This window comes from Pseudochaenichthys georgianus, chromosome 9 (assembly GCF_902827115.2).
Source record: "Pseudochaenichthys georgianus chromosome 9, fPseGeo1.2, whole genome shotgun sequence".
Lineage (NCBI taxonomy): Eukaryota > Metazoa > Chordata > Actinopteri > Perciformes > Channichthyidae > Pseudochaenichthys > Pseudochaenichthys georgianus.
In genome coordinates, this window is record NC_047511.1 from 10,853,779 (window position 1) to 10,997,957 (window position 144,179).

The 144,179-nt window shown below is 42.0% G+C and overlaps 1 protein-coding gene across 1 annotated transcript; it reads left to right on the forward strand.

Moving 5' to 3' along the window:
- The first annotated feature begins 40,430 nt into the window (after window positions 1-40,430).
- On the forward strand, window positions 40,431-114,520 carry antxr2a (ANTXR cell adhesion molecule 2a). The gene is made up of 17 exons (XM_034090972.2): window positions 40,431-41,036; window positions 44,637-44,708; window positions 48,424-48,495; window positions 48,819-48,900; window positions 49,010-49,114; window positions 49,319-49,387; window positions 50,541-50,621; window positions 53,451-53,511; window positions 54,582-54,677; window positions 57,141-57,210; window positions 64,126-64,204; window positions 65,111-65,206; window positions 72,118-72,168; window positions 73,496-73,585; window positions 75,292-75,462; window positions 76,258-76,338; window positions 111,992-114,520. Exons 1-17 carry the CDS (start codon window positions 40,864-40,866, stop codon window positions 112,028-112,030), a joined length of 1,488 nt encoding a protein of 495 aa, XP_033946863.1. The 5' UTR covers window positions 40,431-40,863; the 3' UTR covers window positions 112,031-114,520.
- The last annotated feature ends 29,659 nt before the right edge of the window (window positions 114,521-144,179 follow it).

The following is a 144,179-nucleotide window of genomic DNA, read 5'->3' on the forward strand; positions in this document are numbered from 1 at the left end:
GGCGATTTACTCGGAAGACGCGACCCAGCAGCTTCTACTGAAGCCATTCCCCAACTCCGGGGCACTCCGGGACTTCGGGTGGCAGTATACGCGGTGAAGTTGTTTGCGGCCCGCCAGTAAACCCAAAGCAGAAGAAGAAGTGACGTCAGTAGCCAACCCAGTCTCAAGGAATTTTGTGTTATAGTCACGACATTTAATCTATTGATTCGTGTTTACAAAACACGATTTTCCCCTTTTTTGTGTCACACAGAACGATTTTAAAAGCAATGTATTTATATTGGTAGTATGCCTCGTGCCTGCACCACGTCTTTATGTCCGGTCGGGTCTTGGAAGACCGGAAGCTGCGTGGTTCATAAAAACATTTTCTTATTCAATATCAAGCTACGATTATTGTTTTTATTTTAAATCGTATAATGTCTGACTTTTTTTGCCGTCCATGAGGAAGGCAGGCATCACTGTGAAAGCAGTGGCGGCGCCAGAGTATTTTTGTTGGGTAATCTATGGTAGGGCTAACCCATACACAGTGGTGGGGCTCAAGTCAGTATTTGTAATGTAATTACATACACGCTATATCGCCCCCCTTGACAGTGAAACGCCAAGCATGAGGCTTTTATTAGTCTCCTTTTATCAGCTAAATTACATCGAGAGCAACAGGTGTGAGTTAAACAATACAATAGCCTATTCTGCTAAGTCCACGTTGTTACAACATGCTACGCAGCGGCAGAAACAAGAAAAGTTGGCATATAGAATTGACACGGAGAGGGAGAGAGAGGGAGAGAGACAGAGAGACACAGACACAGGTAAACAGATAGAGACTGACACAGCACACAACAGGTGGCCTGTGTCTCTATTGTCATACAAAACACTTTTTCAAATGACCCATTATTACAAAATATATTCAAAACTATACTCAACTCTGGCACCTGTTCGACTTGTACCTCAATGCGAGGGCGTTTAAGAACAAATCTATCCATCCGAAATATACAATTAATCCTAGAAGTTCTGCTGTCTGTCTGCAATTTACTCGGCGCGAGTTTGGGGACTTTTCACTGTGAACGTGACGTATCGACGTATCAGTAATGCAGGATGCAGCAGACCCAACGTTTCGTTGCTCTGATTGGCTGTAGGTCTATTCAAATTGCATTCGGAGGCATTTTGATCTGACCGTGCTGATATTATAACGCCAGAGAATTTCCACACCTTTAGTGTATAAAACTCCCCCACTACTTAGACTATTCCTTGCACCCCTCTATCATTTGCCTGAATGGTCTCAACCATATTGCATCAGTAACGTGCACTTGTTGTTACGGTTGTTACAGCAGGATCAGTTTGTGTGTTGTGGACACGACCGGTAGATTTTCACAATCAGTGTTCTCAACATGCTTACTGTGACGTTTAGATACTACTGGGACCCCAAAGCAGAGACTGACAAAAAATAAAGTTTCAAAGAGTTTAATTAACAAGGTAATCCAAAGCAGGTACTGACGACAGGGAGCTTGGCTGGCCATAGTAATCCAAAACAAAGCTGCGGGAAAACGTTCCAGACCAAAACTCAAAAAGAACTCCTTAAACAACTGCAACAGACTCCAGGCTGCAGAAAGGCACTCCGGACCGCGGGACAGCATGAAAAATACTCTGGCAGAGAAGTGAGGTGAGGGCCAGGCTCTTAAAGAGCAGGTAATCAAGTGAGTGGGGACAGGTGTGCCTCATCTGCAGCCAGGAGTAACCAGCCACGCCCCCCTGTCACATACCAGCCCTGCAGAGACAGAAAGACAGAGTAGTGAGGGGTAAAAGGAGCACACAACAAGTAAAACACAAAAACAACAAAAGCCCCATGCAAAACATAACAGTACGCCCCCCTCAAAGGACGCCTCCTGGAGCAGCCTACCAGGACAACACACTCTCACTCCCTAAGCGTCCAATAGCGACGTTTGGTCAGTGTCCGTGGCGTCCAATTGTGACGCTCCTAGGCTCCTTCAGCTTCATAAAGGGACGCAAATAGCTTTCAACTGATTGCAATGTATTCCCATCTGCGTCGGGATTTGACGCTCATGGAAACACGGCATTCGTTTATGTCCGCTGCCCTTAAAGGCAATGTGAGCGTCCATTCCCATTGGATAACGGAGAATTGTACACCCGGAAGTAAGTATTCCTCTTACTGTCGATTGATTTTACAGTGATATCTGCACTACTCATCGACTAAAAAACACCAGATTATCCTTGTTAATTACACAACATTGATTGGCTTAAATTGTGTGCAATGCTTTTGTATTTTTCCCCTTCGATTCGGAGAAACAAATATTTGTTCTGAGTAAAGGATGGCAGAAGACACTACACTACCCAGAATCCCCAGCTATCGTTTGGACTACACCATGTGCTCTGTTTGACAAACCCCGTGATAGTCCTCAAGCTCTGTGATTGGAGAGTGTGCTCCGAGGGTTAAGCCGATTCTCGAACAGCACTTGAAATGGGATGGAACCACGGCAGACTGTCCAAAACTGGATTTGAACGGGTCCACCGCGTCCCCCCCTCCCCCACCCCGTCCCCAGAACTACACATGCTGGCTATTCTGTTTCGCAACATGTTCTCTATGGCACGTCTCTACTGGGAGTTGTAGTTTTAAAAGACGTTTTCGTATTTCCCATAAAAAGAAGTTGCCAGTATTAAACTGTGGACATCCCTGGAGGTTTAGGGGACAGGAAACACTCACATTTAAAACATATAATTAATAAATGGGTGAACATTGCTTGTGCCCATTATGGGCAGTATTAATATATATACCTACATGCCAACTAAGGTCAGAAGAGCTTTATTTAACAGCTGGTCTTATGTTTGTGACCCCTGTGATAACATTACATTACATTACATTAATTGATAAGCCTGAAACATGCACTTGTCAAGGTTCAGAGGCACATTTTGCAAATATGGCAGTAGCCATCGATCAGCTTAAGATAAGATATACTTTATTGATCCCAAGTTGGAACATTTGCATTACATCAGCATGTGTAACAGTTAAATATGCAGTTGTGTTTATTTGAAAATCATTTAGTATAATCACACAAATTCTGTGTTTTATATTCAACAATTCTGTGTTCTTTATTTATTTATTGTTCAATACCTGACAAGGCCGGAGATGAAATATCTACATACATCTTATAAGAGTATAATACATTATGTATAATATCAGTTAAAATAAGTGCTTCAACAGAGTTAACATTGCTGGAGGTATGCACAAATATTGATAGATGTCTTGTAATGCACTATTGAGGAACCTGCAACCCAAGTTTTTTATTCAGTGCAGAACTACACCACAGTTGTGTAGGCCTATATGATATGTCAATAAACCTTAGAAAATCTTGAAATCTTGAAAGGGATGTGCAAAATAGTCATTATATACAGTCTTTAATTAACTATTAGTAGAGAATAACGAGTAATGAATATACTTTATAGGGATCGTATTAATATCTAATAATAAAAATAATTAAATTCAATAACATGCTTTAACCACCAGGTGTCCCTTTATATCAGTTGTGCACCTTTATGGTGTAAATACAGCCTATCTACCAATTGGATCAAATATAAAAGTGAGCCGAATTAGTGTTGATACTGCAAGGAGACGTAATGTGTGAAAACAAATGTAAGATGTTGTTTAATGGCTGATATATTTATGTCACGTTTTCAGTTCCTCATGTTTGTCTAGAGGTCTTCTCATCAGAATACAGAACTACGGCAGATATGTAATATGTAATGCAGCCGAACCGTGTATTACAATGCCGTTATGTGATGACTTTCAAAGAGAAAAGCAAGCACACTCGGAATAAAGTATTATTTTTTTTTTTTTAAATGTTTTCGGTCTGTTTCCGGTATTTGTTAATGACGATGTGCTGTGATATGTGAGACTGGAATTGCACAGGGGAAAATAACGTAGGCTATCTTTAGATGCGGATTTTGTTAAACTAATATGTTTAGGCTGTGGACCAACACTATACATTGACGGGGAAGGGGGTAGCAATAAAGATAACACCATTAAACAGTTACACAACATAACAGAAATAATATCGATAGCAGCGTCCCTAGCAACCACCTTGGTAACAATGAAAACGTTATGGACGCAATTTCCTGAAGTAATCTTCGTAATAACTAGAAAACTAAAGATCATGTACATCCACTGCACACATAATCTGAAATAACAACTCATATTTCTCGCATCAAATGACATCAAAACGCATTTTAATGGCCAAACTAACTTTAAAATATGCATTTTCCACCGAGAATAAAACGAAGTTCGGCCATGTTTTCTTTTTCTGCAGGGAGAAATTTGAAGATCATGTGACATAGACGCCAGCCATCGGAATGAAAGGTGAAAAAAACGGGGTTTGTCAAACAGAGCACATGGTGTAGTCCAAACGATAGCTGGGGATTCTGGGTAGTGTAGTGTCTTCTGCCATCCTTTACTCAGAAAAAATATTTGTTTCTCCGAATTGAAGGGGAAAAATACAAAAGCATTGCACACAATTTAAACCAATCAATGTTGTGTAATTAACAAAGATAATCTGGTGTTTTTTAGTCGATGAGTAGTGCAGATATCACTGTAAAATCAATCGACAGTAAGAGGAATACTTACTTCCGGGTGTACAATTCTCCGTTATCCAATGGGAATGGACGCTCACATTGCCTTTAAGGGCAGCCGACATAAACGAATGCCGTGCTTCCATGAGCGTAAAATCCCGCCGCAGATGGGAATACATTGCAATCAGTTGAAAGCTATTTGCGTCCCTTTATGACGCTGAAGGAGCCTAGGAGCGTCACAATTGGACGCCACGGACACTGACCAAACGTCGCTATTGGACGCTTAGGGAGTGAGAGTGTGTTGACCAGGACTATCCGGGAAACGGACATAAAAGTCTCTCAAGAGTTTTGGGTCCAAAATGAGCGAGCGAGAAACCCATTGTCGCTCCTCTGGCCCATACCCCACCCAATCCACTAAATACTGGTATCCACGGCCCCACCTTCGAACCTTCAGCAACCTTCGTACAGTGAAGGCCGGGTGGTTGTCGATGAGCCGGGGGGGTGGGGGGGGTTTGGTCGGAGGGCAAAGAGGGCTGCAGGAAACTCTCTTAAGGAGTGACACATGAAAAGTGGGGTGCACCTTCAAGGCAAGAGGCAACTTAAGCCTAACCACACTTGGATTGATGACCCGTTCTATCTCATAAGGTCCAATGTACCTGGGAGTGAGTTTCCGAGAATCCGTTTGAAGAGGGATGTCACGGGAGGAAAGCCAAACCTTCTGGCCCGGTTGGTAATCCGGAACTGGTTGTCGATGATGATCCGCCATCCTCTGGTTCCGGGCGGAGGTGCGGGTAAGAGCTGCCCGGGCTTCACGCCAGACTCTGCGGGCTCGCCGAAGATGCCCCTGTACCGAGGGAACTGCCACATCTCTCTCTTGAACTGGGAAAAGGGGAGGTTGGAAGCCGTTGGAAGCCATAAAGGGTGACATACCTGTGGCAGAACATACCAGGGAGTTGTGGGCATACTCAACCCATGGCAGATGAAGAGACCATCAGGCTGGGTTTTGAAAGGCAACACAACGAAGAGCCGTTCCCAGGTCTTGATTTGCCCGCTCCGTCTGGCCATTGGTCTGGGGATGGTACCCAGAGGACAAACTGGCCGACGCCCCCAATGCCCGACAAAAGGCCTTCCAAACTTGGGAGGAAAACTGCAGACCCCTGTCTGAAACAATATCCTGAGGGATACCATGCAGCCTAAAAACATGCTCGGTGAGAAGAGTGGCAGTCTCGAGGGCAGAAGGTAGTTTAGGCAGGGGGACAAAGTGCACAGCCTTAGAGAAACGGTCAACGATGGTCAGAATAGTGTCGTTCCCGTCTGATGGTGGGAGACCAGTCACAAAATCCACCGCAATGTGGGACCAGGGCAGGTGGGGAATGGGAAGTGGGCGAAGAAGGCCAGCGGGGGCCTGATGTGAGGCCTTGCTGCGGGCACAGACAGAACAAGCTGAGACATACTCCTTTGTGTCTGCGGACATAGTGGGCCACCAGAAGTGTTGTCGAATTAGGGCCAGGGTCTGATGAAAACCTGCATGGCAGGCAACTTTGGACGTGTGTCCCCACTGGAGCACTGGAGATCTAACATCGGGGGAAACGAACAGCCGGTCTGGTGGACAATCCTGAGCCGCTGGATGGTCCTCCTGGGCTTCCTGGACCACCCTTTCAATCTCCCATCTAGCTGCTCCCACGACATAGGAAGATGGCAGAATGGTTGCATCTCTTGAGTCCTCCACTGGGGAAGCGAACTGCCGGGACAAGGCGTCGGCCTTCACATTCCTGGAGCCAGGCCGGTAGATCAAGGTGAAGTTGAACCGTCCCAGGAAGAGAGCCCACCGAGCCTGGCGTGAGTTGAGCGTGCGTGCAGAGCGAAGGTAAGACACATTCTTATGGTCCGTCCATACTATAAAAGGATGGTTGGCTCCCTCCAGCCAGTGCCTCCATTCTTGAAGGGCCAGAACCACTGCCAGCAACTCCCGATTACCAACGTCGTAATTCCTCTCAGCAGGGGTCAGCCGACGAGAGAAGAACGCACAAGGGTGGAGCTTCTGGTCTGCGGGGGAACGCTGGGATAAAACTGCCCCCACTCCAGAATCAGAGGCATCCACCTCCACCACAAACTGGACCCCTGGATCAGAATGAGAGAGCACAGGAGCAGTGGAAAACAAACATTTCAGTTTTACAAAAGCTGCCTCAGCTGCAGGAGACCACTCAAAAGGCAACTTGACAGAGGTGAGTTTAGTCAGAGGTACTGCTACCCTACTATAGTCCCGAATAAACCTTCTATAAAAGTTGGCAAAGCCCAGAAACCTTTGCAACTGCTTCCTGTTAGAGGGAGTGGGCCACTCGGTCACTGCTTGGACCTTGGCGGGGTCAGTCCTTAATTGTCCCTTGTCAACGATAAAACCCAGGAAACTCACAGAAGAGGCATGAAACTCGTACTTAACGTACAGTCTGTTCTCAAGAAGTCTCTGCAGTACCAGCCTAACATGCTGGACATGCTCCTGAAGAGTGCGAGAGAAGATAAGGATGTCATCAAGGTACACAAAAACAAACCTGTTTATCATGTCACGCAATACATCATTAATCATAGCTTGAAAAACCCCAGGTGCGTTCGTTAACCCAAAAGGCATTACTAAATACTCAAAATGTCCCCTGGGAGTATTGAATGCAGTCTTCCACTCATCCCCCTCCCTTATTCTCACCAAGTGCTACGCATTGCGAAGATCCAACTTAGTGAAGATGGTGGCTTCATGAAGGGGAACAAAGGCTGAGTCTATGAGTGGAAGGGGGTACTTGTTCTTGACTGTGATCTCATTAAGCCCTCTGTAGTCTATGCAAGGGCGTAGGGTCTTATCCTTCTTGTCCACAAAAAAGAAACCTGCGCCCATAGGCGATGAAGAGGGGCGAATAAGCCCAGCAGCGAGTGAGTCAGAGATGTAACTCTCCATGGCCTCCTTCTCTGGCCTAGAGATATTGTACAGTTTACTAGATGGAAAGGGGGTGCCAGGGAGCAAATCTATGGCACAATCGTAGGGCCGGTGAGGCGGCAAGGATAGTGCGTGGTCCTTGCTGAAAACCTCCTTGACACTGTGATATTCAGGGTGTACAGAGGTGAGATCAATGGGTTTGAGGGGGTCTGGTGCTCTAGTAACTGTGGGGGGTACAGCAGAGTGTAAGCAATGAGAGTGACAGAATAAACTCCAGTTAATGATAGACGAGTTGGCCCAATCTATGTGGGGGTTATGGAGCTTCAACCACGGAAAACCTAAAACGAGTGGCGACATGGGTGAGGGGATAAGGTACAGGGAGATTATCTCGTGATGGTTGCCAGAGATCGTGAGGGAAACTGGAGCAGTACGGTGAGTGACTTGGGCTAGGAGTCTCCCATCTAAGGCAAACACATCCTTAGGTTCTGGAAGAGGCTCGAAAGGAAGTTTAGACTGCATCACAAAGTCAGAGTCAATGAAATTGTCATCCGCACCAGAATCAATCAAGACCTGCAGCGGAACAGAGTTCTGAGACCAGGAAATAGTACCTTTGACTGGGATGCAGTTGGAGGAGGCTGAGTTGATAGAAGTGTGGCTCATCAGTGCTCCCCCTGTCGCTGATGAGCCATGTCTTTTGGCAGAGAGGGACAACCGGCGCTGACGTGACCAGCCTGGCCACAGTAGAAGCAGAGTCTCTGACGAAGACGGCGTTGACGTTCTGATGGAGTAAGCGTCATCCTTCCCAGCTGCATGGGCTCCTCCATAAAGAAGGGAGATACCTGGGTATCTGGAGAAGGTCTGGGAGGCCCGGAGTCAGGAGGATGGCGAGAAGGTCCAGAGAATGCCGGCCGACTAGGAAACTTGGACGGAGGCGGAAAGGAGGTGGAGCTATGTTTTCCTGATCTCTCCCTACGCCTCTCGCGGAGGCGGTTATCTAGTCGTATCGCTAGAGAAATCAACTCCTCGAAGGAGGAGGTTTCATCCCTAACAGCTAGTTCATCCTTTAACTCATCATTAAAATCCCTTATAAAAAATTCCCAGTAAAGCCATGTCTCCCCAACCGCTCTCAGCTGCAAGAATGCGGAAATCAATAGCAAAATCAGCAACAGAGCCTGAACCCTGGTGGAGTGAAAGGAGTCTTTTACCAGCCTCCTTCCCCCTCACTGGATGATCAAACACTCTACGCATCTCTGCAGTAAAAGACGACAGAGACTGACTAATAGGCGAGTTGCTGTTAGATATGGCAAGGGCCCATGCTGCTGCTTTATCACTCAGTAGTCTCATGATGAAAGCAACCCTAGTTCTACCAGTGGAATAAGTGAAATGCTGTTGCTCAAACACAAGACTACACTGGTGTAAGAACTGACTACAAGACCCTAAATCTCCTGAATACCTGACGGGTGTGGGGATAAAGGGCTCACGAGGATTGCCGGGCTGTCGTTCTGGATCAGCTTGAGGTGGAGGAGCAGGGTCTGTAGCTTGAGCATTGGCAGTTGGCGGGAGTGTGGAGAGATGTGCTGCGACCTGTCCCATACGGCCTCCGATGTTGGTCACACCGGCGGTTAAATCCCGAATCGCTTCCATAACTCTCTGCAGAGCTCTGTCATGTTGCCCTATCATTACCCCTTGAGCAGCAAGCGCTTCCCTGAGTCTCTCATTCTCTGCGGGGTCCATATTGGCCAGAGTATTCTGTGACGTTTAGATACTACTGGGACCCCAAAGCAGAGACTGACACAAAATAAAGTTTCAAAGAGTTTAATTAACAAGGTAATCCAAGGCAGGTACTGACGACAGGGAGCTTGGCTGGCCGTAGTAATCCAAAACAAAGCTGCGGGAAAACGTTCCCGACCAAAACTCAAAAAGAACTCCATAAACAACTGCAACAGACTCCAGGCTGCAGAAAGGCACTCCGGACCGCGGGACAGGATGACAAATACTCTGGCAGAGAAGTGAGGTGAGGGCCAGGCTCTTAAAGAGCAGGTAATCAAGTGAGTGGGGACAGGTGTGCCTCATTCAGCCAGGAGTAACCAGCCACGCCCCCCTGTCACACACCAGCCCTGCAGAGACAGAAAGACAGAGTAGTGAGGGGTAAAAGGAGCACACAACAAGTAAAACACAAAAACAACAAAAGCCCCATGCAAAACATAACACTTACTTTAACATACTTTTTCATGGTCGGGCTAAGGTAGGGCTAAGCCATTTCTTGGTATTGCTGTAGCCTACCCCAGCTATACCCTGGCACCGCCACTGTGTGAGAGTCATGTTTTTTGACTTTTCCAGTGCTTTCACTACCATCAGACCTGCCCTGCTCAGCAGTAAGCTACTGGACATGCAGGTGGATGCTCCACTGGTGAGCTGCATAACCAACTATCTCACAGCTCGGCCACAGTACGTGAAGCTGCAGAATAACACTGACATTATATTGAGCAGCACGGGCGCTCCTCAGGTCCTCTCTCCCTTCCTGTTCACAGACTTCAGACACTGCTCACAGTCCTACCATCTGCAGAAATTCTCAGATGACTGCCATTGTGGGCTGTATCATCAGAGATCAGGAAGCTGAGTACAGTAGTGTGGTGGACAGTTTTGTGGAGTGGTGCGGCCAGAACCATCTGCAGCTCAACGTCACAAAAACTAAGGAGCTAGTGGTTGATTTCAGGAAGCGGAGTACCGCCCCAAGCCCAATTACCATCGTGGGCATGGATGTGGACATTGTGGACAGCTACAAGTTCCTGGGTGTCCACATAGACCATAAACTGGACTGGAGTAAATACACTGACGCCCTACTGTATATAAGAAAGGCCAGAGTCGCCTGTATTTCCTCAGGAGACTCAGGTCCTTCAACGTCTGCAGCACTATATTGCAGATGTTTTATGACTTGGTGGTCTCCAGTGTGATCTTCTTTGCTGTAGTGTGTTGGGGCAGCGGGGTGAAGACAGCTGATGCCAACAGACTCAACAAGCTCACCAGGAGAGCAGGCTCTGTCCTGGGAGTGGATCAGGAGTCGTTGGCAGTGGTGTCGGAGGGGAAAATGCTGAGGAAACTTCTCGGCATTCTGGACAACGGGTCTCACCCCCTGCATGCCACACTGGTTTCCTACCGGAGCACTTTCAGCCACAGACTGAGATCACCGATAACCACCACACAGCGCCACAGGAGGTCTTTCCTTCCAGTGGCAATCAAACTCTTTAACTCTTCACCCCTAAGTAAAGGGCACTGAGAACTTCCACACCAACACTATGTGCAATATACATATCAATATAATTAACATCATTGCAATACACTCGCTGCTATATATATAACTATGTGCAATATTATATTATATTATTATTAGTATTATTAATAATGCTATGATAACGTGCAATTACGTAACTGCCACTACGTTTGAATTTTTGCACTACTAACAACTAAATACTGCTAATAATGATTGCATTGATTGTGTGACCATCTATGTTTCTATGTTTCTACGTTTCATGTTGTCTGTGGATGTTTAATTGCTCTTTTTGAAGCACTTTTAGTGTACAGTTTTGCTGCTGTGTTTATTGTATTTTGTTACTCTGGCACAACAATTTCCTTTGGGATGAATAAAGTCTTATCTTATCTTAAAAGAAATGGGGCTCAAAATACTGAAATCCGTATTTTTTAAATCTTTTTTTCCTTCTAATTTGTTATTCTTTTCTAAATAACACACTGTTTACTCAACCATAACACACAATTATCCTTGTTTTTATTGATTTGTTTAATTCTATAATATCTGGCTTTTTTGACGTCCGTCAGGAACTGAATTTAAAAATAAAGTCACCGGAAACAGACGTGCGATACACACCCACTGAACTGATTACCCAAGATCCTCAGCTATCGTTGAAGCTCGTGATTGGATGTTTTAGCCGCAATGCCTGTTGGGATATGGTGTTAATGCAATATGAAATAACTATCAACAGAATTGCGTTGCCAGGAAACAGCTTGGGGTGTTCAGTATTTCCGGTCTCAAAGTTTGCATAGTAATCTGCAGTACTCAACTAAACACATCAGTTTCTATGAAGGTAGATATGGTGCAAAATGCGAGAGCGTGTAAAACCTGATGTGAGCACTTGCAGAAAAAAAAATCTGAGCTTGTGTGCATACATTTACTCTTATATAAAATATCCACGTATCTGTGAACCAAATTTGAAGCCACAGGAAAAAAAAGTTTTGTAGCTTGTAGAAAAAAAATGAACTTAGTGATGAAATGTTCAATTGCAGAAAAATGCACTTTTCTGCAAGTGAACGGGGGAACCGTGCGGCAGAGTTTCAGTTAGATTTTTTTTTCGCCGGTCAACATGTCCTTAAAGTTTAAATCTTCCGGACAAAATTAGAAAATTGCCGGTCAAAGGTCTTCTTTGTTATTTATTGAGCTATAAAACAGATGAATAATGACTCTGTATAATCATACACTGAACAAAAATATAAATGCAACACTTTTGTTTTTGCTCCCATTTTTCATGAGATGAACTCAAAGATCTAAAACATTTTCTATATACACAAAATAACCATTTCTCTCAAATATTGTTCACAAATCTGAACAAATCTGTGATAATGAGCACTTCTCCTTTGCCGAGATAATCCATCCCACCTCACAGGTGTGGCATATCAAGATGCTGATTAGACAGCATGATTATTGCACAAGTGTGCCTTACAATGGCCACAATAAAAGGCACTCTGAAACGTGCAGTTTTGCTTTATTGGGGGGGTCTGGGGGGTCCGAAAACCAGTATCTGGTGTGAGGGGTAGGGGTAGGGTTAGGGTTAGGATTAGGGTTAGGGTAATGTTGTGAATCGAGTGGCCTGTGTTCGTCGTCCATAACATACGCCTGCCCATACCATAACCCCACCACCACCATGGGCCACTCAATTCACAACATTACCCTAACCCTAACCCTAACCCTAACCCTAACCCTAACCCTACCCCTCACACCAGATACTGACTGGTTTTCGGACCCCCCCAGACCCCCCCCAATAAAGCAAAACTCATGAAAAATGGGAGCAAAAACAAAAGTGTTGCGTTTATATTTTTGTTCAGTGTATATAAGAATAAAACACGGAGGACGGAGATCTCTTTTTCTCCCCATCTTCTGACAGCCCTCAAAGCAGGCTCCCCTCTCCTGCAGGGGTCAGCTGCAGCTCACAGAATCAGCCCCCTGCAAAAACAGGGCTGGAAAGAGCAAATAGAGCGAAATGAAGCATGGCTAAAATGCAGGATCTGTTTGGTATTTTGAACTTTATATAGGTATGGCCTTACAATATGTTGTTCAAATATAGCATGATATGTGTCCTTTAAGTCTAACTTTGCACTACATTTGGTACTGTACATTTGCAATAGACCAATTCCAGTTGTGGAGGAAGTTTTCATATGATTTAAATTAAATAAATGTACAAATACCACCCTGTGAAAATACTATAAGTAAAAGGCCTGCACTTAAAACATGACTTAAGTAAAAGTATGCGAATATAATCAGTTAAATGTAAAAGCACTCATTGTGCAGTGAAATTGTCCCTGTCAGTGTTTTACTATTTTTGGGATGCTTTTAGGTTTTATATTACTGCTGCATTAATGCGTATGTTGCATTTGATGGCCGATGGCCGAGCTGATCTGATTTGCTATCAAAGGTTTTTGTCAGTGTCTGACCCATCCATCAAAATATGATGTACAGGGTAGTTATATTTGTGTTTATTGTTATCTTACAGTCATCTCCAGCCTTCAGGAGTACTCTGGTCCACTGGAGGCAACCCTACATCCTAGCAGTTGGGACCACAAGAAACAACTACATTGCGTTGGATGGTGAGCTCCTTCCCTGCAAGGCCAAGTCTTCCCTGTCAGTTTTGATGAACTTTTTAAAGCACATTATGTATTTGGGATCTCCTATGACCAGGCCTTAAACGGCATGTACACATCTTTGCAGACCACCATCTACAACATTGATGTAAAGTGGTTGCCATGTACACTTTTAGATGTTGATCATCCTGCTCGGTGATTGTTAGTCTATCAAAACACTATTTTTGTCAGTTTACTTTGCTCATTAGCACTAGTGTATGGTATTCCACGTTGTCCATTTGTTGTAACAAGATTTTGGAATGATGATCTCTAAAGTGTTTCCCCAGGCTAAAGAGGCCTAATGAGCAAATGTACACACATTTTGACCTATGACCAATATATTTTGTGGGTTGTTTGATGTTGCTACTGATTAGTGTTAATATCGTCAGCTATTTTTTTATTTAGTTTTAGTCTTAGTCCGGTGTTAAATTTCCTTTTTAGTTTTAGTCATATTTAGTCACCTTCATCCTGTTTTTATTTAGTCAAGTTTTAGTCGACTAAAAGTCTGAGCATTTGAGTCTTATTTTAGTCGAAGAAAACTAATTATTTTAGTCTACTTTTTGTCAATCAAAACTGTTGAGTCTTTTTTAGTCATCAGATTATATAGAACATTTTAGTCAAACTTATTTCACAATAAGATTATATCTTGTCCTTATTTGATGAAAAACACAGGTTGAATGATTAAGAAAGCAGCTTTACAGAGAGTATCTGGTCAGGTTTGTGGTGTGTTTACCAGCTGTGTTATGGCCACATTGCTTCCCTTCTGATAAAAAAATGCATTCGCTTTTTTTCCTCTGCCTCATTGTAGTGAAAATGGGCCCAAATATCACATTGTTTCTTTCTCCCAAGCAGTGGTGGCGTTAGACTTTTTCGTTGTCACTCATTTTGACAGACAGGATCGTAACATTTCCGTCGAGTCTGTACACAACTTATCACTCACCCGCGCTGACGGGGACTACTGTAAACTCATCTAGAGACTCTGCACCGTGCTCTGATGCTGTTGCTTTATGCTTCATGAACGTGGACAACAGAGAAACATATTCTTCAGGACCAAAGTTGGAATTGAAATAAAAAAGGAAAGTGAAACTTATGCTTGTCACCCTCTCCCTCCGATCCACATTAATACAAATGATCCCAATACGTATGATTGTATGAAAATATCTTAAAATAAATACAAATGTATTTATTATAAACGTTAGTCCTTAACATCTATCACTGTGTATATCACCATTCAAACATCTTTTAAAAGTTGAACAAACCCCACACAGCTCAGTAAAGACTGAAATGTGAAAAGTGAAATGTTGACTTGATAATTTCAGTAAAAACTAACTTTCATATTTCTCTCTTTGATTATAATACTGATGAACGTTCAAAACAAAGCACTTTGGCAACTTACCACATACGTTTTAAAATGCTTAATAAGCACCATAACTTTCATGATATAATTTCTCCGTCATAATCGTTTGTTTCCCTGAATGGCCGACTGTTGTGTGACGGCAAATGCTGTGACTGCAAGGCATTGTTGGGCAGCATTTTCTCCTCTCGACCTCTCCTCTCTGTGAGGGAGGTCCAGTGGTTCCAAAGCTAAAGGAGGTTATAAAGGAAGTTTGAAACCTCCTTTCCTATCATCTAGAGCAGTGGTTCCCAAACTTTTTGTGCCCAAGGCACACCAAAGGACAAGTCAAAATCTCAAGGCACACCTATTGTGCAAAATAGCCCTGATAACACGTGTTATCACTCATATCATGTAAAATATCTGTAAATGTGCATAATTATTTACAAATGCCAAATAAAATGTAACAAAGACAACTATATTACTCATGAAATATTTAGTAACGAAATATTTCAGAAATGAATTTGAAACGTTATCAAATTAGGCTTCATCAAAGCAGCAACACACTCATTTAAACCAGACAGGTCACAACATTAAAAATGAGACAAAGGAAATTCAGCACAGATAACTGTCAATGCAAGGAAGCTGCATTGTCCATGGTCCTGAACTACAAATTATAAATGTAACATTTCAGCAGAGTCGTTACTAAAAAAAAGTAATATATTACATATTACATATTACTTAAGTATTACACTACTTCGTTACTCTCTACATAAAGTAACTCGTTACTTTACTCGCAGGGCCGGCCCGCCCCTCCCTGCAGGCAGATCACGCAGACTGCTAACGTTTCAAATGTTCTCTTTAGTTCAGTTTCCATCCTGAATGTTTTCCTATCTGACCATGGCTGTTCTCTGTCTCCTGCTATCTGTATATTTTGCACAGTCTATCTCTGCTCACTCTGTTGCGTCGGCGTGTTCTCCTGCGTGTTGGCCATGTGTTGCACTGGAACCAGACACCGCAAAGACTTCAGCCGAGCACGTACGAACTGCGCATGCGTGAGTGGCAATAACTCTCCTTACCAGCAGGCGGCGGTAGTGTGTATTCGTCATTCAAAACAGGCAACAACCGGAAGACAGAGAAGAAGAACAGACTGTGATATAAACAAACACATAGCGTGTGCGGTAGCTCCACCTTAGCATGTGTTATTTGCAGGTGCTTGTTGAGGTTTGACGTGGTGTTTACAGCAGTGGATAACAGCTTCTGGCCTGGACACAGTTTGCACCTCACCGTCACATTCCTGTCTATTCTTCGGATGAACTCAAAATAATGGGCATACGTCCTCCACCCCTCGAGAGTTATCGCTGACTCAGCCATGTTTATGCAGCACTGCAGGTGGAGATGTAGTCGCGCAGATTACGTACATATAAACCTACAAAGTACTGATATAGTAAATAAAAAAATAATTATTTTTATGTAGTTGTATATTGCAATAATAACGTATGGTTGTCACAAAATCCCACGGCACACCCGGACTTGCCTCACGGCACACCAGTGTGCCGCGGCACACCGTTTGGGAACCACTGATCTAGAGAATTCGAACGGCACTTACAGTATCATGGCTGCCACCGAGGGACTTCCGGGTAATTTCACTCCGTTAGGAAGGTTCCTAAGCTAAATGGACTATTCGAATGCAGCCCCGGTGTAATTCAAACGCACAGACACACAGCTGCTGCCCAGCCGTAGCACCGGAAATGGAACTGCTGGGAGAAAAACTGACTATCAGAGATGTAACGTTATCTTTGATAATATTTCGTCTCCTCTTTTTTCGTCTACGGAAGCAAAGAGAGATTTTGGCATAGTTTTTATTTAGTAAACTACATTTTCGTCTCGTCACTTTTCGTCAACGATATTGCATGTTGATTTCGTTACAGTTATAGTTTACTGCCGTCGGTGCCGTCTCGTCATCGTCTCGTTTTAGTCATGGAAAAAAAGGCCGTTGACGAACATTTCGTCATGGTTTTAGTCAACGAAATTTTCGAAAATTTTCGAAAATAAACGCATGTTTTCAAGAATCTGATATGTGCTTTATTTCCTGAAGTGTTAATGATTCACCCCAAAATTGTTTGTTTGGTGTACACCGGCTAAACAGCACTGAAACAGTGCGACAAATGACCATAGAGTACATTTTCTCTCTCAAAGTGTTGAATAATCAGCTCTGCACAGTGACACTAATGGCGCATTTTCACGACAGGACCTCGCTCGGCCTCGCTTGGTATGGCTAGGCCTCGTTAGGCCTTGTTAGGACTGGCTCACTTTTTGCTGCGTTTCCATTACAGTTTAGGAACTGGGGCAGTAACTATAGTAACGCCTGCCGTCTGTCTGCAGACTTGTCAAAGCATTAATTCATGGTTTTTACTAACCGGTATCAGTATGTTGTTACTTCGGCATCATTTTGAAACGTGTATTACCATTAAATCACATCAAATATGTTCATTTTGTTATAGTTGTAGCCCCCTTGTCATCGATTCTCTATCCGGAAAGAACCTCGATTTTATGGGGCCAGAAAAACTGTGAAATAGTACCCGCTAGCCGGTACTACGCCAAGTGGAAACGCAACCAAAAACGGGCCGGGCACGGCACGCTTAAAGCAAGCTCCGCGCTGTAGTGTAAATGCGCCATAAAAGACTGACTAAGAGTAGATTTTTAACTCTGAGGGTTAGGTTTACAATGCACATGTTGGAAAGCACTCAAACAGTATCAAAAAAGTAGCAGGTATAGTGTATATTTTGACTCCCAAAGTGTTCAAATCTAACTCTTTATTTGGAGTTTATATTTTACTCTTTTGACAGTGTTCAGAGAACACCAAACTCTTGGACCTATTAAACCCCGAAACTGATGTTAAATGTACTCTTTTATAGAGTACATTTAACACCACGCTCACCTTTTGTCAGGATTCTCATGTTTTGTCACGTTTGTAGTTTTGTATGTCTGGTTATGGGTATTTTCCTCCTGGTATATTGTCGGGTCTCTTTTCCCTGTGTTTTCATGTCTGTCGTTAGTTTCCCTGGTGTGTCTAATTTCCTGATTGTTTTCACCTGTCACTCCTTGTGTGTCTCCTGTGCTCATCAGTGTCAGCCCCGCCCCTGATTGTTCCCACCTGTGTCTAGTTACCCTGTGTTTAAATTCCCCTGTCTCCCAGTGTTCAGTGTCGGTTCGTCTTGTGATTTGGCTTGTCCTCGGTGAGTGTTCTGTTCTGTCTGTGTATATATAGCCTTGAAATAAAGGAATTATTTTTACTTTAATCTGCATTTGGGTCCTACCTGCTTCACACACCGTAACATTACGAACTGACCACAAATATGGGCCCAGCAGATCCTTTTGAGCAGGAATTATTAGATTTGACTTTTTCTTTGGCTACCTGCTCTGATCAATGGATAGGAGCGGTCAGGGTTCAGCAGCGAGATGCTGCTCTGGCAGAAGCAGTCCACCTTACACTGAGGAATCAAAGTTTGGTGAAATTCTTACCTGCCAGGCTTTTAGATTACCTCACAATTTGTTTTCCCGATCCTGACAGACCCAGGTCTCCCAACTCCTGTTTTGACACCACACGCATTGGTGTGGTCCGTCTGGCGTCAGCCCCTGCTTCTCACCCAGTGTTTGCTACTGTCCAGGAGCCATTCGCTGGTACTCGTCTGGCCTTTGGAGGTCCACGGAGCCTCCAAACGGCTCCTAAAGGAAGGGGTCGCAAGGCCAGGTTGGCAGCACGAGCCCAAAGGGCCAGGGTTCCAGAACCAGTTCAGCCCCCAGCAGCCATGGTTACGGACCCAGTTCTGGCCCCACCAGCCATGGTTCCGTGACCCAGTACCATCCCACATAGCCATGGTACCGTGCTCCAGTACCACCCCACACAGCCATGGATCCGTGTTCCGGTTCCCTGCCCAGCAGCCATGGTTCCGGCTCAAGTGCCGGTCCCAGCAGCCTTGGTCCCTGCTCCAGAACCGGACTTTACAGCCATGTTTCCGGCTCCAGAACCGAACCTTTCAGCCAGGATTCTGGCTTCAATTCCGGCCCCAGTCCCGGTCCCAGCAGCCTTGGTTCCAGACCCAGATGTGGCCCCAGCTGCCACAGTCCCATCTCGAGTTCCCCCTCGAGTTCCCTCTCGAGTTCCCTCTCGAGTTCCCTCCTCTAGTCCCTCCTCTGGTCCCTCCTTTAGTGCCTCCTCTAGTCCCTCCTTTAGTCCCTCCTTTAGTCCCTCCTCGAGTCCCCTCTCTAGTTCCCCTCTCGAGTTCCCTTCTCTAGTTCCTCCTCTAGTCCCTCCTCTAGTCTCTCCTCTAGTCCCCTCTGGACAGTGGCGGCTGGTGAAAAATATTTTTGGTGGGGCTGTTGATATAGTGAGTAAAATTTTTTTTGGGAGAAATGACCCCTTAAATTAGGACTTCTGGTGATGTAATGGCACATTTCCAGTGCAGCGCGGAGCTCGCTTTAATGCTGCGTTCAGACCAGACGCGATGCGAATATTCGCTTCGCTCTAAACGCTCCTATCGCATCGCTCTAGTCGCTCGAGTTTCACCGCGGCTGCCAGCTGTGTTTACTCGCATCATTCAAACAAGACGCGCTGGCTCGGGAGCTACAACTACAACAAAATGAACATATTTTACCGTGATTAAATTGTAATACACGTTTCTAAACGATGCCGACGTAACAACATACTGATACCGGTTAGTAAAAACCATGAATTAATGCTTTGACAAGTCTGCAGACAGACGGCAGGCGAAAAACCCTTTAGAATGCTTGTTTTCTGAATGGAGCTTGGCTAAGCTAACGTTATATATGCTCCGACCGTCCACACTCACAACAACGGCCTATACAGACATAAATAAACCAGCGACTGTATTCTCCATGACACAGACAGTCTGTGGTTTGTACTTGTTTAACTTTTGTCTAGTTTCTGAACAGATCATATCTGTCCCTGTTTGAAGAGGAAGCATGGGAAACAAAAGATAGCATTTACCTGTTTGCATCCAGCTAACCATGCCTTCCTGGTGTACCAGCTACTGAGAAGCCTCTTTGATACTATTTGTCTTTTTCACGAGCTTGCTGTGATATATACAAATCGGGTTGGTCTGGTCCAAGGTCTTTAAGTATAAATGTATCTCCCAAACTTCTCCTTTCGAAAGGATTGGAGAGTAGCTCTTGCACGGAATTGGGTGCGGACCGAGGTCCGGCGACTCCACCTGCACACCATTCTCATCCAACTTCTGCGTCACCTTGGTCACTCGCGAGTCTAAAAAACAACTCACGTCAACGCATGTAAGCAACGTGGGCGCCAACGTGGGCGCCAACGTGAGCGCCCACGTGACCAAAATATTTGACGGCGCTGATTGGCCGAAATTATGTTTCGGCGGCACAGTTTACTATTGAGACTTTTGCAACGTGCTGGTTGCTGCTGTTTGGCTCTGCCCGGTAATGATAAACTAATGCCATGGGCAAGGCCAGGCAGGAAACATGTGACTTATCAGTAACTTTTGACATCGTAACACAATTTTAAACGAGATTTTATTGTAGATTATACATTTTACTGATACCAATTGTATGATATTTACCTTGTTCATTCAAAATAAAAATATAAAATATATATATATATTTTTTTTTTTTTATATATTTTTTTGTATGTGGGAAGAGGTGGGGCGGTGCCCCTAGCGCCCCTATGGGCCGGCCGCCACTGCCTCTGGAGTCCCCTCTCCAGTCCCCTCTCGAGTTCCCTCCTCTAGTGTTACAACCCGGCTCCTGGGCTGCAACATAAAGCGGGGAGGCGAGACGAGGGGTATGATATAACGTTCGTTTATTCAAAACAAACAAACAAACAACCAAACAAACAAACAAGCAACAAGAACCAGCAACAGGTCCCTGACGCTGGCACAGGACAAGTGCCCAGAGGAGACAGAGCGACGTAACGGCTGGGCTCCTCCTATATCCTTTTCTTCTCCAGGTGCAGCTCATCAGGCAGGTATCCTCCCACCGGTGCGACTCATCAGCCATGAATCTGTGAACACCCACAAAGCACACCCACAACCAGACGGCACCCCACGTGGTGTGGAGGGGTCGTCACACTAGTCCCTCCTTTAGTCCCTCCTCGAGTCCCCTCTCTAGTTCCCCTCACGAGTTCCCTTCTCTAGTTCCTCCTCTAGTCCCTCCTCTAGTCTCTCCTCTAGTCCCCTCTGGAGTCCCCTCTCCAGTTCCCTCCTTTAGTCCCACCTCTAGTCCCTCCTCGAGTCCCCTCTCTAGTTCCCCTCTCGAGTCTCCTCTCGAGTTTCCTTCTCTAGTTCCTCCTCTGGTCCCTCCTCTAGTCTCTCCTGTAGTCCCTTCTCTAGTCCCTTCCCTAGTCCCTCCTCAGGTAACTTTCCTAGTCCCTTCTCTAGTCCCATCTCAAGTCCCTACTGAAGTGCCATTGGAGGTCCCGCAGACTACTTTTCTGCCGGAGGTCCTGCCAACCCCAGGTCCTGTGCCGTTGGAGGTCCCGCAGACTACTCTTCTGCCGGGAGTCCTGCCAACCCCATGTCCTATCTCGTTGGAGGTTCCGTCGTCTGTTCTCCTGCCGGGGGTCCTGCCAATCCTGTGTCCTGTGCCGTTGGAGGCCCCGCCGACTACTCTCCTGCCGGGGGTCCTGCTGGCCCTTTGTCCTGTCCCGTTGGAGGTCCCGCCGACTACTCTCCTGCCGGGGGTCCTGCCAATCCTTTGTCCTGTGCCGTTGGAGGCCCCGCCGACTGCTCTCCTGTCGGGGGTCCTGCCAACCCTTTGTCCTGTCTCGTTGGAGGTCCCGCTGTCTACTCTCCTGCCGGGGGTCCTGCCAACCCTATGTCCTGTGCTGTTGGAGGTTCCGCTGGGGTTCCTGCCAGCTCCATGTCCTGTCCCATTGGGGGTCCCGTCGACTACTCTCCTGCCGGGGGTCCTGCCAACCCTGTGTTCTGTCCCGTTGGGGGTCTCGCCGACGACTCTTCTGCCGGGGGTCCTGCCAGCCCTAGGTCCTGTGCCGTTGGAGGTCCCGTCGATTACTCTCCTGCCGGGGGTCCTGCCAACCCTATGTCCAGTCCCGTTGGGGGTCCCGCTGTCAAGTCTCCTGCCGGGGGTCCTGCCAACCCTGTGTCCTGTCCCGTTGGGGGTCTCGCCGACGACTCTTCTGCCGGGGGTCCTGCCAGCCCTAGGTCCTGTGCCGTTGGAGGTCCCGCCGACTACTCTTCTGCCGGGGGTCCTGCCAACCCTATGTCCTGTTCAGTCGGAGGTCCTGCCAACTCCTGGTCCTCTTCCGTGGGGGATCCTGCCGAAGCCTGTCCCACCGGCTCCGGTTCCTGTTCGTCCTCCGGAGCTGATTGGCCTTCGCCCCACCTTGGACTCTGCCTTGCCCCCGGGCCGTCTGCCCGAGTCCCCTTTCTCGGCTTCTGCCTTGCCCCCGGGCCGTCCGCCCGAGTCCCCCACCTTGGACTATGCCTTGCCCCCGGGCCGTCCGCCCGAGTCCCCTTTCTCGGCTTCTGCCTTGCCCCCGGGCCGTCCGCCCGAGTCCCCCTTCTCAGCGTCTGCCTTGCCCCCGGGCCGTCCGCCCGAGACCCCTTCCTGGTCCTCTGCCGTGCCCCTTGGCTGTCAGCCCAAGACCCGTCCTCCGGACCCCCTCCACCCACCCTGGTGGCCCTAGTTTTGCGTCCCTCCTCCGGACCCCCTCCACCCACCCTGCTTGAGGTTTTGGACTTTTGTGTTTTGTTTTTTTTAGGGACGTCTGGAATCCGTCCCTTGAGGGGGGGGTTCTGTCAGGATTCTCATGTTTTGTCACGTTTGTAGTTTTGTATGTCTGGTTTTCCTCCTGGTATATTGTCTGGTCTCTTTTCCCTGTGTTTTCATGTCTGTCGTTAGTTTCCCTGGTGTGTCTAATTTCCTGATTGTTTTCACCTGTCACTCCTTGTGTGTCTCCTGTGCTCATCAGTGTCAGCCCCGCCCCTGATTGTTCCCACCTGTGTCTAGTTACCCTGTGTTTAAATTCCCCTGTCTCCCAGTGTTCAGTGTCGGTTCGTCTTGTGATTTGGCTTGTCCTCGGTGAGTGTTCTGTTCTGTCTGTGTATATATAGCCTTGAAATAAAGGAATTATTTTTACTTTAATCTGCATTTGGGTCCTACCTGCTTCACACACACACCGTAACACCTTTAGCTGGGCCCGCGTGCCATCCTAGGGGAAACACTGAGTTCCCAGCACTTAGTACCAGAGGTGTGGACTCAAGTCACCAATTTGATGACTTTGGACTCGACTTGACAACATCACAAAACACTTGCGACTCGACTTGGACTTGAACACCAATGACTCGGGACTTGAGCCTTCTGACTTGAGGTGACTTGATAATTTAAATCAGAGGTCTCCAACACGCCGATCGTGAGATGCCGCTAGAAGAGCAGACTCCCGTCCGGGAGTGCGGAATCTCCAGCCACTCCTACTCTTGCTGAGAATCCTTGCAGGCAGGGGCGGGTCTTTAGTTAGACCATGCGGCCAATCATATGCGAGGACACACTAGGATCATACCATTATGTGAACGAAGGGTGGGGGGCAGACGCTCCAAAGACAGCAGTGTAGTGGTACAGGCCAGCTACACAGAGCGACGGGGAAACGGGGAGCCGGATTTAAATGCAAGCACATTGGAAAAAGTCAAGAAATTAGCGAAAACCAAAAAAATACGCAGCATCTGGCTGCATTTCAATGATATTGGAGAAAGCAAAGCTGAGTGCAGGATTTGTAAAAATGAAAATAACCTTCAGAGCAGGGTTTTTATTTTGGTAACCACTCAGGATGTATTGCCAGAGGTGGGATAAGTACAGATCTTGTACTTGAGTAAAGTACCAGAGTGTAGGAATGCTCGGTTACAATAAAAAGTCCTGCATTCAAAATGTTACAAGTAAAAGTATAAAAGTATTAGCATCAAAATATAGTTACTGTAAAGTGGGTCCCACCTCTGCTTATTACCCCCATGGAACTTAGAGCCGATCGCGTTCACACCGGAATAAGTTCCCTGAGGGAAGATTACACAAATGAAGCCGCTGACGTCACTTCTTCTTCTGCTTTGGGTTTACTGGCAGGTCGCAAACAACTTCACGGCGTATACTGCCACCCGAAGTCCCTGGCCGGAAGTCCCCGGAGTTGGGGACTGGCTTCAGTAGAAGCTGCTGGGACTCCCAGCAGCTTCTACTGAACCTTCCGAGTAAATCGCCAGAACACCGACACCTCCTCATCTCCACCGCTCCCATGTTTTATTTTGTGTTGCCATAAGTTATTCTCTCTCCGTTGGTGCGCGGGGCTAATGCTAATGCTAATAATGCTAATGCCAGCAAATACAATACTATTCTGCCCTTGCAAGAATACTTTTGGATTGCAGGCTTGGCAGATAGCTTAACACGGAAATAAACACCCAGGAGACAGCAGCTCAGTTTTGGATGTTTACTTCATAATTTACATTTTCATTTCAACTTCCATTTTCATTTCAACTTCCATTTTCATTTTGTAAAACTGAAACACAAACAAAATACACAGTCACGAGACGTTGTCGCTTTAAGCACTAAATACAAAGAAACAAGACTAAACCAACATTCCAAACAACAGAGCACCTGTTTTTTTAATATACTCAGTTTAAATGTGCAACTAAGACAATATAAGATTTGGTACTTACAGACATAAAGACCCTAGGATTTGAGCAAGGATTTTGTTGACAGGAAACAACCCATGTGCTCAGCCAGAAATAGGAAACTACGGCAAGCATTTATGGACACACAGTGCAACACCCAAAACCCTTTGCAGGCCCTCTTAAGGGGCAGAACAACCTTTTCACGCTCCGTCCACACAGCGGCGTGCGTTGAAGCTTCCAACGCTTCTGCCCATTCACTTTGAATGGGGTGACGTCACTTTTAGCCGAACTGCATTTTGGGAAGCGACGTGGAGCGTTGCTGGCATTGCTGGCGTTGCTGGCTTCAAAAGTTGAGCAATGTTGAACGTTGGACGCCCAACCTTTTTTCCCAAGAGCCCCCCCCAAATGACTCCTGTTGGAAGTTGCGCCCCCCCCCCCCCCCACACACACACGCACACACACACACACACACACACAAAGGGGGGGGGGGGGGGGGCGCAACAGCGGTTAATTAAAGTTTAAAACTCTCAAAAATGCTACAACTACTGTCACAAACTAGATGAATGTGAAGTATTTTGTTAAAGGAGGATGAAAGCGTAATTAAGGAGCACTATTGGAGTGACTTTGATGGTTATTGGATTCAGGATTAATTCATTTGGATTCCCGCTGTATGAAGAAATTAAAGGACGGCGCGTTTATGTGGATTCAAAAGTCGTAAATAATCTACAAAATGGAGGAGACTGATCTGATCGGAGCAACTGTGACAAATAATCCAACTGAAACCGGCATGGACAATGACTATGTTTTAAAAATGCGCTTATCCAGAAAAGCCTGGTTTGGACACTTTACAGTTCCCAGGTTGGGAACCACTGCTCTAGCCAATCAAACTGCGTGCTTGTGTGTCTGGGGTGGGAGATTCATGTGATTGGTTGTTGGTAGAGTGTCAGACACGCCCGCCGGCAAGCGTCAAGGCACGCCGCTGTGTGGACGGGCCGTCAGAGTTTTACGGGCCGTGGTTTGCAATTCGCCCAGCCAATCGGAAATTGGTACTTTTTCTCTCCAGGATAGTCCCACCTCTCTAGCAGGCACTAAAAATGGGGGTAAAAGCTCTCTGAACTAAGTTCTCTTTTTGGTGTGAACGCAAAATTCCAGGCACTAATGGAACTAAACGGGAAAAGTACTGGTAAAAGTACTGTAGTGTGAAAGCGCCTGATGTCATCATGTTGTGTTTGTTTTGCTGATTTCTAGGTTACAGGCATTGGCGTTTGATGAATCTTTGGGTTTTCTGTCTACTAAACAAGAAGTTTCCTACACCAGGGCTGGCCTGACACTTCTACCATACCTATCATGTATTTTCTCCCACTCAGGATTTGGCAAAGAGTGAATACCTTGAGGTTATTGATTCCACTTCTGAGAACTGCAGGCGGTATAGATTTGCTTGCTTCTCAGCCAGTATGTCTTAGCTCATAGTCACAGTAGGGGAATTCTCTGTAAAATGTTGTCCAATATTAAACTGAAGTCTTGGCTTGGTCTTTCAATTATGAGCCTTAGAGGATGACTACAATGGGAAGAATAGATGTATTCTTTCAAAACTACTTTAGTTTACCTTACTTAAAGACTACAGCCATGCTAGCAGCTAGATTGGCACCACGGTTATTTGAGCTAAACATAAACATTACCATGCTCACAGTGACAACTGCTAATGACTATATTCTTTTCAGGTATAACTTTGACTGTTTTCACCATCTTAGTTTTTCCCAATGGCACGCTAACATGTGCTAAGTAGTGCTTAACAAGAGTATTGTACAAATGGCCAAATCTGCCAGGTGGGAATTGACGCTAAGGTGAACGATTTCAACTGGAGATGAAAACAACATGTGACCAGGAAAATCATACTGAAGAGAAATCACATTAACACGCAGACACTGTCTGTCCATTCCTAGCTAGCTAACTGCTCACCTATCGTTTATATGTATAAACCCGCTTTAGTCCAATTATTTTGTAATTTAGTCCAACTGTTCAATTGCTTTGCTTTCTCCCTCAACTCACCTTTACACCTTGGACAACTGAACACATTGAATATGCTGAGGAATATGTGATCCCATTGTAACCTGCAGAAGAGCTACGAAATGAGTCTTGTACGGACACAGTTTAAAACCAACAAAGGTTTGTCTATACTCCAGAAGAATAGACTGAAGTGGAGGTAGTAAGAGATGTAATAGCATCATTGGTTTGATGATTTGAAATTACATTTGTTACCAGAAAATCCAATTTCCTTACCTAAAAAAATTGAAATGATACATTTGGTGTAAATATAACTTGCAAAGGGTTTCTTCATACTTAATTGAAAAGCCTCATTGATTAAAACTGAAGGAGGGATGCATTTAAGTGCAACACCTTCCTACCCTATTACATTCCTGTAATGCAGCATGAGAATGTTGATGAAATTCATATTAAAATGTTTGTTGTAGGTCAATAGCAGGTTAAGCTCTGACAAAAGACAAACATCTTGTAGGCCTATCTGTTACACTTTAGCCCTGAAGTGGCACTAGGATTTTCCACTGGTGGCAGCCATCACACCAGCATCAGGCAGGACATCCCCTCCACCTCAACTTAATTTCTGACTCTGCAAAGTTCAGGATGTTTTGTTTCAATACATTTTTCTGTCTTGTCCACCTATCACTCTGGCTTGGCCTGAGGTCTGCTGGCCCTCAAGCCCATGTTGCTAATCTCTGACGACACTGCAGGAACTGCCTCCGCTGTCTCTAGTCTGCGCTCTGGACACCAGAGCAGGAAAAGGCGGCGAGAAAGCAAAGTCGATGGGGACTTGGCGGTCTGCTGGGTACCAGGGCGAAGCACGGTACTGAAAATGGCAGCTGTCAAGAGATGTGATGCTGAGGTGGAGCGGGTGAGGTCTGACCCCCCCCCCTCAATGCTGCCCTGGTCTGTCTGAGGACTTTGTCACATGCGTTAGATACTCCTGGTCGTCAGAGTAAATGCGGAGCGGCAAGCTTGTCAAGTTGAGTGAGGAGGTATGTCCGTGCATGAACTCAAGTGTGACTGCTTAGGTAAATCCATTAAAGCTCTGAGAACAGGGGGGATTTATTCATTTATTCAGCCAAAGCCAGGGTACAGATGATATGAACATCATGCATAATATACTGGAGACATGTCCAGAAAACAAATAATAATGTAGAGTTAAATAATCTCTGAAACACCTTAAACTTTAAGAATTGGAGGGTACCTGAGGTTTGAATCTGTAGTAGAGCAACATCCTAAACGGTTGGAATATCGAAACCATAAAGTAGTCATATATTTCATTCTTAGAAACGATCCAAGTTTTACACATTTAGAAATGGTATCTGCCAGATTTCCCCAAAACTCTAGATGTGTAGTCCATGTGGGAATGGAAGTTATGCGCGAAAAACTAGAAAGGTTGACATTGTTGACACCTTTACTGAAATAAAATGGATAGAGATAAATGTTTGAAATTGAATTGAAAGGACGATCATCTTCAAATGCATTAACCATTCAAACTATTCTAAGATAAATGATCATGGTCATCTAATGCAATATGGTATTTTAAAGTAACAGGAGTGGTGAGGATAATTCCCAGCCCTGTTATGTTATGTGTGATCAAAAGTCCTACAGTATACCTCAGTTATGTTTGTGTTCCTTACTATATATGGATTCACTTAACTAGCATCCAAGTTTAATGCAACCATTCACACAGCATGTTGTGCTTTGATACACTCACCGGAGCACCTGTCCCCACATGACCTCAATGTGAGGTCAAACCCTTTCCTGAGAAAACGACAATGTGCCAGCAAGTTTTCTTCTAACACTGGAAAAGTGCAAAGACTCCCATGACAGGCTGGAAAAAACATCGGCAAGATTAACTGTGAACACAGCAATTGTTCTCCGCTATCTTGCTCCAAGAGCCCGGGGCAGTTTGAACAAGGGCTGGTGGAACGAAGGGGGGGAACGTGGGATGCTCAGGAGGTGACGAGGTTGGACGGATTATTTGCTGCCAACTTAAGCGACAGCAAGGCTCATGCACTTCCTTCTTCTTTAAAAAGTGTTTAAGCCCCCGAGGGACAGGGTGCTATAGGACAATCATTAAGCTGTAAAGGAATGGCCCTCGCCAATCAGCCCCCGTCAGTGTTCAGCAGCGCCGCAGCCTGACATGTGAAGCAACAGCTACTGGAAACCTCGTCCATTTTGGTTTCACATCAGCGGTCGCGCTCTTGCTGTTCGTTCTCTTTGTCGTTATTTGTTACACTCACTGTTTCTCTGCCTCTTATGTACTCATTCAGTCAAACACACTATGACATTAGTGGAGTAGCCCAACCCTAATTTCCATGTAATACTTCTTCTGAACTTCTGATCTACACCTTTAAAAAGGCAGTGAACGTAGCATTGACATTTCTGCATGGTGACTATTTTGTTCAGGTGATTAGATGTGAGGCTTTAAGTGTGTACTCTCCTTTGGAAGCTCCTGCCAATGGAACATGATAGGAATTGTACCAGATAAGAAGTCAAGTCTCTCTGGTCTGTTGCAATGGCAAGTATTTGCCAACAGAGGTTGATAAAGGTGGAATATTGCTTCCTGTTGGATGCTTTCATTTGTTCCCATTTGAACTCATGTAATTGATTTGTAAAATGTGTTGTTTCTCACCATTTCAAGATATGAAGTTGAGGTCTAGTGTTACCCATAAAAATAAAGAACCAAACATTTGATTTTCTTTCTCACCAAATCTCAACAATTCTGACGTTTCACACTGGAATAAGTCTCTGAGGGAAGATTAGGCAAATTAAGCCGTCACTTCTTCTTCTTCTGCTTTGGGTTTACTGGCAGGCCGCAAACAACTTCACGGTGAAGTCCCCGGCCGGAAATCAGTAGGAGGAAGTGTAATGCTTCATCTATTGCACGTCTGTCCGTCCTGGGAGAAGGATCCCTCCTCTGTTGCTCTCCCTGAGGTTTCTCCCATTTTTCCCTTTAAACTGTGGGTTTTCTCCGGAAGTTTTTCCTTGTACGATGTGAGGGTCTAAGGACAGAGGGTGTCGTATTGTCATACTGATATTCTGTACACACTGTGAAGACCACTGAGACAAATGTAACATTTGTGATATTGGGCTAACCATGTTAACCACACAAACCTTGTGGATCAAGATAAAATACTGCCGAAGCAGCATGATGTCATAAGTAGGGATTAGATCATGTTAGTATTTTGTCTAGAGTCTGGACCCACTGTTCTTTGTCGGTTAAGTGCCTTTTTTTGTATATTTAATCTCTTTCCTCTTATTTTTTCTGTCAAATATTCCAGCCGTGCTTGAAATTTGAAGTTGTGATCCCGTTTTACCTTAGAACTTGAATACACACCCGTCTTTTGGAGCAGGAAAGTTGTCTTAGATTCAAACTCTTGGTTTTTGATAAGAATCATAGCTTCTATGTGACGCAGCACTAAACAACATGCCTGAGGAACTGTAAGGAGATCATGTGAGAACACATACAGAGCATGTGTTTATGTGTAATGTCCTCATTCAGTGTGGCAATATTTTAACTACTACAAATAAAGGCTGAAACTTTTTCTTGGCTTCTCTATCAGTCACTGCGGTCTGTAGACACGTCATAGGTTTTACTATGTAAAGCTAAAGATAAGTGATGATCATGGTTAATAGAAAATCAACCATAGCGCCTAAAATTGCCTTTTATAAAGGTTTGGGTTAAAATAACTATTGAAGTGGTGCCACTTTAGGATCTTAACTTAACTCTTCATGGGGATTCTGGAAAAATACCTACATTTTTGTAGTTGTGAATGCCACTAGCAAAACAGTTAATAAACTAATCAAATAAATCCATTGTCCATTTTATTAGCACCCTGAGCAGTAAAGTTCTTGTACATGGAAGTTCACACGATCAACTCTGCGATTATGAGCTGTGTGCTCATCAACATACATTATGAAATGTCCTTGAGAAAGATATTGACTTCCCAACTTACACACACGCATTCACAACAAAATACTCATCCAAAAATGTGCCAAACGTAATGCAGTGAAGAAATTCAGTGACTTATCCGGAGGCGAGCATGCCTCAGGATGCAGCGCTGACCCGATGTTTGCACAGGCAGTCCGTGAGCCTGGAATACATTTCATCCGGGGGATGATAGAAATAAAAAAGATAGTGAGAGTGAAACATTGCTGCCACTCATCTGCAGCACTCTGGACAGGAAGGTGAGCAAACAATCACCAGGAGCAGGTGCCTTTTGATGGACAAGGCTGCCAGCGCGAGGGCTGCATGTCAGCCAAGTAAATAAAACACAGAAGTGGGGGGGATGAGGGAGGGAAGGCCGGTGGGAGTGTGAGACAGAAGAAAGAGATAGATACAAACTGATGGCTGTGTTTTTACAGACCGGGGGCGGCGTCAGAACTGAGAGAGGTAGCAGGTATTCACTATTTGATATATCTATCAAAATGGAAACAGCTACGTTTTAAATTGTTACATTAAGTTAAATTACCACGGATGACGCTAGCTGTTTTTATCTTGAATTAACAGCACAATGTATTGAAACAGCAACCCCATTTCACCTTGTTTGTCAGTACTTTTAAATGCAAAGCTTTTCATCGCTTGGAGGAGAAAGTAATGTATGAAGTTGGGTAAGCCAGAGACGATCATCAGAATGTAATATCATGGGTTTGGTAGTTTGAATAAGCCACACAGCCCTTCCACAATAACACAAAGGTAAACAAAACAACCTTTAAACAATATCACTGTAACTGAGAATGTAAGGTCGTCACGTCGGGCAGCTTGTGCTTACACATAAGGTAAATAACATTAGCTAACCTGCGCTAGCGATAGTTATCATTAGCTAAGTAAGGTAATATTAGCTAACGCTAGCTATCAAGTAAGCTAATGTGAAAAGATTACAGTTTTTGAAAAGGACAGTCATTTTGGCAGATGAAACTTCTATAATTGATAAATGTAGCATCTATCCTGTATACACTTACGGCCCGTCTACACTACAGCGTCGAGAGCGTCGAAAGCTCCAAGCAGCTCCAAGCTGCCCATTCACTTTCAATGGGGTGACGTCACGTAGCCGCGCTTTTTCGCCGAACTGAATTGTGGGTAGCCGAGCGAGGCGTCTCAGGCGACCAGAAGTTGAACATTGTTCAACTTCTGGTCGCCTGGACGCCGGAGTAGCCAGCGCCAGCCAATCAAATCCCGTTTCCCAAAATCTGACAGCTGAAGCGCTAGCCAATCAAACCGCGTCTAAGCTGGGAGAGATATCCCGCCGTTCATTTCTATATTTTCAAAAAAAGTCGGAGGAGAAACTAACTATCGCCGTAGCGAATCACCCGGTTTTGTATGACCAGACCCTCTTCACCTACCGGGACACAAACCGGAGGAACCAGGCATGGAGGGAGGTGGCAGAGACAGTGGGGGAAACTGGTAGGTTTTCGCCTGTTTGGGGAGTTTATATATATATTGCTCGCATAAAATCCCCGGGGGTTTTTGCTTTGTATGTCGGGGGCGGGAGATTCATGTGATTGGTTGTTGGCCGTGTTGCTTGAATAAAATCCCCAAGCTCCAGACACGCCCAGCTCCAAGCTATTTTTGGAGCTGTAGTGTGGACGCTCCGTTATAGACAAGAGAATACATTACATAAGTAGGGAGTTTAAGAGAATATATGACTTGTTATGATGCTCGTAAACGTATACTGCATCACTAAACTTTAGCTGTTTGTTACATTTTTAGTAAAGCATCTAAGGCTGAAGCAGTAAATAAGAGTATAATTTGTATGAAATCAGTCTGATGAGTTTTGCCTGGCCCAGACAATAAATTCCTCAGAGTTTTTTGTTTCATGCTCCTTAGCACTTGTTTTTATGGCGTCACTAAGGAACACATTTCATCACATTGCATTGTTGCTTGGGCCACAACAGTTGATGTACTATACATATTTGGAATTGTTTAGTTTTTCCTTTCGAAAGGATGATTAATATTCAAAGAAATCTTGCAGAACATCCATCCATCCATCCATCTTCTCCCGCTTATCCGTGGTCGGGTCGCGGGGGTAGCAGTTCCAGCAGAGAGCCCCAAACGTTCCTTTCCCTGGCCACATCAACCAACTCTGACTGGGGGATCCCAAGGCGCTCCCAGGCCAGCGAAGAGATATAATCCCTCCGCCTGGTCCTAGGTCTACCCCTTGGTCTCTTCCCAGCTGAACGTGCCTGGAACACCTCCCTAGGGAGGCGCCCAGGTGGCATCCTAACTAGGTGCCAGAACCACCTCAACTGGCTCCTTTCGACGGGAAGGAGGAGCGGTTCAACTCCGAGTCCCTCCCGGATGACCGAACTTCTCACCTTGTCCCTAAGGGAGACACACGCCACGCTGCGGAGAAAACCCATCTCGGCCGCTTGTATCCGCAATCTCGTTCTTTCGGTCATGACCCATCCTTCATGACCATATGTGAGGGTAGGAACGAAAATGGCTCCGATTCTCCGGCCCATCTCACGCTCCATTGTTCCCTCACTCGAGAACAAGACCCCGAGATACTTGAACTCCTTCACTTGGGGTAAGGACTCATTCCCTACTTGGAGTGGACAGTCCATCGGTTTCCTGCTGAGAACCATGGCCTCAGATTTGGAGGTGCTGATCCTCATCCCAGCTTGCAGAACATAATTTTTTTAATGCATGTATGAATACAATACAAATGTATTTAAGATGACATGAATGTTGGTAATATTCACATGAACCCAGGCAGAACGATGTCTGTAGCAAGCAATGAACTGCATTCCAATTCCTTGCCTTTCTCTCTGCTGTTTTTTCTTCTTCTCCCAAACAGGATTTATTTGTCTCTCCTTATTGTCCTTATTAAAAACATTTTTAAAAAAACGAACTTCATTATTAAAATGGTTTAGGACGAGCTCAAATAGTTTGATGGCATACATATATAAAACCATCCATTAGTATTACATTTGCATTTATTTATTTGACCAGTTTATTTAACACATACTTTAATATGAAAAGTGCTTTGTAGTCACAGAGCTAGATTTGCCAAATAACTTGCTAGTTATTTATTTAAACTCTGCTTACATTTGTAAGGAGCATATCTCTGTAGCATTGACGATGCGAACAGTCCAACAACGTGAGCATAAGTACGAAAATTCAAGGCTTCAATAAAATCCTTGTTTTTAAACCATCATATGTACATAATTTCATGGTTATTGAATAAAAAGTTGCTGAGATTATTTGAGTCTGTATACTAAGGTAATGGGCCGATCAACAGAGTGCTAGTTTGGCCTAAAAACAAAGAACCTTTTTCCCTTAACCCTAACAACATGAAAATGGTCACTTTCGAAAGATATTAATCAGTGCAAACTCCCATCCTGTTCAGTCTTGGAATAACTAAACTCTAGACTTTAAAGAACCTCGCACTGCCTCATCCCCACAGTTGGACACTTTGACATTAATGTGTTCAGCCTAATGTTTCCCGAAATTAATCCATACGTCCTCACACAGCCTCCCCTGATACTCCACGCCAAAGAAATTCTTGATATCTCAACAGCGCAGTAAAATAATTCAAGAAAATAATTCAGAAACAACTTCATCACCTCATCCAGCCCTCCCCGAAGCCCCGTCTGAGAGTGTATTTATCCCGATTTCACTCTAATCCAATTAAACATGGGAGCAGAGGTGCTGTCACTGCCAAACATGTTTCTGCAGGAGCCAGCTGAAAAGAAGCCTCGAGACAGATTAAGGCAAAGAAGATCCTTAATTTGTTAATCACTGAACTCTGCTGTCACTGATAGGGGGAACGAGCACGTCTTCATACACGGGCCCTGATATGAGTGGGGAATCAAGCGTGAAACACAAAGGGGGAATCAAGAACAATTACTGGGAGATGCTGGGAGGATAAAACGTGGATTCATTTCATTATCTGGACGATGCCTGGCTGCATGTCCGTCTCTAAATGCTAACGTCTGCCACCGAGGAGTCAGTGAAGATGTGTGCTTTATCTGACGCGCGTTGTGTGGGCATGTAGTGGACCCACAAGATTTAACTATCTTCTTTATTATGTTAAACCTGCAGTTTGACACAGAGTTCTCCAATTGTTAAGTGTGTGAAGACCCGGGCTTTTACGTGTATAATATCAAAGCTGCATTTTTATGTACAATTGACCATGAGTGTCCTGGCATTGACTGTGTACCTGAAAGTAGTTTTTCTTGATTGACATTTAAGCCGTGATTATGGCTTACATGTTGTTGATGTTGTTATATTAGCCTACACTAAATCACAAAGTAGAGGGGCAACAAATACTTACAGTATCTGGCCATGGACTTCAAAATGTACCCCTTGATTGAGAACCAAAAATGAAGATCCAAACACCAACTTCTGCGAGATCTGAAAGCATGATTAATGGATGTCTATGTATGGTTTGGGTCCAATATATAGTTTTCTTTCATTACTATTTGGTGTGGCTAACCAGCAAAGTTATCTTGTGTAACTTGCAAAAAACATCTCAGCAACAGCTTTGCTTGGGCCTTCAACTTACAACCGCTGACCAATCCGGAACAAAATCAATGGAAATGTTCGAAACATTGTTTCTTGAAAAGTTGTTTATGGAATCAATGTTTATGGAAACATTGCTGATGGAAACCTTGTTGTCAGATACATCCTGGTGCAGCCATATTTCCATGAAGCACATTACACTACACTCCAGATATTCAGGGTGACTCTTGGCTAACGAAATTAGCTTGTATATTCCATTAGCCAGTGATATTATGTTGTCCATGATGAGAGGGGGTAGACACAGCATATATCTCCCTTTCTCCATAAATCAGGACCCAGCTCTCCTCCTTAGTATCTTCAGTTTGCCCTGCATCCTCTGTGTATTTCAGATTGCCATTGGGATCGCTATTGTTCCAACCAACACGCTAGCAATTAGTTATGGAGATCAAACATGTCAGAGTGTCTTTTGTAACACCAGGTGCTGATGAAGGTGATGAGTTTACATGTCAAAGTTAAAAACAAGAAATGATGGCCACTGTGTGCATAATCATCATCAGGCAGGTTTTTGTTGTCACACTACACTCATTCTACACACACTTTTGGCTATACTGAGTTGTAACACTTGGCCTCAAGTCATGATTGATAGATGCTGTTTACTTGTGGGCAAGGCACTCAATTTCAACTTAAGATGCCATTAGTGAGAAACAATGCTTTCCCAAAGCAGTAAAACAAGCTAAAATAATAGTTATTAAGGTAATTATGAGTTATAGATGCCATTAGTGCTCGATGGATCTCTGTTATTGTGACTAATACTTCATTGGTTCGTTTTCTTGAGGTGCTATGATTTTCAGACACCTCTCCAATTATTGATAACGAGTGTTTTTCTCTCGATGAAGCATCATTAACATGCAGCAGTTTTGAACTTCAAGAACCTTCAGAGGACTGAGATAAATAAGTTAACTGCACACTAAACCATATTGAGTCACACAGAAGGAAACTGATTCAGTAATGCTCTCAATTGGTTTTGCGATGTTTTAGTTGTTACAGTATAGACCCACCCATGAGATTGTCAATGAAGTTTTTGAAATATACCTGAAACAGTGCTATCAGTTTTGCCTTCAGTGAACTTGTAAAAAAAGAGAAGGGAACAAAATTGAATATTTCATTTTGTAATCGAATACTATATTGTGAATGGGTTTTTGACCTACGAACTGTGTTGCCTTAACATTTGGCTAATGTCTAGCAAACTATAATAATTCACCAAAACTAACAGCCTTTACGCTTATCCTCACAAAACACCGGGGGCCGGTAGAAACAGTAAGCTTGAATTAAAAGTGAAAAAACACACCTTTCAGCAAATTCAAAATTGGGTTAGATATCAAGCTAGCCATCTATACCAAATGATGACCTAGAGTTGTTCATAATTAAAGAAATGTGCTTCTGACATTTTCCCTCTCCTCACTGGGGCATTTAAGAAATGCAGCGGGTGCAGTGCCGCTACTTGCTCATGTGAGGGTGAAACATCTATCAACCTTTTTGCTTCATCTCGAAAGTTCACGGAATATTTTCAACAAATTTCCCTTAAGATATATCAAAATGTAAAAGTTGTTTTAAAGGAAGAGGTCAACATTTTATTATTGTTCTATGTATCTGTTAAAAAATCCCTATCCCGAGATCCATTTGGTCTTCGGGGAAGAGTGCTGAAAGAAACCTTTCTCCGCTTATTTTTTAACAAACGGAAATATTTGTTTGTTCTTGCACTTTTGCATTTTGTCATGGGTTAATCTGCTGATTAGCTTCAACACTTCAATGCATCCATGAATTAGTCTTGTTGTTTTGACTTTGGCTTTTAATTTCTCCTCTAGCTTAAAAACAGCATGACAAATTGGCGCACTACAACTGTTTTCTCAAGCCACTGGGTTCTCATATACAAGTGTATTTCCAAAATAATGGGAAATACATGCTTGTTGTTTTTTTCCGTTCTCTTTGTTTAATGCAGCCATGCTCAGGATCCACCAAGTTAGCTAGCTATATACTGAAACCAAATGGCGTGCAAAGGAATTAACATTCTAATTAAAATCTAATTATACTTTGATTTGCCAGATAATTATACTCGTGTGTAGCTGTTCTCTGGACTATTCGGATTTGATGAGGTGTGTTAGTGGTAATTACATCGCTGATATGGAGTTGTGTGACAGCGCAGTTTTCACACTGAGGCAAAACAAAAGAAAACGTAGTTCCTTTGTGCAATCCATGTTTTAGTAGAGGCTGTGGTTTGGGTAATTAGTTCTTAGAGTACTAAAGAGTAGAAGAAAACAGGATATAAGCAGTCCTATTAATGTTGTCTATAGTTAGTATTCATGACTCAATGTGTTTACATTTGATGTTTTATTACATTATGTAGCATTTTCAGGAAATGTTTGTACACTGTACAATAAATAACTTAATTAAATAATATGAGCACTGAATTTTTTAATGTATCTATTATCTAAGGCTGTTGTGTTTACTTTTCAACTGCTTCAGCCTGAGTGCATTGTGTAAGTTAAACTGGAAACTCATCCGTATAGGAACTTGATTTTAACCCTAAAATACATTTGAATGTCATGTTCCCAAAATCCTCTTGAGACCATCTGTATTTTAAGAACAGTGATAGAGGAAGCCAAAGTAGACCAGCCAGACTGGTCTCAACTCGAGTAACATCAATTAAAGACTTCAGACAATAAATGAAAACTAAATTAAACCTAAGACATGTACATTGGATGAAACTCCCTCTGGCTTGATTTATGGGGTTTTGGCCTTTGCAGACCATTTAAATGCACAACAATATATATATATATATATATATATATATATATAACACACTACAGGAAAGGGAAAACGCCAAAAAGCATAATAGGGCGCCTTAAAGAGTCAAATTGGATTTGTTGTACCAACCAGCAACATACCTTTTAAAACAAACAAATAAATGAACAAAAATAAGTTGCAGAAATTGCAATAACATATATAAATCCCTTTTAATTCTACCTTAATTGAGAATATGTGTTGCAGCCAATACAGGTACAGCTCAACGACAGCTGTGATGATGTCACTGTGAGTGCCTGACAGCGTTTTCACCTAATTCCATAGCCTAAAGTCATATCCTTCACCAGCTGCACACACCTTGTTCAAACAAGAGGCACACACGTGATCAGATAAGAAGAACCTAGAGCCCCCTGTATGTCCTGGAAAACAACACGTGAAGAAAGGTGCCATTAGTGTTTATTGTAACCTGAGGGGAAGGTAGTCAGGAGTTATGAAATAGCTCATCTAGACTCATCCCTGGTAGTATTCCCTTGAAGAATTTTGGACTTGGAAAGCCACTTTGGCCACATGTTCATATTGCATTTGGTTAAGTGGTGTTGTGTAGCTCAGTGGGTGGAGCGTGGCAGCAGAAAGACGAGGCAGGATCCAGATTTATGCACACAGCGCCATGGTGCATTGCCAGGTTTACAGGTTCAGCTCCCTGTGTAGATCAATGAGTAGAGAAATGCACTTGCCAGGGTTGGGGATTTGAATCACACAATGAGCATATCCATGCTGAGGACTGAGGCACCTGCAGCTTCCATAATGTGCCTTGAATAAAGAGTCACATTTAATTAAATGTCAGAAAATTCCCCGTGTTGCATGTCATATCTGTGATTATGTATATGCTTTCAATGAGTTACCATGGCAAAACAGAAATGTGTGTTTCTGATTACATTGCATTGTAAATAGTACTACAGGTAACTAGATCCACAATACAGTGTCTTCAGGGTCCACAACATGACTGCTTGGGGCGCTGAAATATGTTTCAGAATGCTTTATATTAAATTGTGTTTTTCAAAATAAAAACCAATACCAATATAGTCACATGGATTTTACGTATTAGCAAAGACTTAAACAACATTTAATTTACCCTACCTTGGGCCTCCTAAGAGCTCAGTTGGTAGAGTTAGCGGCCCATGTATTGGGGCTTGGTCCCGGGTTCAAATCCGGCATGGAATCATAGCTGTATGTCATGCCCTCTGTCTCCCCTTTTCATCACTGTCACTTAATAAAGGCAATGGTTGCCCAAACAAATATTTAAAAACTTTTATTTACCCAACCTATTCGAAATTTGAACTTGAGGCTACTTTTATAACTTGGTATTTTATGCACCCTAAAAAGGATTTTATAGACTTGATTGAAGGCTTAGTTTAACATGAAACTGAGATCCATAAATAACATATTTAGGGGGTCTCTGTTCCGTCTCTATCTGTTCAATCCTTGGACACATTGTAACCCTCACTTTAAAGAGAGGCCAACATTTTTTTAAACAGTTGGTATTGTGTATTGTTCGGTACATATGAGTATCGTCAACTAATTCCACGTATGAGTTTAAAACATTGGAAAATAAACAATGAAGAAACCACAAGTGGAACAGAAAGTAAACACAAAAAGACTAACAAAATCACATCTCACACTCCAAATTAAATGAATAAATACTTTAATGCTACATTTCTAAATCTATCCTCATGCAACATGTTTTTTGAAACATTTGTGATGTCACACATGAAACGCCTCACATCTGCAACCTCTTCCTGCTCTCAATTAGCCAAACATACTTTTTCTGTTTCCTTAAGAGTGAGTGTTCTCTCTGTATTGGGAACACCGTTTTGCATGCCTGTTTTGTTTGCCACGTTTTCATACTGTTTTATGAACAAGACAAGCTCATATATCTTCATCACTGAGAGACTCAACATGTTATAAGTAATAATAGCTATTAAAATGAAATGGAATATGGAAAACAAATCAAAGTTACTCTTTTTCTGTTAAAGCATAATACTTTCAGGCCAAACAATACCCATGAGGTTTTAGTGCAAAACACATTCATTATTAATGTTTATTTTGGATTTATTTTAAGTAGCCACAAGCATGAAACAATCTAAATTCTGTCTCAAATATTTAACAGCAAACACACTGTGTTGAATTCATCTAAATAAAACATGTAATGTAATATGTAACAATTAAACAAAATGTTAATGCAACATTATTAAGGAGCCTTGTAAAGAAATGAAGCAGATGTTATTGGGTGTGTTCACTGGGACCTCCAGCTCTGAAGTCCAACAGCTGGTTCCACATCGGGCATGCGCACTGATGGAAGCTGATGTCGCCTTGAAGTACTGTTGGAAAAATTGGATAGTACAGATATGAATGCCAAACAATAGCGTTGTGCAATCCTGTATTGTTCCTCTAAGTATTGCCAAGTAGCTTTTAACTTACAATGTTTAGTGCACACAAGTCACATATAAAATAAAGATACAAAGTAATGCAAAATTCAAGAAGAAAATAAAAGTACAAGTAGGCTAGTAAAGAAAAGAAAAATACAAAACAAAACAATTGAATACCCTTTCAAAAACAATATAACGATGATGTTGTACAACAAACTCTATCATTTAAAATATAACTATCAAACGCACATTATAACTTTTATAACCAAGCCATCGATGTGTTATTATGTCTTACATTGCAACCATTTTAAGAAGAAAGAAAGTCGGGGCTGTAGCGCTCAGAAACACGAGCTTTGGAGAAACAAATGAAGGCATCTTAACTTTTCCACGGAGTGTGTACTTTAGCACGGGGAAGTTTGTTGTTAGCAGTTATTTGGGGGTATCCTCTAAATAGGGTCGATGTGAGCTCAGTCAGCAGGCAGTAGTTTTATTGAGGATGTGAGTCAGTAAAAGGTGAGTAAGGAAGATGAAGAAACTGCAACGCTCGTGACGTCATGGCGGTAATTTCCTTGATTTCGCAGGTCTGTTAGTTCACTTGGCTGTGTTGGAGCAAATTTGACATACGCTCTTCACACTGCGGGATGTGCACTTCATACTCAACTCACTGCGCTGTGTGAAACTCCCTGAAGGCTGTTTTTGTTGTTTTCCACTCGAAACGTCACTCCATTTTAGTGGCAACAATGTTGGAAAAGTTGTCACGCTGTTCCAACTCGGAGGGTGAACTTTTTAACGGAAAGAGACGGTGGACTTCGGCGGCGGTCGCTGTAGTCCTCCTGGGTGTGTTTGCTTCATCTTGCTGGGCAGAAGAAGCATCCTGTCATGGAGCCTACGACCTCTACTTTGTTCTAGACAGGTAAGTACGAAAAAAAGCTTTAGTTTCTGTCCCTTCTCATTGAAAAATAACAATGGAAGTAACCTGCTGCTGCACTCTGCAATTGTCAAGAAGATAACTGTTAAATTAAGTTGCCAGGGGGGAGCGGGAAAGGGTCGCTTAACACAGGTGTGATGGTTTGACCTGATTAGAAAACATGTCACTTTGCACACGGCTCTATAGCCTCAAATGCTGAACAGTTTTTAATATTATAACCACAAAATTGTGTTGGGTTTGCTTCACATTTGGCTAAAACACTCCTCTCTAAACATATGGCAAATATTTGGATAGGGGTGTCAACAAAGTTTACTTTTCTTTTAAAGGGAAGTCTGAATGCTACAGTTTGCCAAGACAATGATGCCAATGGTTTGGGTAAGGCCCTTTTCTGTTTCAGCATGACCATATCCACAAAGGCCAACACTTAACAGTTTAGTGTGAAAGATAGCCTGCAGAGAGTACTGACCTCAACCCATTGCAACACTTTTGAGATGAACTTGAATGTAGACTATGAGCCAAACCTTATCAGCCAACATCAGTTTTGGACCTCACTGAAGCCAGGTTCCAAAAGAGTGGAGGCTGTATCGCCGCACATTGATGCCTATGGCTTTGGAATGACATGTTAACTAATCACATGTTGGTGGAGTATGTGTATGCTCGCTCACTAACGTTTGAAAGTACCTGTGATAGTAGGGCCTATATTGTATCCTCTTTATTGCAAAATTGTATTTGTGTCTTTTTAGCCTTTATGTATGTTGCATTGTTGATGGAGCCTGGGATTAAGATTTTCATTGCCAGCCTGTAGGTGTTTGGCATATGACAACAGAGCCTTTGATTCTGTATTTGAATCAGTCTGTCTATGGAACCCGACCAACTCACCTGTCAGCATCTGTATTTCCCCCTCTTGTATCACAGAGGGGTTACATATTTCAGATGGTAACTATCACAAGGTGTTCATGATGAGAAAGGTAGCTGATGGCTGTAGCTTGTTGGTTCAATGTAGCTGCACAGTGTCCATCAGTATACTCTACTGCTGTTGTACTTGGCAACTGTTTAGTTAATTTAATACAAGTTACTGTACACTTTACTAATACTAAGTTACTAAAAACACTTACGAAGGTGAGTTGCATAAAGCACAGCATGACAAGGCGAAAAAGCAGTTGCCTATTTCGATCAGAATCAGAATACCTTTATTCGTCCCACAAAGGGGGGGGGGGAATAAAGGTATACATTGTTACAGCAAAAGTATACCTTAATATTAATTAAGAAGCATGCATAATATAAGTGTAGATTTCTGAATAACAAGGCAACAATTTAATAACATTTGTTATGGAAATTGAAAGTGTCATTATCATATCCTTGTAATGCATTACAGGCCTTTCAAATGTATCTGCAGCTGCACAGAAACTTTGGCTAGACCAAAATAGCCTTTTTCTTCCTGAGGATGCATTACAGAACTCCGCTAAAGTTTGTGAAAATTGCAAGAAATTTGTTTGAAACCGTGCCGGCCTGGAAAACAACCGCATGTTTTCAAAATTGCTAGGAGTAATATCAAAATTGAGTGGTGTGCAGACTGCAACATGCAAAACCTTTTAAAAGTTTAACATAGGTTTGCATTTTCAATCATATATATATATATATATATATATATATATATACACACACATGCGGCCTGTACTTGATTGGATGTAGTTGTGTTATGCTCATTGGTTCCCCGCAAGGAAAATAGTTATCTGATAAATGTCATAAAACCACACTGGTGTAACCGACCTCACCCCAACCTAACCAAGTAGTTTACTTCGGCTAAGGTTAAGCAGTAGCCATGCTGTCTATGAGAAACATTGACCATATAATATTGTGTATCTTAATTGAGGCCTCCAATATGGGGCAGACTTTTGAGTCACCAGAATTAGGATGGCTTTTAAAAAGTGCAGGTCTCAAGGAAAGTGATCCATTTCCTGAGTTGGGACATGTATTCTTCTAAATGCAGGTGTTTATGAGAAAGCAAATTGAAAGTTGTTACCAAGTTTTTGTTACAACGTTCGGAGGAGTTTGTGTGAATTCTTCTTACAGTTGGAAAGGTTTTCCCACAGACACACACAGCGATAACTAGCCTCCAGGCAGAGATAATAAGACCTTAAATGTCAGTGAAGTCCTTGTGTGTTATTTGTGCATACCAGCAAGAAAGAATTGCATCACCATTTGGAACACACTTTGGCAATGCACCACTTCCTGTTTTCTAGTGCTGCTTCAAAAATGCACATACCACGCTAGATTCTGTCAGTTCAGCAATACTTTGTATTAGCATCATGCCAAAAGGCCTCCAATAAATGTTGGGGAGTTCACAGCCTTCACAGCATCTTTGAATCATTTCCTCCCCTAACTTGGAAACATGCCATCAAGGGCCGTTGAGTTGAAACACTGCTCCCTTGACCCCTTTTTAAACTACTCCACCCTCGTCTAAATGGCTAAATCACAGCATGATGACTGAGATCATTGCAACAGGTTTAACCAAGTGTACGAATACCTATTGGGGGTCTGTTTTATTTTATTGTGAAATATAAAAGCCCAATCTGCAGTGCATGCTCCTTCATCAGTGTGTCAGGGTGCCACATGGTAGCATGTCTCTTTGATGGAAGTTTGTCCCTGCAGATACAATCGCTCTACTCCCAGACTTCCTGCTTGTCCTGATAAGACTAGGATCCTAAGTCAGCACTTTTTTTTGCTGTGCTGTAGATTTTAGTAGCATGCTCAGAAGCATTTCTGAACAATAAAACATACATTATTGGTACTCTTAACACCAAGTAATGCTATTTGATTCTCTCATTTGACTAATCCTTCTTTATTAAGGGAAGCTTCACTGAGATCCACGCTCCCCTTTACAGGAACACCCTAAACACACACAGACCCGTTTCAGACTAGTCCTGGAGCAAATCAAATGCATTTGTCACCACATGAAATACCCCTTTAACACTTAAACACTGCTAATCCACCACTGACGCAATGTTGTCAAAGTGCAGTTTAACTTTTCCTTTACCCTCGAGCTGTGTGACCTTGTCTGTAGGGCAGCAGGGAGGAGAACGAGGTGTCATGAAAGATGAGCCTCTGAATGGTCAAACCCCTCTGTTTTATGTTCTCCGCACATACATTGAATTGTAATTATTGCTTTAATAACCTCTTTGTCGTAACATCAAGGGCATATTTTACTCACTGTGTTCGTACAGACTTATCGAAAAGTGAGAAGGGCCGAGGGCTACAGGTTGACGCAGTTTCCATGTTTGGTTCTTTTATTTGAGCTGAAATAAGGAAGGAAAGAAGGTTTGCTTGAATCAGACGTTGCGTTAACCGAATATTTTCCGTCTGACAGTTCAGGAGCGTGCTCTCTCCCCCCGTTTGTGTGTTCTAACAGCTGAAGTGGCTGCTATACAACACAGACTTATCAGCACAATTATCCAGCATGTGGCTGGTGTTAATGTCAGACTGTGGTTGTGGTGCATGGCACAAATACTGTACAGTATTTGACTCCCAGCTCACAATCTGCTGCCACTGACGAGCTGCAAACTAACTGCCGTTTCCTCGTTTCAGGTCCGGAAGTGTCGCTAATGACTGGGTCGAGATCTACTCGTTCGTGAAGAATCTCACCGACAGATTTGTGAGGTCAGTACAAAGCTAGTGTTGATGTCAGGCATTGTCTTTGGAAACAAAGTTTTAGGGTTTCACAATGCTCGCAGAAGTGAATTATGCTCCATAGAATAAGATTCATGGTTTCAAATAAATATAAAAAAAGCCATTACAATTTCTAATGTTAGAATCATTTTCATAGAGAAAACAAAATTCACTATTTTATAAAGATGACGTAGTAGGTCAACCATACCCTCCGTACCAAAACATCAAATTTTTTGCATGTTTAATATATTACATTATCTTTTGCAGTTAATGGCTATAATTACAGAGCCTACGACATTAGTTGCATCTCCCACCTGTTTTTACAAACTATCAAATAGCTAAATCTATGACACCCTTTTTGCACATAATTCATTAAAAAGACGAAAGCAGAGAAACCAGCTTGAAACGTTCGGCTTGCATAACGTTTGAGTCAAACGGCGCCTGCCAGCACAGTACAGACGGTGGCGACCCAGCCAGAATGAAGTGGTTGGTTGAAGAAAATAGCAAAGGCACCAGGTGGGAGTGGGTGGCAGAGAGGAGCAGTCTTCTGGGCTGTGAGAATGGCCATTCGCACCGGGGGGGTCCGGTTCCACACTTATCCCCTGCTTCCACCACAGAACGGCTGACAGGCAGACAATGTACAGTAAAGCAAAAGAACACTGGAAGGCGACGAGGACAATCTGCTAAACAATGCTCGCTCACCAAGAGCTCTTCTGTCGCGCCATGTGGAGCAAACTAGACTACTTCATCAACCCTCTCCCCCACCACCACCACCCTCTGATATGTCCTTGGCATCACTGCGTCTTAGTCTTTCTATACTGCTTCAGCGGTAACATATACAATCACAATCCCCACCGAAAGCCTTAAGTCACCACCCACCATTTATCCTCGTCTCGAGCTACTTTTAAGTCCACATATGAAACTTGCAGACAGGATGTGGATGTATACGGCTGCTACCGCCACCAGCCAAATGTGGCCGTGTGGCTTAAAGATTGTGCTAGGTTTGCGGGGGAGGATCGCGACTGGGCCATGTGTCACGTGGGTGAGAAATATCAGCACCTCTCCTTATGCTCCGAAGGCTTCGGATCTCTGAAGGAAACACTTGTGTGCTTAACTATCTGAAGTTTAGCTCGCTCCGTGGGATGGAATCCGTGTGGTTGGTACAGTCACAGGAAGTGACTCTGACTACATCTCCCAAGTCTTATAGCTTTAGAATATTAATACTTTATGGGAATCGGGGACGTTTTTTCAAGAAAACATTTGACTATTTGGTTACTGATTGCATGCAGGATTTTAAATAAAGATGCGTGGATCCTACTTTCTCTTTTCAAATTCCATTTCTGAAAGCAGATTGAGTCTTTCTTGTTCCTATGTGTAAAAAGCTAATTCAACTCTAACTCTGCATTGATTGATGTTTTTATGCTTTTGTCGTTTTCAAATTGCGCTGTTTTGTAAACCACAGCAACTAAGAGAAAGTAAATATATGTATTTCACATCCGTACTTTACTCAACCCATTATATAATGTCATTATAGTTCCTAATTTTATATTCATTGTTAGATAAGTTGATGCATGCATGCGCGATAACAATATATTATTATGAGATGTTAAACAAATAGTCTTTTGTCAGCGTGATGTGAAGAGTAAGGTTGAATTCTTCAGGGCATTATGCATGCGCAGAATTAAGTTCATTTTAATAATTGTATTCATATCTGCATGCAGACTTGGACTGCAGGTTGGGGTGAGAAAAAGAGTCCCTCTCCAAGATGGACAAACATGTATTAGATGCTTTGGGAACAGCTCACAGACTGAAAGGACAAGCATAGAATCACATGCCTTTGTATATAACTCATATTTTGCATTTTAGCCTATCTTAATAAGGCACAAATAAAACCTGTATGTTAGGAAAATAATTGAAGACATGCATCCCTGAAGGCTTATTTATTATGTTAAATATAAAATACTTGTGTTGAAGAGCATGTCATATTGCTTGAATAAATAAAAAGAACCTCGGGTCTTATGTCGCCACCACTATTGAAAATGTTGAAATAACTGCCTGCCAAACAAGGAGGCAAATAATGGCAACACTTACATGTGGACAGTTTGGGGTACTTTAAGATTCTGAGGTACCTTTACAGTTGAAGTACTTTTGGTACCTGTTCTTGAATGTACTTCAGTAAAATCACAGGAATTGTATTTGTATTGAAATATTTTTCCTTTATGGCATTACAGCTCTAACTAGAGTGAAGTATTTTACTGGTTTGTAACCATTTTTGTAATTGTCAATACCAGCAAGTACATTTGTGCAGTGGGAGTAGTACATTTTCCTTCACTTTTGTGTTGATTTAAATGTTCACAGCAGGATGCATATATGTGTATAATTTTCTGAGGAAGTGAGTGTGCCGTTATATAACAGAGGGAGTGATACGGAATGTAAACAGCCTCTGTGGTCAGGGACACATCGGAGTGTCCAGTGACAGTTCACACCTTAAACACTCACAGGTACAAAGTACACTATATCTGTGTAACACGATGTGTGTTCGAGTGTTTATGTGTGACTCATCCTCACAACATGTTTACTGTCTGTGAATTGATTAATCACTTCCTTCAGTCCCTCTGAAGCTGCTTTAAGTCGTACATTAATATTAGGTGACATTAAAGGTCCCATGTCATGCTTTTCCGGTTATTACCCGTCCCCTTGTGTGTTATGAAGGTTTTCTGCATGTAAACGGTCTGCAGAGTCAAAACCCTCAAAGTACACCCTGTAGCGAGTAAAACTCTAACGCAGAAAAGACCTCCCCAAAACGCCTCGTTGGAGATACGTCATTGTCCATTGTTTACTTCCTGGGTATCGTGACGTAGGAATGGCCAGTAGCCGCGCCCAGACCTATGACGCGCTACGGTCATACGGTACCCGGAACCAAATGGACCAATCCGTGGAGCCTTTACGTTAAGCCCCCGCTGATTGGTCCAAATTGACCAATCCATGGACTTCCACACACACACACACACACACACACACACACACACACACACACACACACACACACACACACACACACACACACACACACACACACACACACACACACACACACAGGCAGACCCATTCTCACAGCGTTTATCAACCTTTTTCGTACTCAATATCAAGCCACACTTATTGTTTTTACTTCGGCTGTGACTTTGTGTGTGCTCAGGTTGAGTTTCGCTGTTGCTAAACAAGGAAACCACACCTCCACGGGAGGGTGGGGGCTGGAGCTACAACGAGCCGTTAAAGGCAGAGAGGGAAATTCAGTGAATACACATAGTTTACAGAGATGCTGTTTGAGAAACCAATGTGAGTTTGGAAAATTGCACAATATAAATCTATTCTAGTAGACCTCAGCAATGGAATTATGATCAGTGGAAATGGCCATGACATGGGACCTTTGAAAAAAAAAAACCTGTTTACTTAATTATACGCAGCTGTTTAATTCTCCTGAACTGAGCTGAACCTCTATGAAGTTATATATAAAACTGTCAGTCACACTGACTCCTAAAACAGTGTTTTACATGTCATACTGTGTGGGGGGTGGATAGAGAAGATGAAGGGCGGGTATGATAAGGAAGAGAAAATCTGAATAAATATTACAACATTATAATATACTGTCCATATATTTCGTTAAACATGACATTTCTGATTCCTATTTTGTATTTTTTTTTTTCAGCCCCAGAACGAGAGTGTCGTTCATCGTGTTCTCGGCCAGAGCAGAAGTCCTGCTGCCTCTGACCGGAGACGGGTACTGAACCCTAACACACACAATTCTGTTTCAATGGTTACTGTACCTTAACTCTAAGAAGTCTCATGGCCTAAATACTGTATTGTTGAAAAATAGTAACGGTGATAACAAAGTCTAGTCTTTGGCCTAAATTAGGTATACGGCTACTGTTTGTATGTGCAAGTTTAGTACCAGAACAAAAGTGTATTGCTACATACTATCGGGAGGTTCAGTTGATTTGGGTTTTCAAGAATTTGCCTTGGGCCTCAAAGGGCCCAACTGGATAGTACAGCGAAGTGCATGTGGACTATTACTCAACCATTTATTATTTTGTGTGATTTTAGATACGAGATAGAACAGGGTCTGGAACGCTTGCGGGCCGTTAAGCCAGCAGGTGAAACATATATGCACGAGGGAATAAAAGAGGTAAGGTTACTTTCTAAAATAAACGCAATTACGGCTCAGAAGCTTTTTTTGTAAATATACTTGTGAACTTGAGATGTGATGTAATGTTTGCTGTCATTTGAACCTGAAGGCCTCAGCTCAGATACAGGCGCAGAAGACCAAGTCTTCCAGCATCATCCTGGCTCTGACTGACGGGAAACTGGAAACCTACATTCACGAGCTCACAGTGAATGAGGTTAGGTTCACATTGTCTAACACAAATCTTGCTTTACACATTTTAAAATGCTAAAACAAATGTACCGACAAACAGAGTTGGCTTTTCTAAAAAAACAAAACACCCTTTTGTTATTTATATGTGAAATATGTGGCTTTTTTTTCTGAATGTGATGTTTTGTTACATCCAACCTGCACATCATCCCCTTATTTGTTTGATCCTCAGGCTGACAAGGCGAGGACATTCGGAGCCCGTGTTTACTGTGTGGGTATCAAGGACTTCGATGAGCAGCAGGTAAGAAAGCTTGAGTCTTAATCTGAAGCAGTGTGCGCTAAGAGTGTGCGCGAGAGACATGTTGCCATGTTGGAAGAGTGTCAAGAAAGGTAAACACAAGTATTGTGAGCGCTATTACCTGTAATGAAAATCCATGTCTTAAAGTAATATCAATAAAAACTCTAGTAAACAACTCCTGCAGCATAATCCACTTTTCAGATGCTCATCTGTCGTTGGTTTAGCTCCACGTAGTCATTTCCTTTGTTTGAATAATGTGACGTATTCTGCTTCAAGTAGAATGCTCGAGTTCCCTTGACATCACTATCTTTATATTGAGACATTTCGTCACGGTTAGTGATTTATTTATTTTTGAATTGACTATTAGCTAGATAATATATTGGCTTGATAATCTAGAGTGCTGTAACCATTTGGCTCTATTATTAAAGACAACAAGCAATAGGTAAAACTACATTGAGATGATGTGCAACAGGTTACAGTAAATGACGATATGCTACTGGTATTACACAAAGTGAACTCATAAACTGCACTAAATGAAACGGTGGGTGTTACCTTTAGAATTCCAACAATCTATGAACCAGTGTGGAACCATGAACAAAGAAAATCAATCTGATCATTCTTTACCAATTTCTTTCAGGATTTTCAAATACATAACAAAACTCCTAATATATTTACTCATATGTAAATATATTATCGGGTTATATATAGAGTTTTTACATATTTGCAGTATATACCAGTCACATCAGTTATAGACTGTTTGCACTATTCACACTGTTCAACACGTTGAATTGGCCACAGAAAAACAAAATGTCCACAACATATAATCTTCACTGATTTCAGTCTGCACCAAAGTCAGTGCTTTCTGCTGTTTTACTGTCCCTCCCGCAACATGGTGGCCTGTCCCTTGGTAACCATTGGTAACAATCCTGTGATGAGCTTTTATTAAGTCAAATAACAAAGACAATATTGCTCCAAGTGATTTTTTTTTTTTAATGGTTGAGCAAAGTGTTTGCCACAGTCATGCCATCTGCTATGTCTCCTCCTGCCCATGATATGAAAGGAAAGACAGTGCTCCGTCATAAAGAGGATAAGAGAAAAAGAAGAAAGCAGTTATTACATCTCTTCTTGTTAATTCAACTCTTGATGATACCAACAGCTTGCTGATGTAGCGGACACCAAGGACCAAGTGTTTCCTGTCAAAGATGGCTTCCAGGCACTCAAAGGCATCGTCAATTCTGTAAGTGCGCCTACTTTCTGTGTGTGTGTGTGTATGTGGTCCTGGACGGCAGTCAGCTCAGGTTTATGTACATTTATAGAAAAATAGGTGGAATTTGACACTAATGTCCAAAATGGGATTTTTTAAAAATAAAAACATATTTATAAGTGTCCCGAGAAATTCCCTGCCCTGGCTTCATTGAAGTTTGCACACATTAAAACAGAACCTCTGCATGGAAACTGTTTGTGGAAATAACTGCTGGCTGTGTCCCCACTTTGTAGGCGGACATGGAAATGTCTTTGCCACTCAGTAGCAAATGAAGACGTACAAGCAGCTTGACAGTTAGTCACTGTCCACAGTGCCATCCTCCTCACCGTGTCTTTATTGTGTTTAGTACACTATTGCTTTTATTTCTGAAAATAAAAGCCAGCGTAAGGCATCAACCCCATCTTGCTGTATCAGTCGATAGAGTCCCTTAAACAGTGTTTATATGAAGTTTCTCTCCTCGCCCGCTGCTAGCCAATTAGTGATACTTTCCATTTGCTGCCGCTTTTTGAGCCGAAACGCTGTCAGCCAAGGCGGGGGTTTGTATGGCATCATTTCTACATGACTGTGAGCCCGGAGCCCTGCAGAGCGCACCGCCCTGAGCTGGACTTTACATCTCTGTGTTTAGGGAAAGACCAAACTGTGAGACTTGCAGCCGGAGGGACGCAGAGCCAAAGGGTGTGTCTTGTTTCTGTTGTGTGATCCAAAGTAACAACAACTATGATTGATTTTGCACAGAGTGAAAGAAGGTTGTCTACAACTGTGGCTCTCATTCCCCAAACATGTGGGACCATGCACATCAATTCAGAATATGCTAAATACTTATTCCTTCTCCTTATATTTATCTTAAATTATTTTAACAACAAAAACACAAGGTAAAGTGCATGTATAATAATTTGATATTGTATATATTTTATATTTTTGAGTGTCCATGTTTTGGTTCTTGAATCAGGAATGAAGTCTTAATAAAGTCCTTGAAACAGTGGTTTAAAAAAGGCAACACTGAAACCTTCAAATGGTATAATGTTTGTTAGATAATTATACAGCATTAGTAACCATGACTCGCACTAGTCCTGACTTATAACATCATCTCAGAGGAGCATGTGAATCCATCCTGTAACATTACAAAGTGTTGAAAGCCTCTGAAAGGGTGGATTTGATTATCTACAGGAAATGGGAGAAATATGCTTTCTATCTGTTTTTGCTGAGCTAAGGGAATCCTTTATTTTTCATTTTAAGAGCATGCACAGGGTCACAAGGTCTCCTTTTGCATCAAAGCCATTTACATATATTTTAATCTTTTCAACAAATGATTACAGCCTGTACAAAATGGTTCCGCACAACAAAATAAAGCTCATCCCGTCAGTCCTTCGGAGGCTCACAGTGCCAGCATCCAAGTGCATTCTTCTCTGATTAGTAATACTGGATTCCTGACTAGTTGGCCTCCTCACTCCTCTTTTTGGATTTGGAGGATTTGCGATCATCTGTGCAGCCTTTTTCTGCAGGATCTGCCTCAGTGAGCGGCGTGATAACAAGCACAGAGAGTTCAGGAAAGTTGTGTTCCTGCGCCGTTTATTTGCCCTCTGTGCTTCACTGGACCACGTCGCCTAAGCTGTGGGCCTTTTGGGGAAACCCCAAATTGCGAAGTAGCCATGACGTTATCGTTTACTTCAGCTGCGATCTGTACAGTGTCGCCAACTCCAACATGCATTCCTGTTTGACATTGGATTACCCTTCCACCTAATTATGTCCGCTAAAAGAGCGGTCTCTCGCTTTCAGAAAGCCCAGCAGTTACGCTGTCGTAGATATACAAATGAATTTGAGTATTTGGACGACTGCCTTGTCTCCTCGCTGCAGCCTGTAAATAACGTTTGTCGCTAGATGCACGACGAATGAAAAGCTGCTGTTTGAGTTCTAATGCCTCTAATCTCCACTGCTAAAGCTTTTAATATGTATCTCCAACATGCTTAGGTCCTTCAACCCTGACGGATTACTTAATATAACCATCAATCTTTAAAAAGCCTTACATTTTAAAGGAAATGTTACTCTTCCAAATTCCCTAATTTAGAGCAACATGTCTACACTTGGATGTCATTCTTTGAGTCCCTCCTTCATTTTAAGCAAAGGCACGCAAACGCTCCTTTTTCTTTTCCTCCTCTTTTCGCTCGGGCACTGCCAAGGAAGTAATTAGACGGGGAAAATAGTGGCTCAGAGGAACGGCAGCAGATCCTTTTCCTCCCAGCTGTCATCTGCAAGCCTCTCCCCTTTCCTCGACCCCATATCAAACCATCATATGTAATAAGGCCGCTGTAAACAGTCCCGTCTTCCTCTCCTTAGATAGAAGTTTCACCCAACATCAAATGAAAGGTTCAAGCATCCTATATTGCAGTTAATATGCTTCTTTTTACCGACAGTGTACTGGGATTTGCATAGTTTGTCCTTTGTTGATTTATTGAATCACGGCGGATAGTGCGGCTCCATGACAGTGGGCTCCCACAGGCCTCTTTATATGATAATGCGGGATCCCGGAGGTTTTTTAATAGATGTGAGGAATGTAATAGTCTTGCATAATTTCCCCATAAAGGCTGACACAGCTGCCGTCCTTCCCTCCTGTTCTCCTCGCCGCCGATATTTAGCGCTCTCCTTTAGACGCCAGGCCCCGATCAGGAGCGAGACATTTCTCAGGTGTTGCACCCTAATCTGTTTTCTAAACTTGACAGAGCCGATAACAGCCACGACTTGATGTATTTATTCTTGGCCCTCAAGCGATAATGTACCCATTTCCTTTTTCCCCTCATCCTCCAGATATTAAAGCGTTCGTGCACAGAGATCCTGAGTGTGGAGCCCTCCAGTGTCTGTGTGAACGGTGAGTGGACCCTCCTGCTGCACTGTGCACACATCGTGCTTTCCAGGCTCACGGTTACTTCTCAATCACTAAGGGCCGTATAGGACACTTGTATAACCTCAAGGCTCATTTTGCATTCTTTTATCACTTTAACACATCCCTTAAGTTTACAGGTTGATCCACTTAAATCGGTGGCTACCTTTGCTCCTCCTCTGAACATGAGTTTTGAATTTATCCCGTCAAAATGTTTCATTGGGCTTTGGTGGCCTGGCCCTGGACTCATGAGTGTCATGTATTTCTCATGGAAAAACTGAGGTGAGAGTAAAGTCAGAAAAAAAAGTTTTGGATCGAAAATGTATTCTTTCTTACAAATGCGTCCGGTGACCCTTATTAATCCCCCTCTATTAATTGGGTGAGACCCCTGGGTTGTGAACATCTGGTGTAAATAGCATATGTAAATATTTGATAATTGAACTCGCAGAAGAGACGATGTCAAGTGTCCAGCTGTGCAACACACAACATCAACTACAGAAGTTACATGGTTCAAACAGGATTCTGCATGGTCCTGCCAGCTGTCTGAAAGCTTTGATTGGTCTTTTGATTGGCCCTCATTCAGACTCCCACAGTGCTCATTTTGTTCTTTTTCTCGTGAAACTTTAAAGTGGCCCTTTTATGCTTTTTTGTGGTTTTCCCTTTCCTTTAGTGTGTTTTTAATGCATGTAAATGGTCTGCAAAGGATCACATTCCAAAGCTCCCTCCAGAGGGAGTTTCTCTTTTTGAACATTAAATGATGTAATGAGTAACAGTAAATGTACAATATACACATATGAAACCTGCAAATGAACAAAATAGGGCCACTTTAACATAGTGTCAGTTGTTAAAAGGATAAAGCAGGAACTAGTCTGCGTTCCAAGCCTCTGTAAATAACTTCTTAAATAATTGTTAAAAAATCAAGTGTGCAAAGAAAAGTATAGTGATAACACAGCTGCTGTTGGTTTGCATCAGTATCTGCACCGCGACTGCATTATTTACATATATTCTATCCATGATTCCTCCACCCAGTCTTATCTTCCATTTGCTTCCATCCACAGAGTCCTTCGACATCGTCCTCAGAGGGAACGGCTTCACTCTCGGCCGCAGCAACGAAGGCGTCCTCTGCAGCTTTATAGTCAACCAGCAAACCTTCGGTAAGTTGTGGAAATCACCAATTGATATGTTGCATTCACAGTCACATGCACAGCACAGTCTTAACCACAGGGCTCCGTGATGAGCAGGCTCTTCATGCTGTGTGATCTGATATGTTTTAATCACTATGAAAGCAAACACATAATACATTCTGTAGGTTTACACATACGAAGAATTTACTTTGGTGTAAATGATGCATAAAAGACACAGAAAGAAAAATACATTCTTTTAAGAAAGGAGCCAAAACAATTATAAAGACTATTGTAACCAATTACAAATAAAGACTATATATATATACTCTTCTATTGAATATAGTACTTGTAAAATTGTATTCTACTGTGCTCAGTTTCTTACGTGTATATTTGTAATTATTAATCATTTATTTAATTGTATATAATATCAACACTGCTGTAGGTCATAAGATACAAGCAGACATTTGATGAAACGGCCCGGTGTGATCTAAATGTGGACCTTCATTTAAAAATGTCAGTTTTCTTTAAACGACAGCAGACCACGATTGCAACACGTGCAAATCATTGGTAACAAAGCGGATTGTCACACAGTCCACAGTTTGCCTTTGGCCATGCTGTCTACAGCAACTCCGTTTAAGGATTCATTGCTACTTAATATTTTGAACAACACAATCATTAGCGCAGTTGGAATGTCGTGCAATACCAGAAAACAATTTTTTTGAAGCATTTTTATATACATATTTTATGAAAAAGCACCTTTTTTTAAAATCAATATATTTAGCAGTTTCAAGCAATTTGGGTGACAAGAACCTATTGAAGTTTTTTTTTAATTATAATTAGTTTCTAGCAAAATAGAGTAGCAAAAATAGATATCTGTTAGGTTTCTCGTGATCATGATGTAACCGCTTAATAAAAAGCCTCTTGGAGGTTTATTGTAAACCCAACTGGAATTCTGCCATTTTGCCTTTACTTTGCAATTTCCACCACTTCCACGATCTGTACCTTAACAAGCTCCAGTCCTATGTGACATTTAGTCCAATCGATTATACATTTGGTCAGTATAATCTGAAGACCTTGGCGATGAAAGGTGATGTTTGAAGTGCCATGTAAGACCTTCTTGTATTGTCTAATTATATCTAAATATTCATGGATTTCAACACTTTCTAACCTTTTCTGAAGCCTACGACCACGTTTCATAGTTGGAAGGTGAACTTAAAGAAAGCTTATTACAAAAAGCAGTTTCAAGAACATCTTCACAATTCTTGCATGGGACCATCCAAGGAGCACTTGAATGCACCATTGGTCTTACCTGAGGCGTATGCTGTCGGAGGGCCATTGTGGTTCATTTTATAATGCGTATTAACCAACATCCTATGAGTGCAGTCAGACCTGTTCAGTCTCCCTCCACATCTTCCTGTCAACAGAACAAACCCGACCAACTGCTGTCTCTTAGCAGCTCCCCACCTTTATGATCAGAGCTAACGAGCAGAGGCTATGTAGGTCACTGTGCTCCTTATTTTGAGTTTGCAGTCTGTTCTGTCGAGAAATGCTTTTTCAAGAAGCAAACGGGATTTGGCACCGACAGCCAATCTCTCATTTGGCCGTGGGATCTGCGGGATCGACGACTGCCAATGACAACACTTCCCTCCTTGACGGGCTATTTTTGATTTCCATCTCAACTTGACTATAAAACACTAAAAAATAACTCTATCCGAATGAGTAAGTGGCCATTAGCAGATGTCTTCCTGTTGGTCCTTTCTCAGTTTAGGCTGTCTCACATTCGCCCACTTGGGGCTATTAATTCCCTTATTGGCTTTTGCATGTGTTCAGCACAGACCTTTGCAACAGGGGGGCACCTTATAATTATGGACAGGCATCATGGCAACTATGGAACACACACAGCACATATGTGGAACAGATGCTACAGTCTTCTCCATCAGCAAACCAGCGGGAGCCCTGAGAAGACGAGCACGAAAAAATTATATCAATCATTTTAGCGACCTCCATCACACACAAACACACACACACACACACACGCACACGCACACACACACAATAATCAAATTGGTCATATGAAATAATATTTTCCTGACTGATTAAAGATTACATTTGATAAACATTGTAATACACGGAGTTCAAAACTGTATATCATAATTATTGTGTAATATTGCTTATAATTGTTTTTATTTATATTAAAGGGATGTTGATTTATGTAAGAATCAACGTTCAAATGTTATAAGATTTGGAATCAACAGACACTAAAAATCGAATTAATATACAACAAAAATCGTTTGTTTTGTTGAGATCTACAAATCTGTGATGCCAAGATTTTATTTTGTGCCGTTCACAATATATGACCGTTTTAATATAAATAAAGCTCAGTGTTGAACACGGGTCTAATGCTGCGGTAACTTCTTTGCTCTTTCTCGGATGCAGTGCTCATTGCAAACAGATGTTGACACATTGTCTTTTTTTCTTCTGTTGTTCCTGCAGACCAAAAGCCGAGTTCTGTGCGTAATGACTATCTGCTGTGTCCTGCTCCGGTGCTCTCTGAAGTGGGACAGTAAGTAAACACTGGGATTTCTGTGTTCGGGTAGAGCTGGAGGAGCTTGTTCGTGTATGCTGCGAATATCTACTCTTTTTTTTTTGATTTACATTTTTTATATATGCACCTACGTGTACAGCGTGACAGACCAAAGTTTCTGTTTTTTTCCTTTTCTGTCCTTCAGACAAATATTGCTAATGAGTGGGAAAACAGTATAAGCATTTTAAAGAAGCAAAATAGACGAAACAATTGATAAATGACGATGTAGGCACATAGTCTCGTAAATTGAGTTTTCCAGAATAACTTGATAGTGAGTGTGCGTGTTGTGTTTCTGTCGATTTATTTGAAGTGCTGATCTTGGCACGTGGTCAACATGAAAGGTGTGAAATTCTAAAGAAAGGCATCTCACTGCCATTTATACACTGGGCCGTCAAACAGCATTTCAAATGTGAGATAAATATAAATGTCTATGTTGCCATTGAAAATGAACAAAACAAAGCAGTATTGCGTTTAGTAAAAGTAACGGCTACTTCCTCTCTACTTTTGTCAGAACCATTTCAAAACGGTTTTATTTCCTCTTTTCCTGCAGGCTTGTAGATATCTTTGTGCTGCGCTTTGTTTAGTTTAGGAGCTGTTATATCTGATATTTAAATACGACGCTTCAACGTTACTACATGCAGTTTTTTTCTTCTGTGCACATAAACAACTCCTAAATCTATAGATTAGCAGTATGTTAAAACAGTAGAAGTAGGGATGAAGACTTTGTTGTAGCGTCAAGACGCAGTAAACATTGTAGACGGGAGCCGACAGAAAAACACCCCATACATACAACGCACAAAGATTGAAGTGAAAACAGTGTAAATATGCATTTATTCCTGGCTGCATCGCTATTGTTTGACTTTAACGTCATCTCTTATAATCCCAAACCATAACAGATGATCGCTAAGGCATTCTAGATGGAACAACAGATTTGAATGTCCTCGATGACTCCAATCCAATCAAAAATGTATGATTATGAGTGCTGCTGGCTCCTGAAGGTCTTTCAGCTCTAAAACAGATTATGTATCATATGATGAGGGCGATGCTGTAACCACTCCAAATCAACTTGAACCTCACCTCAGATAATCCTCCCGTTTTAATGTAAACTGCTCATGATAACATGTTTTCCTGCCAGATGCTGAAGGGATATAAAACACCAAGTTAGACGTGCATTCATGTCTTTATTAGTTTTTTGTGTTTGTTTTGGATATAACAAAACGGTCTTGCAGATGTGTACTCGGTTATTAGCTTCAGCAGGCACTTGAACACTGAAAACGTTTAGCAAAAATCAATAATAAGTTAATGAATAAGACACATTTAAATAGGACCCGTATAAATGACAAGAAAGAGAAGTTACTGTGCAGTGTAATACATTAATAATGATTCATTCAAGAAAAGGCAGCGGCAAACGGATGATTTAAACATAAAAGAGTTTTGATCCACTTTCTTGGAGAGAAGGCCACATGCATTGTGGTTCTGATTTGCTAACATTTCAAAACAATACGTACTTCAGACCAAGAGGTGTGTCTCTCTTTTTTTTCTAAAAGTATGTCACTGCATCTTCTCTCTCCGGTGAAAAGCAATACTATATTTGACACTTTCTCCAGCTGGCATCACTTAAAGGGAAATAAATACTATTCACTGGAATGACAGTAGCAGCCACTGAACATGACCTTCTTCTTGCTTTATCAGGAAAGCAAAACCGAATCTGATATCTTTCAAACAACTCGCGTTGAAAAGAAACATAAGGGACTACATCTGAAAGCCACAGCCCTACAGCCTCTGCTGCGACCTGATAAGACCTAAGCTGATGCCGATGCTATGTGCACGCCATTTGCAAAAGGCCTGCTTAATTAACTCTTGGCTGCCGATGGTGACCCATTAAGTAGTTAGCTGGTACTGGCGGTGAGTAAACACATCTGCTGGAGGGGCTTTAAAAGGATGTGTGACAGATGTAGCCATTCCCTTTTCCACGCTCTCCATTTAAATAATTCACTATGCACTGACAATCCCCGCACCCAGGACCACCTGCATGGAACAGCGGAGCCCGGGAACTTCTGTCTCCATCCATCTGTCTGCTTCTGCTCCATCACCGCTACCGGTGCACAGGGCGCTCCGTAAGCACGGCTCCACTCAGCCGAAGAAGAATCGTCTTTTCACTGCACATCGCTTCTCCCAGTATCCCCCCTTAAAGCATGTTTTGTTACACGCGAGGCTTTGTCCTGGGGAAACATTGCTTTAACTTCTGACTTGACCTCAAAAACGTGGTCGCTGGGGAACATATTTCAGATGCAGCAGTCACTCGCTCTGAGGTGCTCAGCGGCAGCTTCCCGTTCCACCGGGAACATGAAGCAGGCGGTTCCACATTCTGCTTGGAAGTCCAGGAATCACAGCATCCTCAGTTGGTCATCTAACTGTGTAGGAGCACTCACTGCGTAGGCATCATCTGTGCTGACAGCTGCGGCATCAGGCAAGAAATGCTGGCATCTGCTCAATCCCTTCCTTCCCCGCTCCCTCCCCCCTCAGTGTATCCCCATTAGGAGACCCAGCATCCCCTGCTGGGCCGTCGATCGAGAGGTTAAGTGGCTGCGCTCTTGCATCAGCATGTCCTCACCTGGTGTTTTCACAATAACGGTGGAGGGCATAAAATAACTGAGGGGGTAGTCGACACCTGCTTTACATAGCAGGTACAGTAGCTAATGCTAATGCTCGTCAATAATTAAACGGGCTGTCCTGGGGCTGCTGCTAGCAGAGGCTTCACTCCATCTGCTCCAGTGGGGCTATGAAGATGTCCTGTTGTTTGATTGTCCTCCGTGTTGTGGGACACAGACATGTTGAATGGGAATTGATTGCCATATAATAAGATTGGAACCAGCTCCATTTGATTAAAGGATGCAAGCGGCAACGTTTAACCTCAGACTTATGTCTGATGATTCAAGGCTTTCTCGGTACTGGAATCAAAAAGAGAAATAAACATTCAATTAAAAAAATTCTGCAAATTAGACTTAGGGCGGGTTGAAAACTAAAGGTTGGGTTCCTGATTGGAACCAATGCCAATTGTTCTGGTTTGCATTCACAAAGATATAACTCCAGATGTCCAGGAATTGTAAACAAAATCATGTAGTGGAAATGTTGTTGACTATGGGTTATACACTAGGACTCAGAAGCTGCCTCGTTGCGTGTGATGAACTTACTTACCCAGTGACAAGAGCATGTGGATGAAGCAAATTTGACTTGAATAGCAACTGGTTCCTTGGCTGACTGTTTAACTGGGCTCAACATGCTGGTGTAAAAACACTCTCAGGGAAAGAAGTGGAAGAAAAATCACTGGATCTAACCCCCGCAGCGGACATCAAGCTTTTCAATTATTGTCATATTGTTTTTTGGAAGTTCAAAAAAATATTCCCAATTTTTGTGTGGTAAAAAAAGTAGTTTTTTTTGCATCACACTGATGTGGTCCTCTGAATGACCAGCTGCCCTGTCAGAAAACATAAGTCAGTTAGAGTGGATGCATGGAACACAACTTCTCATCTGGTCCCCAGGCTTCGTGAGGTCGAGTTTCCTCCCCTCAGTCAGAACTTCTGCCACACAAACTCTTTCAGAGTGATGACTGCTGGATGCCGAGTGACGGGACCTGCATATGCTCTGCCGTGAATTATTCAGCCGCCTCAATTTTCACATCTTTAAGGGAAGTTTGAAAGTCATTAGCGTCACCATTGTCAGCCGCTCCAGCTGTATCAAATCACCAAAGCTTAGCGTCACAGCAGCCTTACTTTCTGACAGATTATAGCGAGCCCTGGGACAAAGTATTTCTAACGTGGAGCAAGAGATCGGCTGAAGGAAGAATCCTTCTGCCATTCAACTGGTGTCCCTACCACGCTTTTTACCAAGTGTACCGTGACAATCTGCCCCTCATTTCCAATGTATTCAAACATAACTGGGAAACCACCATGCAGCTGAAGCTCTCTCCTCGGTGTCACACACTGATTCACCCAGCTCCTTTTTAAAGTCAACCAGCTGCCTTTTTCCCTTTGTTTAAACACTTGTTGACCCTCTTTATTTCCTGTCTGTGTGTAGCTTTCTCTATGTAACATTCACTAATGGCCCTCATCGCAGAAACAAATAACTGATAATCATCACTAGATATGCGAAGTGGACAAAAAAAGATGTAACTAACCATATTTTGTTATCAAAGTATCTGTCAGGGGTTTATTTTCAAGTAAGCCATCACAATTCTTTGCCATAAACTGTCAGGAGCTAATGAGGAACATCCAGTTTCTTCCTTTTTGTCTGACCAAAAGTCATTTTCAATGATCAAACGGATCAAATCATCTAATTCATGTAATTTCTTTCTTGGCGAATTCTTTTAACTATTAGATAATTATCAAAATACTCAGATTCATTTGTCGAGCGAATGACTTACCACCTTTTTCTAATACGATGGCACGAACGGACCACTTTAGGTAGACATTGTCATCCAACTGCTAATCATTCTTTCGTTAATCTTCCTGGAACTTAAAGGGTGAGAATAAAAAGAGCATATATGACTTATGCCTCTGTGCTGGAGCAGATTCTGCCTACTCAACAGTAACTGGCTAAATTAGCACTCAGCGTCTCAGGGAGGGAGAAAAAAGGCCTCGCCAACTATGGTTGGGTTGTGGTGCGTTAAGGATGTCCAGCGATGTCAGGCGAGGGGGGGGGGTTGTTCGTCAGTGTAACTCGCTTGGGAGCCTTCCTCCTTCACACGGCGAGGTCCACACCTCCAGCTTGATTAACAACCTGCCCACCATTATCACGGATTGAGGGTGTCAGCTAAATTAGCCTCTCCCCTCACCCATTCAGCACAAGCACTTAGTTAACATGCAAGGACCTGCAGCGTTCTTCTTTAATGTACATCCACACCTCAACGGAAAGGTAGAAACAGGGCACTTTGAGCACATCATAGTTTGTAGAATAAACCGATGTAATCATTTCTGTTTAAGAATTAATACAAATTCCATCATAACCTTTACTAAACGTTCAATACAGTTTGTATTAAAAACTCATACTAACTACCTCTCTATAACCATTAATACTAATTATCCTCTACTTGGTAGTTAATGCATTATTTGAGCCTGAACTTTGTATATTGTCTGTTTTTTAAAAAAAAAAAAAAAAAAAAAAAAAACAATCTGCATTGCTAAACCATTCCTTAAAGAAGATTAAATGCTAAACAAATAATAATATTGACCTCAACGACTACAGAATAGGTGATTGCATAATAGAGTAGAAAAGGGAAACTGGAGACACCAACAAGTTGTGTTAGTGTCAGAGTTCATCCGGTTTTAAAGTTCCATGAATTGGATTTTAAATATTTATCCGTGGTAAATTAGGAAAGGTGCAAAGGAGTCACTTTAGAATATTTAGAACCCACTGCATAGTAATGGACACATGGTCAGGTTGCTCATCTGTTCTGAACCACAGGAGAATTGGAGGCCCGAGGCACTGCCTGAGGCCAAATCCAAAGCAAAGCAAAGAGCTCTCTTGTTATTATTCCGCAGCACCAGTTTGTATGCCGGCCTCCCCTGTACGCTGTGCACTCACAGCTGGCCCCTCACACACAATACCACTCTGCCTACTTTCTTTCTCTCCTTCTTTTCGTGTTGTGGGGAGGATTTCAGGCGTTCCATGTCCTGAATTCTCATTAAACCTGCAGTAATTGGATTGGGCGTAATAGACATATGGAAATTGCGGTGCCGTTCATCATTAGGGTTTTAATTGCGCCCATTTTGGCTTCCGCGTTTCCCCCTCTAAATAAGTCATAGGAGTTCACGTGCCTTGTTACTGCCAGTCAGGTTACTTCATCCCCTCACGCTGACGGCCGTGATAATGAGACCATTTCCTCCCTCTGAGTTTGAGCATTTACTTTGTACCCATTGTGTTCTTTACTAAGCATTGTGTTAATGTGAGCAGTGCACTCCTTTTACAGGATTTGCATGTGAAACAACACAATTTAGCTCTTTTTTTCTGTCACTGGAAGTCATATTGGACGTTTTGTAGAACCCTACCAATTCATGAGCTTGAGGAAAAAAAAAGGAAATCTGTTGCTAATTCATCAGCGGATGTTCGTATTGTAACTCTTTTTTTAAGTATTTGAAGTTTTTTTTTCTTTTTTACTTGAAGCCAAACGGTTTTGGCTTTTACCCCTTTATATTTAATTAAAGGGGTGTGTCAAAGATATCTACTGAAAAACACCCGCTCTAAATCTATATCCAAAAAGAAAAGAATGCTTTTTTTCGTAGATACAAATAAAACAAGCCTAATCTATGAATTTGCATTTACCTCTTGGAGATCAGGCACGATATTTACAGTTAAAGAATCTTTTCTATCAAAGCAAAAATATGACCATACATTCTAACACAGCTGGAAAATAAATGATTTAAAAAAGAAAATACACCTAAAATACGACAAATTGCTGCATTTATGTAGTAGTTTGTATGGTAGATTTTGTATCCAAAGTGCTTTACAATTTTCTTCTCATCCATTCACACACACTCACATTCCATTGGCTGCAAGCTACCATGTCGGTGCTAGCCTGTCCATTGGGAGTAGTTTTGGGTTTGGGGGCTCAAGGACACTTGGACAGGTGGAGCTCTACTTCCTGACCCACAGGTGCTCCTTTTAAAGCAAAATATGACTCATAAATGCATAAAAATGCAGCATGGAACAACATTTCTACGCCTGCTGGTAAATCAGTAAATGTTGCTTTAAGTTGTTAATGTATTCTCTGATAGATTAATGTTAGATGCCGAGAAGATAAAGTAATAAGACGCATGTTTCTTCTGCTTTTAATGTCAATGCAGTCCACATATTGGATATAATTATGTGAGACTAATTCCACTCTGGTCTTTACAGGACCATGGATGTTCTCATCAGCCTCAACCACGGCAAATCCTTCATCTCCAGCTCCTACACCATCACTGCGTCCACATGTGTGAGTCTGGATGACCTTCTTATTCATATCAAAATGAAAGCATCTGAGAGGATAATGGACTCTTATATTCTTTCCTGCATTTTCCACCTTCTAGTTTAAAAACGGCTCCCTCACCCTCACACTTCTCTCTTTATAACCTAAGCTTATTTCCTCAATTCATGTTTCATTCCGTGCTCAAATGTTGGTTTTGGATGCTTTATAGCCACCATCCTAATAAGTAGAACTTCCTCATCCTCTGTTCCAAGATCATCATTTGTTTTTTGTAGTGAGTTCACAGTTTCTCACCATTTTCAATTGCAAAAATATGAAAGCAATTCAGTTTTCTTATGTTGACAATCAAGTGCAATTGTAAATGAAAGGCTCAATATCATCAATGAGTAAAATATACACTTTAAATTATTACTTTAATATTCTGACAAAAATGATGATAAAACGTTGTAATGTACAGTAATTATGGTCATTTTAAGGGAGGATAGGTTTCCTTGACAAATGATCACAGTCATACACAAACAAGTTAAAGAGATATCCCAGAGAACTTGATTACCTCGAAATGTATACATTTTCATTAATTAAGTCTTACTGAATTCAAGACTTAATTGAGTTGTGTAAAGGCCGATGGGTAATTCTGGTTTTTGATGGAAGTTTTACGATCCTGTCCGTCAAAATGACGGGCAGCGAAAAAGTCTAGCGCAACCTCTGCTAAGAACACAAAAGACGAAAAAGCAGTGACTACATTGTGCACATTAGGACAGTAAGAAAGGTGCTCTACTTATTACTGCAAGAGCAGCTGGTGGTAAGGACTTCAGACAACTTCAATTAAAAATATTATTTATTATTATAATTATGCAGGAGAAAATTCAAAATGTTGTAATCTTTTGTATTAAACTCGTGACTTTCTCCTTGCAGTCGGATGGTTGGGCAGTCGCGATTGTCTTCCTGGTGCTGCTGATCCTCGTCGCTCTGGCCCTCATGTGGTGGTTCTGGCCCCTTTGCTGCACAATAGTGAGTGTTGCTACACTGCTCATAACATACTCAACTTTGGGCAACCAGAGGCCTGTACTACGAAGCAGGATTTTCGCTTAGCCGCCTAACTTCAGGGAAAACTCGGGGTTTCCAGTCCTACGACGCTGGTTCTCTTTTTAGCGGGCTAGATCTCCATGGTAACTTATGCTGTGCGGCTAACCTGCCCCGGAGCAGGTTAGGTTGCAGGCTAAGAGATCAACTCAGTGAAAGCACTGCCTGCTGACCAATCAGAGCTCAGTGTGCGGAGTTTAAAGCGATCAAGTCATATTACAGGAGAAAGGAAATACAGAAAAACTGCCGTTGCAGGAAAGACGGCTGGCAGAAATCACAGACTGTGTGAACGTGAACATGAATAGAATATCACCTCCATCTTCAGAGCAATCTGACTATTATAACATTAGCGTTAAGAAAGCTTACTTAAATATCTGCCACAACATAAGTAACCGGATCAGAGTAACATTAAGTACAGTCCGCGGCATATCACTTCATAATGTATCATATATCTCCTTATCTGAGTCAGCTGAGCCGTACCTGGCCGTGCAACACTCACAGTGTCACATACTGTATGCAGAAGTATTATTTTAAGCAACACATTAAGTTGACGAAACACTCGAGTCAAATGTAATTGAAGTCAGATCGTGTCTTAGCAGTGATATCATAAACCTGTTAATGTACGCATTCAAATACTTTTTCTTTTACCAGCTGTATTCACCTTGCAGGTGCAGCTCTGTGGCTTTTATCCTGGATCAAGTGTTTAAGTCATGGATGTTTAAAGTTTAACGCCTTCATATTTGTCTAATTATACTTGACTTTTCATTCAGGAAGTATGACGCGCAGGGGTCTATCAGTACGCTTGTCCATGTTTGTGATTGGTCGAATGCTCCAGATACCTTTCATGTGAACGCGCACCTAACTATAGGACACGGCTGGCTTGAGCGATCCACTTGATAACCCGCGTCGTAGTACAGTTTAGCGAGAGCGCGTATGTTTTGGATTAGGCCAACCGGCTAACTCAAACATATCCAGGTTAGGTTGAACCAGCTTCGTAGTACAGGCCTATGATGTATTTGCTCTGAGTTGCATCTTTGCCAGCACAGAACCATGCTCCTTCATGTAAAACAAAGTTGCTTTGAATATTTCTCTAGCTCTGATGATGGCGTCAAACTTCCTGTTGTTGCAAACGTCTTAAGAAATTGGTTCAGCTGAAAATAGTTCTTTTTAAATTGAGTTGTAGAGCGGAAAACCCAAAGCTGTAACAATATACCGGTGATGAACCGCAGGTCAGTGGCAGGTTGTCCCACTTCGATGCTACTCCTGTGAGGGGGAAGTGGTGTCGAACATCTACTCGGCTCCGTCACCCCCAGTTTACCTCGGTGGCTTAGCAACACCGCAGAGGAAGGACCTCAAACAGGAAATGGGGAAACCACATCCTGCACATCAAGTTCTGAAAAGAGATGAAGTTGTTTCATGTAGAGTAAGCAAAGAGTGTAACAAACCAAAGATAAGATGAGGACACTCAGTGACAGATTGCACCAACGTTAACACCATCTCAGTTTGCCCATGACTAACATTGGGCCTACCTGGGGACTGAAGTGATTATTAATAATCTCAGAGATTATTTGTGGTTTATCACTTTTGAATCTTTAATGCCCATTCTGTTTTGGTAAACACACAAATCTATTTGTGAAACGGGATTTCGAAAAAGTGTCACGGTTAAACTCCGTATGAAGCGGTGAGGTGCCGCTCCACATTGCTTTTCTTCCCGACTGCAACGCTGGTGTGTGTGTGTCACGTGTGTGTGTGAGAGCGTTTCACATGTGTGTGTGAGAGATTTTTACATATATCTGTACATTATTTTGGTTTCAGTTGTGTGTGTGTGTGTGTGTGTGTGTGAGCAGGCTCGGATTGGCCATCGGGAGATTCGGGACTTTTCCCGGTGGGCCGCTGCCGTCGGTGGGCCGCTGCCGTCGGTGGGCCGCTGCCGTCGGCGTGGCATAGGTGGGCCGTGGACTTCCACAGCGCCGGTACCGCACCTGCCGCCGCAAACACCCGCTGTTGCGATGCTCCGGCGACTCCGGCGCAGTGGCGCTGTGACAGTCCACCGCCGTTACGAGTCTCCGGCTGCAACAGTCCACTACCGCCCGCGAGGACCCAGGTTCGATTCCGGCCTGAGGTCCAAAAAAATAAAAAATGAAAATCTCCCGTTCATCGCGTCCATTCGCAACCCACCTATCATATCTCTGCACCCCACACTTTGAGAAACGCTGTGCAATGTGAATATGTTCTTTTGATTATCAAAAAAATAAGAAGAAACATTAATATAATAACGTTTCAACATATCTTATCAGCGTTTCAGGCCACGTAATAATTTTTTTCAAACGGCTTTGGCACCATAAAACCATCTTCCTGGTATAAATAAAAAACAATGACAGCACACCCTCACTCTTAACTTCATATAATAGTTGAGAAAAAATGTCATTATATTTATATCTAAAACAACTAAACCAGCCAAAGTTACACAATTAATGACATTATGAATAAAAGTACATTTTGGGTATTTCTTTTCAACCTTGAATTCACTGACCAAACATTCAGCAAACAAAGTTAAAGGTTTTTAAAAAATGTCCAACAAAACATCTTAAGTACTGGAAAACTAATCTGATGTAATCTGCCTCATCAGTAATGTGTGTGGTTTGATCAGATTTGATTGATAGGGTCGGCAAAGTAAGCAAATATGTTCAGTCAAATACTGTTGAAGGGGCCCTATTATGCAAATGTTCAGGTTCATATTTGTATGTAGTGCCTCTACTGTGACATGTCTATATGCTTTAATGTTCATAAAGCTCTTTATTGTTCTCACACTGCCTGTGCTGCAGCACCTCTTTTCACCCTCTGTCTGAAACCAGAGCCCAGTCTGCTCTGATTGGTTTGCTGGGCAACATATTTCTGCCAATTTCTAACCTTCAAGAGGCAGCTCTGAGACAAATGTCACACGTGATATACTGTAACCACAAGTTTTATAAATTTCGCAGAAAATATTGTGTTTTAGGGCTGTTAAGGCTAAACATCTGATACAGCTCATTGACCAGTATTAATACCTTTTCCACTCTAAAAAGGGGCTTAATTATGCTTTTTGGGCTTTCCTCTTTCCATTAAAGCAGATAGACATGTCATAGTAGAAGCACAAACATACCAAAGAACATGAAAATTAGCATAATAAACCTTAAACCCACTAAATGTATAGAGAAGCAATAATAAAAGCACCAATAAATAGGCATTGAGACGAGAATTTATTTAATGTCGACATCAATATACTGTCTTATTTAATTTTTCATCGTAACGTCAGCTCACGTGATAAACATAACATTTTCTATATTGGTGCCTTATTTTGTAATTGTTTAATAACATAAGCAATTTATTTCAATTTCAACTAGTAATTTCTTGTAATTTGAGGCAGCATAATAGGCAGAACTGACTCCTATTTAATATCAAATAACATCTATTTTAATGAAATACATGTGCATGTAAATATATAATGTTGACTCAAGTAAGAAGGCCGTGACGATAAAAGAGAATTTCATTACTATGTGCCAACGTGTTTGTCCAAGGTTATTCATTATTTCCACAGATCGCCACATGTTACTGGTCCCTCGTGAACAGGTGGAACCTGAGGCTGTGTGTAATTAACAAATCTAAACTTGCGATGAAATTCTGAGCCCTCCTTAATTGTTTTCCTTTCAACAACTTGATTGTGCTTGATGGAGGGTATTTATTTCTTAAATCCGTTGTTTAAACTGCTCTTTAGTGTGGATATTCATAAAAAAAACAGCTCTCATCGTCTTTGGAAAAACAGCCTCACCCACTTAACCATTTACAAAAACCCACAGCAGATTATCGTTTGGGGCTATGGGAGAGGGGCCGCAGATGGTGCACCCTGGTCTTTTCTGTGTGTCTGGCTTTTTTTACCGGGATCTGATAAAGGCAAATGTTACCCTCCACCGCCGCTTCGCTCTCTCCCGCACCGCCCCTTAACTGATAGACGTCACCTGGCTTTGTGGACCTGAAGGGAGCCCATCCAGGATGAGATGGAAGCATATTTTGGAAAACCAACAAAGGCATTAAAATGTAAACCCCCTGCAGCATGTCTGGCCGCGGACGTGTTTGTCTTGGTGGAGAGAGCTGCTGTTGCCTTCCATCGGGGGACGCGGCAGAAGAGGAGGGCCATGTGTGGCTTGTTAATATTTAAACCCCCAGTCTGCCAGGTTTCAGCAGTCGGGATGAGGCCACACACACACACACACACACACACACACACACACACACACGCACACGCACACGCACACGCACACACATGCACAACCTCTTTCCCACAATGCCTCTCTCTGCCTCTCTCTGTCTCTTTCCCACATGGATTGATGCCAAGAGAGAGGTCATACAAGCTGTGGAGTGGTAATTTCTTTGTTTATGATTTGTTTGGAAATTAAACTCAGAATGGCGTAGCCTTTAGTTCAAATGAAAGGATTCAGGGTCGGAGATGTAGTTTTCAAAATGACATTGCTGGTTTATCTGAAAAACCGACGATTCGCTGCTAAATTGGATGCACTTTTGGACATATTTGCAATTTAGTTGGTGCATAATAAGTTTATAATCTCAGTTGACTTTCAAAGTTGTTAGTGTTGCCCTGCATTGAACCCTTTGTACCCCCTCAGACTCCACAAAGGTTTATTTGTCCGCAGTTAAAAGCAAAAATCTTTTTTAAACTTCAGAATATGCTATCCACTGATTCGTCACAATAAGCCTCCCGAAACAGCTTGACACGACACGGTTTGAGCTGGAGGTTGGGAACTAACGGATTACCAAGTCCCGTTGGACAGTTGCAGAGACAGCCATATGGGGACGATGCCCCGAGCCCCTGTGATTGGTCCCCATTCCCCCTGGAGTCGTGACTGCGGTGGCTAGCCTCTGGGGCTGATGTCAGACGGCTAAGTATCCCGCGGTTTAGTTTTTAATTAAGCCGGCAAATGCTCCTCTTCACATCTGTCCATCAGGTAGCTGGGAAAAGAGCAGCAGAGCGCCGTCATTTGTATAATGCTTTATTTATCCCACAATATGTCCAGGAAATCTGCTGCATAATTACTTAATAAAAAGAGATAATCCTGTCAACGTAAGGTGTGGCTGAAATAATCACCCAGCGTATGGAGAGGCTACCAGTGGACCTTCCTGGATTTGCTTACAGCCAGTTGTGTCAAAGAGCAATTAATTAACCCTAATTGATTATTTTTCATTATTCTAATGACAACAGTATGTCCAGAGTGTGGTGGTATCGCTGCGCATAGCAGTGCATGAAACAGCTGTTAGGATCTATGATATGCCATTATTATATTGCTCGTTTTTCCTCTTCCAAAACCAATTTAGCAAATGCATAACCAGTGATGACGGGGAAGTCTCTGTCTCTGATGACTAATAGACAAAGGCCTGCTTTCCGCTTTCCACGTTGAGAAACCTCCTCACTGTTAATGATATGTTTAGTATTTATAGGCCAGCACTCTCGGGTGTGTAAAAAGAGTAACAGTGAGATGAGGCTTTTCTCAGACCCACCCCGGGAACATCTGGGTGGAGAAGTCAACAGGAAACTCTCCTTCCTTTCTTATCAACCCTCTGCTGACGAGGAAAATACTCCGTACTAATTTTCCTTATCCTTTTATCTTCAAAAAACATCGTCAATGAACGGAATGCCATAGTTTGCCAAAGATATTTAGTTAACGATGATGATATCAAACAGGAAAAAAGGAGAAATTCCACATGGGAATCTGGAACAAGACGAGGGGCCTCAAGTAGAACACATTATGGATACAACATTTAGAAATGTCTTCTGATTTTCAAGTTCGGGATTCTTTTTGATAAAGAGATGATGATGAATTGATTGTATTGATTAATAATTGAATAATGTCAGCATTGCACTCTCGTGTAACGTAAGGACCACAAGGATGCCGTTTTGTTTTATCCCATGAAAGGATCTTCGTGTTTGACTTCCAACCCCTGAAACCTGAACACAGAGGAATACACTTCACCTTTCCAGCGTGACTGCTCTCACAGATGGAGTGAGTGGCAGTGGTGTCTTCAGCAATCCTAAAGTGAAAAAATAAAAAAAGTCGGACATCAGTATGTGAAGCGTCTGACTGACACCTGACAAATGTCACTGTCGGGGCTGCTCTTTGCTTTGCAAGGCACATCTGAAAACCCCAGTGGAGGCATCTTGTCCTTGAGTGGAATCACATTGTGGACAACCTGCTCCTCAGGTGCCATGTCATCCAGTGTTGTCATGAACAATGCCGCCGGGCCGCTCACTCTGCTGCAAGAGAGGTGTGTGTCGTGCTTACGTGTGTTACCAGTTTTTTTTTTTTTTGTGTGTGTACGCTGCCACTCACGGAGCACGCAGACGGGGCTTGGAGCGGAGCCGAGCCTCCTCCTCTGTATCTCATTGGAGCTAATTAACTCCTTAGGACTTTATGATTGGGGGTAGTGCTGGGGAGCACTGAACCCCATCCAATTAATTAAGAGCTAAACGGGCAGCATCGCTCGCCCCAAAGACTCCCCTGTCAACAAGTTGATATTCAGCTTTTCTTTATTTTGCACAGGGGGCCCCTGATGTTGGTTTACAAGCAGAATTCTTGTAATCAGTAGTCAGCGGGGTGACGGGGGGCCTGCTGCAGTCACAAAGCAGCCTATGCGTGGAGCTCAGGGACGTCTCTCTTTGACTCAGTCACCTGTCACAAATCACCTCCGTCAGCCTCGTCGGTGCTTGTCCTCACAAGTGTGTGTTTGTGTGTGTGTATATGTCCCCTGATGGACTTTCTGCTGATGCTCTTTTGCCTTTTGTGTTTATCCAGGTCATCAAAGACCCGCCACCACCTCCTCCACCCTCCCGCCCTCCACCACCTGTGAGTACATCAATATAGTGTTGCCCTGATGCCAGTGACATTGTTTTAAATGTGTGTGCTGATACTTGTATGAATCAAATTCTCCAGGTAGAGTAACAGAACAAATGTTGTGCTTCATTATGTCTACATTACATATAATATATAACACGAGTATCATCTAAATTGAGGGAATATTCCCATAATCTGATGAACACCATTCACAATATGAACTTTTGACAGAGCCAGGTTAGATGCTTTAGGGTGTTTTGGCTGAACTACACTGACAGCAAAGACAGAACGTTTCCTAAAGTGTTTGAGAAGTTACTGCTGGCTTTACACTGAGATAGTTAAAGGGATGTGTTTTTTATTATTCATTCATTATTATTATTATTATCATTATCTATACATACATTTCTATATTTTTCTTACGCTATATAGGGTATTTTCCCAACTGGAAATATATCATGATATAAAAAAAGTCATTTTAATTAACAATGGATATTAAGAGCTTCTTTTGCAGGACTAAATTCATTTGCAGGGCATTCAAAATACTTTCCTGATAAAGTTATGAAAATTGAGGAGATGAACTGATATTTAGCGGAGGAAATTCTTGGACCGTTTTGAAAGAGTATACAGCTGTGGCATTAGTAAGGACATTGTGTTGGGGTCGGAAATGGTGGAATAAAAATACTCTTAACGTGTATTTGAGAGAAATTGCGTAATTATGTGGAAAGAAAACTGTCATTTGTGCTAGTGCTATAACTTTTATTCATAGTCAGAGATCTGAAGGTTACGTTTGATTATTCAACTTCATTCTCTTATTTGTACCTTCATGCCTTAATATTCTTCTGTGGACAAGAGTGTCTCTTCCTTTCTGCCAACATGTCGTAATGGGCCTTTCCTGTTGAAAACAATAGTTAACACAGTCCAGCACTTCCTTTCTTTTGTCCATGTGGATGTAGTTGTTTATAACAATGAAGTTTGCATATGGTTCCTCACAGTGTGTGTGTGTGTGTGTGTGTGTGTGTGTGTGTGTGTGTGTGTGTGTGTGTGTGTGTGTGTGTGTGTGTGTGTGTGTGTGTGTGTGTGTGTGTGTGTGTGTGTGTGTGTGTGTGTGTGTGTGTGTGTGTGTGTGTGTGTGTGTGTGTGTGTGTGTGTGTGTGTGTGTGTGTGTGTGTGTGTGTGTGTGTGTGTGTGTGTGTGTGTGTGTGTGTGTGTGTGTGTGTGTGTGTGTGTGTGTGTGTGTGTGTGTGTGTGTGTGTGTGTGTGTGTGTGTGTGTGTGTGTGTGTGTGTGTGTGTGTGTGTGTGTGTGTGTTGATTTTCCTAATTTCCACTTTTTCCTTAAAGGAGCCAGAGCCACTGCCCAAGTCGAAATGGCCGTCTGTGGACGCCTCTTACTACGGAGGAAGAGGAGCCGGCGGGATCAAACGCATGGAGGTCAGAGTCTAAATATCATCCCCCGACATATTGCTTCCAGGAGCTTGAAACCCTTTCATCACATTCAGAAAGACATCCTTTCATGTTCCACATTTCACGCTCCTTGAAGTTGTAAAAGGATTTGAGAAGTGCATGTCTTTTCTTATCAAATTAAATCCTAGAAAGATAAAATCCCAAACAGCAGGAAGTCACACATTTCTGACAGCTGTTATCCTGTAAATCAGAACACTGAACGTCAGCAGTTTGCTCTGAAGCCACAAGTTTGTCGAGTTACACGGGCAAGAGGAGGCGGGGGGGGGGGCTGACTGAGAGGCCGGCCCGCTGTCCTCGTCAGTCCACTGATGCCGCAGACATGACAGGCCCTGCCATCTCGTCCTTGGCTGTCCGGGGCCTGATTGGATCAAGTCATCGCCGAGATGAAGGATTGAGTGCTGCTGTCAACTTGACAAATCCACCTCACCTACCTCACCTCCCCTCCCCCGCTTCTCAACTCCCAAACGTCGGCGGCCTCTTTTGTTGTCCGCGTCCTCCGAAGGGAATCCAGGTTTAAAGACGAGCTCCCCTCCTCCCCGTCGCTGTTATTACCCCCTGCCGGTTCTCAGCCCCGAGGAAGTCGCTTCTGATGCACGGCTTTCCCCCCATCCTCCGGGAGGACCCATCTCTTTACTTTCCCATGAGAGTTTGTGAGCTGCGAGTACGGAAATCATTGGCTCTCTTCTTGCTGGAGCAGGTTGATTCCCACCGACAGGCCTATCTCCCCCCACCCTCCTCTGCATCAACGTTTAAGACGTCATGCTGAGAAAAACCAACCTCCACCTCCAACGCTTTGCCGCTGCCAATATTTCAAACGCATATTTAGCCGGCCGAGGTGACAACGTATCTTTTATTCATCGCAGCCCGCTCTTCTCTTGATGCCGCGGATAGATCCCAGAGATGATTCTGAAAAGCTGTTCTATATTGTCACGGCTTAACCTACAGCTTGAAAACTGTGTCGCTAATTAATCACCTCTCCCCATTCATGTGACGGTGGATATTTTTTTATCTCCTCCTTGAAACAGATGTGATGAATTAAAAAGCAGGACAGCTTCACTAACACACAGGCCCGTGTTCACACGCGAACACAATGACACATTATAGCACATGTAAATGTGCTTATTATTACAAGCAAACACAGGTTTACAGGTCACTTAATTTCCTTATGGATACATAGTGATACCAGTTGCCCAACTCCCTTGTTATTGTCAGCGTGTTTATGCTTCCTTTGTGTTTATGAAACAAAAGATCATCCACTTCTTGCTATATGCAAATACTAAATGTGTGATTTTACATTGAATTGCTTCATTATACATTTAGTTTTGTGACTTTAATTTGCATCATTCTTTTTGAATGTTTCCCTTGTTTCCCAAATTATTAAGTTTCCTTATTTTACCTTTTTTGCTCCCTTTTTTATTATAATTTTATAAACGTTCTGTCCTATAAAAGGTCTGAAAAATGGAAAGTGGACATATCCAAGATGCTTTGTTCAACTATTAAAAGCAGTACACCCCCTAATTAAAGAAGTTAGAACCAGGAAGTTGTTGGTCTATTTTTCTATATTCTCATTTAATTGATGAATACCTGCCCAGCCCTTTGATTTATTTATTTTAATATTCCTGATTTAATGAATGTCTCATATATTGCTACTGTGTGTGTTCTTACTTGTCCAGGTGCGGTGGGGGGAGAAAGGCTCCACCGAGGAGGGGGCCAGACTCGAGAAGGCTAAGAACGCCATAGTGTCCATACCAGAGGATTCAGAGGAGCCGGTGATCAGACGCCCCCCCCCGAAGGCTGCCCCCACAAACGATCACATCGAGAACAAATGGTACACTCCCATCAAGGTGAGCGGTACTACCTGCAACTCATAGGACTCAACATGTTGCTTCTTCTGTCTTTAGGTTTAAAGCTTTTTCACTTCTCTTCCCTCTGGATGCAAATTGGAAAGTTTCAATCATTTCCAATATAATGCAGTGCATTTTTTATTTACTGAAGATGTACCAGTATACTGGCAACTTACATATTTGTTAGTATTCCTAATGTAAACCTAATTCCTATAAATATGACACCGACACCTATTGGAGTCATATTTAAAGATATTACACATTGAAAGCAGTTTCAGTGGAAAGCTGGCAAATGTGATTTGGGCATGGTTTGAAAAAGCTTTGTTGTGTGTGATGATGCCTGTATTACTTCACATGATTGAAATCATATGGGAAACAAAATACAACTAATATTTCGACAAGTTGTTTGAATCACAGAGAAATAAAATGCTATATTGTGGTTCTGTTTCAAAATACATGTGGCTAAAAGTAACTTTTTGTATGTAAATGATATTGTAATCTTCATGACCATGAGTAATCTGATTGATGGTGAAGAAATGTAAACGTATTTTTGAAATTGCAATAATTTCTTTGCAAATTGATTGTACATTTTGAGAATGCACTTATATTTCTGTGCAGCAAAAGACAGGAAAACATTGGAGGACATGTTAATCAATATGGTCTGGTCTTATATTAAATTAGATGCATGTGACACCAACACTAAAATGAAAATAATAGTGTAAATCATGATGTTTGTCATTTCATCAACAAACATGTTGCTGAACTAAAGTCCGGTCTCTTTTGTCTCATCATCAGGGTCGTCTGGACGCTTTGTGGGCTCTCCTGGGCCGGCAGTATGACAGAGTGTCTCTCATGCGACCCTCAGACGCAGACAAGGCAAGTCATTTAAAAGAATCTCCACTAGTGCAGCATTTAACACTTTAGGTTCCTTTGGAAAAAGTATTTGCAGAGATGCCTACAAATACAAATATGCAGAGGCAGGCAGGATTGCATAAACAGTGAGGTGTATGTGAGTGTTTGGTGCTGATGAAGTGTACAAACCTACAGACAGTTGTGTTGTGTCTTTAGTTTCACAAACTACACCCTGAAGGGAGTGACTCAGAGTCTCACCAGTGGTCATGTGTGGAGTTTGATGCATTCAGGGATATAAATAGAGAATTTCCCGCATCAGTCAGCAGGATGAACGTTGTTCTTTGCCTATTTATGTACTGTAACTCTTCTATAATATTATCCCTAGTATGAGTATTTGTATTCTTCCAAATCCTTTGAGTCATCACAATTACAGTCGAGAAGTCATTGTTTTATTGCAGTATTGAATTACAGAGGAAGTTGCTGGCACGAGTTTAGCATTGTGTTATTGTTACCTAACGAGGACGATGTGAGCTGCAACGGCTCACTCAGGAGAGGATGACAGGGACATCCTAATATGGTCACACTTGAGTCAAAAGGAAGCATTTATGCTCCACAAACCAACACACTGAAACCTAACGCACCGCAGGCGGTTAGGAGAGCACGCTGCCCACAAACCACCACCAAGTCACAGTTAACCAGATGTTATGATATGTTCTTAGCTTTCTGAGGCAGCAGTTAGTTTCACAAATCACATAAACCCCTGTGATGATGGAGCATTTTGGATTTCATTTCTTGGCCCAGAAATATTTTCATTGGCCTGTTCTTATGAAGAACATATGTTTGCTCAGTGGATTGTCACTGAAGTGGAGTATTGCTGAAGCTTGAAAGGAAAAATGACTCCTCTGACCATTCATACCTAACATCCCTGTTGTCCTGAATCCACTGCGGTGGCCAGTTATAACCGTCTTCCTCTACATAGAGTTCATATATTTTTAATGGTTTCTAGAATAATGTAAGGCTAAAGTGAAAGAACGTTTGCCACGTTGTATAACAAGGACAAAACCGAGCCGGTGTGCCAGCTGTGAGCTTGCTATTTGCTGCTGAGGGAGTCACCTTGCCTGAAGATGTGCCAGGTTGCATTAAACATGGTTTGAAATCAATCGGTCTATATTTTAACATGTGGCTAGGACCTGGTGTACATTAAACTCATGGAGTGAAAGAAGTATGCATATAGTCTCCTTGACATGATCCATGTACTTCTGAAGATGCAGCATAGGTGGCTTCATTAACCGAGGGATAGTCTGCCCCCAACTCCTGGCTAATCCAAAAATGGGGAAAGAGGTGACGCGTTGGTGCAGCTGAGATGGGCCGCATTCAGCACACTGTGATGGCAACAGGCTACATCACTGTTGCATGGCAGCGCATCACCATCGCTAAGCTTAAGGATGTTTGTCATGAATACGTTACATGATAATTCATTTCTAGGTTTTTCGACTGATTCCTGCAACGCTCAATATTGACGTGTTTATTTTTGCTGCAATCATCTCAACATGTGGTAGTGTCCATCGGGATTAACTGGCTTTTGGAGCCAGCCTCAAGTGGCCATTTAAGGAACTGCAGTTGTGCCACTTGATTAAATTATAGTAGCCTACCAATCACTAAATTCTTGCTTTATTTTTTTGTCTTAAGCGATACCATTGCCGCCTCTAAAACTATGGTGGTGCTGTAGAAAAGGTAACAATTATTATTGTATGACATGAGTTGGCCCAATTGTCTAAAAGCGGCATATTTTTCTGCTCTATACTTGTTGGAACGGCTGCTGTTTTCCAAATGAAATGACCAGAAACGCCTGCCCAATAGTTATGCTACTGAGTTTTAAGCAGGATCGCCGGCATGTGCAAATATTATGTTTTCGATTCTCACTACATAAAGGATGATAGATGTTCCCACACAAGAAGTCACCTCAGTTTTTCCCAGAAAACTGTTTGGATGTGTAGGAAAGTGTGAGTGAAGCCCACTAGTGAGGGATCCAGCAATGTCAAAGCACAAGCATAGAAGGGGACATGGAAGAGTCGTATCCAGCGGAGTCCCCTGCACTGCTGGCAGCTTCACTTCATTCACATGCAGCTTTTCAAAAATCTTGGAGCTGGGCGTGTCTGAAAGCTTGGGGATTTTTTGCGAGCAACGCGACCAACAACCAATCACATGAATCTCCCGCCCCCGACGTACAAAGCAAAAAACCCCGGGGATTTTATGCGAGCAATATATATAAACTCCCCAAACAGGCGAAACCCTACCAGTTTCACCCACTGTCTCTGCCACCTCCCTCCATGCCTGGTTCCTCCGGTTTGTATCCCGTTAATAGTTCTGGTCGTAAAGAACCGGGTGATTTGCTACCGTAATTTCTCATTTGGAATATGAGGAAATGAACTGCGGTCTGGCTCTCCCAGCATACACATGGTTTGATTGGCTAGCGCTTCTACTGTCAGATTTGCATACACGTGTTTGATTGGCTGGCGCTTCCAGCTCAGCTTCAAAAGTTGAACATTGCTCAACTTTTGAATCCTGAAAATCCTGGAAATCTTCGCTTCGCTCCCCCACAATGCAGTTCGGCGAAAAGCGAGGCAAAGTGACGTCATCCCCATTCAAAGTCAATGGGCAGAGAAGCGTTGGAATATTTGTTTAAAGCTGCTGTGTGGACGTACCGTTAGTATGAGCAATACAAATACGTTTTTAAAAAGGCGAAAAATGATGTTATCAATATTCGGATAAAAAAATGAATCAAAACTATTGTAGTTGTCTCAATGAATAGTTTAAAGTATATTTCAATATGGCATAATGTTGGAGGATAAAGCACCGTAAGCTTTAGGATGGGGCTACCTTGTAATTGAACGGGCAACTCTCAAGTTGTTGTCCAGTTTAGGTGTTGTCAGAATCTTTTTTCTCAGAGCTTGAAGTCTTTTACAGTCTGTTTTCATTACATTAAAGTTAAATGGAATTACTTGGTCACCCGTGTCTCTTGTGGTTCCAATAAACAGAGATAGTGACGGCCACAAAACGAACCTCGCTACTTCAAAACCGCAGTCTTCAAACCAATGGGTGACAACGTCCACCTCCTATTAACAGTCTATTGTCCAAAGGCTTTAAACACTGGTAACATCATATACCTTAATTCAGCCTCTCATTGGACACATTTAGTTTAGTTGATGCTCGACTAGTTTCTGTCTGGAACAGTTTTTGAGTCCTGCTTCTACTGGTCTTGGATATACAACATAAGTATCTTATTGTTGGGCTTCTTCCACATAAACAGCTTTCTGTTTTAAGCCATTGCCATTTTCCCACCATCTTTGCATAATGTATATATATTATTTTCTTATGGGCTATGTTTTTTTTAAGTTACTTGTCTCCTGATGTTGCATCACTAATGTATTCTGTTGTTGGCCACCAGCCTGGTCTTCAATGAGATGTACGTGAGGTATTGGATTGAACAAACAAACTTGACTTGATCAAAGTGAGCAGAGTCTGAACTGTCCGGTGGGAGGTTAGGTGTAGATGGCAGAGCGGGCAGCAAGGACGTGGAGAAGGGAGAGGAGAGGCGCTACGGAGGGAGCGAGGGAGGGCACTGTTCTTTGATGGCGGACAGGAAACCTCCAGGGTCATGAATTTTTCAGTGCGCCGCGTCCGTGGGGTTACAAGGACTCGTACAGGTGTAAGGAAGCAGGTTGTCGCAGACATCTGTTCAGCACGGGGACCGGGGTGTCCATGACACCCCCTCTCCTTGCCGAACTCCAATCCTCACCCATCTTCCCTCCCTCGGCAGTCTCCTTTCCTCCTCCCTCAGTGCTGCCGCCCGAAGCCAGACTGCTGGATTGTCAGCAGATGCGGAAGAGAGACACAAAATTAGAGTGAAACTGTTTTTTCCTCTCTTTTCTTCTTTTTGTGGTCTCACATTTAGCGCCCGAGGGCCTTCAACACCAAAGGTAGAGTGGGGGTGGACACAGCTGCAGTGCCGAACTTGCCCCAGGCACAAATAAAGAGATCTAATGTGGTTTGACTGTGTTGTTGGTGAGACCCGGGAGCCGGGGAGGCACTTCAGAGCCAACTTAGCACACCAACATCTGCCGCCAAGTTTTGCCGGGGATCGACTGGGGACAGCAGGTAGAGGAAGGTGGCAGAGAGAGAGAGACAGACAGAGAGAGGGGGAGAGGGGTGGGCCTTACATTCTGGTGCTCACTCTTTTTGAGGAGGCGTTAGTCTGCATTCATCTGTTTTTTTTTTTTCTCTCATTTGCCGGCCCACCTTCACACTCTAGGTATTGTTTTCTAAAAGCAGCTGTCTATAAAATGTCCAAACAAGGTGTGTAATGAATGATGCATCACCATACATCACCTCCTACAGAAGAAGTCACACGATGGTACACAAGACAAAACCTGAAGGCAGTCACTGAATGTGCATTTCCAGTTGGTCCTGTAGCTCATCTGTTCCTCACCAGGGGGATGTGTGGGCTGAGCAGTGGCGAACCGTCAGGGCCTTCAAGGTATTCAGAGAATACCCTGGAACACTCAGATAAAACAAACCAAAAATCGATTTAATTATATAAATAAAATGTATATAAAATGAATAAATGAGAATGGTATCCGTGTTGTTGATCTGTAATATCAGTGTTACGTTGATTTGTTTGTCCTTCTCGGACCATGCTCTACGCATTTCAGTGGTTTTGTGTTCGAAAAGAAAGCAACCAATCAGATCTTCGCCGGTTCGCCACTTGGGCTGAGTACGTGTGTGAGCTTCAATCGTGTTATCTGATGGACCTTTTATACAAAAAGAATGTCTGTGGTTGAGTTTATAAAATATATTGATTCCACGTTTTGTGTTGCGTGTAGGGACATTTTAAGATGAAAATAACTCTCAAATGACTTTTGAGGACACATTACACAACATTTAATAAAGTAATTAAAATACAATTCTTCCACCTCTCTGTCACTCTAATTTGTCTCGTCCTAACTTGTCTCCATCACGTGACATACTTGTTAATAAACAGTGTCAACTAGGCGGAAAAGCAGTTTAATTGGTTAAGGTCATATTAACATGTGCATACATCTCCTGGGTAAACTCACAAGCCCCTTTCTTGCATCAGCAGAACAAATGTAAATCCTTGGCCTGTTTTTATAAAAACAATTAGTAGAGAGTGCAGGATTTAAAGCTGCAGTGCTCTGACATAGTGCTTCAACAATGATGCTTGATTAGCTTATATATTTGACTTGGTAAACCTTTTGTCAGATTCTGATCACTTGCTGCCAGCACAGTTTCCCAAGGCAATACATTATTACTTAAGCGGGGCTAAAAGGAAATAAGAGGTAAGGGATATACAGACCTTGTCTTTTTCAGATCAAAAGAAAAGTTAGAGTAGAGAGATTAGAAGAAATTCTGGATTAAATTGTAAAACAGTTAAGATGTCCCCCCTAAAATCCCTCCAAGACACTATTAAGATGAAGAAGACGTGAGGCAGTAAACGGCAGCTTCCCACCTCTCTGTGTCTCTTCCTCCTCTGCTCTTCCATCAGCTGCTTCTATCTTTCCCTCCCTCTGCCAGACCTGGGTGCCCCCAAAGTGACCGGTCTTCATTTAGCAGCCGTCGGTCATGTTTTAGACGCTGCTGTGGGAGAGTTTAATTAAAGGACTGTGAGCAGGGTGATTCTATGGATCTGCTCTGGAGAGGGAGAGATGGAGATAAATGGAAAAAAACTAAAAAAAGGAGGACAAGGCTGGCATTAGCCGAGGGTAGAGGTGAGGTCTGCTTGCCTGGCGAAGCTTGGCTTGGCATGGCACGGCACGGCAGAGCTGTCCTTTGAGGTCACAGCTATACATGCTGGGGTTTATTTGCTCCTTCCTCAGCAGCGCGGCGCAGTGCCTGCCGGTTGCTCAGGGCTCAATTAGGATGCTGCAAGGTGTTTGCATGGAAATTGAGCCAAGAGAAATAATAGTGGAAATGGACTATAGATTTTAGCTTCTCAGTTTCAATATTTGACTGCCATGAAGGTTCCTTGTGTAGCTTTTCAAAATCAATATATTTAAGTCTTCACTCATTACCACACACATTTGGAGACATGCATGTGATGACTGTAAACAAACAAGGCCATGTCTGAGAGGACTGGCAGCCTTTCTCTCGCCTTTTCACTGCATTTTTACATTGTGAGCCACCGGGTCACATTTTGTGGGAAATGTTTTTCCGGCGCAAATGGAGTTGACGTTTCTCTCCCGAGTTTCTGTCAATGGCAGATGGCAAGGAGTGCAGAACGAATTGAGCAGGAAAGCAAATTCCAATATGTTTATCGTCTACTGAAAAAAAAAGCAATGAGTGATTTCTGACATTCTGAATTGTGTACTACCATGTTTCCAAAGCATTTTAACTTGATATACTACCCTCTACTTTATATTATTTTAACTGGTTGAGGTTGTAACCCATTACCTATAACAAACAGTTGCTTTTATGCTATGGACAGTAGACCCTTCCTGTAATGTGTTCAAGTATGCGCAGTATTTTTGTGTTTGAAAAGCTTGATAGTTCAGCATCTGTGCCACCAGCAGCAAACCGATTTCGGTACCACTTTACAATAAGACTACCCTTATAAAAGGTTTACGAATAGTTTGTAATTCATTTATTAATTAGGTTGTGAACACTTTATAAATCCTTAATAAGCTTTTATAAGACACACGATAAATAGGGCAACTGTGACCGGTTGCTTGCCAAATAGTGAGCCCGCATGTATCTGTCCTGCTAAGCCTTATTATAAATAGTAGTAACTCATTAATAAATGGGAATGTGTGTGTACACTTTACAATAAGGCAGTTATAAATGTTAGTAACTCGTAAATAAATGGTCATGAAGAGATGCCAAGAAACATTAAGATGGAAGGGGGGAGAATCAACTCGGTGAACAAAAGATACCAAGGATGCTGGCTGATGAAGAAGACGAAGTAAGCTGGTGCCAATATAAGGCTTAGTCATCTTGCCAAATAGTGTTGATGTATGAAAACTGTTGGAACTGGTTTATAAATGGTTCTTATGATTAATAAAGTGATTACAACCTAATTAATAACCCTTTATGAATCCTTTATAAGGGTAGTCTTATTGTAAAGTGGTACCCAGATTTCTAAGCAAACATACACGAAACAAAAATGTATTAAAAGTATTGGAAGTAATCTCTGCTAAGGCCAATGGCTGGTTGTCCATCGAACTTTTCTGTGTTCTTGGTCGTGATTTGAAACATCGAGATCTGCTTCCTAGTTGTTCTTCCAACTCTGTGGGGAACTACATCTTGCCTAATCCCAACAACTTTTTCTGATAACTCAAACAGCACATTATTAATACCCTATCTCAAGATGTATCCGCTCCAAATTGTAATGGCGCCCTCCTTTTTTCCCATCCAGAGGTTTTTGGTAGTCTTCTTGATCAGTGATACTTTATACCTGCTCTTTGCACGGCGAAACAAACCAAGCCAGAACCACATTAGCGTGGATAAAACTAAGCCTAAAGGTACAAATAATTGCTTCTTTGTGGTTAGCGGAAGCAATCTCAAGAAAGTGAGAGATACTGTACCTGAAACTTTCTTTTATATTTCAAATTCATTCATTCATGCCCAGGTTTGAACTGAAACCTGTGACTTAGTCAAAAGTACGAGGTAAGTCTTTAAATGTAAGGTGCTGCCCTTTTTTTTCATTCATTCAGATTGAATCGACCAAGAGCAACACCATTTTTCTAATTCTATAAGTAAAAAGTTAAACGCATGCAAAAAAAAACAAAGGTATATGAATTCTTGATATAGGAGTTTTATAAATGCAACATATTGGCTGTGTAGAGAGCGAAGTATCTCTGATCTGCTGACATACTGTACAAACATACTGCATGACTAATATCACCAGTAGTTAACTCGCCCAACTCACTGAATCAGATTTAAATCCAGATTTAAATATTGGACTATTGCCATTCCATAGGATCAACAGTAAACTGGCTGCCATACTGGTTCCACTGGTGTATTAGTATGTGCTGAACAGGAGGGTCACATGGAAACGATCTGAGAGAGGAAATGGCTGCCTCGCAGGAAACCAGGCAGGCAGATCGCGGCCTGAGATACACAATAACCCATTGAGATGATACAAAAGGTGAACTGGGTTTGATAAATGCCACAGAATCATAAAGAACCGTGAGAGTGGATGAACATTCTTACACCGAGCTTAGCAGTGGAATTCATTCAGCAGACTGTTTATTCAGTCTTCCAAATGATATTTAACAGCTTCTTCCCTTCTTCCATCTTTTGTCGCTTGATCTCGGTATGTAAAGCGGAGCAAACATTTGCTCGGTATCGTTAAAAAAACAAAACCTAAACAGATGCACACATACTCATCCTTTCACGCTTCCCGTTTGTTGCCTTTGTCTTGTCGCATTACAATGCCACACTGAATATGGTGAGAACATCTTTCTTGAAACTAATAAAAGCCGTCAAACTGTATTGTTCGGTGTTAAAATAATGCCTGAGAAGAGCCAAACGATGACACATCCTTGAAGGTTTTCAACATTGCAGAAGCCACACGTTGTGTTCTCCACACAGCCGTTGAAATGAATAATTTGGTACCTAAACGTCTGATACGACAATATGCTAATGTTGTACTAATATGTCTTTAGAAAGAGTTGACGGCCGCACTAATGCAGAATTAACACCGGCTAATGCATGCATGTCTTCTTCTATGCATTGGCACCAGTCTGGATGTTTACCATCACACTGATAAATACCTTGTTGAAACAAATGTAACACTTCATTTCACAATAAAAGGCTTTAATCAAAAGTAAATAACCTGGCAAATTACATTAAGTTCAAACGAACCTCCAGATCAGAGAGCATGAGATTTGCTAATTAACAGGCGTAATTGGAATTAAACCAGAGCGTCGCCAATAATGAAGCGCTGGGAGAAGAGCTGTGGCTTTATTGGAAAAGGCTGGAGATGACGAGGAAAAACGATGCTTAAAAATAACAATCAGATGTTACTCATGCTTGACATTTAACCCTCAACCACCATCGTCACATTTATCTCCCCATGCTGAAAGGGGGAGTTATGGCTGCATGTATGTATTGTGTGGGTTGTACGAGAGAGAGATGGACACAGGGCCGTCCCTCCCTACAGGCCGAGCATGCAGGCTGCATGGGGCCTCGCGCAGGGGGCCTCAGCTCACAATGTCGCTTGGGACCCAAATTGGCCAGGGACGGCCCTGGATGGACAACAGTGGTAATACTGTATCTTGCCACTGTACAATGAATAATTCAATAGAGTTTGTCAAGTATGTCTCCATAAAATAGTGTGCTCATTTGACCAGATGTTCTGACATTTGGTTTGTAGGTGTTTCTTGGTCAGGATGTTTCTGGCGGCTTATTGCTGATCAAAGCGTCCCTGTTCTTCCATATTTCTTTACAACTTAGATGATGAATATATGTGCCACATAAGATTTCAGTTCACTATAAATGGCTAAATCTGGGTATTTAAAGCCATGAATATACAGTACTGTACAACCTGACTTTTGCTTCTTGTTTTTTGGCTTTTGATTAGTTTAAAGTTGTTCTTTTTTACAGCATGCTGGGGAAATAAAGCATGTTGCAAAGCCGCATTTTGCTGACGAAATAAGTCAACAGTGAATGAATACAATGAAATAAATAGTTTCAAGCCCTTAACACATTTAGATGTCCTGCTTTTTCTCTGTTTTCTATTGTATTAAACTTAATATTTAGCATTTATAGATGTCACCTTATCCTTTGAGAAACTGGGATGGGCATTTAACAATGTTTTATGACATTTAATGACCAATCGATAAATCTAGATAATAATCCACAGATTATTTCGATCTGTGTCGAGAGTGAGTTGCAACCTTAGCATCAAGTGAGAACATGATGCTAAACCACGTTCAGAGAAATGTACATTTAGATTATTCATGTTTACATTTTGCCCCTAGCAATCACAATAGATCGGTGTTCTTTATACACCTTGGAGCTCTTTATATATCACTCAGCCCATCATGCTGCAGCACTGAGCGGTGGCAGTGTGCAGTGGGCTGTGTGGTGGGCTATGCGGGGCAGCGGCGAGCCCTGGGCCTCATTAGTCCTATCAGTGGACGGCCTTGTTAGCCCTAACAAGTAGCCAGCTGACAGCTCCATTCAGCCGCCGCTCCCCCCACAAGAGAAGTGACAGCTTTAACTATAGAGGAGAGCGCCGCCGATTTATGAGCCGCGCCCGTGCTCTCTTAACCAGATTACTTCTTTTTACATTAACCGAGGAAAAGTAGGGCAGATGTCTGTATGACTGGTTGTAAATTTGATAATGACCGCCATGTTAATCCCCCCCCCACCCCTCCCCTCCCCCCCCTTCCTCTTCCTTGCCCCTGCACGGCAAGTTCAGGCTGGGACCTGGCTGGTAACAGGATTACCAATGAGGGGACCTCCCCGTGTGCGTTCCTTGGACCAGGGAAAAGGCAGCTAGGTGGTGGTGGTGGTGGTGGTGGTGGTGGTGGTGGTGGTGGCGGCGGCTGCGGCTGCTTGGAGGAGGAAAAGTGAAATAATGAGAAAATGATTAGGAACAAATCCCTTCAAGTTCTTCCTGAGTGTCTCAGAATCTTAGTCTTCACCATAGGACCCCGAGAAGGTAACATTCGAAACACTTTCATTTTGAAATGTGTTTCACAATTATATCAAGTTAATTGTTAACAGCTACAAATGCCTGAAAATATATATTTTTTTAAATGACTTCAAAAGCTCACAAACAGTAATAACATGTTAATCATGTTATTCTCAGATCGTCCAACTTTGATGTATATGTATACATTTACGACACGCACATATATCTTTCTACAGCCCTGAATGGGAGCGTACATTTAATAGCCAAATATGACAAAACAGTTTCCTTTTATTTCCAAGGTTGTATTTTGTCTTAAAAAAAATATATTACTGATATTAACATAGATTTGGATTAACATAAAAAACAAAGCAAATGAAGTTTCTCGAGCAACACGTCACCCACAACAAGATGTAAAAAAAAACAAGCTGTTTACTGGATATTTTAATATCCTTCCAGATTTAATGCCATTTATTTGCATGTAAAGATCCTGATCTCTCCTCGCTCCGTTTTGGATTAGCTCTTGTTTTTCTCCTCCCTTTAAATCTCATTCTGCAGCGAATCCACTTTGAACACAGCTGTACACACACTCCACTACAACAAGTATTTTTGAAGTGTTGTTGTTTCTTGGGACTGTCCAGCCCCCCTGCTTTGGAGCACACCTCTTTTCCTCTCCTTTAGCTGATCCGTGTTGTTGTATTTGGGTGGCCGGGGCTGGTACCTGCACCCCCTTTACTCACCCCCCTCCCGACCCCTCCTCTGCCTGATACGATCTAAACTGATGTCCTGCCGGTGCCTTTTTTCCCAGAACCCCTGAGACTGGTTGGAGCGTCGGCGGTGTCGCCGCGTCCCGAGCCTTTTCTTCATCACCTATTAAAATCAAAGGCCCGTCGTTTGGCGAGGACCGCTGGGATCTTGGCTTTAATTAAATTACATTATTGTTAACGTCAGCTTTGCCGAGGCCGGCTCCGTCGCGTGCACTTTGCCCTCCTCCTCCTCCTCCTCCTCACCTCCTGACAGACATATAGAGGAAAGCAGGGGAGAAGCTGGGGGTGGGGGGGGCATCTCACATACATGCAGTAATGTATTCGAAATGTTCCCCCTCTTCTCCCCCCATCGATTTGAATTTTTTAAAAGATGGAAGCGGGGAGTCGTGTTATGCAGGGAATATGTTCACAGTGAATATTCAATTAGCCTGCTCGTATTTTATATACATAAATGTAACGCTGTGACAGCGGTGGCTAATATGTAGTGAAGGGCCCTCGCGGGAAGCTACATGTAATATGATATGCTCTAAAATGTTTGAGAGCAGACGTGAATATGAATAAACATGTAAACAAGTGAGCCTCAGATTGTAATTTTCATACTGAATGTTCAACATGACAGAAGTCAGTTTTGTACTTTAATCCTTTGCCGTCATGATAATGCGTGAGTTACAACTAGTATGACCCTTTCGATGAGCCTCTGGTTTTTCTTCTTAACTTTTCAGCATAAACAGTTTCTTGCAGGCTTATTAGGATTTTTTTTAACACATGTTTTGGTAAGAGGAGACCCTCTCCTCCATTGTGAATAGAGCGGTGAAGTGTCACTAATGTGGCTCTATTCATTGGAGTGCAGGCCTTGCCACACACCTCCTCCTCCTCCTCTGCTCCTCTGCTCCTCCTCCTCTCCTCTGCTCCTCTGCCTCTCTGCCGGTGTCCTGTTGCTCCTCTACGGCTGATAACACTCCTACAGGTCACACGCCCTCTGGAAGTTGAATCTTTCATTGCTAATATTGCAAAAGGCCTACTGTATAGTTCATTGAGCGTTTTTGAATTTCAATTCTTTAGCCATTTTGATATTTTACAGCACTGCAAACCGATGCCGTCAAAAACTATCAAATTCATGTAATCAATTCTGCAGCTTTCCAACTGTTTGAAATATAAACTTAAACAATAAAATGACTAGAATGTTGGGATATATTAGCCACATATACAATAGATATCATATTTGGAGGATAATTGTGTGCAAGGTATGATCAATAATGCCAGAAATAAGCTTACAATGAGGAGTTGGTGTGTTCATGTCAAAATAAAAACATTGCTGTTAAAATGATCATTCCCTTCAACAATGAATCGCATCACGGATGCATCGAATCAAAATGTTCACATTTAAGATATTGTATCATTTAAATACGAACAATGTTTAATAACGAAGTAAGAGAAGCCTTCTTGTTTGATTTACATTTACAAGGAGACACAATCTGGCGTAATCATACATCTGATAAGTAATATCTAACATACCTAAAAAGCCTTTGTTCCACAAAGGATGGTTTGTGTATTTCTGTGTACCCAAGGGTGCAAAGTGGATCGGTTTGAATCTTAATTCTTTGCGTAATTTGTAACGCACTTTGTCATGATATTTCCACTGTAGGTGGATCTTTGAATGGCTGCCCCGTGTAATGTATTGAAAATATAAAGTTGTCACAGAATCAGCGCAGAGAGTTGGATACAGTTACGAGTATCTCCTCAAATTGACAAGAAACTGTCACTCAACCAGAAGACCGAGAAATGCAGTTCACTTTGCTTATTTATTTATTGAACACGTTTTGTACAGTAGGCCGCCCCAAGATGCTAATTGCATCAGTGAGGATGGGCCCCCAGTGACCATTTAAGTGAATTAACGGCGTCCCCGTCAGCCGCGGTGAAAGGGTCACTCCTCGTCCAATTACTGGCTCCACCTCGTTAACTCCTTCAGCGCCGGGCCTTTGCCATTTTTCCAACATGATCTTAATTATGCTAATGAGCTTAAGCATGCAAATGGCCCGGGCTCTTTCATCCTAAACTGTAGGCTCAACAGCTATTATGAGACGTTTTAATTCCTATTTGACACTGATTAATTTTGTGTTAAGTGACCTCGGCTGAGAAGAAAGAACGTGCGTGTGATGTCCTCCCTTCCAACACAACCTCGGCACTTCTCAAAGGTGCCTGGAGTTAAATGTGTGGTGTAGTTTAGGAAAAGGAATATCAAATGGTTTCCTCGTGGCGCCCTTTGGCTGAAAAGAAAACTCAAAATCGCAGGTTTTTTATTTGGTGAAAACAAGTCTACACTCCATGTCTTTTGGATTTGAGCAGATGTCTTCTTTAAGGATGCTGCTGAATGCCTTTTCCCCCCCTGCTTTGCGGGGGTTGAATTCTTCATACATTCTCACAACTGGAGCCTGAGCATTCCATGAATAAATTAAAGCCTTTCATAATTGATTGAGAGAAAGGATGCAGATGTGACAATAGTTGGCAAATGGTCCCTGCGGCTAATTGAACACATTGTTGAAGGGGTTCCAGGTGTAGTTGTCGTTTTGTTTTTCTGTCCCACCTCATGAAACATCCTCGTTGTGTAAGCCCCTCTGCAGCGTCCGAGTATTCATCTCAATATGACTTTGATTCACTCGGTGTCATCTGTCTCGCCTCGTCCATGCAACCGTACACCATCTTTGAAGAAGACGTCAATTGTAACCTATTTTATCAATATGTCATTAACCATTATAATAGATGTATTTGATGTTAATGACGATAGTTTATAAAATAGCTTATTAACCTTTATGACAGTGTGATCTTTTACAAGTGATAGGTTGTCTCACCTTCAATTATACTGAGTAATGATCGTACAGATGTAATTAATGCTTAAGTGCTCTAATGGCTATTCTCATGGACATGTACGGCAGCTCGCCGTGCACATTCACTGGGGATTTCCTTTTACTGTTTGTTTAATTGTGACTGTTTGTTTGCACAGTAGCAGCAGATATTCACCCAGAGGCCCTCTTATCAAAGGTTAGTGAGAGCAGTCACAAATGTGGGCTTAGTTGTGTACATGCACTTAAACCAACAATGGCAATTGACAGAGAAACTAGAAGTTGAATCAAACTCGAGCTTACTTTTTGCAGACAATAAAATCTACTTGTTTGCTTATGAAAAGATAAAGCCGTCCTAGAAGTGTGGTAAGAAAGAAAAAAAGGAAAGTGTGTGTGTTCCTGAGGCTTCTCTTTGCTTTTCTGCGGTCCGTCTGTCTGTTTATCTGTGTCTGAGCGAATGCCTCGAAAGCGCTGTGCAATCCCACTGTTTGGGAGCACAGATGCACATTCAGTCCCGCGTTCTCCGCAGTCTTAATAGTGTTAACCCGTCAGCTGTCCCCAAACTGAGGACACAAGCGTCTCCAGTGTTTTCGCCACTAAGCCGGATTTCACCTTTCTCGCCGAGCTAGTAGCCAACACAACTTCACAGACGCTTCAGCTCGTCTTCCATCTTCTCTCTCTCTCTCTCGTCTCTCTCCTCTCTCTCTCATTCTCTCGTCTCTCTCCTCTCTCTCTCTCTCTCTCGCTCTCTCCTCTCTCTCTCTCTCTCTCTCCTCCTGACTACTGCTGTCTTACACAAAAGTATCTCCAGATGTGATTATTTTTAACTTTCCCAAATGGAAAATGTAGAAATATGTTTTTCCGGTGCCAGACCGGCACTGTAAGCCAGGAGAAAATGATATGGGAAGCTTTTTACAATCAGACACAATGGTTAAAACCCCTTCTGGTTTCTGCCTAATTAATGTGTTCAACTTCAACCACTGCTTAAGCATTTGAAACTGATGAAGCACGTGCATTCGTGTGTTTCAGGTTCATTTGTTGGCTTTGATTTGGATGTTTCCAATCAATTTGAATGATTTGCAGCTGACATAACTGGCTGGCTATGAAAGCCCGATACTTTGTTTGTATGTTTTAACACTTGAAATGTATTTGGGCGTGTCATTTTGGTTTCATTTGATCAAATCGGTTCTTTTTTTTAAAGGGGAAATTATTTTTATAGTTGGACAATGATAAACATTGAAGAACCTTAGCATGTTCTTAAATAAGAAATACAATGTTTCTTTATGTAAAACTCAATCATATTTATTAAGAAAGGAATGTAAAAAAACTGTTTAGGTATCAAATAAGATATTCAGCTTAATATCATGGGAATTATGATGTGGTTTGCGTGATGAAACTTTGCTTCACACAAATGTCTACTTCCACTCGTGTCTTCTGCCTTTCTCTCCCTCCTCTCCCTGCCTGCCCCTCTCTCTCCTCCACTGTACATCTTGTCCTTCCTTCCCTCTCTCTCTCACCGCCTTTGTCTGCTGCCTCGGTGTCTGACTTTGTCCTCCTCTGCGTCTCAACACTCGTCTCCATCCCTCTCTGTCTGTTCACATCGGGACGAGGGGCGCCCGGCTCCTCTGACAGTACTCCTAATTAAGACGTAAAACTGTGGGCAGCAGGTTTCTGAAGGTTACACTGTCTATAGCGCAGGAAGTGATAAAGAATGGAGTCACTGATGACATGTGACGTTTTCACCGGGGATGATGCAAACCGCTGCTAATGAAGCCGGGCTATGGAGGAGAAAGAGGTGTGTGTGTGTGTGTGTGTGTGTGTGTGTGTGTGTGTGTGTGTGTGTGTGTGTGTGTGTGTGTGTGTGTGTGTGTGTGTGTGTGTGTGTGTGTGTGTGTGTGTGTGTGTGTGTGTGTGTGTGTGTGTGTGTGTGTGTGTGTGTGTGTGTGTGTGTGTGTGTGTGTGTGTGGTGTGTGTGTGTGTGTGTGTGTGTGTGTGTGTGTGTGTGTGTGTGTGTGTGTGTGTGTGTGTGTGTGTGTGTGTGTGTGTGTGTGTGTGTGTGTTCCCCCCAGAGGCCTTTGGGATTTCAGGGCAGAATATCTGAGTCCATTAGACAGATCGAGTACGTGAGAGTCGCTGCCCTGCACTTCCACTGATAAGTCCATGTTTCTCGTACAGTCTATCTGAAAGTCCTGCTGGCTACTGCTCTCATGCTGTAAGATCACTCTTATGCCCGAGTGATGGTTCAATGTTATCATTTACTGATTTAGTGCTTACTACGCATAGTGACTTTAGTGGAATCATATATTGATGATTTGAAGATATTTTACAATAACTTTATTCAAATCATTATCTTAGTAAGTAGAAGTGCATTTGTCAAAAATAGCTTATTTAGGTGCACATGAGAAAATGGTTTGTCCAGATCGTTGCATAAACATGCAGTGATTTACCGATTGTGGAAAACATGTTGCCTATATTCACGCTTGGGGAGTAATGGATTACATGTAATGGGATTACGTTATCAGGATATAAATAAAAATGTTGATACAGATATCTTAGTTTCTTCTTTTGTAAGATTACAGTGTTGTGTTGTTACATGATACACTACAAAGAACATCCTATTGATATTTATTTTCTCTAGTTTTAGCTATGCATTGCATTTGATATTGATGTAATACGAAAATAGTGGAAATTACTCCTGGTTACATTCCTCCTGTATTTTGATACTCAATAAATGTGCAGAAACAAAGACGCGGCCGTGTCCAGCAGAAGAGTGAGAGCATGGGTTGGTGTCGGCCTTTTATGTAGACGGCCCAGGTGTGGCTCATCAGGTTGATCACCTGCAACACAAACAAGAGCCAGGCAGCAGAACACAAAGACGGAGACCTCTAGTGGAGTGGAGGGGGTCGTAACAGTTACTCATTAGTTTAATCAGGTAACTAGTAACTGTAACAGATTGCATTTCTGAATCACTTGATCTCACTACGGGTACACATAAATAACCTACATTGATTATCTTTTACAAAACTCTTCCCGAGTTGTGGTACCAATCACAAAATATTTAAAATGGTTATCTCAGAAGAGAACCTCAATACAACAAACTAAATGCTTTGACAGGTCCTCTTGAATTGTATATATTGACTTAAGCTCTTTTATGAGTGCTTCCATACAGAGTAAGAGAGATAGAGAATGTGATTAGAAGTGTTTTCCTTAAAAAAGAAATACAGTATATATATATATATATATATATATATAACTTCTAATGACATTCTCTATCTCTCTTACTCTGTATGGAAGCACTCATACAAGAGCTTAAATCAATATATACAATTCAAGAGGACCTGTCAAAGCATTTAGTTTCTGTGTGACACTGCTCCAACTTTTCATCTAAGCAAATGCAATGCAAAGTCCCCCAATCTAATATAATTGATACATCTTGTTTAAGTGTGTCACTAAAAGCAACTGTTCCGTCACAATTGTTTCAACTAGAAGAAGATTAAATTGAGCTGCATCCTAACACACTCTTATCCAGGCGCTACGTCGGTGTCGTACTCCATCACCTCTTTAGGGCGTCTCGTCTGCTGGCATGCGACCAAGGCCTAAGCATCTGCAGTGAATGCGTGAAACCTGTGAAATCTAAAAGCTGAGACACAACTCAAGCCGCATTCTCCTAAAGCAAACCGGAAAAGGAGAAATTGAACTGAAAAGTGAATGCATAAAACATGACAGCTGGCGTTTTCCTTCAAACAAAATAATCTCGACAAGCCGTGTTGAAACGTGCATAATAAAAGACGAAACGAGGCGTTGCTGATTAGCATGCATGTCACACTAACGGTACAGCTTGACTCCCCCGAAAACTTGGAAACTTGCAACAAAATGCTCTCAGCCAGTCAATGTAACGTCATATTGCGTGTCCTCCTGGTGAAATATCCTCTTAGATTGCTTGCATTGTGCACGTAGCAATGATCTACATGGCCACCAACTTCGCCATGAGGAACACAGCGGTTCTATTAGCCTTTGTGATGCAGTAGAGGATGGAGCCGCTCCACACTGTTGAATAATTACACTTAATACTGAGTGTTTGAGATGAGGCTTTGGGCAACTGTGAATGTGTGTAGTTTCCAACATATGCAAATACATTACCATAATGCAGATCGCACTCAGATGTGTGCTCATGGCAGCTGCAGAAGTTGAAACGAGAGTTGACCCCCACTGCGGAGCTTGAAGACCTGCTTAATAAACAGCGTAACCAGTGGTTACCGCAGGGCTTCAAATCACGAAAAGAGCAGTCACGGAAACTTTTTTTTTTCTACATCAATAGTTGTAAACCTGAAAAAGAGACTGAATAAGTATCAAATACAAAAAAGTAAACATCGTAACACCTGCTTCCATTGCCATGCTTCAGTTATTTGACGTTGGACGTAACACCAGAGAAAGCAGAGTATTGTAGCCTATGGGCACTATGATGCAACACGGGTGTATCATTCAAACAAAGACTGCTAGCAGCATAGTTAATGAGAAGAGGGAGGATAAGTGAATGCAGTTGGACTTGCACAGTCGTTGTCAGTGTGCATACAGTACAGTTTTCTACCCAACGCTTCTAAGCTGGTATATCTCACCCTCCGACACGACCGCAGTGCCACAGCTCGACAATTCTCACGAGTTCATTGGTGTGAGCATCTGAGCCCAATGTGAACTCTAGCCCAAATGTGACACACTGGCTCTGGCCATATGCAAGCTTTTCACCCCTCCTCCCTCCGCTGATACTGCTGTTGTGAGTACACAAGTCATGACTGTTGGCTGAGGCAACACTCTGACTCACATAACCCCTCACAAAAGATCTGGCCAAGCTCCTTCAGCCCAGGCCAAGCCAGGCCGTCTCCGCATAAGACTCTAATTGATTTGATGGACTTGTGCGCCGTTCACACCCCTTCCCCAAACAAACAGTCCGCCCAAGATCTGCCTCCATTGAGACAGAGAGGCATTGCCCGCCCTCCCTTAGCAAAGCCACACACTGAGCGCCTGAGAGGCTCGGCGACGGCCTGCCAGACTTGTTAGTTTCACTGCCGGGCCTCCGGGAAGGCTTGAGCATGCTGTGAGACGATTCATCATACTGCAAATCAAGGCTCCCACCCCCATTCTTCTCCTAACTCCCAGGTCAACCGGAGTTGACTCAAGTTCACAGTTGACGTTTCCACAACTGCAGCCAAGAGCGTTGCATAAGGACAGCCATGATGACTGCTCTGAAGCGCAAGAGGGCGGTCCCCTAAAAAAGCAGATGTATTATTTGTATCTGGGTTGTTTGGATGTAACCCACTGCAATCAAGACCTCTGCTGAGTTTGTGGCAACCTGTGGCTTTCCTCAAGAAATACTCAGGGATGTTGCACTGTGCATAATTCATCACGATGAGCTGGGAGGACATCTAGGATTTGGAGGGACTATTTGGATACAAATCACATCAGGGAGTGTGATGGGCCTTTTAACTAAACCATCTCAAAAGAAGAAAAGCAGGTCCAGGAACGAAGGTCAGAAGCTTAACCAGTAAATTAGTGTTGTTTTGTGATTAAAGCACATTAAAAAAACAAGGCAAATAAGACCCAGCAAGAAACTAAAACTAGAGTTATGGTCTTCCACTCCAAATGCAGTTTAGGAACATGTCTCAACGTGCAAGCAGTGAGCACATACACTGAGAAGATTGGAGGTGAGTGTGTGGGGATAGTGGACATCCTATAGACGCCTCCCTGGCGATGAAAGAGAGGAAGTGGGTACAGAGTCAATAATAACATCTTAGCCCTGACAACTAATAAGTAATCGGTGCATCAATGTTGTGTTACTTTAGGAAGGGTTTGAAGTCTTTCCACCTTGAATTCAAATCCAATGGCTTTTAATATCCATTAATTTGGTCGACAACAAGATACAAGTTGTCAGTATCAAAAGTATTTTTGATACTGCTTCTAGTGTCCAACTCGATATTAATATTGAAAATAATATGTTTGGGTTGAGTAATAAAACCAAGAAAACAAAGTAGGATATCCAATATGTAAGACGATATCTAGTCCCATTTGACATTATTGATATCATTTTGGTAAATTGCTGTGCTCTACATCCCTGCTTATGTGTTATGCTTTTGTAGTCATGCTAGGTTCGCAATGATGAGGCATACATATTTATTTATCAATGTAAGCTGTACTAAGATAAAACATAAAACAGACCAATGTACACTTGAATCATGTTCACAAATGGCTTGAACACAATTCATTTTGCATTTTGGTTTCAGTGTATTCCTTTGTGCTCAAACAGCACTAAACGTGGTGCAGCATCCGACAGCCAGTAAGGCTTGACAATGAATCTTTAGTTTGTGTTGTGCATTGATTCATCATGTGAAATTGAAGATATATGTTTGTTGGTAAAATGCTAGTTGTGGGTCCACCCAGTGTGTGCTAGGGCTCTTGTCTTCACTGCTCAGGTCACATTAACCCAGTTCTCACAGTTTATTTAAAAACACACACACACACACACACACACACACACACACACACACACACACACACACAACACCTCCCTGTTGTCAGCGTTGCTTCAGGCTCCTTCACGCTGTTATATTTCCAGCATCGCTGGCCGATGATCACATTATTTACTGCTTGTATTAACATGCGGCTTGATAAGCATATTTTCCTCAGTAGAGCTAACAAGATGCTTTATCACCGAGCCTTTCCACCCGCCTAGCGGGCCGCCGTCGCTCGCTCATATTTCCACCCTGTTAGTTTACAGCCTCGTAAATAACAACTTTTCTCCCACTGAGATTTAAAGCTGGAGTTTTTGCTGTAAAATCAGATTTAACTTTGAACATGAAGACAGATTTTGGTTGTGATTTATAGACCCAGAAGTGTAAATCAAGTTTGATCTCTGCTAAATAAGCAAAATATCTTGTGAACAACAACAGAGTTAATATTCATAAAGCTGGAATCATCGAGTATCTGTCAAATGTATGGAGTTAAGTATTTACATTGGTGTGTTCGGTTTTATGAGTTGATCCCTAATTCTTAATAGTAACAATCCTACCAAAATATTAAATAATAATAAGGTTTAATATGATTACAATTTTTTTTAATAATATAAATATAAAACATGTCCCCATAATTGATGAATCTATTTAAAACGGACTTGATGTGTTTCAGAAGTAACTTTTGTGTCAGTCAGGACGCTAATAAGGCAGCTACAGATGTTCATGTACTGGCAACGTTAAGATAAAGGCAAATTGTCAGAGAAACTTATAATAACTCATTCATCAGCCCGCGACGCAATTATCTCCTTTGTTTCTTTGATTAGACACAATTACCCATCAAGTCTTTTGTTTTACCTTTTTTCTATGTGAAGTTAATCATGTCAACTGAAAGGGAGCGCTGCACGTTGTTGGCAGTATGCGTGGGCATGTCATTAGCAGCAAATCTGCGTCTTTAATTTGTTGATTATCTCTTAAAAGAGAAACCAGGATGTGTGTGATCTCCCTCGCACCAATTACGTCTGAAGGATCAATGATTCGGTAATGATACAAATATGAAATGTTTGGGGGATTTTGGAAATCGCTTGACAAATATATAAATATTCATTGCAAATCAAATCCAGTTGAACAATTAAAACCCCATTTTTACATTGAAGGAATACAAAATTACAAATCAAGCTTTTTTTTCTTATTGCTCGCGATTCATTTAAGGTCAGGGTCGCCCAAGACCAGCCTTCACTTTCACCTCTCGAACCAGGCGCCACGCCAAACCCATATCCTCCTGCATTAGTCTCATCAGGGAATTTAATATGTGCCACCCTGTAGGAGGGGAGCCTCCCTGGCACGTGCACAACACACACACACACAAACACACCGCCCCGTCTTGACAGCTCACTCTAATTACTGGCCCTGCCTGTCGCATGGCCTGCATCTCTGCTAAGAGCAGATCACATGTGACCCCGTCCAGCATGCCGCTGGTGGGGGGGGAGATAGGGGGAACCATGCAGAGAACACACCCACTCCCACATACACTGATCGAAAAATGTAGGCCAATCAAAGATCTTCATTCCAAAATAAGATCTTCAGCACTTGATAATATATCTGCTTACTCTCACAAAAACAGGACTTGCGTCCAAGTAAAGCATATTAACGCTAATGACTTTTATGTTGACGGATGCATGTAAGGCAACAAAGTTAGACCAAGTGGATATCTACCATATTTCATTTTGGAAAGAAACAGTTTCTTTTTGAATGGTTAATATTAAAGGCTTCTGTCCTCTACTAGAAGTGGTGCACAGTAATAACAAGCCACACAGTGAAACTGATTTAGTAACATTTACTCAAACAATGCATGAGTGGAAACCAGTGCAGCAATCCGTATGCAGATTTGTAATGATATATAAAATATTTTGGTCTCCCTGACACGTCAGGAACTTGACTGGAACGCAAAAAGATCAATTGTAGTGTCCAGTCTTCAGACTTTATCGAGAGCTTTATTGAGGAGTTAGAATCTATGTGTAACCTTGAATAGCCTAACACACGTTTTGTATCTCTAATCATGAAGGCGAACATCATCATATCATTCAAAATCTAATTCACCAACAACTCTGTACTTGCTTGCTTTTATACAAATATGAACATACAGTATATGCACATGTTTTATTTCTGAATATAATATCTACTGCAGCAATGAGGAAAGACAAATGACTATCTTTCTGTTGTAATCACCATCTACACATTGTAACTGCTTGTATCACGCTCAGAGGCCTTCGTGCGACTTGATGGATACGTTCTGCAGAGAATCAGGTGATCCAGACAGATCATCGTCTAATATAGAAAGTATATAAGAAAGTATAGTTTTAGAAAATGTTTAGTACACATAAGCAACAACAATTTTCTTCCTCTATTCTCTGCCCCTTATATCTGCAAATATATATCTTTTTTTGTTTTGCTATCTGGAAGAGGTTATCGACTACTTTTGTCTAAAGACCAACATTTTCCTTAAAGTGGAGGCTGGACCGTATCTTTTTTCAATTTCTCAGACAATAAATGCTGTTTTTATCTCCATGAAGACTTTAAAATATATATTGATTACTAGATATTTAACTAGTCAATGTGAGGAAATTCTAAAATTACAGAACATAATTGCAGAATTATTATTATTATTAATTACCGGTTTTGACACTATTATTCAGCAAGTGAGGTAATCCTATCGCCTTCTTTAGTTTGTGTAGGATGCATGCTTATAATAGTCTTATGTGTTTTATAATATCTTTATTATCCGCAGGGGTTAAATAAATAATTCCCAACAAAGTCATATTAATATCATATCTTGAAACAATATAGAGAAGAAGAAAATGCTAGATGTCCTAAATACCATAACACATTTGTTCCTGTTAATGTATTTGTCATCATTGCTGTTGGCATGTATGTATCTAAAAACCCTTAGGTTTCAGCAACAGCAAGTTCGTTCTGTTGACCAAAACAGTGTTGTATCAGAAGGGCCAATGTTACTTTATTTAAAGCAAAAAAGAAGAGCTGTTTAGTTGATGCGGTTGTTGCCTGGAGACATGGTGTGAGCTTATGTTTTAAGTGCAGTTCTGAGTGTTTGTGGCGTCTCTCCTGGCTGCTCTGGGAGGACGGTTGTGGCGATGACACGTAATTTAAAAGTACAGATGAGCCCACTGGCCCTCTGTCGACGCTGATACACTGTGGCAACCAGAGGAAAAATTAACAATGGCCCCCTCTTTATTTTCAGTTTATGTTTGGAATCCTGGTTCGGAAGGCTTGCACATGTTGCCTGAGCATGTTGTACTGCCGATCTGAGCGTCTGGGACACTGAGCAGCTGTGTGTCCACTGTACAACTGGCTTCTTTTTCTTTCCTTTTTTTTGTTGTTGTGGAATTTGGGTGCTACTGCAGTTTGCATGTTTTTATACAAAGTGTTCTCCAAGTTAGTATCTTACTTGTGTCATCGTTTAAGGTTGTAATGCTTTTTACTGTATTTTTTTTGCCAACTAGCACCTGATAAACTGTTATCTATATTTTGCTAGATTGCAAAATAATGTAATGCCATAATTTCTTCCAGTCTGCCCACCTATCTGCTTTTCCTCTCACCTCTGAAAGCCGCTCGCATTTTTCGAAACATCGCAGGCGGCTGAAAATGGCCCAAACTTAAGCTATCGTGACCTTTTAGAAGTATTTCAACTTGTATCCAAAGAACATGGAGCTCCCAACTGGGTTTCAGTAGCCTGTTTGCACCATTAAAAGCTGTGACTAGTTCTTCCTACGAGCATCTGCTTAGCACCACTAGCTTAAGAAGCAAGTGGTTGACACAGGGATTTTTTTTGTGAATGCTTTGCAAAACAAATGTTAAATTCTGCGGCATTCGGGCATCGTATGGGAAATATGTCTTTGATGTAAGTCCCATCACAGGTGAGAACAAAAGTACCATTGCATCAGGAGAAGGTGCGGCCTATGAACTGGATCTTCTTTAATAGACAGTGCTTCAGTCAGTCCTTTAGCTGTAAACCCAGTTGTCTGGCTGGAGTAGGTTGACTTAGACGACGCCTGTCTAACTCATTTCGGCACATATCATCCTGAGAACAATCCCTCCTCTGTCTGATCTTCCTGGCAGCGCTCCACGCCGATCCTCCCACGATCTCCCTCTCTTATGATTATTTTATCATTTTAAATTCTTTATGCCGCATTGCCGTGGCATCGTCCCCGCTAGAGCAGAGCGGCGCGTTGGCCATACAGTACATTCACACTACAGTTATTTGGACGGCGCTCCGGTGTGGCTCTGTCCCGGTCCCTCGGTTGGATTCTGCTCGTCCATTAGTGCCATCTGTGCCTTCGTGCGCCGTCTGTGAGGGCCCTGTCGACGCCAAAACGATTGGCATTTCTCTGGAACAACCAGAGGGACGGTGCCCAGAGCTTTTAGCTGCCAATGATGTGCACTTACTCTGAAAAAAAAAACAAGAGGGTGAGGCGGGGGGGAAGGGGGTGGAAGGAAACAGGAGGCCCCGGCAGGAAACAGCTGCACCTACTGTACCGCGGCGTCCATGTTTAAGCTTCAGGAGAAACCACTTATCCCTGCAGCATCTGACGGCTGATACAGAGTCGAGAGCTGTGTCATTTTAGCCATTCAGCTGGCAATATTGGGCACAATGGTTGGATGCATGATTGAGCAGGTACATGTTAACAGATGCTGCAACAGGAAACACAATACAATTGAAAACACCAGGTCATCAGAAGGTGTAAACGGTTCTGTTTTGAAATCAAGCGAGCAGCCTCATCTTTCCAACGTCCTATTTTCCAACTGAATATCTCCCTTTAACAGATGCATCCTTTACTACCTGGGATACAGACTTGACTGATTATATTTTTTAGCATTTATAATTTAGACTTTCAACTTGTACTGTTCCATAGCTTACAGGAAGCACATATTGGAGCCAATGACACTATTGGCATACCAACAAAATATGACCTCAAGAAGCAGGGAGAATGAACAACATGAACAACAAGATATCATATCTTAAACACGTTTAATTTATATAGCGCTTTTCAAGACTCACAAAGATGCTTTACAAAAGTCACATTTAACAAACACAGTTATACAAGAAAAACAGACACTTTAAAATCAAACACAACCTAATGCTTTAATGGAGCTATCAGAGTTCATACTGATAGAACACGTACATGAAGAGAGACTACTACAGATGATCTGCACCCAGAAGCTAACGTTTTGGTAAACATTATTTCCAAATGGCAATGCAAACTTCAACAAAAGGCCAAACCAAAAAAATGCTAACGCTGGCTTGATGGTTATGACCAAAGCAGCTGACCTTTTGTCTTCACAAAAATGTTCTCCTTCTCCAATCAGTAAAATATTGTCCTGTCTGCACCAAGTGGGAGTCAGCAATGCTCTGACAGTCTGCCGACAATATGCTGCTGCCCGCTAACATAACTTCTTACTGCAAGCTGTCACTCATTTCCTCTCTGCTCCCTGGGTCACTGAAGTAGCCATCAGAGCTTGATTTGCCACCATCCACAACTTGCCTGAGATGTAAATGTGGTGTCAGAGTTAGTATTTCTTTATCATATGGTTTGATGGTAAGATGTTGCTATTGCAGAAACAACCATAGACTGGATATAAGATTAGACGCAATCACAGTGATGTCATCCATTAGTTTATAATTGTGTGGCCTTGAGTTCGGCATATTGGCTAGTGCTTCTTGCTTTTTGGAAAACAAGTGGCCATATATTTAGCCAAGATGGTGGAACTGAAGAGAAGCGTTGCTCCCCTCGTCAGCTTTGTAAGCAACGTCTAGCCGTTATTTATGTTCACAGCGATATACAATGACTGGCCAATTTATTAGGTACACGTGTTAAACTGCTCGTTAACTCATATATATAATCAACCAATCACATGGCAGTAACTCAATGGCTTTAGGAATATAGACATATTCAAGACGACCTGGTGAACTCCAACAGAGCATCAGAATAGGGAAGAAAGGTGGTTAAAGTGACTTTGAACTGGTTGTTGGTGCCAGGCGGGCTGGTCTGAGTATTTCAGAAGCTGCTGATCTATTGGGATTTTCACGCACAACCATCTATAGGTCTTACAGAGAATGGTCTGAACATAGGAAAATATCCAGTGAGTGGCAGTTCTCTGAGCGAAAAGGCCTTGTTGATGCCAGAGGTCAGAGGAGAAAGGCCAGACTGGTTCAAGATGATAGAAAGGCAACAGTAACTCAAACAACCACTTGTACAACCAAGGTATGCAGAAGAGCATCTCTGAGCGCACAACACGCTGAACATTGAAGCAGATGGGCTGCAGCAGCAGAAGACCACACCGGTGCCCCTCCTGTCAGCTGAGAACAGCAAACTGAGGCTACCATTTGCACGGGCCATAGAAGATTGGAAAAATGTTGCCTGGTCTGATGAGTCTCTGCTGCGACATTCGGACGGTAGGGTCAGAATTTGGCGTAAACAACATGAAAGCATGAATCCATCCTGCCTTGGGGTTGGGTGTGAGGGTATAATGGTGTGGGCGATGTTTTTCTTGCCATACTCTGGGCCCCTTAGTACCAATTGAGCATTGTTTAAAAGACACAACCTACCTGAGTATTGTTGCTGACCATGTCCATCCGTTTATGACCACGGTGTAAGCGTCTTCTGATGGCTACTTGCAGCAGGATAACGTGCCGTGTCACAAAGCTCAAATCATCTCAAACTGGTTTCTAGAACATGCCAATGAGCTCACTTTAGTCAAATGGCCTCCACAGTCACCAGATCTAAATCCAATAGAGCCCCCTGGGATGTGGTGGAACGAGGGATTCACATCATGGATGTGCAGCGGACAAATCTGCAGCAACTGCGTGATGCCATCATGTCAATATGGACCTACATCTCTGAGGGGTGTTTCCAGCACCTTGGTGAGTCTATGCCATGAAGAATTAAGACAGTTCTGTAGACAAAAGGGTACTAGCAAGGTACTGGTACTAGCAAGGTGTACCTAATAAAGTGGCTGGTGAGTGTAAGTGCATATATAAGACTAGCGTAATCTGTGATTATAACAAAATGTACTAGGAAAAAAAGGACAACTTTCCTTTGTTTCTTTTCATATAACGCTACACAACGCAGTGGCTGTGACCTTAAGAATACACTGCTTTATCTTCTGTCTCAGAATAGGGCTGTAATCATGCTGAATGACGGATGACTTAAAACTAGAAATAGAGAACCTAAATGTATCACTGTAATGTTTCTGAAGTAATGAATCAAGTGAGAAGTTGGGTTGTTTTTTCTCGTACACTTCTATACAATCTCCCTGGACAAAGCCAGTTTCATAAAACATGGATGCATATCCCGTTCCTGTTTTTAGGCAGAAAAAGGTTTTCCTTAGAATTTGTGCAATCATACAAATATCTCGGGACAATTATTGACTCAAAATCGAGCTCTGATCCAAACTGTGAAGCTGTGTGCAAAAGGGCATTACTTATTATCCAGCGTCTTCCAACATGTGTGCTAAACTTAACAGTGGAAGTCGTGTTTTTTCTTTTTAAATCTTGTCCTCCCGTGTACCTTATGTGCAACTGCCCGAGTTGTCAGCGATCATCATGTATTTGGCCGAGTCTCAGGTGGCTCTGATTTCCCAGCAGGCCAGATGGCAGCGCTGTGTGGGCAGTGTGTGTGTGTGTGTGTAAGGGGCTGTGAGAAGAGGGCCAGCAGCCTCATGGAAGGGAGGATTGCTCACACCCTGGCTCTCTCCTCTGTCCCTGTGCAGCTGTGCTTCTCCCTCCAACTTGAACTTTTAATTTGTTCAATATGTGGCAGAGGACACGGAGTAAAACAGAACACATGTCTGGTGGCTGAGGCTCCACAGGCAGGGGCTTGAAGAGGGATGATGACACTGTGTGGTGTTAATTCTTAGGGGTTTTTTACTTGTAAAAGTCTGCTGCTTCCACCACAGAGCATGACTGTTACATTGCTTTAGGCACAGTTCACGCGTTTTGGGTTTGTTGTACTTTGTTTGTATGCACCAGCAGGAAACAGTTAAAACATTTAACCAGATTTAGAATTGACCGTTGAAAGTATTTCACTGGCCAAGTAAAACTTTTGGATTTAAAGTTAAAACGGCCAACTTAAGGTCCTGAATAAAATACATCAAAAAATATTCACTTAAAATCCAATGTGTGGCACCATCATTCTTTACAACCTACAGAAGTACATTAAAAAAAACACCGTGTTTTCTTTTTGTGACTATACTTTATGGCACATTTTTGTATAACCTTTATTTTGCCTTCTGTTACCGATAACTTTCAATGAATAACAGCATTTATTTGACTTTGTCCATATCAGAATCTAACCCTAAAGGTAAATGATCTTAACTGTGCGTTGTATTGGATATTGCCCCAACACATTGTGCGTGACAGGCTTACAGTCAACAAGTGATGTGCCTTATATTACCTTAAACATGGAGCAATGATTCTCTCTGTGGTTTATGACCTGAACATTCCTTGGGATTTCTGAAACCAAAGCTTTCCTCAAACCCTTTTCAAATGCAAGTGTAGCAGCAGTACGTACTGTAGTAGTCCCTGCAGTGAAACATACAACAACAACAACAACAACTATATGATGCCGAACAGATTTGCTGTTCAGCTCATTAACAATTTGACAAAACAACAGACAAGTGTTGGAATAATGTGATGAGTGTGGCTGTTGGACTAAGTAAACCCTAGATTAACTAAGATACTGTATAGGCTGTGAAGCTCTAATGTGGAAAAAGTCTCTGCTCTGGTAATACAATCTTTCAAAGCCTGTAGCTTATCACTGCAAAATAAGCATCTTGCAACTGGATTACAACTCTCATGCTTGCAAGTGTTTTCACACTCCATTCCAGATGGGAGATTCGTTCTGTACCCTAAATGGATGCCTTCCTTCACGCTTCTTCTCTTGTTCTTTCAAATTGTAAATGTGACAAAACTATACAATCAATTAATACGACGAGCCAATACAAACATTTGGAAGGGGTCTAGCGCACCATCAGCTGTGCTTATTTCCATTTATTTGTCACCCAACACAAATGTGTGGAGACCCGTTTCAAACTCGTTTGAGAAGTACACATGGCAACTTAATTGTTCAGTTTTATTTATTTTGAACTAAAAGATTATTGAGGATTTCTAGACAATATTTTAAATAGTAAAGGAAAAACTGATAAATGTCTATTAAAGGAGCCCTACTGTATAATGCTTGTATTTTGTGACTCTGTGACATGTCCACATGCTTTTACATTCAAAAGGTCTTTGTTTCTCATACTGCCTGTGCTGCAGCACCTCTTTTCACCCTCTGTCTGAAACCAGAGCCCAGTCTGCTCTGATTGGTTAGCTGGCCGGCTCTGTTGTGATTGGGCAACCACTTAGAGATGTCCCGCCCCTTGGCCTATCACGTACATTGTGTGGAGCACTAGCCAAAAGAAACGTAATATGTGTTACGTAGTGATGTCACTATATTACATAAGTAAACAAAGTAGTCCAATCGAGGTGTTTCAGGCAGAGGGGTAGAGTGTGGCTTAATACAGGAGAAGGAAAACCCGCAAAAGCATAATGGGCCCCTTTGTAAAGGCGAGAAGTGTAACTTTCACATCCGGACTCCCAATCTAGATGGGGGTTTCTTAGTGTTGTTCAGGTCTAAAGTGGAACCAACAGCTTTCGGTGCCGTGCACACGGAGCATCTTCACTGAAAACCACCAGATTCCACACCTGCACACAATGAATTGAAGCATCTGTGAAAAACATGGATCTAATGTTAACATTGTATTTCTTTGGTGAGTTGGAAGACATGTATGGTTGTAACCTAAAGCTTTTGAAAAGCTTCCAGCCTTTGTTGCCTCAAATGATCTTATCCCACCTTAACCTCAGGAAATCAGAAACTTGACATACACAACTTTAACATCCTTTTCTAAAAAAGACGTCATCTAATTTTAACGGAATGGTTAATGAGGCAAATAGTATACAACAATGTTTGAAGATAAAGAAAAATCGAATACATACTAAAAGTCACATTCTCTCCTCTTCACTTGTAGAGCTCTGATTTAAGTTACACATAGTGAATTAAAACAAGGGAATAAAAAGTCCAGCAATCCGGAGTTGGCTGGCCGCATTGTAGCCTTTTGTTGCGTTGTGAGATCCATACAAAAAATGGACTAATGTTAATCAATATAATAACAATAATCAATATAGTTTTTATTATTCAAGTCCATAAAATAAAAAATGTTGTACAGTATGTTCCTGCTGTTTCAGTGTTGCACCCTTTTATCATTATTTACTACATTTTGTGAAATAATTATAAAAGATTGATCGATAAGTTTTATTCAGTAGTTCAAGCATCTAATTTGGAATTAGTTATATCAATGACGGATGTACGGATCAAAAGGTTCAATATGTATATATCCATTTGTATCAATAGAAAGCCGAGGAGTGTCTGTAATGAACCTTATTAATCACAGTCTTCATTTGGAAGTGGACGCCTCTCCCTGACCCCCCCCCCCTCCTCTTGTCTCTTCACCTCTCCATCTCTCCCCCTGACTCATCCACCCGTCTATCTGCAGTCACACTCGTGTCCGTCTGACGAGATTTCACTGACATCTCGTGCTGACATATTCAGACTATTGTTCTGCTGCTCCGGGTGGCACAGGTGGGCCCCCGTCCCTCCAACACGGCCCAGTCACAAGGTGGCTGCCAAATCGGGCCCCGCTCATCCGGGGGACTGGGGAGCTGGAATGGGTTTGACCGTATTGTGCTGCACCTGCTTCACCCTCGCACCAGATCCCCCTGCTTCGCCTGCCATGCTGCTGCCGTGCAGACCACCTCTCCCTCACCGAGCCCCCCTGCGTCCTGTAAAACCCGTAAAATCCACTGAACTTAGCCGCTCTGATGGCCGTGGCCAAAACAGCATCTGATGTGCCTTATTTGTTGACTGTGCGAGATTAGCTGCAGAGGGTACACGTCGAGGGGCTTACCATGCAGAGACGGAGCGAAGCCCCCACCCCTCCATCAAACACCCACCAGGCCTGCCAAATAATGAGAAATGGAAGATTCTCCAGCTTGTCTAAAGCCCTCGTCACAGTCGGTCCACGCACACTCCTGCTCCCGAGCCAGACTGTAGTGCGGATACTGTAAGCGCCCCCCCCCCCCCCCCCCCCCAGACTCCTGCAGACGCTCTGCAGCTCAGGAGCCAATGTCCTGGTCTCTGTGTCCATAATGCCTCAATGGAAGGCGTCCACATGCACTGTGTGTGTGTGTGTGTGTGTGTGTGTGTGTGTGTGTGTGTGTGTGTGTGTGTGTGTGTGTGTGTGTGTGTGTGTGTGTGTGTGTGTGTGTGTGTGTGTGTGTGTGTGTGTGTGTGTGTGTGTGTGTGTGTGTGTGTGTGTGTGTGTGTGTGTGTGTGTGTGTGTGTGTGTGTGTGTGTGTGTGTGTGTGTGTGTGTGTGTGTGTGTGTGTGTGTGTGTGTGCAAGGACGTGCTTTTGTTTTCTCAATCAGAAAAGATAGATGTGCAGCTCAATGATCTGCACATTTATTAAATCAAATGCTGTGCTTATTTAAAACGTTCCAAACTTCTGCTCGCGCCTTCGACGCCATTTTGTTTTTCCAACACAAGTCCATCGTTGACTGAAGTTTGAGAAATGTTTTGTTCACTAATACCCACAGATTTTCTTTAAGGAAATCCCTTCTCCCCGTCAGAAAGTCAGAGAACTAAACCTTACTAAAGGCCAATGTGTTTATGGGACGTGGTTCAAGAGTTTGACTATCAGAGCAATGACTCCATACTAAATTGTCTCAGTAAACCAAGTTGGCTCAGAGGGGCTTTTTTCAATCCACCTTTTGGGGCACGAATTGGAAATAAGAATTGTGTGACACATGCTTATTAGTATTTATGTTCGCTTAATCTTAATTAGTGCATTAAGGTTCGTATAACAAAGACCACCTGGGTAGTATTATCAGCAAGTGTGTCTTTTGCCTGGACATAATTAACTGATCCCTGTGTAAACCACACTATCACAAGAGATGCAATAATAGGTCAAAAACACACAGGTTACAGAGTCCAGGTCTCAAATCAGAAAACATATTTACATGTGCAGGTTTTACTCTTATTTGACTCTAAATTCAGTTAGTTGGTCATCACACATTTTCTCCATCCTTTCTCCCAATTTGTAAACCAATATCGGCAGACTGTACTTTGGGTCTATGTACGGTGTGCTGCCCGTAGACTGTGGTGCTGCCTTAATGAAATGACGCTGCAGCTTGATCTGTTATCATCAGAGATGTGGACTGAAGACGGTGAGAGGACGGTCGGTGTAAAGCGAACACACGTTTTTACTTGATTGGTTTTCAATACTGTAAAAATCATCTTATCCATGCTGATTTATTTCAGTCTGAATAACCCTTTGGATTGTCCTATGTAGGATACCATGATGCATTTATGTGAACACTTGCTGTGCCAAAGGGATACGCTCTCTGTACAAAGTGTATTCATGCTTGCTTGCAACAGACCTGGTAGAGATGAAGGTATGCGACTACTTGGCCAGTAAAACATGATGATTCTTATCAGATGTATGGCCATCGACCTGCATGGCGGCTCCAAGCGTCACCCTCAAAGCCAGAAGGTCTCGAGTTCAAAACCAAATAGAGCTTTTATTTTTGGAGTTTTGAGCACGTCTGTCTTCTCGCACCAAATCTTCCGGATGCTAATTAAACAGTTGTCCTCGTAAGAACAGACATTGGTTCTCATCCACCGAACCTTCCCAAGTTTTTTCTTGAATTTGTTTGCGAGAAACATAATAACATTCTTATAATTATGAATCAATAGTCTTGTCAATTGCACATGCCAGTTGATTGGCATTAACAAGTACACAACCATTCAGTTCCCATACAGGAAATGAAATGGAAATAAATGTGAGAACAATTAAGTCAAGAATATCAAAAAAAGTCTAGAGTGGGTGTAGCGATTGATTTCAAACATATACATTTGTTTTATATATGTATATATATATATATACATATATAACATTTCTGAAGTGGATGTACTTCTGGAGGAAGTCCATGCTATCAAGTTGTCATATTTAGTAGCGTCAGTAGTGGATATAAAATGCATGTGATGCTATTACTCTTTCAGTGTTGCTGTAGTGTTTATTTTAAAAGACCAACATACTGTAATATATATAATAATTTTTGTAATCATAATTTTAAAAATAATTACATTTTACACAATTGTCAAACTGTAGACTTGAAGAAAATAATAAAAAGTAATTATTAACAAAAACATGACGGTACTCAAGTGTGCTCTTCAAAGTGTGTACAAATGGAAACATTAAAGATTGTCCGAATCGTTGTAAACACTGCGTTCCAGAAGAAATGTGGTTTCACAGTTTGTCAATAAGCTGAGAAAACATGTTGCTGTTGAGTATTTCTTCACGTCATTGAGCCATTCACCATCCCTGCTTTGGTCACCTGCAGCAACAGATATGGCGGCAAAATGTATATTGTGATTTAGCTAAACTTATCCTTCGCGCTCCGTCTCATGTGATGCTGCTCACTGCCTCTCCATACCTAATCCGAGGAGCCATTTCTCCCATCAAGGATTAATTAAGGAATTAATAAAGTAGCTTCCCTTTTCTGATGCAGTGTCCAGGTCACAGTAAGCACATGTAGACTCTGATGTGAGGGGGTGCAGAGAGGCGTGTGTGTGTGTGTGTGTGTGTGTGTGTGTGTGTGTGTGTGTGTGTGTGTGTGTGTGTGTGTGTGTGTGTGTGTGTGTGTGTGTGTGTGTGTGGTGTGTGTGTGTGTGTGTGTGTGTGTGTGTGTGTGTGTGGTGTGTGTGTGTGTGTGGTGTGTGTGTGTGTGTGTGTGTGTGTGTGTTGTGTGTGTGTGTGTGTGTGTGTGTGTGTGTGTGTGGTGTGTGTGTGTGTGTGTGTGATGGTGTGTGTGTGTGTGTGTGTGTGTGTGTGTGTGTGTGTGTGTGTGTGAGGCTGGAGGCCTGCGGCTGCTGAAGATTAGCTGTGCGAGAGCTCCCTCTTGGTGCCAGTCGGCCTACTGTTGGTGAGCAGGCTGAAGCAAGAGGCCCAGACAGCCACACACACACACACACACACACACACACACACACACACACACACACACACACACACACACACACACACATTGGGTGAGAGCATGACAATGACAAAGGTGAAATGTATTGTTTGTCAGTATTCTCAGAAGGATATCAAGTTGTGCTTCATTTCATTTTTTTTGTTAACATAATTTCTGCTGTTAGGTATACTGTTTTAAATGATTTGTCCATGAATTAATCTACGTAATCCAGTCGTTATGTTTTCAATATTTATGTTTGTTAATCATGTACAATGTGTTATTATTGTGCTGTGTTTTACAGCTGTGAGAAATAGACATTAAAATAATTGTAACTATCTTTTCATAATCAATATCTAAAAAGTATCTTTTATGCAAACATTTCCAGAACATTTCCTAATTTTAGCCATAACTCAAATATGGAGATTTCATGCTTCCCATTGTTCCTTATCGATGTGAAGAAATATATATATATATATATCACCTCGACATATTTTCGGGCATTTTTTAGACCTCGTTTATCAAGAAAATAATCTTCCGATGAATAGATTGTCTTTTTGTGCATATTTAACGTTATTGCATACATTTTCCTTTCCGGGTTCATTTATGTAATAGAAATATTGTTATCAAAGAGTCAGTCATCAAATAATGATGACTACACTGAAAGGCAAATTAGATTATAAGACAATAATTAGAAATATTAGCACATTTAAAAAAAAAAAAAATGTTATTGTATAATATTACTTTATTAAATTTGTATTTCTCTCTCCCTTTGTGTTTTTTGTAGGGTCGGTGTATGAATCTCAACCGTGTGCAGCGTCAGTAGAGGGGAAGTGAAACCAACATGTGCTGATCGCTGTGGACAGAGAAGAAGTTCAGGTCTTTTGAAGATGTCTAACCCTGCAGCTCGAACCACTATCTGCTCGCACGGCTCTACTCTGCGCACAAAGTTTCCCTCCTGGTTTTCTTCTCGGCGTGAATGTTAATATGAACTCAATAAGTTATTAAACTACCTTTTTCTATGATCAAATGTTTTTTTAATTAAGATGAAAATAAGCAGAAGGGGCGCTCCAGCGTTCAAACTCGGTTAGCTTTTCGTGCGCACCGAAGGCTTAACATATTCTGACCATATTGTGCCTCCTCTGAAAAACCTGATTTCATGGACACAGACGGAAGCTATCTAAAGAAAGAAAGAAAAACAGAGAGAAAGGGGCTGTTTGCCTTTGGCGTGGAAGTCGGAATAATCCCAGTGGGCCTCACAAGTGCAGAAGTCCGTTCCTTTCGGCAATGTCTCATCACAAATCCTGTCCAACTTCAGCGTGCAGCTGCCCGCCGGCTGCCCTTTGACTGGCTTATCTTGTCATTTTAACACTGAGAAGTGCACACGCATGACGAATTGTAGACGGGATGCCCCAAGGTATTGGAAGGCACCAAGACTTTGCCCTGTAGTTTCTCGTTTTTTTGTTTTGTTAAGACACCTTCCTTTCATTATGCACTCGGGACAAGAAAATTAATAGAGCGTTATTCGACCGCAGGACAGCCTCCTGACCAGGCGATCTCCAGCTAGGTTTGAGGGATTGATGCCTTGAAGACCTTGACATGGCGCTTGGTGTTTCTTGCCCCTGTTTTCAGTGCAGTCTGCTCTCTGCTCAGTAAGGCGTAGCACATCACTGCCCATAAACCGGCCTATCAGTTAAGACTTCAGAGATATAGATACAGCTGCCCGGACCCTCCTCTGCCCACCGCCTCAATCCTCCGAGGGGCTTCCCGGACGCGTCACAACCCACTAGTTCCCTTGGCACCAGAATATCAAAGTTTAATTAAAATAATTAAAGGCAACAGCAAGCAGCAGCCTGTGAAGACTTGGCTGTCTCTTTTTTATGCCTTTTGACATTGAATGACCTATAACTGCGTTCTTCTCAGGAAAAAAGAGGACACTGCGCCACGGTGACGCTGCGCCACGTCCAAAACGCAAACCCAAAGTAACGGATGCGACGGACGGATAAGTATTGTTCATTTCCAGAAATTATGTCCCCCCTCCGCCCCCCCTCCACCCCTCACCCCAAAAAGCAGGGTATATATACTTATATATATTGTGGATTTGTCAAGCGTGCTGTCATGACGCCAATCCCAAATGATGTTAGTGTGAGCGGAAACACTGTGGGGGAGGAAAGGGGGCAGCAGCTGAAGAAAAAGGCTCGAATGATCCAGTCACTTCGGATACCGTACCTCAGATGGAAAATGGATATTCGAGTCGAAACCTGACAAAGAGCGCCGGCTTTGATGGGAAGCGGTATAGACAATGACCAGTGGCTGGGTCAGTGGGATGTCTCTGTGCAAGCAGGGAAGCTTATCAAATGACACTAAAAATAAGTTCAACAACCATCAAGTTTGAGGGGGAATGGGTCTCACACTCGGCGGGCACGAGGGCGTGCTCCACGCCACTCTAATTATTCCTTTGTTTCCTCTCCGTCCCGATCGCAGGGACATAAATAATTCCAAATCAAATTCCTCGGGGTGTGCTGGTATTTATGTCCGACTTAAACGCTTTTAACCTCTTGCATAATTTTGTGGGCTGACATTTAATAGGCTCATCAGCCTCTCGCTGGACGGTCGCCGGACGAAGACATTTTAGCACTCGGATGTTTTTTTATGTTACAACCAAGAGCACAGGAATGTTATTAACCCGAACTAATGAGATATTTACATAGCAGTCACAACACGAGTCGGCCCGCTAATAACACGTCACACGTCACATGCCCCCCCGTGTCCCCTCCACTCATCATGCTATGCATAATATTCATTTTACCACCTATTGTTGAAGTATTTGTTGAATTTCTGTGTGCCTTTTTTGATATTTGATTAAGAGAAAAAAAAGTATTATTGTATTTCTGCACAAAAAAGTTTTAAAAAATGTATAATTTTACAATTGATTCGCTTCAGCCAACTTATTATCAAATCGAAAAGTAGATTGTCACAATTGTTGATTTATCTTTGGCTCATTTTCATCAAAACATTATTATTTTTTTGGACTGAATTTCATTTGCATGCACTATTTCTGCTACATTATTTCAGTTGCAAATAATGTAATTCATAATTTTATGATATTTTAATTGTATAGTTTTTCTCTGTTATACTGCCTTTTTATATTCTTATTCACGTAGCACCTTTAAGTCCAGGTTCCAGGCACACAAGCTGCACAAATGTGAGTTTATACAAAAGAATTATGCTTTTTTTACGAGTTTGTACACTGTTATTATTTTCTACTTGTCTTACACTCCTGTATGTTGTGTCAAATATATATTCATGAAAGCGATCCGTGTTCTTGTTTTTCTTGCGTGTCTCTCTTTCTAACACGTGTGTGCTGGTAGGGGTGGACATGCTAAAGGCAATCTTTAATTGGCCCTTACAGATTTATAGGGCCCGACAGGGAACGTGATTATTCCGAGTGTGTGTGGACAGAGGAGTGGACAGTGTGCAGCCTCTCCCCCTGTGAAGTCAGCCACCGGAGGCACCACACACACACACACACACACTCAGAATCCCTCCAAGGTCTCTCTTATTTAGTAAAGATATGCACTCGTACACCTTCTGCTTCGTCCATGTTTGCATGCTGTGACAAGATGCCAACTGAGGTGTGTGTGTGTGTGTGTGTGTGTGTGTGTGTGTGTGTGTGTGTGTGTGTGTGTGTGTGTGTGTGTGTGTGTGTGTGTGTGTGTGTGTGTGTGTGTGTGTGTGTGTGTGTGTGTGTGTGTGTGTGTGTGTGTGTGTGTGTGTGTGTGTGTGTGTGTGTGTGTGTGTGTGTGTGTGTGTGTGTGTGTGTGTGTGTGTCCAAGTTGAAAGTAATGTCTCCTTCTTTACGTTTTAGACGTCATAAAGATGAAAAGGGTTGATTAGTAAATTCACTTTTCGACTCAAATTTCTCTCAAATTCATTGTTTTTTCCAGATGTTAAGTAAATAAAACTGTTTCTGTCCACTGGTGTTTATCAGTTAAAGGCTGAATTCAACATAAAATAAGATACAAATAAAACAATTCATAAAAAATAAATCTCCATGTTAAACTTTGTTTCTGTTAATTTTAGAGAAATATAAAAGTATATTTAAAACCAGCTAGCAATGGAATACATAATGTAATCACTATACTTAGGTAAAACACTTAAGTCTTGTTTTCAAAATGTTATGCAACGCAAAAATGGAAAATATCAATAGTAAAGTAGTCATTATACAAAATGGCCCTGTATTTGTATTGTATATAACGTAATTGATGCATAAAGTTTTAAATAGTATTTGAATTCTGTCACTCTTCAAGTTCGAGCTATATAAATAGTAGGTAACAGTAAAGTAGAGCATTTATAACAATGTATCATAGCTATAACATTGTAAAGAACATGTATGTCCAATAACTGTAGCTGTAAGGCAAATGTAGTGAAAGTAGCACATGGAGATACATTAGTAATGTACCTTTTATATATAGCCAAGTGATGGTGGCTTCTCCCACATTCCAGCTAAATACAAATATAGTAATAACTTTTAGTTTTACACCAGAACTAAACATTTCATATCAGCTGATGAAGTGAAACTGTGGAGCCAGCTTCTGTCATGAGCGTTATAATTTAACAGGCTTCTTATACATAGTAAATACATCACGATACAAAGGAACTAACAACCATAAAAACGGTGGGACCTTCATCTGTTCACACATTTTCTAATGTAACTTCATCGTTTCTCAAAAACATCATCAGACATTAATTTTATCTAAACTTGAGAAAAAGATTATGGAATGAATTCTGATTAAAGCATAAATGATTAAATGAACGAGAAAAAAATGGGATTGCTGCAAAACCTTTGGTTGCTTCCACTATGAGGATGTTTATTTATTTCTCTCATGTCTCCATACCCTTATGAACTGAAACGTATTGGGATTTTAAGGTAAGATAAACTTTATTATCCCCCATCAGGAAACACGTTCAGACAAGTAAGCTGTTGGGAGACAACTGATTTGTAAAGTTAAAATGGCAATGTCTTTATTTTCTGACCTTTAATCCACTAGAAAATCAACCTATCAAATAACTACACACCTAGTGGTGCAGTGAGGATGTGTTTGTGTAGGCCCACCGGAAGTTAGCAACGCAAGAGAAATGCTAGAAGCTAACGTTAGCCGATAAACCAACTACATCATGGAAGCATGGCTGTGCCTCACCACTGCTAAGCTAAGGGCTGCTAAAGTCTCATTTATTAGCCATTAGCCACTTGTTTCCAACCCCTGTTTTTATGACACGTGAAGCTTCGAACAATTACGAGTTGGGTATTAACTAACACATTTCTGTAAAGCGTAAAATCTCTTAAATTTGCAAATCTTAATTAATCTAACCAAAGACAAGTAAACAAAACTGTTGACTTTGGGACGAGGGAAGGGAAAGTGCTAACATGCTAACTCATTTCCGGGTTTTAGGATTCATTCCTGCACCATTCAATTGATAGCCTATATGGTCAAAACATTATGAATGGCAGTTTGTGTTCCAGCTGTGCTGAGAGTACCAACGTCATCAGCTCTTTGTTTCCTGTCTCTTAGTTTACTCAAGTCTTCATTACAAACATTTGACTGAAAAACAGCTGTGGGAAACAAACAAAACTTTGAGTCATTCTGGGTTTTTTCAAAGTGAACTGCTGAGTCTGTACATTAGACAGAACACATCCTCTGTGTCCTTCTGATCCACACACAGTTCAAATGTCACCACTATAACAAGCTATGGAGAGATCAGGGAGCATGTTTTCATTTAACATCTTGATTCAAATATCTGCTCTGTTTACTGTTGTGCTTATGATGATCATCAGCAGCAGCATGCAGGCGGTGTGGCTTTCAACACAGCTGGCTGCATAAAACACTTGAGCTAATCTGACTTCATTATGCATTGTGCAAAAGATGATGTTTGAAAACTGAAGTCTGGTGCCTGACCACTGTCTAGATAGCACATAAACCATCCTTGATTGTTTTCCCTCTACAGTTTCATTTCAGGCTTTGTTTGATTTAGTACTTTATGAATGGTAAGAGCACATTGTTATGGCTGTTACAGTCCCCATGTTTTGTTTCTACACACTGAATAAAGGTACATGAGTTTCTTTGTTATAGTAAATCCTTTGTTTTAAAGGGGACCTATCATGCGAAATGCACTTTTTGATGTCTTTTATGCATAAATAAATATGTGTCCCCGGTGTGTCGGGGAACTCACGCAGCGTCAGAAAATAAAACCCTCTCTCTTTTCCTCTGTACCCAAATCTCTAAAAACGGGGGTACAACGGAGCTGATCCAGATTTGCGGCAATGCAGACCCACAGCACTATCAGAAACAATGCCCGACTGTTTTGGACGTAATATGGTCAGTGTTTACATTAGCATCGCTAACACTCAGAGCTAACCTGCACTGGAGAGCATGTGTGTGAAGAAGCAGGAAATAAAAAGGAACTCACCTTGTGGTATAACCGGCAAGAGAGAAAGCCTTTGAGCTCCATACTGTTTCAGAAATAATCCTTTATAATCCATGATATGGCGTTTCATCACGGCAGCATCTGCCGGTAGAATCTCCCGCATGAGCAGGCATAAGCTCCGCCCCTCTTTTTTATCCAACAAAATCAGCACTATTGAAACAGGAAGTGAAATAGAGGGATGAGGTATGGCTAGAATGGGGGATCTGTTTGGTATTTTGAGCAAAACACTTCATAAACATGTTTTTTATATATTTGTATATATCTGAGACCTATGCTATTGCCTAAAAATAGCATGATAGGTGAACTTTAAGGATGTCACATGAGCGAATACCAAGTTGGATCTTCTTCGAAAATTAGGACAGCGTTACAATACTATTTCTCTACAGTCAGCAGGTACCTAAGGTCAGGGCTTGAGACCAAGTGCCTCCTGTCATCTATACGTTTACACTGATTATTCTACATTGGTAAACCAAAAATCAAAGACCGTTGGAAAGCTAACGTTAGACATTATTATGCATTCAAGCCTATCTTGGGCCAAAGATCATTTTGACGTCAACATGATAGCCTATGTTCATTTTTTTAAATAAGCTTGTTTTTTTTCTGTTCTACCATGGCATCAAATTGGGTATTGAGTTTTATTTCATTTCTTGTATTGTGTTATCCATATTGCCAGTACCATGGTTGACTCATACAGAAACAATTATGCATTATCAAAAATAGGCAAATGTGGTGATCAATGCCATGATTAATGCATTTACGTAAGAACAAAAAGAGTAAAAACTACCAACATGAAAAAAAGGAACAACTCATTCAACCCTTAAAAAAAACCTGTTACTCAATCAATCTAAAAACAAACAACGTACTTATTTGCTTCCAGTCTCTGAACGCTAAAAGACACTTTATTATTTTGTGACACTGGAGCCTGCACATACACCATGCTGCCATTCATGCTTATACATCTTGTGTAATGTAAACGGGCTCAGTGCATACACACTGCCATATTCAAACAAACAAAAATAGTGTTGAGATAAAAAGACATCTGAAATGAGAATAAAGCGGCTGAAGTACCCAAAATATGTATTTTGTGTTTAAAGAGGCTTAGACGCCGCAAGTATTTTCTATTTCAGAAGGAAATGGAACTCACAAAACTGACACAATGACAAAATGTTAAAATAGAAATGTATTGTGAAGATTCTTATGAGTGTCCTTGATAAAATCCACATCCCATCGAATGACTGTGGTAATTTGTAGGTTCAAACCCAATAATGAAGAAATAACTTCACTATTGTATCTGGTCTAACATGTTGTTTGTAAAAAAAATTAAAAGCTTCCGAAGGTCTTTTTATTCTTCTATTTTTATATTAACGATCACAGCCAAGAAAACACTGCACAAACCCCTAAATCCATCCTGTGCTGCGCCACAAGGTTCTGTTTTCGCAATTTGATGGAGGGGGCTTAGCTGCCATAAAATGTCAACCTCCACTTCCCCTGATAAAGTTTCTCAGGCAGCGGACGGACTTCAGCAGCTGTTGCCACCCTTCCAAAGCCCGTCTGGCTTCCCAGGTTATGCCGATTTTCACAGTTGTCTCTGAAATGTGGGTAATGTTGGATCAAATGCTGCAGCTCTGCACGGCAGCTAACCGTTCAAAGCTGGAGCCCGGACCCCGCAGGACCCCGGAGGGCCACCCATCCGCCCTGAGAACAGCTTGTTAGAGTTGACACTTGATTTTATGCATTGTATTTCTGAGAGCATTACAACTAAATCCCCTTCTCAGGCGATATGGAGGGCTGCTGTGGCAAATACAGGTGGGGGGATTAGGAGTAGCTTGACGGCTCGGGATTTCAGAGCTTTATCTTTGAGCTTCCTGTGAATTTTAAAGCCCTATATATACTATATGTGCTGATAAAGATTTAGGATTCCTACGTAAGATGATTAGACTGTATGTCACTGATGGTGTGCAGTTATTCCACGAGAGCAGTGAGGAAGCAGACACCCACTGGTGTATGTGTTACTGTGTATAAAAACAATCACATTACACGCAAGATTTAGGCAATGTGTGCAGTACAATACAATCTAATCATGTCGAACCATGAGACAATAAAAAGCTTTAAACATATTTAGAAAGAAGAACTGGGTAACTAAGTACTTTTATTACTCACATACTGCACTATAATCTGCAAAACGAATTCAATATAATAATACCTCAAAAATAAATGCAGTGATTTACTCACTTTTCGTATAATAATCCCAAAGTCCAAGACAGACATGACAGATGAGCTTAATATGGTCCCTTTAATGGCACATTTATTTATTTTATGTTTGAAATGCAACAACATTGATACAGATGAAGTGTAACATGTAACAACATCTAAGAAAAAACATTTAGTCAAATAAAAATGCAGGTGAAAACAATTTTTCTTTATTGCAAGCCCAAAAGTAAGGCCTAAACCAAAGCTTAACGAAAAACCCAAATTTCGGTTGGAGATAATTTCCGCATTTTTTTTACATTGGAAATTTGGGTTTTTCGTTAAGCTCTGGTTTAGGCAATGCCATATATTAGAGATTGTATAACATTTAGGGATGTCCCGATCACCTTTTTTGGCTCCCGATCCGATTCCGATCATTCGATTTTGACAATCTGCCGATACCGATTTTTCCCGATCCGATCTTTATGCAATGCATTAAGAGAAAAAGGTAACCGATAACGGCTGGTCATCCAACGCGATGAATTCAGCTATCTTGGCTGTTATTTTTGTTGCCCCACTGTTCTGGGGCAGTTTCTCTTTCCTTTTAAAAGTCTCTGAAAGTGTCGGTTGTTTCAGTGCCGTTACCTGAGTGGCCGCTGTGTACTCGTCGTGTTGTTGTTGGTGTTTGTTTATCAGGTGGCGTGTTAGATTGGTCGTGTTGAACGTAGCTCTGTTCTTTCCACCACGCGGAACCTCCGCCTTGCAAACATTGCATCTGGCTGTTACACTGCCTTCGCTTTCAATTTTATCATACTTCCAAACTCCTGACATTTTCTCTGTCCCGACTCCCGAGTCACCAGCTGAACGTAGCCTCTCGTTAGCTCACTGCTACTATTAGACACTGCGCCCACTCTGTTGCCAGATTTGAGAGAAATAAGCAACCAGATCTGAAAACAAGCCCAAAATAACAACACATACATGATGTTGTGTAAAAACTAAGGCCTCAGGATGACTTTAAGACGTGAACATGGTCATTTTTTGTTTTTTAACATTAAATAAAATAATAAAAATATTTTATAAAAAAAATCCCGATCCCCGATTTTTTTCTCCCGATTCCGATCTTTTGAAAATCACGTGATCGGCTCCGATCCCCGATCACGTGATCGGATCGGGACATCTCTAATAACATTAATCCTTATTGGGGAAAGGGGGGAAAAAACACAAGAAATAGATGTGCCCCAACCAGAAATCCTGCCAATAGGGGAAATGTAAGAAATTACCGCCCGACCCAGCCAGAGTTGGGCTTAATTCGGGACTGTCAGCATGTCAAAGCTCTAATAAGTATACCACCAACCAGCATCGTAACAAAAAACAGCCACTCCCCCAGCTATTGATTTGACCTTTAAAAGAACTAAAAGATATTCTATGAAGTCATATGCTATGTCAGAAGCAGGTTATGGAGGTACTGTTGTGCAGCTAATACAACCAGGAAGTGATCTAATGACTTCTTCAGGTAGAAAAAAAACCTAGAACTTTCAGGTTGTTTTTTAATAATACTTTGCCTTAAATATGAGGTGAACATATTTTCAAGCGGACAGATGGTCAGCACATGCAAAAGGTTGCCCTTTTCCCTTTCCTACCTTTTGCTACACACCGAAAACAAATAAAGAACTATTTTCACAGCAACCTGCTTTTGCACCTATCTGTGCCGCGCTCAGAGACGCTCCTGCTAGGTATGAAATAATGATGGCACAATATGTGTGTAGAAGCTCTGCGGGGGCATATGTTGAGTCAGGCGGCTGAACGAGATCACCTGTCCGGGGGGGGGGGGGCCGTCTGGAGCCCGCCAATAATAAACCTCCAACATACTGACTGTTAGCTCATGGCCTTCTCCGAGCTGCACATCCACAGTCGCTTCTGCTCCCCGTCTGAACCCATATTGACCTGGCACTGCGTCTGACCGAAAGCCCTCTGAGCCAATCGCATGGGGCTGTTTAAGTCCTGGTGGGGGGGTGGAGCCGTGGCAGGGCCGGCTGGAGTCACCTTGCCAGCAGCACTCTGCTTCGCGCTTTAATGAAGGCAGAGGGAAAGTTTGGCTGGAGGTGTTTGTGTGTTATCATGTCAAATTTCCAAAGAGGCTCGGGCAGAGGAGGCAGCAGATCGCTTCTGACTTCTCCAGCAGATGTTTGGAAATGGTGCTAATGCTGTGGATTATGTCAGTGGGTGCAACAAGCAGCGGGAACACTGATACAATACAAATGATAACTGAGGTAGCTTGGGTGATCTGTGCCTTTAACAGTAAGAAATGTAACTGCAATCATATTAGCTCGCAGTGAATGTTCTAATTTCAACACTTGGTTTAATTACACAGAAGAACAGGATATCTTTGGAGCCACCAACGCTCTGATAGCCCGAGCTTGGCATTTTGACCAGTGTCATCTTGTTTTGAAGTGACCATATTTGAATGCGAGGGAGGAGTTTGAGAGGAGCGAGGCCCGGCACAACCAGCATATCAAACGCTAAGTTCCAGGCTAACTTAGTTAACAAGATCCATCTGTAGGCTATAACGGAGCGTCCACACTACAGCTCCAAAAATAGCTTGGAGCTGGGCGTGTCTGGAGCTTGGGGATTTTATTCAAGCAACACGGCCAACAACCAATCACATGAATCTCCCGCCCCCGACATACAAAGCAAAAACCCCCGGGGATTTTATGCGAGCAATATATATATAAACTCCCCAAACAGGCGAAAACCTACCAGTTTCCCCCACTGTCTCTGCCACCTCCCTCCATGCCTGGTTCCTCCGGTTTGTATCCCGGGAGGTGAAGAGGGTCTGGTCATACAAAACCGGGTGATTCGCTACGGCGATAGTTAGTTTCTCCTCCGACTTTTTTTGAAAATATAGAAATGAACGGCGGGATATCTCTCCCAGCTTAGACGCGGTTTGATTGGCTAGCGCTTCAGCTGTCAGATTTTGGGAAACGGGATTTGATTGGCTGGCGCTGGCTACTCCGGCGTCCAGGCGACCAGAAGTTGAACAATGTTCAACTTCTGGTCGCCTGGGTCGCCTGAGACGCCTCGCTCGGCTACCCACAATTCAGTTCGGCGAAAAAGCGCGGCTACGTGACGTCACCCCATTGAAAGTGAATGGGCAGCTTGGAGCTGCTTGGAGCTTTCGACGCTCTCGACGCTGTAGTGTAGACGGGCCGTAACACGTTAACCGTCATTTCAATTAGGATGGTTGCAAAATAAGTTACACGCAGGAATATAAAGAGTCATTGTCTTTTAGTTCAACATAACTAACAGCACTGCGCTGGCAACGACTTCTTGATAGCAACTTGTCAATCATAATGCATCATAAAAGCACAACCTCCTTTATTGTTTATTTAACTCCAAACAGGACCATCATTTATAAAATAAACACAAGTCTTCATTGAGATAGACCTACAACTAGGAGTCTAGACCATTAGCTAATTAGAACAAGTAATAAATCAAGTAAAAAGAGAGGTAATTTTGTCATAGTCTTCTATAGAATCAGACATATGTTTGCATTGGAATTGTCCCCTCCGGCTGTTGCTTCATATTTTTAAGTTAACTTTATTAAACCCATTTCACTTCATGTTTAATTATTTTGAGGGTTTGTGAATTTTGTATCTAAAACTTTGTAAACACGTGTCGACATTGTAAATGAATCCCTGGTAGGGCTTTTTGTTTAAGACATATTCAGGCCTGCCTGTCTCCATCTTCTCTCCCTCTGGAGTTTCTTCTCGTAGTGTCCAGTCCGTCCTTAATCTGGCCCGGTCCACTGGGGGGGACAGCAGATCTGAAAAGCTGTTTACAACCTTCAGCTGCTGCGCTCGCTGGGCCGAACAAACACAGCCTCCCACATGGCCGCTGCCTCTTCTCTCCGTGGCTGGCATCGTTTAACATTACAATATTTTCCCGGTGTTTGCCCACGGATGATGAGGCTCTCATTGCTATGCATGTGCCAGATGAATCATAAACCTATACCATATGCCATTGCAATTTGCTGATGGGCCCAAGCTGTTTTGGTGGATATAAAATCCTGGGATTATGAAGGCTTGATCCTCAGTGAATGAAGGGAGAGAAGGACAGGGAGACAGGCAGAGTGAAGGAGGGAAAGGTGGAGGGTGAATGCTCCCTCTTTGCTTTTCTATTGGTCCACAGGACACTTACAATGGAAAGGTAGTAGGCGGGGCTACTGATTGACACCTCCCAAATGTTCTAATCTAACCAAAGGCTGTGCAGTATTGGTTCAACCTGGTGGTATGTGAGAGCAAACAAACAATGTCATGTGCACACAGACAACAACATGTTTGTCACCTTGTCCCCAATGTCCAATGATGGTAATTGGAGTAGCTGTTAAAAACAAACGGGACAAAGCCCTTTCTGTTGTTGTCGTTCTGCTCTGTGAAATCGAGATTACATATGGGCCAATCATCATTTGTACTAAAGCTCTTATTTTAAATAAAGCATCTTTATTGACAAAAGGTGAGGAAATCCTCAAAGCACGGAGATAGTTCTGATTGTTAACCAAAGAACAGGACTTAAAAGCTTAGTTAGTGAGAGAGGTGTTGTTGTTTTTCATCACCATACCAAAAATCCTTCTAAGAAATATCTGCATTTAGCCTTGTTTTCAATTAGCTCGAAGGGTTTATTGTAGGGCCGGGACTTTAACGCGTTAATTAAGATTAATTAATTACACAAAAATGAACGCGTTAAAAAAATTAACGCATTTTAATCGCACTTTAATCGCACTTTAATCGCACTTATTTTTGCACAGCGGAACGTTTCTCACTGGATGAGTTTCAGGCGTACCGATTATACTGGAGCACCAACTAACGTTCACGACTTCAGCATGGGACTTCAAACAACAACAAACCACGGTGAACAATAGTCAAACATGAACGAACAAGCTGATGAGACCGCTTTGGTCGGCCCCGTGGATGGGACATTTTGTTTTAAAAAACGGACGGATAGAAGCGTCGATAAGAGCACGGTTGTGTGCAAATTATGCAAAAAAGAATTTGCATATCACCGCAGCACATCAAGCCTAAAGTATCACCTAAATGCAAAGCATGTAGCATCTAGCGTGTACGTTAGCCCGACTCCGAGTGCAAGGAACCACACCCTGACCCAACCCACACTCAACCAGATGACTGGTTTCAGGGCCAGGATAAGTAAGTCCACGTCTGAGAAAATAACCAACTCCCTGGCTCACTGGATTGCACTCGACTGTAGACCACTTGGAGTAAAATCCATGTGAAAATTGCTTCTCACTGTTCTCAGGTCAAATATGTATATTTGATTAAAAATGCGATTAATTTCGATTAATTAATTACAAAGCCTCTAATTAATTAGATTAATCGAGTCCCGGCTCTAGTTTATTGTTGTAGGTAAGCTAATGATAACTTATGTCTTATTTTGTCTAATATTAAGGCTTACTTAGTCATTTTGAATAAATAATAGATAAAACCCTCCTACGGACTCAACGGATATGCAGCAGGTATCCATCGAAGCCGACATTTCTAGTCTCGAAATAGGAGTTATAAGGCAGTGTTGCATATTTGCAATATGTATGTCAGTATGTGGAGGCCTCATTATAAATGTTAAGTTTATAATGACTATTATGACGCAGATTTCCAATGGGACTATGTGGTTTGTTCTATATTTATGTTACTTGCTGTATTTGTGTTGAACAAAAAAAAAGAGTAGTATCGTTTCAACTTGGAGAATCATTTAAGCCAACAAGTCCAGATGCACCAAAACTGAACCAAGTCAAGCCATTGGGGCTCCATAATGATAAGCATAAATGCCCATTTGGCCCCACTAACTCTGGCTAATACTTTCCATTTTTTTTCACCCCATATTTGTCCCATAAAATTGGAAGCTTGAGTTATTAACGTGTAGCAATGGATAAAACCAACATTGACACTGAATGCATTTGTATTGAAAGTCTTTCGGATAATCAATCTAATGGTATGCAACAATATGCTTAATAGATTTTGTACCCCTAACATTTCATTTGGCCCAGGCTGCCCCTTTAACCCTACAGCAGTTGACATATATTGATGGAAGAATTATTTTTTAAGGGATAGCTATGGTAAGAGCTGAATGCCCATATGGCAGGTTCCACTCCCAAGTGGGAGTTTTTAAAAAAAAAACGTACAGATGGTTTTGTTTGGATCCAAGTTTATTCTTTAAATCACATTTTACCGTTACTGTTAAAAGTTAACTTTGATATCTGTAATATTTGCAGTGGTGATGTTGCATTCAAGTCACAAGGAGGCCAGTAGAAAACAACAGATCTACTGTTTACTCTAGAATACTCATCCTGGTGAGAAAGGTCAAAGTCAAAAACATGGACAAACAAGTAAAGAGGATTAATTCTTTTTCAGGTTTTGATTCAAATCAATATTTAGTTTATGGACTAAGATTCATGTCACGCTACTGATAGCGGAGGGAGGCTTAAGGATTATGTTTCACAGCTGAGCCGTTTTATAAAAGGAAAAAAACATAGTCCAACTTTGTATTTAACTTTGCTGCACTTTCTAAAGGTCACCTGAACTTAAACCTTTGATACTTTTTAAAGGTTTAATGTATAATTTCTTAAGTAATTGCACAATATCTTAGGAGCACCAGTGGCGAGAGAAGGTGCTAACCACCATAACTCAAACTAACAGCATGTATAAGCGATTACCTCGTACTTTTTAATTGAGTGGGTTCAGAGAAGCTCTAACTTCACGGTTTTACGAGTCTGGGGTCTTTAAACGGCTCGGCCACAGTAATTCGATAATCATTTTCATTTGGTAGAATGCTGGCGATCAATCTGATGGATGACTTCATCAATCCTCATCACGCGCAGTCGTATAGGCCGCGGAGTCTGAGTGTAAGTCGAGAGGCCATGAATCGTCCCTTTATGAATCACATTCCAACTAAAAGTTGATTAGTGAGCTATTGCAGCAGGGAAATACAGCCGCACTTGATATTCATTAAGATAAGGTGTTACTGCCAGCGTTACATGGTTTGTGACAATAAATCCATTTGCATAAAAATGGGCTCAGGAATTTAAATGGCAAAAATACAGTCTAGCTCATTGTAGCACACTTGGCAGTGAGTAGTAAAGTCATTTATTCATGAGGCTGGCAGGATGTCGGCTGCTACCATCTGAAGTGTGTGGTGAAAAGTGCCTGTACTGGACATCACTCTGTTTTGTAATATTTCTGTAAAATGTTTAGAATTTATGGTAATATTTAAATCTACCATGTAGACGTTTGGTTGATCCTAAAATCCTTGAAAAGTACCTTAAACGCCTGACACTGTGCACGGGAACATTAATTGTATCAAAGGGTCTGAACATCTCTAAGCTTGTGGTGACTGATGTTGCGTTCTCCGACCATTCCTGTGTTTTCTTTGAGAGCTCTATTCCCGTCCAAACAATTGCTAAGAAAGAGGTAACCGCTAGACGTCACTTATCTAAAAATGCACAGGAAATGTTTGCTCAGATTTGTTTTCCCTCAATTGCCCATGCTAACTTCTCAGTAAATAAGCTAGTTGATCAATTTAATTCAAAAATAACAAATGTCATGGATACCAATTGCTCCCATTAAAAAAAAGGAAGTATCTAGCAAGAAAATATCTCCATGGAGAAAAGCCATGACTGTAAGAACAGCAAAAACTGAGTGCAGAAAAGCTGAACGCAGATGGAGAAAAACAATTCTCCAAGTTCACTTGGAAATCTATAAAGAGAGACTCTGCGTCTATAATCAGGAAATAAAAAAGGCACGACAATCGTTCTTCTCTGACATCATTACCAAAAATAAAAACAACTCACGTGCCTTGTTTGCTACCGTCGACTAACAAACCCTCCTTCTTCACTGACAAAATTCAGAAAATCAGACAAGCAGTCAGTGCCTCTGTATCCAACACATTCTCACTCCCAACCCGTCACATGTTGACGGTCGGTCAGGGCCCCTCCCCGTCACTCTATTACGGACAGGGTACCCTTGAGAGTCAGTTTTCAACGGGCAGGGCCAGGGCTCGAGCTTAAGGACGTCCCGTCGTCCCGGGGCCGAAAAAAATAGTATCGGGGAGGATACAAAATAATTTTGGGACGAATTTGGGACGAGAGTTAAAATAAAAATACCCTGCTAACTCTACTACAAACGGCGATGAAAATGAAACCGACTGCACGTTTTGTGTAGCACACAGTTATTAAACCTCCTTGTCAACACACACGCACAAAACATTTAGAAACCTGCAAAATACACACACATGTAGCTACAGCTGTGCAGCTGGCTGTCAGCCAGCCGCCCAGCTGGCTGTGCCCGCGAATTCCTGGCCCGCAAATTCGCAGGTCTAGCTCATATATACAGTCTATGGTCTAGCTATGTACTGAGTGTGTATTTCGCGGGTTGAGTGATGTACAATGGCATCCCGTGGAGGAATTCTGAAATGTTTTACCATTACATCACAAAAACGCACAGCAGAACCAGACCCTGGAGCGCCGGCCTCTTTATTTACTTACTCCTCTTCATCCCCGATGGGATGGTAATAAGGCTGAGATGAGAACTCTCCATCGTATTTATTTATTTAGTATTAATGTATTACATTGATATACTTTATTAATCCCCATGGGGAAATAGTTTCTCTGCATAGGACCCATCCTGTGTTAGGAGCAGTGTGCTGCCATTTTGAACGGCGCCCAGGGAGCAGTGTAGGGAACGGTGCCTTGCTCAGCACCTCGGTAGCACTTGTTCTTGCCGGGACTTGAACTGGTGACCTTCCAGTTGCCAAGCCAAGTCCCTATCGACTTCGCCACCACCGCCCTACATCAACGTTAATCCATGTGTGTGGTTGTGGAATTAATGGACGTGCCGTTGTGCGATTGCGTGCAGGCAACGCAATAATTTACAAACTCTTGTACAGACTCTAAAAAAACAGTGGTGTAGTTAATAAAACATAATAATATCAAACATAATATGACTATTAACTTTATTGTGAAATTAAAACAGAACGGCAAAGGAAAACACAGTTTCAGTCTCTCGATTTGAAGCTTATGCATTGTACCCAACACATCCTCACTCCCAGGTCGGCCTATGTTGACGTTATGTCAAGTCCCCTGTGTCGGCTTTTTCCAACGCAGGGGGGGGGGGGGCCTTAGCGTCCATTTTCAACGCAAGGCGAGGGCCCTTAGCGTCCATTTTCAGCTTTCCGGGATGTCCATATGCTTCATGAAAGCACGGCATTCGTTTGTGTCGGCTGCCTTTAAAGGCAATGTGAGCGTCCATTCTCATTGGATAACGGAGAATTGTACACCCGGAAGTAAGTATTCCCTTTACTGTCGATTGATTTTACAGTGATATCTGCACTACTCATCGACTAAAAAACACCAGATTATCCTTGTTAATTACACAACATTGATTGGTTTAAATTGTGTGCAATGCTTTTGTATTTTTCCCCTTCGATTCGGAGAAACAAATGTTTTTTCGGAGTAAAGGATGGCAGAAGACACTACACTACCCAGAATCCCCAGCTATCGTTTGGACTACACCATGTGCTCTGTTTGACCAGTGATCTTCAAATTTCTCCCTGCAGAAAAAAAAAACATGGCAGAACTTCGTTTTATTCTCGGTGGAAAATGCCTATTTTAAAGTTAGTTTGGCCATTAAAATGCGTTTTGATGTCATTTGATGCGAGAAATATGAGTTGTTATTTCAGATTATGTGTGCAGTGGATGTACATGATCTTTAGTTTGCTAGTTATTACTTCAGGAAATCGCGACGTTTTCATTGTTACCAAGGTGGTTGCTAGGGACGCTGCTATCGATATTATTTCTGTTATATTGTGTAACTGTTTAATGGTGTTATCTTTATTGCTACCCCCTTCCCCGTCAATGTATAGTGTTGGTCCACAGCGCAAACATATTAGTTTAACAAAATCCGCTTCTAAAGATAGCCTACGTTATTTCCCCCTGTGCAATTCCAGTCTCACATCTCAGAGCACATCGTCATTAACAAATACCGGAAATAGACCGAAAACATTTTAAAAAATAAAATAATACTTTATTCCGAGTGTGCTTCTTTTTGTCTTTGAAAGTCATCACATACCGGCATTGTAATACACGGTTCGGCTGCATTAAATATTACATATCTGCCGTAGTTCTGTATTTATAGAGCCCTGATGAGAAGACTTCTAGACAAACATGAGGAACTGAAAACGTGACGTGGATCATAAATATATCAGCCATTAAACAACATCTTACATTTCTTTTCACACAATACGTCTCCTTGCAGTATCAACACTAATTCGGCTGACTTTTATATTTGATCCAATTGGTATATAGGTTGTATTTACACCATAAAGGTGCACAGCTGATATAAAGGGACACCTAGTGGTTAAAGCATGTTATTGAATTTCATTATTTTTATTATTAGATATTAATAGGATCCCTATAAAGTATATTCATTACTCGTTATTCTCTACTAATAGTTAATTAAAGACTGTATATAATGACTATTTTGCACATCCCTTTCAAGATTTTCTAAGGTTTATTGACATATCATATAGGCCTACACAACTATGGTGTAGTTATGCATTGAATGAAAAACTTGGGTCGCAGGTTCCTCAGTAGTGCATTACAAGACATCTATCAATATTTGTGCATACCTTCAGCAATGTTAACTATGTTGAAGCACTTATTTTAACTGATATTATACATAATGTATTATACTCTTATAAGATGTATGTAGATATTTCATCTCCGGCCTTGTCAGGTATTGAACAATCAATAAATAAAGAACACAGAATTGTTGAATATAAAACACAGAATTTGTGTGATTATCCTAAATGATTTACAAATAAACACCACTGCATATTTAACTGTTACACATGCTGATGTAACGCAAATGTTCCAACTTGGGATCAATAAAGTATATCTTATCTTAAGCTGATCGATGGCTACTGCCATATTTGCAAAATGTGCCTCTGAACCTTGACAAGTGCATGTTTCAGGCTTATCAATTAATGTAATGTAATGCTATAAATTAACAGGAGGGGTCACAGACATAAAACCAGCTGTTAAATAAAGCTCTTCTGACCTTAGCTGGCATGTGTGTATATATATTAATGCTGCCCACTATGGGCACAAGCAATTTTCACCCATTTATTAATTATATGTTTTAAATGTGAGTGTTTCCTATCGCCTAAACCTCCAGGGATGTACACAGTTTAATACTGGCAACTTCTTATTATGGGAAATACGAAAACGTCTTTTAAAACTACAACTCCCAGTGGAGACGTGCCATAGATAGAGAACATGTTGCGAAACAGAATAGCCAGCATGTGTAGTTCTGGGGACGGGGTGGGGGAGGGGGGGACGCGGTGGACCCGTTCAAATCCAGTTTTGGACAGTCTGCCGTGGTTCCATCCCATTTCAAGTGCTGTTCGAAGCTCGGCGTAACCCTCCACACTCTCCAATCCCAGAGCTTGAGGACTATCACAGGGTTTGTCAAACAGAGCACATGGTGTAGTCCAAACAATAGCTGGGGATTCTGGGTAGTGTAGTGTCTTCTGCCATCCTTTACTCCGAAAAAACATTTGTTTCTCCGAATCGAAGGGGAAAAATACAAAAGCATTGCACACAATTTAAACCAATCAATGTTGTGTAATTAACAAGGATAATCTGGTGTTTTTTAGTCGATGAATAGTGCAGATATCACTGTAAAATCAATCGACAGTAAGGGGAATACTACTTCCGGGTGTACAATTCTCCGTTATCCAATGAGAATGGACAAACGAATGCCGTGCTTCCATGAGCGTCCATAGAAGCATATGGACATCCCGGAAAGCTGAAAATGGACGCTAAGGGCCCCCCCCTTGTGTTGAAAATGGATGCTAAGGCCCCCCCCTTGCATTGGAAAAAGCCGACACAGGGGACTTGACATAACGTCAACATAGGCCGACCTGGGAGTGAGGATGTGTTGATTGTACCATGAACCTGTATAGACCTGTAACAGTCAACTGCGTGAGGAGTTGGAAAGGTAGTTCAGTAAATAATATCTTTAAAAACTACAAAAAAATCCCTTTCTATCAGCTGTGCACCGTTATGGTGTAAATATAACCTATCTACCAATTGGATCAAATATAAAAGTCAGCCAAATTAGTGTTGATACTGCAAGGAGACGTATTGTGTGAAAAGAAATGGAAGGTGTTGTTTAATTGCTAATATATTTATGATCCACGTCACGTATTCAGTTTTTGCGGCATTTCTTACAGTTTGTCAAAAGGTCTTCTGATCAGGGCTCTATACTGTAAATAAATATCTACGGCAGATATGTAATATTTAATGCAGCCGAACCGTGTATTACAATGCCGTTATGTGATGACTTCCAAAGAGAAAAGCAAGAACACTCGGAATAAAGTATTAATTTATTTTTAAAAAATGTTTTTCCGATTTCATATCGCATAAACACCATATCCCAACATGCATTGCGGCTAAAACAATCAAGCCTATCAAAACCTCTGAAAAAAGAAAGGTGTCTCTCAGAATCGAAAGAGAAAACCTATGGGAAAAACACAAAAGCATTGTACACAATTTAAATCAATAAATGTCGTATAATTAACAAGGATAAACTGATGATTTTTAGTTGATGAGTACTGCAGATAGTACTGTTATATCATTTGATCATTGGTTTTATTATGAAAACGTCGAGACCTTCGTAATATCTATCCAGAGATGTTCACAAGTCTTTTTTTGCAAGTCCAAGTCAAGTCTCAAGTCTTTGGTCATGAGTCCAAGTCAAGTCTCAAGTCTTTGTGGGGTGAGACTTGATCAAGTCTCAAGTCTTTGGTCACGAGTCCAAGTCAAGTCTCAAGTCTCTAACGAATAAAAGTCTCATGTCTCTTCTGGTTGTAATAAGCCTTCTATTGTCTGCTGCTATCCAGTCTGTTAAGAATACTGCACAGCTACATCTAAGAAATTCAAAGCATTTACTGTGTTATTATCACTCCTATATCTATTAGCATACAGTATCAGTACTGATTAGTTGTTTGTTATATGATCACTTTAAACAGGCTATTGCAATGCAATATGAGGAAAAACATCACACTTTAGCTAAATGCAAACAACTTATAAGCAAAACACTTCAGAATCAGAAATCAGTATCACAAATACTTTATTAATCCCCCGCAGGGAAACTGTTAAAAGTACTTAAAAGCGGGTAATGATTAACGTTACCGACCTTTTTTATGTCATGTCAAGAGTTGGATGTCAACGCCACTCAACTCAAACAAGTGTGACAAGCAAACATTCACTAATCTTTTCAAATATTCAGTTACAAAGCTAGTAGCAAGCTAAGTTAACATTACATAGCTGATGCTGAGCTAAACATGTTTGCTAACCGTCCATGCGTTAATGTGACTGACCTCTCCGGGTGAGTTTTCAAGTGCCTGATGAAATTTGACGTTGTTGCGCCAGCATCCTTGATTTTGATATTGCAGACTTTGCAGTGTGCGCTCCTTTTGTTGGTGCCGCCGGCGTTTTGTTCGAAGTTGTTGTCGTTGAACCTAATTACAAGCGGTACAGCCGCAGGTGTGCCGCCGGTCGCTATTGTGTTACTACGAGGTAGTAACAGAGGCGCGCACGTCTGCGTAATGAGCCCGGCTAAAGTAACTGGATGGCCTGCCTGCCTGTCAGCCTTCCATCTGGGCACACATTTCTCTCGTGCCCTCATTGGTCATGTGCGCGTTCGTGTGTGTTGGAGGAGGCGGGCTCTATAAGGAAGTAGCAGCCTCTTGCAGATTATCTCCGGTTGTGTATTTTCAAATTCTAGCGATCTCGAGCCGGTTTCTCTCAAATGTACCTACCCCACCTTTAATACGCCACACATAGAAAACACAATGATTGTTCACGAGTCCCAACACACGAGTCCAAGTCGAGTCTGAAGTCTCTGTGTGTGCGACTTAAGTGCGACTCGAGTCCGAGTCGCAGACTCGAGTCCCCATCTCTGTATCTATCAAACTATAGATCCTACATATCGACTGGACGTGGATTCTAAAAGTACAATACACACTTCTCGCTAAAAATCGAATCAAAAAACGTTTTAATGGCCAAACTATCCTACAATTTAGGATTTTACAGAGAGGGTTATTTGTGAATAAACGACCATCTGTAATGTTTGCATTCAACGGGAGCACTAGAGGGTGAAAACTTTAAAACATAATTATAGGACGTATCAAGCGTTTGAACAAACGACATATTTGGTCATAATAAGGGCCTGAACAATCGACCCATTTGGTCGTATGAGTTGGAGGACTTGTTGGTATGTATGTGTGTGTGTTTGTGTATTTTGCATTTGTGTGTATTGTGTTTGTGTTCACGAGAAACACCGGCTGTTGTTATGCCTGCTGTGACGTTAAGTTACTCCGTTCTCCGCTTGTAATTATGCCGTTACAAGCTTCAAAGTTGTATTTATCATCTGAATTTGCCGAAACAAATTTAATATTCTGAAAGCCAAGACTTTGTTTATTTGAAATCAGATGAAAGCAAACTGTAACGGACCCTGCCATGTTATCTATGATTACTATATGCCTTGCATTCATAATTTCAGCCGGAGGGAGGGGGAGCTGCACTGCGGAAGAGCAGGGTGCGAGTGAGAGTGTTACGAATGGGTGAAGCAGGTAGGACTCAAATGCAGAATAACGAAAAGCGAGCTTTATTAAATAAATTAAAGCTGTGGCAAAACAAGGCAGAATCCAAAATATCCAACACCAACGAGCAGCACAAGGAACACAGACCGTGGAATGACATGGAGGGGAAACAATGAACCGACATGGAACACAGGGGAAGACTAGACTAAATACACAGAAGGGTAATCACAGAACAAGACACAGCTGGGCAGGGGAGGAGAAACACAAGGACAACAGGTGAACACAATCAGGTAATCAGGGAGGGAAACAGACAGAAAGCAGACAGGCAGGAAACGGGGGTGAACACTTTACACAATAAAACAGGAAACCCAAAGACAAGAAAAACACCAACACAGACAAAACTACAAACGTGACATAACATGAGAATCGTGACAGAGAGGTGCCTGTCATCTTCCCTTTACAAGCGTCAAAAATGTATTTATCGTGTGATTTTGGAAATAAAAGTTTCATATTCTGAAAGCCAAGACTTTGTTTATTTAAAATCAAACAGAACACCCGAACCTCGAAAAACTATTTTTTTACGCAAATCCACGTTTATTTTGAAATGAGCCGTTGCGACTTCCGACTGATTTCGAGAGAGCGGGTCACAAATATGTCATGCGGGGTTCCTCAAGACTCCATTTTAGGACCTTTGCTTTTTAATATCTATATGCTACCACTGGCTCAAATTATTAAAAACAACGATCTAAGCATCTATGCAGACGACACCCAGATTTATTTTAAAATTACACCAGGAGACTATTCTCCGATTAGAACACTAAGCAAGTGCATTGAGCACATCACTGACTGGATGACTCAGAACTTTCTCCAATTAAACAAACAAAACACTAAGATCATTGTTTTTGGAGCAAAGAAGGACCGATTAAAAGTAATCGCAGAGAGTCGGCAGACTACAAAACAACTAATAAAGCTCGAGTCCCCATCTCTGTATCTATCAAACTATAGATCCTACATATCGACTGGACGTGGATTCTAAAAGTACAATACACACTTCTCGCTAAAAATCGAATCAAAAAACGTTTTAATGGCCAAACTATCCTACAATTTAGGATTTTACAGAGAGGGTTATTTGTGAATAAACGACCATCTGTAATGTTTGCATTCAACGGGAGCACTAGAGGGTGAAAACTTTAAAACATAATTATAGGACGTATCAAGCGTTTGAACAAACGACATATTTGGTCATAATAAGGGCCTGAACAATCGACCCATTTGGTCGTATGAGTTGGAGGACTTGTTGGTATGTATGTGTGTGTGTTTGTGTATTTTGCATTTGTGTGTATTGTGTTTGTGTTCACGAGAAACACCGGCTGTTGTTATGCCTGCTGTGACGTTAAGTTACTCCGTTCTCCGCTTGTAATTATGCCGTTACAAGCTTCAAAGTTGTATTTATCATCTGAATTTGCCGAAACAAATTTAATATTCTGAAAGCCAAGACTTTGTTTATTTGAAATCAGATGAAAGCAAACTGTAACGGACCCTGCCATGTTATCTATGATTACTATATGCCTTGCATTCATAATTTCAGCCGGAGGGAGGGGGAGCTGCACTGCGGAAGAGCAGGGTGCGAGTGAGAGTGTTACGAATGGGTGAAGCAGGTAGGACTCAAATGCAGAATAACGAAAAGCGAGCTTTATTAAATAAATTAAAGCTGTGGCAAAACAAGGCAGAATCCAAAATATCCAACACCAACGAGCAGCACAAGGAACACAGACCGTGGAATGACATGGAGGGGAAACAATGAACCGACATGGAACACAGGGGAAGACTAGACTAAATACACAGAAGGGTAATCACAGAACAAGACACAGCTGGGCAGGGGAGGAGAAACACAAGGACAACAGGTGAACACAATCAGGTAATCAGGGAGGGAAACAGACAGAAAGCAGACAGGCAGGAAACGGGGGTGAACACTTTACACAATAAAACAGGAAACCCAAAGACAAGAAAAACACCAACACAGACAAAACTACAAACGTGACATAACATGAGAATCGTGACAGAGAGGTGCCTGTCATCTTCCCTTTACAAGCGTCAAAAATGTATTTATCGTGTGATTTTGGAAATAAAAGTTTCATATTCTGAAAGCCAAGACTTTGTTTATTTAAAATCAAACAGAACACCCGAACCTCGAAAAACTATTTTTTTACGCAAATCCACGTTTATTTTGAAATGAGCCGTTGCGACTTCCGACTGATTTCGAGAGAGCGGGTCACAAATATGTCATGCGGGGTTCCTCAAGACTCCATTTTAGGACCTTTGCTTTTTAATATCTATATGCTACCACTGGCTCAAATTATTAAAAACAACGATCTAAGCATCTATGCAGACGACACCCAGATTTATTTTAAAATTACACCAGGAGACTATTCTCCGATTAGAACACTAAGCAAGTGCATTGAGCACATCACTGACTGGATGACTCAGAACTTTCTCCAATTAAACAAACAAAACACTAAGATCATTGTTTTTGGAGCAAAGAAGGACCGATTAAAAGTAATCGCAGAGAGTCGGCAGACTACAAAACAACTAATAAAGCTAGAAATCTAGGTGTAGTGATAGACTCAGACCTGAACTTTAACAGTCACATTACAACAGTTATTCAGTCGGCATACTATCACCTTAAGAATATATCTAGCATTAAACAACTAATGTCACAACAGGATTTAGAAAAGCTTGTCCATGCTTTTATCTTCAGTAGACTGGACTACTGTAATGGTGTATTCACAGCTGAAAGCTGCAGCTGATTCAGAACGCTGCTGCTCGAGTACTCACTAACATTAAAAGAGTGGATCACATCAGTTCCGGTTCTGAAATCTTTACACTGGCTTCCAGTTGGCCAAAGAATTTATTTGAAAATACTATTGCTCGTTTTTAAATCACTAAATGGTTTAGGACCAAAGTCTATTAACGATCTCCTACGTAACTATAAACCATCAAAGTGTCTCAGGTCTTCTGGGATGGGTCTGCTCTCGGTTCCGAGAGTAAGAACAAAACATGGAAAAGCAGCGTTTAGCTATTATGCCCCGGCAATCTGGAACAAACTGCCCGAATCATGCACGTCTGCAGAAACTCTTACTATTTTCAAATCGAGACTGAAAACATATCTTTTTGACGCTGCTTTTAATTGAGCTGTTCATATTCGCACTGCAGTATGCCATTTAAACATGTATTGTATACCTGTTGTATTTATTTTATTATCTTTGCTTTGTAATGCCTGTTGTAAAATGCCATTATATGTGTTTTTACTGTATTTATTCTTAAAATGTCTTTTAATTTATTTTGTAAAGCACTTTGAATTGTCGCGTGCTAAAAAGTGCTATATAAATAAACTTGCCTTTCCTTGCCTTAAATGAAACAAGGTAAAATTCCCAGATAAACAACATCACAATGAACTAATTGAGTTCTAGAGCCAAAATAGCCCAAACACATCGCTCTGTTGATCTCCTATTAATAATTGAGATTATCCTCAACATTATCCTGTTTTGCAGACAGGCCCCCCAGATTTCCACCAGATTATGATTAAATTGTTACCTTGGTATCGTAAAAACAGGTAAATATTTATGAAAAAAAGGGATATCTCAGAGGGTTGTTGTTTTCAGCTTTAAGTCACCTTTTCAAACAGACAAAAAAATACCTCCTTTTTACATGTTTACAGTCTATTTGTTAGACAAATGTACACTTAGACTTAAAACCTAAATCTGCAGCTCATCCAGAATGCGGCAGCCTGACTGTCCTTTAACCTCCCAAAGTTCTCCTACACCGTTCCTCCACACCCTTCCTACATCCAGGACATGCTTAAACCATAATGTCCAGCATGTGCACTTTGATCAGCATTGGTTAAGCTTGCTACTCCTTCACCCTAAGTGGGACCCAGGTACCCCTTCAACAAAAATACGCCTCTTAGCTATCCTGGCCCCAAAATGGTGGAATGTGCTCCCCATTGACATCAGGACAACAGAAAGTCTACATATCCTCGCAGGATGAAAACGTACCTGTTTCGATTATACCTTGGCCAATGAAACAAAACAAATTAAGGCAAGACACGGCAGGCAAAAACATCGTTTTTCAAGTACTGGTCAATTTTGAGATGTTGTGCTATTTTGATTCCATTCTTTCACACACACATACGGGTATTGGGCCGAGGGCGACACCGTACTTCCGGTATCCGCCATTTTACGCGAGGTGCAAGCAGAATATCATAGTCTATTGCCTTAATCAATATCAAGTCAACTCTAATATACCACATATATGCAATGGCATGATAATATTATTGTGACAAGTGGGGTATTCACCTGGTGTTTCCAGAAATTAGACGGAGATGCAGCCAAAATCGACGAAGGCCACTTTCGAGGGTCGTTTTTCCATACATCTGCAGGCAGTCTGTAAGGGTAATCCGACAACCCACACAGCTCTAGTTTACGCTGGTAACGACCTAGAGCACACCCCTCAAGTCCAGAGATGTAATCCGAAGACATGCAGCGATTTCTTCGGTCGTTAATTCAGAAAAAAAACCTAGTGCGCTCTGCCTGGCTACGTTAGCTAGCTGTTTATATTTGCACCTCCAAGAAAATGGCGTATTTATATATATATATATGGCACGCGTTGCATTGTGGGTAGCTCGTGACGTCACTGTGTGTGAAAGAATAACATGTTTTCTTTCAGGCTTTTGGAAGGAAAACGTACAAAATACACATTTAAGTGTTTATTTTACTATAGTTTGTCTATTTGCGTCTGTAGATTTCTCCTAAATTCACCAAAAGTTAGCATCTAACGTAACATAAAGTACCGCGAACGCTGTGTGCACCATGTCAACAGAGATATCGTTGGAAAGCTGTGTCTCTTCTGCACAATCTCATTGGATCCAAATATGGTCATTTCCTTTGCATCAGAAACCAATCGTGAACGCACAAAGGGGTCTTAAACCAAGAAACGAAATCTCATTGGCTGGTGTCAATTTCTGACAACGTGATTCATTCAGATGCATCACGTGGTGTGCTAAAACACTTCCTGGTTAGCTTTCCGCTAGAAATTGAAATCTCAAAATGGCAAAAGAACGGCAAAAAAATGTTTCACAGAGAAGACGACAACAATTGTCACTTGCACGAAGCAAGGTTATACAAAAAACAAATGACCCCGAACATGAAATACCTTCACGGAGTGCGTCGATGCGCAAGCTATCATCTAAAGAACAGGAGGGTTTAGCTAGCGCCTCACTGCAATCTTTAAATGCCGTTTTCTCAAAATGAGTTTTTTCTCCTACTCTGAGTTCGAAATTTCAACTTCAGTAGCACGTAGATACACCAAACCTTCCAGTTATATTCCTATTAGGGGTCTAACGGTACACGTACCCGTACCGAAATTATTCGGTACGGGCCATTCGGTTCGGTACAGGTGTGTACCGAAGTGTACCGAACGAATATAACGTTAAACGTAAACAATTGAGAACGTGAACAACTTTTTGGAAGTAATCTCAGGTGCTGCGTTGCAGCATTCAGAGTAATTTGCTCACATTGGGTTCAACGCGTCATAGAGCGAGCAAGTCATTTCATTGGATGAGAGGCATACTATGAGAGCTGGTTAGAGGGATGCGTTCAAATGTAGTCAGTAATTTGAGGAACTGTCGAAAATTAATGCCAAACGCAGATAAAGTTGAGCTCGAAAATCCTCCAGCATCATTGAAGTCTCCGGCTTGGGAACATTTTGGTTTCGCAGTTACGTACAAGGATGACGGACAAAGACAGGTGGACTGAACCAAACTGTTTGTCGGCATTGTTCAACTAAAATTGGTTACGCGGTTGGCAATACATCAAACTTGCACACTCTTGAAAAGGCATCACCCGAACGTGAATATCACCGTTACCAAAAGAAAAAAGACTGAAGTGCAAACCCAACTCCCACTAGCATTTAAGCCTCCACCACTCGCAAAAAGTTCAGATCGAGCCAAAGCTATTACAAACGCCAAATATCCATATATGGCAATTATGTTGCCATGTTAGCAAAGCGCTACCTGGCTGTACTGTATCTGCTACCTCTGTCCCTAGCGAGAGGGTGTTCTCCACAGCAGGAGACATTAGTGCCAGCAGATCTGCCCTTTCGGCAAGCAATGTAGACAAGTTCATCTTTCTTTAAAAAAACATGAAAATACAATGACAAGCAAGTCCTAATGTCAAACTGGCTGCTTAGGTGCTAGTACTGTAAAGTTCAAATACAGATTATTTAAATTCATCGAAATGCTGCACCTTAATGTTTATTTTATTATATTTTGTATTTATTTGAGTGAATACATTATTCACAGTTTAATAATAATAAAAAAATATATATATATATGTTTTGTTTTGTGAAAAAAAATTCTGCTGTACCGAAAACGTACCGTACCGTGACCAAAAAACCGAGGTACGTACGGAACCGAAATGTTTGTGAACCGTTACACCCCTAATTCCTATCAATATTATGAAGGCTTTTACAGAAGGGTTTGTTCATATATAATTCATAGCCTGAATTATACAACATTGTACACCTAAAAACATGTCGAAAATGGATATTTTAGGGCTGTTGACAGTATTTTATGATTTATGGAGTGATAAAAAGAGATATCCAATATGCCTTCTGTAAAAGCCTTAGATAATATGACTACAAAATGAAACAAGGAATGAATCTGGCTTTATCCAAAGTTCAGATTTCGATTACTGAAATGTGTTAAAATATGTGCATATTTCATGAGATAAATGGAAATTTGCATATTTAAACATGCTATTTCAGAAAACTTGTAATACAAAAGACAATTGCCTTATTGTAAGTAATTAAATGGAGACATTTCTAGCTGATACCTTTAAATAAAAAAAATTGCCCTATTCACCTGGGGTGTCTCGCCTTAAACATAATAATCTCTCTTCTGTACGTACGTAGCATTTTAAAGGTTAGGCTTTAAGTGAGGTTATAGCAGTTGCATCAAATATGGGTGGGTTTATTAACAGGGAATGAACCTACAGGATTATTGCATCTAAATTTGTGCAGTTAGCTTCGCTTAGCATAAAGCCTTGCCTGGCTCTGTCCAAAACTCAAAAATACACTTACTGAAACCAACTAATTTACTTGTCTTGATTGCTTTGGTAGTATACAAACCCCAATGTTCAAGGTGAATTGAACCTGTAGAGGAATGTATCCAACATGGAGTAAATGTTCTTGGTTAAATGCAGTGACGTGCGGTGAGGTTCATGGCTGGTGAGGCAGATTTACAAATATTATATTTTGACCTTAATCGAAATGTTCGGTTATTTTCAAAAGCGTTTTTAGTCTGATGCTTGGATTCATTTTAAACAGGCCGTTCAACAAAAGAATACCCACAATCTAAATATTGGATTGTTCTTTCTTAGTAAGATCCCATTTTCATTACAATTGTGGTCTTACCTTGACTTGAAGATGAAGTCCATGCTATCCTTCTGGACAACAATCTCCATTACATTTTTGTAAAAGTCCTCCTTATCTTCCTCTAGTTTCAAAAGTCTAGTTTGTTGTTGGCGTCTACCGTCTCTGCGTAGAATAACAGTAGCAACAAGAACCTGTGGGCTCACTTGTGCCCCCTTCAGTGCGGCAGAGGTTATGGCTGCCTCCCCTGGTGCTTTTTTCATTGCCGTTGTATGATGAGACCAGCGGGCCTAAATATCATATATACGTGAAATAAGTTATTTAGAGACTATGGATGGCAAGGATAAATGTAATAAAGCGATCTACAAACATTACATTGGTGACATACAGTGAGATGGTGCAGGCATGCGCTTAGGGCCCGCTTTCCAGCCAGTTTCTGTTGGGTGACGCATTCTGAGCTCTGATTCTGAGGTGAGGCAGAGCACATCTGTGCCTCACCTCATCCCACAGTAACGGCCCGTCCACACAGCGGCGTGCGTTGAAGCTTCTAACGCTTCTGCCCATTCACTTTGAATGGGGTGACGTCACTTTTAGCTGAACTGCATTTTGGGAAGCGACGTGGAGCGTTGCTGGCGTTGCTCGTGTTGCTCGCTTCAAAAGTTGAGCAATGTTCAACTTTTGACACCTCGGCAGAAGCGTCAGCCAATCGAATCATATGCCAGTACAAGCTCTAGCCAATCAAACCGCGTGCTTGTGTCAGGGGTGGGAGATTCATGTGATTGGTTGTTGGTTGAGTGTCAGACACGCCCGCCGGCAAGCGTCAACGCACGCCGCTGTGTGGACGGGCCGTAACTGGCTTGAGCGCGCTCACAAAATAAGTGCCCGCGCTACATTAGTGCCCGCGCTCCAGCCAATTACGGCCCCTACACACGGCGGCGTGCGTTGCCGCTTCAACGCTTCTGCCCATTCACTTTGAATGGGGTGACGTCACGATTCACCGAACTGCATTGTGGGAGCAAAGCGTAGCTTCTCTCGAGGTGCTCGCTGCAAAAGTAGAGCAATGTTCTACTTTTGCCGCCTCGACGGAGGCGTCAGCCAATCAAATCCCTCGTATGTAAATCTGACAGTACAAGCACTAGCCAATCAAACCGGGTGTATGTTGGGAGAGCCAGACCGCAGTTATTTCCCATATGTCAACAAAAGGAGGAAAAAATTATCGTGGCGGTAGGGAATCACCTGGTACTCTATGACCAGTCCCTCTTTACATACAGGGATACAAACCGGAGGAGTCAGGCATGGGGGGAGGTGGCAGAGACAGTGGGTGAAACTGGTAGGTTTTCGCTTGTTTGGGGAGTTTATATCCAGTGTATTTCGTTTGAATGGACAGCTAGCAAGCATAGATAGTATATTTAGCCAGCATGGATGTAGCATGAATGCTTTGCTTTGTATGTCCGGGGCGGGACATTCATGTGGTTGGTTGTTGGTCGGGTTGCTCGCGTTGACTCCCCAAGCTCAAGACACGCCCACCGCCAAGCGGCAACGCACGCCACCGTGTGTAGGGGCCGTTACTGTGAGTTTACATGAGGCAGAGCTTGTCCCTGCCTCACTCCTCATCGCTCCCATGTAGTTGTAGCGGAGCTCGGCCAATTTGCTGATTTTGACTATAAAAAGCGATTGGAATCATACAGAAATCACACTTACAACAAGGATCAGTGGAGACATTTTATTATTATTACTATTTACTTTTTCTTTAGTTGTTTTTACGTTACATTGGAGTATGACAGGTGAGGCTCTGCTTCCCCTGCCTCCCCTGACTGCACGTCGCTGGTGAAATGACACAAGACACACCAAAGAGAACTAAAACCTAAACCTGCGCTCATCATGAGGTGCTTTTTGGGATATAATTGTAATTGTTTTATACAGAATTTTTTACATTACTGCCTAAAGGAACGATCGGTTTCTGGTTGTCACTGTAAAAGAAAATTAACATTCACCATTATTGCCATGTATCTAACCATGATCCAACTGCGACAAATCCCTTTTAATATTTTACCTGCCTATATTACACTACATTTCTCCTCCTCATTGACTCGCTCTTCTATCAAATGCTTCTCGGACAATTGGCTGGGACAGCCTCAATCATCCCACCTGTCTGGATGGATGAAAGAGAATGACATTAAGACAAAGTGAGAGTGGCCCCCGGG

Coding starts and splice junctions, on each gene's coding strand:
- antxr2a (XM_034090972.2), top strand. CDS start 40,864: ATGTTGGAAAAGTTGTCACGCTGTTCCAACTCGGAGGGTGAACTTTTT. Junction 50,622..53,450: donor TCAAAGGCATCGTCAATTCT/GTAAGTGCGCCT, acceptor CTCATCCTCCAG/ATATTAAAGCGTTCGTGCAC. Junction 65,207..72,117: donor GGCCCCTTTGCTGCACAATA/GTGAGTGTTGCT, acceptor GTGTTTATCCAG/GTCATCAAAGACCCGCCACC.